At 37.1% G+C, this 144,179-nt stretch overlaps 9 protein-coding genes across 13 annotated transcripts; 3 read left to right on the forward strand and 6 right to left on the reverse strand.

The window, feature by feature from the left end:
- Positions 1 to 11,246: 11,246 nt before the first annotated feature.
- On the reverse strand, positions 11,247 to 108,383 carry LOC141642402 (F-box/LRR-repeat protein At1g55660-like). Of its 2 annotated transcripts, XM_074451193.1 has the most exons (5): positions 108,199 to 108,383; positions 15,391 to 15,460; positions 12,661 to 13,655; positions 11,802 to 11,972; positions 11,247 to 11,710 (listed from the first exon to the last, which is right to left on the reverse strand). In XM_074451193.1, exons 3-5 carry the CDS (start codon positions 13,636 to 13,638, stop codon positions 11,450 to 11,452), a joined length of 1,410 nt encoding a protein of 469 aa, XP_074307294.1. In that variant the 5' UTR covers positions 13,639 to 13,655; positions 15,391 to 15,460; positions 108,199 to 108,383; the 3' UTR covers positions 11,247 to 11,449. The 2 variants fall into 2 exon arrangements, with proteins under 2 accessions (XP_074307294.1, XP_074307292.1); XM_074451191.1 differs by lacking the exons at positions 15,391 to 15,460; positions 108,199 to 108,383 and adding an exon at positions 16,964 to 17,202.
- LOC141636469 (uncharacterized) lies at positions 17,459 to 23,929 on the forward strand. The gene is made up of 9 exons (XM_074446748.1): positions 17,459 to 17,525; positions 17,639 to 18,704; positions 19,580 to 20,374; positions 20,471 to 21,290; positions 21,353 to 21,436; positions 21,710 to 21,843; positions 22,175 to 23,473; positions 23,518 to 23,683; positions 23,765 to 23,929. Exons 1-9 carry the CDS (start codon positions 17,459 to 17,461, stop codon positions 23,927 to 23,929), a joined length of 4,596 nt encoding a protein of 1,531 aa, XP_074302849.1.
- LOC141642400 (uncharacterized) lies at positions 45,214 to 47,594 on the forward strand. Its single transcript, XM_074451186.1, has 2 exons — positions 45,214 to 46,208; positions 46,546 to 47,594. Exons 1-2 carry the CDS (start codon positions 45,402 to 45,404, stop codon positions 47,245 to 47,247), a joined length of 1,509 nt encoding a protein of 502 aa, XP_074307287.1. The 5' UTR covers positions 45,214 to 45,401; the 3' UTR covers positions 47,248 to 47,594.
- Positions 61,081 to 61,854, forward strand: LOC141636485 (uncharacterized). Its single transcript, XM_074446749.1, has one exon. The coding sequence runs from the start codon at positions 61,081 to 61,083 to the stop codon at positions 61,852 to 61,854; it is 774 nt and encodes a 257-aa protein (XP_074302850.1).
- Positions 84,662 to 89,862, reverse strand: LOC141642401 (F-box/FBD/LRR-repeat protein At2g04230-like). Of its 4 annotated transcripts, none has more exons than XM_074451187.1 (4): positions 89,592 to 89,862; positions 86,707 to 87,722; positions 85,280 to 85,450; positions 84,662 to 85,190 (listed from the first exon to the last, which is right to left on the reverse strand). In XM_074451187.1, exons 2-4 carry the CDS (start codon positions 87,703 to 87,705, stop codon positions 84,924 to 84,926), a joined length of 1,437 nt encoding a protein of 478 aa, XP_074307288.1. In that variant the 5' UTR covers positions 87,706 to 87,722; positions 89,592 to 89,862; the 3' UTR covers positions 84,662 to 84,923. The 4 variants fall into 4 exon arrangements, with proteins under 4 accessions (XP_074307288.1, XP_074307289.1, XP_074307290.1 ...); XM_074451188.1 differs by having other exon boundaries at positions 86,707 to 87,733; positions 89,592 to 89,859; XM_074451189.1 differs by having other exon boundaries at positions 86,707 to 87,925; positions 88,063 to 89,859.
- LOC141642403 (F-box/FBD/LRR-repeat protein At5g56420-like) lies at positions 104,961 to 108,207 on the reverse strand. Its single transcript, XM_074451194.1, has 2 exons — positions 108,126 to 108,207; positions 104,961 to 106,161 (listed from the first exon to the last, which is right to left on the reverse strand). The coding sequence occupies exon 2, from the start codon at positions 106,143 to 106,145 to the stop codon at positions 105,387 to 105,389; it is 759 nt and encodes a 252-aa protein (XP_074307295.1). The 5' UTR covers positions 106,146 to 106,161; positions 108,126 to 108,207; the 3' UTR covers positions 104,961 to 105,386.
- A 561-nt stretch (positions 108,384 to 108,944) lies between the features above and the next one.
- Positions 108,945 to 115,663, reverse strand: LOC141642404 (signal peptidase complex subunit 3A-like). Its single transcript, XM_074451195.1, has 6 exons — positions 115,268 to 115,663; positions 115,115 to 115,162; positions 111,289 to 111,351; positions 110,653 to 110,706; positions 109,942 to 110,028; positions 108,945 to 109,375 (listed from the first exon to the last, which is right to left on the reverse strand). The coding sequence occupies exons 1-6, from the start codon at positions 115,391 to 115,393 to the stop codon at positions 109,250 to 109,252; spliced, it is 504 nt and encodes a 167-aa protein (XP_074307296.1). The 5' UTR covers positions 115,394 to 115,663; the 3' UTR covers positions 108,945 to 109,249.
- An 11,797-nt stretch (positions 115,664 to 127,460) lies between these two features.
- Positions 127,461 to 129,185, reverse strand: LOC141628671 (putative aspartic proteinase GIP2). The gene has a single exon (XM_074441778.1). It carries the CDS (start codon positions 128,956 to 128,958, stop codon positions 127,594 to 127,596), a length of 1,365 nt encoding a protein of 454 aa, XP_074297879.1. The 5' UTR covers positions 128,959 to 129,185; the 3' UTR covers positions 127,461 to 127,593.
- Positions 129,186 to 139,437: 10,252 nt separating this feature from the next.
- Positions 139,438 to 142,434, reverse strand: LOC141642405 (uncharacterized). Its single transcript, XM_074451196.1, has 3 exons — positions 142,000 to 142,434; positions 141,770 to 141,845; positions 139,438 to 141,385 (listed from the first exon to the last, which is right to left on the reverse strand). Exons 1-3 carry the CDS (start codon positions 142,027 to 142,029, stop codon positions 139,752 to 139,754), a joined length of 1,740 nt encoding a protein of 579 aa, XP_074307297.1. The 5' UTR covers positions 142,030 to 142,434; the 3' UTR covers positions 139,438 to 139,751.
- Between the last annotated feature and the right edge of the window lie 1,745 nt (positions 142,435 to 144,179).

A 144,179-nucleotide genomic window follows, 5' to 3' on the forward strand; every position in this document is an offset into this window, starting at 1 on the left:
TCATTAATCATAATTTAATGTGTTTATGTTTATTATTTACATTATATATTATATATTTGTGTTTTGCATGTTTGTGGCTACACAAACCATGCTACTTTTTATTTTAATTATTTCTATTTATCAATGATTTTATACGTATGCTACGTTAATTTTTTCTTTTTCTGGGTAATTGATTATATAATTTAAATTTTATAATATTTTTCTTTTGGTAATAGGTGGAGATCATGAGAAAATGAGCAAGCACGATTATTACGTTGTTGATATATAATAATCATCCGAAGATGCCATCGTTTCTTGGTGGTGTTGTTTATAATCACAATTACAAAGTAAGATGGCTATTGTGCATATGTGTATATGGAGGTAAATCGTGGTAGACATCTTACGTTACGCCCATTTTATTAGTATAATTATACTATATTGTTATTATAATTATAATATATAGTTGATTGTTTTATACTTAATGGTGTATAATGATATTGCATTTTTACGGGTTGGTCTAATATTTGATCATCGACGAGACGACAACTCAAGAAAAAATGGAACTTGATCCACACTGATGGAAAGCACATGTTGTAGCAAAAAAAAAAAAATACGACACCAATATATGGTACTTCTACGTTTAACATACAAATATAATATTCACGAGTATGTATGTCTTTTAAGAGTCCGTGTCATAGATATAGCGTTAAAGACTATGTCTTTTTTATTGATTCTAATTTTTTTTGCGATTACGGGATCGGAGTTCAACTTTTGTACATTAAGCTACCGATTTACATGAAATCAGCAGAACTCAAGAATTGTTAGTTGACTCAAACTCTAATCTAACACCTACTTACGAGAATTCAAAGAGTACTAAGCTACAAATTAAAAGATAAAATTCTATCCTAATACTTTATACATTCTATCCTAATACTTTATACAAGTAATATAATGTTGCGTTTGATTAGAGAGATTTCGGCTGCCAAAAAAAGATTAGAGAGAGTCCGTGTAGTATAGTTGGAATTGCCAAGCATCAAGCATTCTTTGACCCACTATCACAGTATCACTCGCACTTGGTTTTTAAATCAATTTAAATAACGTTCAAAAGGAATTAGAGTTTTGAGAGATCTTAACTTAAGAAGTCGTAAGTAAGACTTACCATTAGTCCTTTTTTTTCTTATTGTTTGACCAAATTGACATAATAAGATATACTTGATACAAAACAAATTATAGAATAGCATCGTCTTACATTGTATAAGATCAACCATTTATTTTTTAGTTAAACACTCATTTGTTATTATTAAACAAAACAAATGTACTTTTTAGCCTAACAATTTTTGTACTTTTGAGTATCAACAATACAATTACGAAATTGATCAAATATAAGGCCCTGTTCTTTGTAGTATAATTTCGGCTCTATTTAATTCAGTATAGTTCAGTTTAACTTATCTTTTCACAAATTAACTTTTACTTCAACTTCCAGGTCAGCTCCATACAGTTCAGTTTAGTTTAATTTAGTTCAGTTTCATTCAATTCGATTCAATTCAGCTCTTTTCAGCCTTAACTTTATAAGGTAAACGCTCAGTTGTTACTATTAAACAAAATAACGTACTTTGAAGCGTAGCAATTTTTGTACTTTTGAGTATTGGGAATACAATTACGAAATTGATCAAATGTAAGGCTCTACTCTTTCTAGCTTAATTTCAGTTTAGCTAAGCTCTATTTAGTTGAGTGCATTTCAGTTTAGTGAGTTTCATTCAGTGCACATATACATTTAAAGACATTACTAATAGGCCTGTGCATCGCACGGGCATTAAACCTAGTATATAACTAAAGGAGGCTTTTTTTTTTTTCTAATTATACTATTAGCATTAGAATTAGGAGATTATTAATTATTTAAAATTTTTCTATTATAACTAGGAATATAATTTTCCTATTAGAAATGAGAATTAATTAATTATTTTACAATTTTCCTATTAGAAATAGGAAATAAATTAACAATTTATTAAGGCTTTTTTTCCTAATTATACTATTATAATTAGGAGATAAAAAATTTCTATTATATTTAGGAATATGATTTTCCTATTAGAAATGAGAATTAATTAATTATTTACAATTTTATTATTAGAAACGGGAAATAAATTAATTATCTACAATTTATTAATATTAAAAAATTATTCATTAGTATTTGTTCACTTTTTATTAAATTAGAAGGAAAAAAACCTTTGATATATTTATAATATCCAATTTTATAACAACTTTCGATTAAAAAAATGAGGTATTATGAGCAATGTTTAATTAATGAGATTTCAATTTCAAATCGTTTCGGTTTCTCGGGGAGCAATGTTTATTGTTTTTGTTTTCTCACAAAGTCACAAATTCTTATTGAAGACGATAGAGACTAATGGTTACGGAGTATTTTTTTGAGCCATCAAAGTCACGGCCCAGTCGTATCAGATTTTTACTCTATTGATACAGTGTTATGGAATATTATTATGTAATATTATATGGATGTCCATATGTTAGGATATTTTAGAGATATTATATTATGGAAACTATACCCTATTGTGTGTGTGTGTGTGTGTGTGTGTGTGTGTGTGTGTGTGTGTGTGTGTGTGTGTGTGTGTGTGTGTGTGTGTGTGTGTGTGTGTGTGTGTGTGTGTGTGTGTGTGTGTGTGTGTGTGTGTGTGTGTGTGTGTGTGTGTGTGTGTGTGTATAAACCCTTCATAATCAATCAATCATCAATATATATAACTAAAGGAGACTTTTTTTTTTTTCTAATTATACTATTAGCATTAGAATTAGGAGATTATTAATTATTTAAAATTTTCTATTATAATTAGGAATATAATTTTCCTATTAGAAATGAGAATTAATTAATTATTTTACAATTTTCCTATTAGAAATAGGAAATAAATTAACAATTTATTAAGGTTTTTTTTCCTTATTATACTATTAGAATTAGGAGATAATAATTATTTAAAAATTTCTATTATAATTAGGAATATGATTTTCCTATTAGAAATGAAAATTAATTAATTATTTTACAATTTTATTATTAGAAACGGGAAATGAATTAATTATCTACAATTTATTAATATTAAAAAATTATTCATTAGTATTTTTTCACTTTTTATTAAATTAAAAGGAAAAAAACCATTGATATATTTATAATATCCAATTTTATAACAACTTTCGATTAAAAAAATGAGGTATTATGAGGTTAAAAGGCCCTAGGCCGAACTGGGTTGTGACAAATGTGCATGCATAATACATACTACATGGAATTTACTCATGTAAAGAGTAAAATGAACGCTGAAATATGCCCCTACGTCTTTTGTTATTGCTAATGTCATATTTAATTATACATAATACGAAATTTATTTTTCAAATGTCATATGTATTTCTCCTACTAATTTTAAAGTTATTTCCCTCACAATACACTTCAACTTCTATTGATAATTTATTATATATTATTTACATTCATTTGTCATTATATAAAAGTATATTAATCAAAATTTAAATAAGATATTCACAAATTATTGATAAGTACAAAGTTTGATATCTATTTTTCAAGGAGTATTAGAAGATAAAGAAAGTTATTGTTAATTTGCGAATCGAAATATCATATTATGACAAATGAGTAAATGTTTTGAAAAACTTTATTGTGCGATTGTTTTACAATTTAAAGTAAAAATGGTACCACGAGTAATAAAATAGATTTGAATGAGGCTTGAAGGTAAATAAGTAGATACACTTATTATAAAAATATGTATAAGGTTAAAATTCAATTCAAGCAACGATCAACATTAAAAAAAATTCATGAAAAACACATAAAAGGGTAATAGTAGCCTTTCTCTAACATAGTGAAGACCGTCTCTCTCAAGCTTTTCTTCTGACAAATTTACATGCATAAAAAACGGTACTATTCAATTATATGGAGCAAACTAATTATTGTTGATGCTATATATATATACTCCCTCCTAGTCTGAGTGTTGGTTCCCCATTCCATTTCCATACTAGTCGGGTGTTGGTTCCTCTTTCCTTTTTTGGTAAGTTTTGTGTGGTCCAAATTCAATTTCAAGTGGGGTAGGGTGTTTTGCGTGGTCCAAATTCATTTCCTTAATTTTGGTGTCCAAAAGAAAGGGAACCAACACTCAGACTAGGAGGGAATATTTTTTTTTTTTGTGTAAATTGAGCACATCATCACTATAATTTAGGGAGAGATACGAATTGCGGAAGGGTGAAACATATTCGTCATGCATAATACGATGCTTTAACCACCTTTAGGCAAAAATATAAAAATAAATGAAAAAAATTTAAACCTAAAAGAGGGTCACGTACTTGCCAACTCTTCTATAGTTCTCTACCGCATTAATATTCTCATGAAGTTTATGACATTATTTAATATTAATAAAAAAAATGATTACACTGCTTCGTACAATTTGTGATTTATAACTTTTAGCTAACTTATTTGCACTTGCTTAAATTTATATATTTTAAATGAAGAATATTAATTATAAATATGATAAAGATAAAGTTTGATCTTTAATTTCCTCAGAGATAAAAAAAACTCAATTTTTATTTTCTTACAATATACTAATTAAAGGTCATAATGTAAAACAGAAAATTACACCACAATCTACTATTTCAATATGTCGATGATCAACACTCAAAATAGCACATTTCTTATTTAAATAGTGTAAAAACTCTCAAAATGCTAAAAAAAATGTTCAATATGTCGTTATCAAACAAAACCTAAGATTTTGCATTTTTTTGTCGTGTTCAACTTAATCTTCACGGGATGTAAAAATGATGAAGTTCAGAAAGTAGCGGTTAGTTTTCTGTTAGTTAGATGGATTTTTTAAGAGAGAGATGAAAGTTTTGCATTTTAGACCGTTTTATGTATGAACCGGCGGGATTAAGTAGTAGGCTAAAGGCTGTTTCGAGTGGGAATGAGGTTGATTGCGATGAGTTGGTTGACTAAAGTTTTACCTTACTAGATCTAGAAAGAGGATAATAATTATGAGATAATAAAATTTGAAGAAAAAAGGACAATAAAAATGAGATGGAGGTAGTAAGATTTATTTATGCAAAATGAAATAAATAGCAAAGTTCGTGTATATATATAATATTCAAACTTATTCAGTTTAGAAATATAGTACCCAAACACTCTGTTTGAGTATCTGGAATGGAGGTAGGGGAGGGGACGGGAAAAAGACTAGGAAGGGAAAAGGGAGAGAGATAAGAGGGAAGATTGCTTCTTAAACTTTTCTCTGTTGATGGAGAAATAAATTGTCTTCGATAAGGAAGACGAGGATCCATATCATTTGGAGTAAAGATTGATGTTTCATGGAGGTGAATGTGATTTATGACTTCTTAGATGTAAAACGTGGCATAAAGGTAGTGATAGTGGTAGTGGAATGGATGTTGTTTTAAGTAGTAAGAACTAATCACAGTGGCTGATGTTTTATTTCGCGATTAATTTAGTGGGGTGGAGGGAGGGTGCATTTGTGGAGGGTGATGAGTTTAACGAGGATAGTGATAATAAATAAGGTTATTTATCAGCAAAATATCGCTTGCATTAAAACATATAGGTAACATGAATAATAACAAGAAACCTCAAAAGATCATACCGATAAACTTAATCTTGACCCCATCAATCCAAATTAAAGTAAAATTTTAATTCTAACAATATTTTCGAGAGCAAGGGTTAGTTTCCATTGGATTGTGTATTTTTCTAGAAGTAGGGGTTTATTTTTTCACTTGGTTGGATAAATTTGAGAGAAGTTTTGAAGATAAGGATCGATCTTTCAAGGGATGAGATTGTTTTAGATCATGTGTGTGAATAAGAAAGAAAAATAGGGGGTCTGCGTGAAAGATTTTGTTTCAAATGAGAAGATGGGGGGGGGGGGGGGGGGGGGGGGGGCATGTAGTATTGCGTTGGAATTTGGTTCACATTCAAAGGTACGTCTATAGTTTGACCGGGAGATATAACATTTAACTATCTGTAAATGTTTTTACGCAACTACCATTTGACCCAACAATGATTAAATTATGGTTGTTATTCTAAAGAAGGAGATTTCTTGCATCATTGAGTTGGTTGTGCAAAGTAGATATTATTGTTTTCCTTGACCAATTGAAAAACAAACAGGTATTAATAAACAAAATCTAAAAACTCTCAGTCTCAAGTATCATATATATAAACTTCATATTGGTTTTATTTTCCTAAAAAAAGAACATTGTCGAGAGCAAGAGTTAGTTTCCATTGGATGGTGGTTTTTTCTAGAAGTAAGGGTTTAGTTTTTCACTTGGTTGGATAAAGTTGAGATAAGTTTCGGAGACAAGGATCGATCTTTCAAGGGATGAAATTGTTTTAGATCATGTGTGTGAATAGGGAAGAAAAATAGAGGTCTGCGTGAAAGATTTTGTTTCAAATGAGAAGAGGAGGGGGGTGGTTAAAAGCAGCCCTAGCCATGTAGTATTGCGTCGGAATTTGGATCAGATTCAAATGTACTTCTATAGTTTGACCGGAAGATATAACATTCTAACTACCTCTAAGGGGGGTCAAAAGCAGCCATAGCCATATAGTATTGCGTCGGAATTTGGATCACATTCAAACGTACTTCTATAGTTTGACCGGGAGATATAACATTCTAACTACCTCTAAATGTTTTTACATATTACAATTTGATCCAACAATGATTAAATTATGAAAGAAACAATTTAAACCTAAAAGGAGGTCACGTACTTGCCAACTCTTCTATAGTTCTCTACCACATTAATATTCTCATGAAGTTTGTGACATTTATTTCATATTAATAAAAAAAATAATTATACTGCTTCGTACAATTTCTGATTTATAACTTTTAGCTAACTTATTTAAACTTGCTTAAATTTATATATTTTAAGTGAAGAATATTAATTGTAAATATGATAAAGATAAAGTTTGATCTTTAATTTTTTCGGAGATAAGAAAAACTTAATTTTTATTTTCTTACAATATACTAATTAAAGGTCATAATGTAAAACAGAAAATTACACTACAATCTACTATTTCAATATGTCGATGATCAACACTCAAAATAGCACATTTGTTATTTAAATAGTGTAAAAACTCTCAAAATACTAAAAAAAAATGTTCAATCTGTCGTTATCAAACAAAACCTAAGCTTCTGCATTTTTTTTGTCATGTTCAACTTAATCTTTACGGTATTTTAGTTCAGAAAGTAGCGGTTAGTTTTCTGTTAGTTATATGGACTTTTTAAGAGAGAGCTGGAAGTTTTGCATTTTAGACTTTTTTATGTGTGAACCGAAGGGATTAAGTAGTGGGCTAAAGGTTGTTTCGAGTGGGAATGCGGTTGATTGCGACGGGTTGGTTGACTAAAGTTTTTCCTTACTAGATCTAGAAAGGGGATAATAATTATGAGATAATAAAATTTGCAGAAAAAAGGACAATAAAAATGAGATGGAGGTAGTAAGATTTCTTTATGCAAAATGAAATAAATAGCAAAGTTCGTGTATATATATATATATTCAAACTTATTCAGTTTACAAACATAGTATCCAAACACTTTGTTTGAGTATCTGGAATGGAGGTAGGGGAGGGGACGAGAAAAAAGACTAGGAAGGAAAAGGGAGAGAGATAAGAGGGAAGATTGCTTCTTAAATTTTTCTTTGTTGAAGGAGAAATAAATTGTCTTCGATAAGGGAGACGAGGATCCATATCATCTGGAGTAAAGATTGGTGTTTCATGGGGGTGAATGTGATTTATGACTTCTTAGATGTAAAACATAGCAGAAAGGTAGTGATAGTGGTAGTGGATTAGAGTTTGTTTCAAGTAGTAAGAACTAATCACAGTGGCTGATGTTTTATTTCGCGGTTAAATTAGTGGGGTGGAGGGAGGGTGCATTTGTAGAGGGTGATGAGTTTAACGAGGATAGTGATAATAAATAAGGTTATTTATCAGCAAAATATTATTTGCGTTAAAACATATAGATAACATGAATAATAATAAGAAATCTCAAAAGATCATACTCATAAACTTAATCTTGACCCCATCAATCCATATTAAAGTAAAATCTTAATTCTAACAACATTTTCGATAGCAAGGGTTAGTTTCCATTAGATTGTGGATTTTTCTAGAAGTGGAGTTTAGTTTTTCACTTGGTTGGATAAATTTGAGAGAAGTTTTGAAGACAAGGATCGATCTTTCAAGGGTGAGATTGTTTTAGATTATGTGTGTGAATAGGGAAGAAAAATAGGGGTCTGCCTGAAGCATTTTGTTTCAAATGAGAAGATGGGAGGCAAGACTATTGTTATAGGGGAGGGGGGGGGGGGGGGGGGGGGGGTCATAAGCGATCCCAGTCATGTAGTATTGCGTTGGAATTTGGCTTACATTCAAAGGTACGTCTATAGTTTGACCGGGAAATATAACATTTAACTACCTCTAAATGTTTTTACGTAACTACCTTTTGACCTAACAATGATTAAATTATGGTTGTTATTCTAAAGAGGGAGATTTGTTGCATCATTGAGTTGATTATGCAAAGTAGATATTATTGATTTCCTTGACCAATTGAAAACAAACAGATATTAATGAACAAAATCTAAAAACTCTCAGTCCCAAGTATCATATATATAAACTTAATATTGGTTTTATTTTCTTAAAAAAACAACATTGTCGAGAGCAAGGGTTAGTTTCCATTGGATGATGGATTTTTCTAGAAGTAGGGGTTTAGTTTTTCACTTGGTTGGATAAGTTTGTGATAAGTTTCGAAGACAAGGATCGATCTTTCAAGGGATGAGATTGTTTTAGATCATGTGTGTGAATAAGGAAGAAAAATAGGGGTCTGCGTGAAAGATTTTGTTTCAAATGAGAAGATGGGGGCCAAGACTATTGCTATAGAGATAGGGGGTCATAAGCAGCCCTAGCCATGTAGTATTGCATCAGAATTTGGTTCACATTCAAACGTACTTCTATAGTTTGACCGGAAGATATAACATTCTAATTATCTCTAAATATTTTTACATAATTACAATTTGATCCAGCAATGATTAAATTATGGTTGTTATTCGAAAGAAGGAGATTTGTTGCATCATTGAGTTGATTATGTAGAGTAGATATTATTATTTTCCTTGACCAATTGAATAACAAGCAGGTATTAATGAACAAATTCTAAAAACTATCAGTCCAAGTATTATATATATAAACTTCATATTGGTTTTATTTTCCTAAAAAAAAGTATTTTATTAATCAAACACTCTTTTATTCTTATGTCAATATTATGTTAACGGGAATAAAATCTTAGACATGAACGATGTATTATATATCTATATTCCATTTTATTGTTAAATTTATCACACATTATTTTAATATTGTGCAACGCACGGGCAAGAAAACTAGTCTATATCTATACTAAACTATAAAACAACCACCACAACATCAATCTTTCCCGCCTTATCTATCATATAGCATTGCAAATTATAAATCCTTATTATGCTCCTAATTTGTAGGTATAGTTAACACTAAATATTAAAATAAAAGATTCCATCACCCACATAAAGAGTCTCTCTAACCCACTTACTAAATTGCTCCTAAATTAATTCCTCATAACAAATCAATACTATATACTAATTTCAGAAACCAAGGGACTTTAATGTAATTAAATTAATCTATAAAAATTAATTATACTTATAGTTTTTAATCGTGGCACTGTGTGATGGACCAGACCAAGGGACTTCAATGTAAATATTATATAGTTTTGGTTAATATAAATTTAGATAACACTATAATATGATGATTTTCCCTTAAAATAACATGCCCCACTTATGGTATTAATTAGTATAAAGATGTTAATTATTTAACATACACGAATATAATATAATATAAGTATTTTATATTTTTGAAACTATTAAAAGGTAAATAAATCAATCTAAATTTCCAAAAAATATACAGTAATATTCCATAATACATTAGATTTGTAATTTAATAAGTAAATAATAATGATTGCTCTTAAATAATATTCTAATATAATATTTCAGATTTATTTAAATATATAACTCTAATATAACTAGATAATCAACTACTATGATATGATAGTAACCATCCATTTGAGTAGTAAAAACAACAATAATAGCAACCGGGGTAGTGAAAGTCATACTAGCCGCAATGGGAGTAGTGAAATTAATAATAATAAATAAGGGAATAGTGAAAGAAAAAATTATGACGGCAGTAGAACTGAAAGTAATAGTACTATAGGAGTCACAAAACATGTAATGAAAGAACAACGGAGAGAGTATGAAAAATTAACTAACAATTCGATTCTAAGAAAATATTAATTTATTTAAATATATGAGTTTGACAAAACTAACGGCTTAACCGTAAAAATAACATGAGTAGTTAAACAAACAACAGTAACCGGTAAAAATAATATGATTAGTTAAACAAACAACAGTAACCGAAGAAGTAGTGAAGAACTGAAGGTAATAGCATTAACCGGGGATGTACGTAGTGAAAGTAATAATATTGACAGCGGGAGTGGTGAATGTGTCACATAATTTGTTAATTAATTTTACATCTCATCATAATTTCAAGATATAAATTGGAAATGTATGCGTTAATCAAATTTAGCAAAACGGATTTCATAGAAAATGAAATTTAAATGGTAAATAAAGGTAGCCGGGCGTAGCCGGGCACCAAACCTACTTGTTAAATATTGTGATGGAGTTGACTTGTTTGTAATATACGACACAAAATGAATTAATTTTGGACTTAAATAAGTCAAACAGTCTAAAATAATCTTAAATCAAAAACAAAAATTGTCAACATTTAATGTATGATCATTAATTTTAATTTCATTAAATCAAATAAAATAATATTTTATTTAACTCATTGTTTTTTTTTTTTTTTTTTTTTGGTGACGAGGAGGTTGGATCCTCCCCGGATACAGGACCCCACCCTGCTAGGCGCCTGTACCATGTGAGTTCTTTCCCGCGGGGATTATTCCCTCTCCGGGCGTCAGGTCCCCAGGAAAGTGTTCATCTAGGGAATCGAACCTAGGACCTCGCAATTCCTCTTTAGGAGGCTTTGAGGTTACCCTGGAATTCCACTAGACTCACACATCTTGGGTTTAACTCATTGTTATTGAGGTTAAAACAAAGTTTCAAAATTAGTCTTAAAAAAAACATAACTTTCAAATCAGTTCAGACCACTAGTCTTGGACCAAATAGCTTAACACCGAAACTTTAAAAAATAAGAACCGATGATCGAATCAAAACTAGTTATTGAAGGTTATGCTGAATACAAGCTCAGAACAAGTAACTATTTTTATGTCAAATCATACCCAGCACCGATGTAAGACCCAATTCAATGTCTGATACAAACACGATCCACAATCAGTTTTCTTGAATGTCTAAGAATCCTAATTATTCAAGAAAGTCTACAATTGCATTTGCTTTATTATGTTTCTCAAGAAAAGTCTACAATCGCATTCACGGAAGCTCTCTTCAATCTTGATACTTGCTTAACATAGTCGAGCTTCTTAACTGCAGTTTGTCGATTCTTCAGAAACACAATTTCCAATTTCTCCAAGACGACTGCATTTCTAAGTATAAGTTCTACTAGTTGGAACTGACATTCATAACAATTTCCGTAGCCAAGGATGCTGACATTTTTAAGTTGCGGCATTACATAACTAGATAACTCGGGGCCAAGTACTTCATTATTAACCTGGCATTAGTTAGAAGCCCGACAAAAATTAGAAGAGAAGACGCAATGTCACAGGTCAATTAGGTAAAATAAGAAAACCAGTTATGCTAACCTCACTTGTCGGCGATAGTCCAGTGTATACTATGAGCTCCTCCAAGTCCACTGAGCATTTCACCAACTCAATAATAGCTTGAAGACATCTTTCATTATCCCACCATGGCTGTAAAGCCAAACTCTGCCATTTATTTTGTGGAATATCCACTTTCTCCACGAAACATAATTGCTGAATAAGAAGAAAACTAATACGTGATTCTGTGCAAGTATTCCATCAAAATTTGCATGAAACTAAAAGTAACAGTTAAAAAGAGAGTGAAGAAAACAACTTTACGACGGCATTTTAATTATAAATACAATGGTTACCTAACTGAGTTTCTAAGCACTTGGTAATTAGTATGAATGTTGTGATTTTGCCAATCAAATTGTAGTTGTGCAGACAAGCATGATACACAGTCAGATCATCGGTGTGTGCAGTGCATACCACCAAACAAGTTTATACGGAATAACGCAAGAACAACTACATCAACAGGTAATACCAGCAAAAAGCTAAAACAAGGCGAATTATAGATCAACAGGTAATCCCATCTATATTGTCCACATATAGCCAGTTTGGTGAGCCATTATAAAATTATATCTTTCCAACGTCGTAGTTAGTGTATAACACGAGTTAAAATTGACGTCAATTCACCATCAAAGCAAATGGGCGCATTATGATTGACATGAAATATTTCAGAGAGAAACAAACAAGCAAAGTGGCAATCGAGTTTGTTTAGCCGAAAAAATGAATCATAATCTTGTCATCGAACATGGTAGATAATACTCCGTATTGAGTCAGTTTACCTCAAAAAAAAGAAACCAAGTTATACTCAATCAAAGGCCCTACTAATTTTGAACGAACAATTACTAAAACGCACCTCAAAGGCTGTAATTGACAATGTAAAAACCTCAGCATTTCGAAAGTGCCTCAAAAATGCCTTTATTATTGAGCCAGACAAACATTTAGGTAAACGCCCGACATACACCTCTTGAAGGGAAGAAACATCAATCACATCCAGCAGAAATGGCTGAGAAGTTTCGCCCAGTCTAGTAACTGAAATATTCAAAATTTCCACATGGGGGCAATTAAGAGTAAAAGGGCGGTCCCGGTCTGCCACATCTATTTCCAGGTCCAACCTCCTAGCACTTGGAGCAGTAATGTTCAGATCTCGCAGTCCTTCAGAGAAATCTATTCTCAGATCTTGTATAGAAGGGCATGCAGATATCAACTGGTTGAATGCCTCATTACTTCCATGAACACAGTCAAGCAATAATTTTCTTAAATTTCCCATGTGGAGTGGAGGCTGATGCTCATACTGCACAAGCATACTACCAGAGAGTGTAAGTGTAACTAGAGATTGACATGTCAAGACACAGCGAGGTGGAGCTATATCATCAAGATCATCACAATTGAAAAATAGATCTTTGACTTCTCTATCGGTAGCAAATTTCAGCCACACTTGAACATCGTCAATAAGCCATGAATCTACATGATCACTTTTATACTCCCCAATATTAAGGTAAAAAGAGTCAATGGTGGATCTTCTATGAAGCATCAGCATATTTCGGACATAGCGAGCAAAACGTGAAAATGCCTCACTCATGATTCGTTGTTCTTCTTCATACGCATCATCCTCATCAACAATATAATTTCTAACATAGTGATCACGGAAATCAAATCTAAGAGCAGGAAGCATAGTCCAGAGATTTCCAAAGCGGCGGAGCAACATTGTCCTAACAGCATCTCGAGTACGCATAAATGAAAGAATATGCACAATCACTTGATCAGGCATCTCACTCAACCTATCTAGGCCAACGTCAAACTTTGAAGAACGCATAAGCTTTTGGGGTTTCATGGTTCTTAAGTGAGTACCTGACGATTTTTCAAAATAAAAGCTTGATTCAGATTTCAGATAAACAATCCATCTAAAACTAATCAAAGTTCATTTAGCCCCACTGACCCACTTGTCTCTTCAAAAAGAGCGGTCCAACGAGACTAAATGGTTGAAATGAATGGAGTACTACTTTACCCCAGAAAATAATGGCCATTAAGTTTCTTGTAAGAGTGTAAGACATATAGTTTGAGACATTTCACAACTGAAAGTTGAAACTAAAAAACGTTACTAAAAATTGTAAATTAACCACTAAAGACCTCAAGTAGCTCACTGACAAGTGTGACAACCATAAAATGGTCACTTCAATGCGGGCAAAACGTGAAAATGCCTCACTCATGATTCGTTGTTCTTCTTCATAAGCATCACCCTCAATTCCTCATCCTCATCATCAACCATAATTCTAAACTGGTCACTTCGGACATTAAAAAGGTACTCCGTAGTTGATAACTAATCTATGTTATGCCGACACTTCACTTAGCTGTCGGTAGTGTGTCCGACACAATACCGACACTTTAACATTTCATTTTAGACCAAAAAATTGAAAAATTCACACAAAATAGTCGTATTCGACACACGACACATGTCAGCCACAGGTGTCATCCGTGTCGGAGAGTGTGTTCGTATGGGAACGCAGTAACTTCAATTTCCTCCCTCTTTACTACCTATCTACATATCAATGGCCACAATTTTATGTGGGGAGAAGAATAAAGATCTCGGATTTATTTAACACGCTTGAATTTCCACCTAAAATTTAGCACAACTAGTAAAATCCAAACATTCAATTTTGTCTCCAAATTGAAGAGGGGAAGAAACAGAGAGAGACCATTTTACGATTCCTACTAAGTAGGGGGGTCAAGTATCATACAAGAAACCGAGAATGACTAAGTAAATAGAACAATCATAAATTCGTAATACACTAAGAGAAAATAGTTTAATGATCAATGCTAACAAAATTAATGAGATGGCGACGACAGTGGTACCGAGTCTCGTTACGACGTTACCCCCTCTCACATATACACATGAAGGTTCCATTAACATTAAAATGATGGACCCTGCATAAGGGCGTGTGAGAGGTGTACCACCTGTTGGCGCGCCCTAGCATTGACCATGATTAAATAGTCGATTATGACATGAATCAACCTTAATAATGAGGAAAGTAGGGTGGGCAGAATTGAGAATTTGGACAATAACACATCATTCTCTGAAGTCTGAACAACATATGGAGTACTTAAATTTCATGATTTATCAAGTGACTAACTCATCATAATAGTTTCAAATAAAAGTTTTATTACCATTTTAATTAGCCTAATTGTAAAATTAATCAAAGGTTCATAGAAATGAGTACATGCATACTGATTAATTAGCCTAATTGTTAGTGTAAGACGGACTTGCACAAGTTTATGGAATTTCATAATAACTACCTTTACCCACTAGGCCACTAGTTGGGCTTAGATCCGTTTTGCACTATACTATGTAAAACCGCTTACACACAACCCATCTCGAACTATAATCAGTGATGGCAGCTAGGATTACATTTAGGGGGCAAAAAATCTCAGTGGAGTGAGCAAGTAATATAAAAGTAAACCTGAAGAAAAAAAAATGAAATTTTAACTGAAACTATCGAATTTTTCATTGGCCAGCAGCCCTCCTATTCCGCCTAAATATGCCACTGAGTATAATCAAGGGTAAGGGTAGAGGAGGCATAAAATTTACCTGATGAGGAAGAAAGACGAAATGAGAAATAATGGTCTGCAAATGCAAACACTGCCCAAAAATATTAGACCTGGCTGATGGGTTCGATTGGTTGGGTTACGGGTTCGGTTATTCCGTGTACTTGCGATTCTTAGGTTTGGTTCGGTTCGGGTTTGACTTAGACTAATCAATGTGGCGTTTCAATGAGGGAGGAGGAATAAAGAGGCAATCTGGCGAGATGCAAACAGGGGTGACTGGTGAATGAAGGATAGTAGGAAACCAAGGGAATTAGCAGTTCATGGATTATACATATGAATTGGGTAGTTTCTGAGTTTTATTATAAAGTTTTTGGGTTTTGTTTTGAAGATTATGAATTTTAGTTTAAATTTTCTGAGCTCGTTCACTTAAACATTAAGCTAAAAAATTACAATATGACTCAAAGATTATACATATAAATTTAGTTAATTTGGAGTTTTGACATCAAAAAATTAAAATGTAATTTATAAACTTCAAATACTCAGAAAAAATAGGTCCGAGGTAATACATCAGATGCATGTTCCTTTTTTCCGGGAACTAGGGGCTAATAATTAAGTGCATTTAATTAGTTGCCCCTTTTCCCGCTTAATTTACTCCCATCAAAAATAATATCGTCTTCGAATTCGCAAGTAAAGAAGTATAATACAATTGTTATCGCATTGAATTTTTTCTTAAATAAGCCCAAAATTAAAAGGAACCTAATGGAAATGACACGAAAGAAATCCAACTTTCAAGCAAAAAAATTTCGTCTTGCTTTTCACTCTCTTTCTATCTCGCTGCATTTTAAGGTATGCGATCACCAAGGGCAGTTCTAAAAAATGATTAATTTCAGTCGACCCAAATCATTTTGGGATTTAAGGATATCGAAGCATCTTGAATTGGCTTCAACAGAGGGAGTAACTCATAAACTATAGAGTAATATACAAGGTAACACTCTGATTGGGAGTCAAAATCCTCTGATGTCCTCCCTCTTTATTACGAGTACCTATTTACCTCTACATATCAATGGCCAGAATTTTGTACAGAAGAAAATAAAAGGCTCGGATTGATCTAACACATTCCAATCCTCACATCAAATTCTGCACAATCCAGTTAAATCCGGAGCACCGGTTTTTTCTCCAAATTCAAGAGACGAGGAAACAGAGAGGAACCATTCCCGATTCCTACTGAGTTTATACTTTATAGTGTTCAATACTATTTCAATTTCACAATGTTTAAACAGTAGATTATGACTAATTAAATAGTTCACTCAACAGATCACCAACCTCAAACCAACTAAGGGTTCATGGAAGAGTAAGTCTCCCTTAAGACGGGCCATTTTCGTCTGAAATGATAAGCTGGGGCTGTAAACACTAGTTAGACCATAAAACTGTCTCAGAACCCCGTCTTACTGTTTTAGACGAAATGGCCGGTCTGAAACAATAAGTTGCGGACTTTTAACAACACATACAAATGGAAAAGAAGAAACATGACCGGCTCCAAATTATAATCAAGGGTTTAATAAGGGTTTCCATTAACAACAGCTCAAATTGAGAGTAGGAAAGCCAAAACAATTTACCTGATGAGAAAAAAGAGTAACGGTTGCCTGCAAATGAGTAGACCTTACTGACGGATTCGATTCGCGGGATTTGGGGACGACCAACTCTCAAGGAAATGAAGGGAATCAATTGCAATTGAAATTGCAAATGAAGAGGTGGTAAGATAACAAGTACGAGTAGCCAAGTTTATTTCCAAGTTTAGACTTCTCAAATTCACATTTGAAAGGATTTGTCGATCATAAGTTAAAACGGATCAAATATTATAGCGTAATACACAAAGAAAATTCCTAGAAACTATTAAAAAGGTTGAATTATCTTGTGGGTAGTATTTGTCCGTTTTATTCTTAAGAAGAATATACCCGTTTTAAGAGATATCAAATTCTTTATCACAATTTGAACCGACTATTTTTGACGTTGGTTACGTTGGTTGAAATGGTTAGTAGGGGCGAAGATAAGAGTTTCCCTCCAAATCTTTCATATGTAGAAGAGAGAATATTTTGTCTTTGACGAGAAAAATGGAAGCTCCAAATCCCTCCACGGCTCTAGTGCTCTACCCACATTTTTGCTATCTAAATAGTGAAAGTTACCTCCCTTCAAATCTCTTTTCAGTGAAGAATGACGATCTAAAATCCTGGCCCTCCCTTTGTGTTCGTCACAACCTACTGACACGATTTTTTGGAAGCATACTACTTCAGGTACTTATTCGGTTAAAAGCGGATATGGTATTGCTCTCGAATCTCACCTTAACAAGGCTTGTAATGAGAAGGATTTATCTAGAATTAGCAGGTCATGTGTTGCTTTCTGTAAAAAGAGGCTTTGGAGACTCCCTGGGCCTCAGAAATGGAAAGTATTAGTTTGGAGAATCCTTACTAATTTTGTCTCTAATGGGTCGGAGTTCCAAAAAAGGGGAATAGGTGTGGACCATTCTTGTAGATTTTGTTATGGTATGGATAATATCGAGACTTTGAATCATCTATTCCAAGATTGCGATATTGTAGCTAGGATCTGGTCTTCCTCTAATTTGGGAATTCGAACTTGCAACGATTCCCATATGCCTGTTGGAGAATGGATTATCAATTGGATTAATTACCTTTCGGAAGCTGATAACGGGGAGTTTTTGGTTATTAGCCTGATTGCTACCATCTGGTGCATATGGTGTACCCGTAATAATCTCGTTTTTAGAGGGGATTCATTCTCGCCCGAGGCTTTCTACAATTTACAATCTAAGACGACTGCTGAGGCAATTGCTGCTTATGAGGCTACCCAAGGGATGGTAAGAACAAAGGGGTTTTTTCCTGGTCTTCAGCGTAATGAAGTTCGGGAAAAACTGGAAAATAGTTTCCCGGTTTATCTGATAGGCACGGGCAGAGGGTGTAATTCTATTAGGGTCAAAGTGGATGCTGGATGGCATACGTCATTAGTGTCTGCTGCTGGCTGGGTGACGTACGACCATGACGGTTTTATCATCTTTGAAGGCGGCAGGAGTTTTTGGTCTGAATCTGCTTTACAGGCTGAGGCAAAGGGTATCCGAGAAGCATTAAGATGGGCTAGCGCTAATGGGATTTTTCATTTGGATGTGTTTTCTGATTGCCTACAGATCTTGCTACAGATCACAGGAGTGGAGAACGGACACCATTTGACACAAGGAATCCTACTTGATATTGAAGCTAGCTTACCATTCTTTCATTGTATTAGTTTTAGTTTTATTCCTAGAAACCTGAATTCTGTGGCTCATCGACTAGCGAAACGAGCTATGAGATTGTAAGAAAGTTTTCTTTTACAGCTGCCAAAAAAAAAAAAAAAAAAATCTCTTCCCTTCTTTTCTTTTAAAATCCTTGTATCCTTATATTGTAACTCGTAGATCATTGTAAGTTATTCTCCTTCCGTTATAAAAAAAAAAAAAAAAAAAGATTCCAAACAAGACTTTAGGAGTTAACGGGGTGTTTGGTTGACCCCATTTTAAAAAGTTCATCATATCGTATTTTAGTCATGACTTATCACACTTGTTCTAGATTAAACGCTAATGTAACCTGGTGTTGTTTTGCTTATATTAGTTATGTATTTTATTCACGGAAATTTTTTTATTCACAAATTACTAATTATGCATTTTCTTATAGGTTTAAATATCGACCATGAAATTCAATGTTCAGTTATCGAATTTTTGGAGTTATTGTGACTATTTATTATATAAGCAAGTCAGTTAGAGTATAAGGAGAGCAGTTAGAGTTAGTTAGGCGGTTACTAGTGTACAGCTGTCAGTATAAAGTTGTTACATTAGTTAGTTAGGCCGTTGCACTCGACTATATATACTCCCTGTATCTCAAGCTGTAAATCACAAGTTCATAATTCAATTCATTCAATATCAAAAGCAATCATGTTATTTCATATTCATCATATTTGATATGGTATCAGAGCCCATGGCCTAAAGACCTGGGTATGATGATTAACTGGGCCATTGTTTGCTAGCTGGAGCCGAGGCTTTGTGTACCTTTTATTTGGCCCAGTCTGAGCTTGTTTGCAGTCGGAGAAAATTTCATCAGTTGATGGCTCCTGTCTGATTTAAATGGGCCTCACATGTGTGAAGGGAGTGTGAAGAATCCCATAATTTTCTATTCTTTTCACAAATTTCTTCTCAGATCTTTCATACTTCTTCTCTATTCTTCAACATCAAGAATCACGATGCCTGAATCAACTCCTACTGATTCATCTGGTTATGATTTCTATGATGATCCATTTTTTCTGTCAACTTCTGATCAACCTACTTCTCATCTTACAACCGTTCTTTTTGATGGTGCTGACTTTCTGGGATGGAAGCAGAAAGTTCTGATGGCACTGGCTTCTAAGAATAAGGAGTCTTTTCTTGATGATTCAAACCCCAAACCTGCAGCTACAGACAAGAAGTACAGACAATGGATTCGTTGTGACCTGATGGTGATGCGATGGATCTTGAATTCCTTGGATAAAACCATCAGAGATAATTTGAAGTATGTCACTTCTGCACGACGGCTTTGGTCAGAATTATCTGAACGATATGATCAGGCAAATTCCATTGAGATTTACCAACTCACTAAGGATATGGGAGATACCAGTCAAGGAAATTCTTCTCTGATTGAGTATTACAGCAAGCTTAAGTCAAGTTGGGAGAATTTAGATAGCTTGGATCCTCTACCAAGTTGTTCTTGTGGGAAATGCAACTCATGTACATGTTTCTTGTTCAAAAGGATGCAGGAAAAGAAAAACAACATTAAGCTCATACAATTTTTGATGGGTCTCAATGGTGGGTATGATAACATTCGTGCTCAGATTTTGTCTTTAGATGCACTGCCTACTATCAACAAAGCACTAGAAATGCTTCAAAAAATTGAGAAGCAAAAACGAGTTACTGAATCTGTTGAGGTTCTTACTGAGACTACTGCATATGCTTCATACAAGTAAGTTGAAGGGCACAAGAAAACATCTACCAGTGACAGCAAGAAGTATTGCAGTCATTGTGACATGACCAATCATAATTTGGAAGATTGTTTCAGGGTTCAAGAGTGTGCTTACTGTGGAAAATTAGGGCATAAGATTGAGAAATGCTACAGGTTGGTTGGTTTTCCTGCTGTCAAGAATAACAAAGGAAAGGGTAAGATGTCCAGCAGCAAGTATGCCAAGAAGCCCAACAGTTTCAAGAAGTCAGCAAATAATATTGAGCTCTGTGATGAAGACTCCGCACTGAATGAGCTGGTTGAAGATCAAGTCAAAGCTGCTTACAAGTCACAAGGAGCGTCTACATCATTTGATGCTGGTACATTGGATGGGTTGGTTACTTCTGCTATTGATCAGGTCATGAAGAGGTTATCAGAAAATCAGGCAGGACCATCTACTGCTAATTTTGCAGGTATAATGTCTGCCTCTCAAGTTAATTCTATTAATAGTAATTCATATATGCATGACTGGATCATAGACACAAGAGCATCTGATCATATTACTTTTAATGTTAAGCTGTTGCATAATGTTAGAAAGCTAAAGAAACCTATACCTGTTGGACTGGCTGATGAGACTGTCAAGCTTGTTTATTGGTTAGGAGATATTAGGTTGACTGATGATATTGTTTTAGATAAAGTTATGTTAATTCCTGGTTTCAGACAAAATTTGCTTTCAATGAGCAAACTAATTGATAACAACTGTTTGTCTGCTGTGTTTTCTTCAAAAAAATGTGTTTTTCAGGACCATTCAAGTGAGAAAACTGTGGCAGTGGGAAGAAGAGTACGAGACTTATACAGATTTCAGTATTTTAGTAGTATAATAAAGTATGTTATCAAAAATGTAGTACTGAATGTAATAACTGAATCACAGAATGAGCAGGTTGTTAGTTTTTTTTTCCTAATGTTGCTAATAACATTTCTACTCCTAATGTAAATACTCAGATAGTTCATAACAGACTTGGTCATATTGGATATGTAAAGCTAAGAAACATTGTACCTAGGGCTAAATCTAATAATAAGCAGAAAGTTTTTTGTGATACTTGCATTTTGGCTAAGCATCATAGGTTGCCATTTCCTATCAGTTCCTCTAAAGCTTCTTCTTATTTTGCCTCGCTTCACATGGATGTTTGGGGTCCTTATAAGACACCCTTCTTGTCAGGGGCTCGTTCCTTTCTTACAATACTTGATGATTATTCTAGAAATACTTGGACAATTCTTTTTCAGACTAAATATCAGGCGCCCGAGTTAATTAAATTTTTTTTTTCTTACATTGAGACACAATTTGATGCTAAATTAAAGGTTATACGCAGTGATAATGATACTGAGTTTCTTTATCAAGGCTGTGGTACATTGTTTAAGTCAAAGGGTTTATTACATCAGACTAGTGTTGTAGGAACACATCAACAAAATGGGCGTGTAGAGAGAAAATATAGGTATTTGCTTGATACTGCTAGGGCAATCAAGATACACTCTGGCTTAACTATAAAGTTTTGGGGGGATTGTATTTTGACTGCAACTCATCTAGTTAATCTTATGACTTCATCTGTTTTGTCTTGAAAGACCCCTTATGAGTTATTATTCAAGGTCAAACCAACATATGATGACTTAAAAGTGTTTGGTTGTAGTTGTTATTCTACTATGCCTCCAACATATAAAGATAAATTGGGTACTCGTGCAAGACATTGCATTTTTATTGGGTAACCACACAATAAAAAAAGGCTTTAGATTATATGATCTCTTGACACATAAGACGTTTGTAAGCAGAGATGTTGTCTTTCAAGAGGATAAGTTTCCTTTTACGACCTTGCCTACTGACAGTCAGGTTGATGTTGACCTGGTAAATCCAGCAACATCTAGTATTTTAGTTCCCGTTGCTTCCACTAACAATGACATGAATTCTGAAGTAACTCAGTCCACTAGCAATGAGGCACCTCAGACTTCTGTTGCAGTAGACATTCCTGATTCTACTACTGCACCAGCTAGAAGAAACAGTAGGCAGAGGCAAGTTCCTCATCTAGAGGAAATAAGAAAGTCTACTAGGCCTAGAGTCATCCCACCTAGGTTTCAGGATTATCAATGCAGTCTCAAATCAGCAAATGCAGCACATGCTGAGGTTTTTAGCAGTATAATGCTAGATCAGCTACAAGATTTTGCCCCAGAGTATATACAATCCCTGAGCAATGTCATTCAAGAGCCTGAACCTTACACGTTCAAGCAAGCAAGTCAAGATCAAAGATGGGTAGCAGCAACAGATAAAGAGATTCAGGCCCTAGAAGACAACAAGACTTGGGATATTGTTCCTTTACCAGAAGGACACAAAGCCATTGGATCCAAATGGATTTTCAAGATAAAATACAAGCAAGATGGCAGTATTGAGAGGTTTAAAGCCAGATTAGTGGCCAAATGGTATAGTCAAGTAAAGGATAAAGACTATACTGATACTTTTTCTCCTGTAGCAAAGTTCACAACAGTAAGAACTTTGTTAGTTGTGGCTGCTGCAAGTAGTTGGAATTTGCATCAATTGGACATAAATAATGCCTTCTTGCATGGGTTTTTGGATAAGGAGGTTTATATGAAGCCACCAGAAGGGTACAAGGTCAATCCAGGGCATGTTTGCAGATTAAGAAGGTCCCTCTATGGCTTAAAGCAAGCATCAAGGCAGTGGAATAAAGAGTTATCTAAGCATTTGATCAACATTGGCGTTGTCCAATCTAGGCAAGATTATTCTTTATTTACAAGATTTAATCCAGCAACACAGTCTTTCCTTCTTGTTCTGGTCTATGTTGATGATCTGATTATAACTGGTACTTCTGACTCTGAGATAGTGTCAATTAAGGAAGGTTTAGATGCAGCCTTCTCTATCAAGGATTTAGGTTTCCTGCGATATTTTTTGGGTCTAGAAATTTCTAGGAATCATAAAGGTATTATGGTTACCCAAAGGAAGTATATATTGGATATTTTGTCTGATCTCAACATGGAAAATTGTGTCCCAAATTCATTTCCTATGCCCAGAGGACTGAAGCTTTCTATTGATCAAGGCACTTTGTTAGAAGAACCTGAGCAGTACATAAGATAATTGGGCGGTTACTATATCTGAATATGTCTAGGCCTGACTTATCATACTATGTACAACACTTAAGCCAGTTTTTGAGTCAGCCAAGAGAGCCACATCTACAAGCTGCTATGCATGTTCTCAAGTATCTTAAGGGAACTATCAATATTGGATTAATGTACAGTGCACAATCTGATCTCAGTCTTTGTGCATACACTGATGTAGATTGGGGTCAATGTGCATATAGTTGCAGGTCCCTTAGTGGTTACTGCGTGTTCTTAGGCAATTCCTTGGTGTCATAGAAGACTAAAAAGCAGAAGACGGTTAGCAAAAGTACAGCCGATTCAGAATACATGAGTATGTCATATACTTCCTCAGAATTAGTCTGGTTGGATGCACTTCTTGCTGTTTTGAGAATTACTGTCCCTAAGCCAGTTCCTCTTTATTGTGATAACAAGGCCGCATAGTATATTGCTCAGAACCCTATTTTTCACGAGAGGACCAAACATTTATGTGACACCCCCATATACCAAGGAGCCTTAACAAGACCTTCCCTAGCATATAAGGGCGTCACCATCTCGGTTGTCCGAGGACAGTAATAATCAAATGTCGATAAAAGAACAATTAAGTTATATTACAGTGATTAACAAACTAAGATATCAAAGGTACAATTCGGTCTACTGTCCGATATGATAACTACACTTCTGACATGACTCGTGAAAGACTCATCCCGCCAAGTATCCAGCTATCATCCAAGTCATCACCTGCTGAGACTTACTGCTGATACCGTCATCAGGTACCAAAAATAAAACCTAGATACACTAACAGAAGCTAGCAGTAAGTAGGGTCGATCTCCACAGGGAGATAGGAAAATGCCAGCTTAAACTAAGTCTGCCAAGGTAACCAGTTTCTGGGGGTTTGAATTGTTTGTTCTAATCTAATGAGATCAGGGAAGAGGAATAAAGCAAGAGAGTTGAAATTAAACAAGCAGGGAGAAAATAGCTAAGACAGTCGGTTCACCATGATTCTCTAGTCATGCAATCTAGGTCTCAGGTCAATGCGGGTGTGATCTATGGGGCAATGAATATCTCCTTCCGGTCTCAATTCGCCCTAAAACACAAATAGCTTAGAGTCCGCCCTCGCTAAAGTGCCCTAATGTTCGCTACGAGTCTCACCCTTTCCAATCTTCCGATCTAGGTGATACCCGTCGTAAGGTGTCAAAAATAATATTTATAATTCCAACTACAACTATAGATAGCGGTAGCAGGGTCGAACCACGGAGAGGCGATGCAATTATTAGTCGTCTGATTTTAGTCTTAAAGTAACAACTGAGTGGGGGTTTGTTTTGAGTTTATCTATAACTAATGGCAATAAAAGTAAAGTAAACTAAGCTAATAGATGAAAACAGATATTAAAAGGGTGCTAAGATGGTCGGTTCACTATAGTTTCGGCGGCAGTACACTAGGTAGGTCTAAAACAATCACGTGAGACGGGAAAATAAGAAGTCGTCTTAGTCCATTCTTACAGGTAGCATCTGTCGATCTAGCTACGGGTCCCTAATATCACTAATGCTAACTTTCGTCCTGAAAAGTGATTTAAAAGTCTAAATTAAGTTATCTTTCGATCTCATTAATCTAGTCGTCTTAATTAGGTAGTCTATCTCCCTCCCTTATCTTTCGATCTTATCAGGTCGGTCAATTCCTAAATATTCAACTAGTCGCGTGCACTCGATTCGTCAAATATAGAAATTAAATTAATTAAAACGAAGCATATCTCACGTGGCCAGTTGATTGACCAGGGAACCCAGTCGATCGACCATGGCGCGATTTCAGGTCTACTATTCTAATGCCGCCTACTTCTACAGATTCTCTACATCCTAGCACAAGGGATTTAGCTACTCATTCTCTTGATAAAAACAGCAATAAGATTAACAAATAAGGCTAACGAATCCATGCTTAAATTAACTGAACAAAAGACTAGCATGAAACGATAATTTGGCTTCCGGGAAACTATTCTAGCAATTCTATACTATGAACAAAATAAAAGCAATAAAACTAATTAATGGAACAGCGAAAATACCGTATGAAAATAGGAGAGAAGAATTGCAGAACAAAGATCCAGAAACTGAATGCAAAAGTAAATCGTATTGAAAACGAAACAATCTTGAGAACCCTAATTACTGATGATAAAACTGAATTAAAGCTTGATGATTATTCTCAAAACTAGGTTACGTTATATAGGAATACAACGCAACTCTTATTCCTAAACCTAAGAATACATTGGGCTTCGGAAATCTCGTTCTATTAATTCACGTCAGAATTAACGGTTTGGTCGATCGACCATAGCAGCCGGTCGATCGACTGAACTATGCTGAACAGTAGCTTCTGTAAGTCGTGCGTTGGTCGATCGACCATGACGACCAGTCGATCGACCGCTTTAGCTGGTAGTTGGCTCCTAATTCTTCATAAAGTTGTCTTTCAGGCCTCAAAATGCGCACCAAGTTCGTTTCTTGTGTAACTACTTCATGTCAAATGCAATGCCTTGTACTCGGGGACAGATTTAGCTCAATTTCTACTCATTTCCGCATAAATCTGCAATATTACATAAAAATACGAAAGTAGACGAAATGGGGCAAATAGTAGCATAAACTACACAAATGAGCTCTGAAATGCGTGTAAAATAGGGCGTAAAACAACATATTTAGGACACGCATCACTAGGTCAGGGTTTACTGTGATTTATTAACTAATTGCGTCGACTCAATTAGACAAGAATAATTATAAGCATCGATTAACAACATAGGCCAAACTAGCATCAAACCTAATAATTCAGTTTACACTTCCCTTAAAATCATGGCTCCCCTATGTCTTAGCAAGAGACATTAGCTATGCATTATTATCGGGGTAGCAACAATCACACATAAGCAAGAGAGATTAAACATGATAACAAGAGCGATGGGAGATTAATAATAACAATTGCAAGATAAAGGAGAGAAAAGCAATAATAGAGCAAAATAAGATTAAGATTAAAGGAAGAATCAAAGTACCAATTACAAGTTGTAGGATCCAAGTAAAGGTTTCAAAGCAAGAGTATGAGAGAGTAAAGGGAGAGAGAGAATGTCGAAGTCTCAGAGAGAGGAAGAGCAGAAGTAAACGTAGTTCTTAACCTAGCTTATATCCTAATTACAAAGCCCATCTCATAAATAGGCAAACACACATATAGAAAGGAAAACCTCTCGATCGAGTGAAATGAAACTACTCGATCGAGGACAAATCTAGAAATTCCTCTCGATCGAACATAAATCTTGTTCGATCGAGTACTTCTCAAATCAACTAATTCGATCGAGCAACTGAACAGATCAATCAAGTGATTCTTCGATGGATGAAGCATTCGATCGACCAAATAGTTGGTCGATTGAGCTATATTGGCACACAAGACTCTTTGGCACCTTCCGAGGTCAGCTAACGCGTCTTTAGGTGATGGATTCCAAGCTCCGATTCCTTATTCTCCAAAATGCATGCAAATGAGACAAGTTTAGGCTCGGTTTTGTTCCTTTCTGGTCCCTACCTGCAATTTACACAAGACAAACCAAAGTAGACTATTCGGGGGTATTTGTAGCTAGATGCCACGTAAATAATACAGAAATGCGTGTAAAAATGAGGTAAAAACCTTATATAAAATACACGCATCAAATCTCCCCAAACCAAACCTTTGCTTGTCCCCAAGCAAACTATGAATGCGACTAAAGGCAACTAGTGGAACGGGACCAACTCATCGGCTACAAATCACCCACCCAAACCAGTTTAATGCAACAACTAACAAATTGGCAAATGGTAAGTGCAAACGAGTTAAATCAATGTTTCAAACTACTAAATCGTCGACCTTGAAAGACTCATGAATATCGGACTCTCATGGGTCGCTCCTCACTCAAATTAAGCACAGGGTGGGTATAAAAGTAGAAGATAGAAAGAAGTAAAGTCACTCACCTAACTCGACCTATAAGAACATGCATGCAGTTTAACATGAATAGAATCTCTACAACCATACATATGCATTTCAACCAACAAATGACCAAGACACATGCCGAGGACTTACATTTGGGTAAGTGAGGTAAAGGGTAAGAAGGGGCTATAATGAATCTGGAAGTGTGGAGTTAGCAGCCAAGCTAGCAACAACGGATCCAAACTAGAAACACATCCCAACTTCATACTCAATAAATCAATACAAATCGGTGCTATATTGCAGCACAAAACTCTCTAACCACCATAAAATTATTAACTCCCCATAAGATACAAATAGAACATGGGAGGTAAATCACAACATATTAAACTTTCAGCTCACGATTTTTCATAATTTTCTCTTTTCTTTTTCTTTCTTTTTCAATTCTTTTTTTTCGTTTTTTTTTCTTTCCAAATTTTCTTTCTTTCATTCCCTTCAACATTTCCACCAACTTCTCAAATCAGATATGCAACCAAAATGCAGTGAAAACATTCCAAACAACTACTAAATACTAGCTCGGCTAGGGTAGGCAAAATTACAGATTGTAGCTATACAGGACAAAATACGCAGTTTGGCTATGTGAGGCTCATGGGTAGAATGAAATAAAGAGAACTGCCTCTCCTAACATGTGTCACCAACCACAGACCGAATGCATACAGGTATCAAGAAGACTGAATTCATGCTTATGCAAATTGATGTTACATGCCTTATAGAGAGTACTACTCACATCCTATATGAAACTGGTCATGAATGTCACCAGTTTATTAAGCTCTAACCTTAGAATGTAATGTAGCTTGCCAATACATGAGTCAAGTCTATTCGTTCAGATAAGAGAGAAACAAAAACTCGTAGATTATGCACATTACCATGCCAACAAAATGTCAAGAATATGCAAGGTAAGGGTAAAGATTCGAGGTAGCGTCAAAGTTCAATCGTTCCGACTCGAAAAAAACATGAATTTTTTGAATTTTATGTGTTTTTTTTTTAATTAAAAACAACGATGCATGCGAAAATGAATAAACGTGCAAGCGGAAATGCAAGAAAACATGCAGACACAGATATGGATGCATACCTCCCCAAACCAAACCGTACAATGCCCTCATTGTACCAAAAATAGGGAAAGAAATGCAAACTCAAGAAAAAAGGATAGCGGGGGTCGGAAAACTTACAAGACAGCGTAAGGAGGGACCTCCCCAAACCGACCATGAACATGGGAGGTCATAGGTAGCCACACAGCTGCACAACAGGCGAAAGATGGAGGCTGGACCACGTAACTACTCGATCGAGCAGATCAGAGTGGTTCGATCGAGAATAATTAGTGCCAAAAGTGCTCGATCGAGAAGATGGGATACTCGATCGAGAGAAGTGGTTTTGCAGCATTTCGATCGAGAGCAGCAGAGGCTCGATCGAGTAAAGTTCCTAGCCAAAGTGTTCGATCGAGTAGAAAAACCACTCGATCGAACAAGGTCACCTGCAAAACGCATAAAAGAAGTACAGGAATAACAAGATACGCACAGTTTAGCGTTCAAAGTTTAACACACAGCATGAAAAGAAAAACAAGTTCAAACAAAAGTACAATAAAACAGTCCGGGTTGCCTCCCGAATAGCGCATGTTTAAGAGGTCCCGCACGACCTTTCTGGCTTCAATTAACTGGCTCATCAGGATTGTCGAAGTACAGGACTTCAACACGGTTGTCTGCATCATTTGCCTCCTGGTAATGCTTCACATACTGCCTATTTACCTTGAACCTATTTCCTTCAGAATTTTCTAGCTCCACGGACCTGAATTTAGTGACAGCTGTCACTGTATAAGGCCACTCCACCTGGACTTCAGCTTGCCAGGAAATAAACGCAGTCGGGCATTAAACAACAACACCTTCTGCCCGACATGAAACTCTCGAGGTATGATCCGTTTGTCGTGCCATCTCTTCGTCTTCTCTTTGTAGATGCGTGGGCTATCATAGGCATTTAGCCTAAACTCCTCCAGTTCATCTAGCTGCAATAAACGATTCTGACCACACAACTTAGGATCAAAGTTAAGTTCACGAATTGCCCACCAAGCTTTACATTCTAACTCAACAGGTAAATGACATGACTTCCCATAAACCAGCTGATATGGTGATGCACCAATCGGTGTTTTAAAGGCAGCCCGATATGCCCATAATGTGTCTTCCAATTTAAGACTCCAATCTTTCCGTGATTTAGAAACTACCTTAGCTAGGATCTCTTTAATCTCACGATTAGAGACCTCAACTTGACCACTAGTTTGGGGATGATACCCCAAACCACGCCGGTGTTGAACACCAACCTTAGACAAAATAGAAGTTAGTTTCTTTTCCTTAAAATGCATTCCCCCATCACTAATGACGACCCTAGAGACACCAAATCGGGGAAATATAATCTTTTAAACATTTTAATCACGGTCTTGGCATCACTATGGGGTGAAGCAATTGCCTCCACCCACTTAGACACATAATCTACAGCTACCAAGATATACCTGTTATTTTAGCTAGATGGGAAGGGTCCTTGGAAATCGATGCCCCAGACATCAAAAACCTCGACCTCTAGGATACCATTTTGTGGCATTTCATGTCTCTTCGAAATATTCCCGGAGCGTTGGCAAGCGTCACAAGCTGAAACAAAAGCCTTAGCATCAGCAAACAAAGTAGGCAAGTAAAAATCAGACTGAAGTACCTTAGCTACGGTACGCGATGGACCGTGGTGACCACCATAAGCGGATGAGTGACAGCCTTCCAAGATCACTCTGGTCTCCCACTGCGGAATACACCGTCTAGAGACCGTCTGCACACTCCTTAAATAAATAAGGGTCATCCCAGAAGTAATGCTTAGCGTTATAAATAAAACGCTTCCTCTGCTGATAAGAAAGGTCAGACGGCAGCGTGCCACTAACAACGTAGTTAGCTAAATCTGCATACCAAGGATCTTGGTTAATAATAGAAGACAGAACAGCAAATAAAGAATCATCAGGAAAAGAATCATCAATAGGTAAAGAATCTTGTCCCTCTTGCTGTGACAGTCGCGACAAATGATCAGCTACTACGTTCTCAATACCTTTCTTATCTTTTATCTGCAAATAAAACTCCTGAAGGAGGAGTATCCATCTAAACAACCGTGGTTTAGCTTCCTTCTTAGCGAGAAGGTGTCTCAGCGCTGCATGGTCAGTAAAAACAGTAACTTCTGACCCTATCAAATAAGAACGAAATTTCTCTAAAGCATAAACCACAACTAGCAGCTCTTTCTCAGTAGTGGTGTACTTCACTTGAGCCTCATCCAGAGTTCGGCTCGCATAGTAAATTGCATTTAAAGCGTTTTCTTTCCTTTGGCCTAGCATCGCGCCTAGTGCATAGTCACTAGCGTCACACATAATCTCGAATGGCAAATCCCAGTCGGGAGGCTGTATAATCGGCGCCGAAATCAAGGCCTGCTTTAACCTGTTAAAAGCAGAAAGACACTCATCAGTAAATACAAAAGGGGCATCCTTAAGCAACAGCTGTGTAAGTGGTTTAGCAATTTTTGAAAAGTCTTTGATAAACCGGCGATAAAAGCCAGCATGACCAAGGAAGCTCCTCACTCCTTTGACATTAACAGGAGGAGGTAATTGATGAATCACTTGCACCTTTGCTTTATAAACCTCAATACCCCTGTCAGAAACAAAGTGCCCTAAGACAACTCCCTCGTTGACCATAAAGTGGCACTTCTCCCAGTTAAGCACAAGGTTAACCTCAATGCAGCGCTGCAACACTTTATTAAGGTTAGACAGACAGTTAGCAAAGTCACTTCCATAGACACTGAAATCGTCCATGAAGACTTCCATAATAGACTCAATATACTCAGAAAATATCCCCATCATGCACCTTTGAAAGGTGGTAGGGGCATTACACAAACCAAAAGGCATCCTGCGATAAGCAAAAACACCCTGAGGACAAGTAAAAGTAGTCTTTTCCTAATCATCCGGATGAATAGGGATCTGGAAGAACCATGAGTACCCATCTAGATAACAGCAAAACTTATGAGAAGCTAACCTTTCTACCATTTGATCAATGAAAGGAAGGGGAAAGTGATCTTTCTTAGTGACGGCATTCAGCTGTCTGTAATCTATACACATCCGCCAGCCAGTTACTACTCTAGTAGGTATCAACTCATTTTTGTCATTCTTGACCACAGTAGTCCCTCCTTTCTTAGGAACCACCTGAACTGGACTCACCCACTTAGAATGACCAACAGAATAGATAATACATGCGTCAAGCAGCTTCATTACCTCAGCTATCACAACGTCTTGCATCTTCTGGTTCAGACGGCGCTGACCCTGTCTGCAAGGCCTGTGATCCTCCTCAAGCTCAATCCCGTGCATACAAATGTCGGGACTAATTCCCTTGATGTCGTCCAAAGAATAACCCATAGCTTTCCTGTTTTTCTTAAGCACATCTAACAAAGCGGTCAGCTGATCATTATCAAGTTTAGCACTAACAATGACTAGATATTGCTCTGTATCATCTAAGAAAGCATATTTAAGATGAGAAGGGAGAGGCTTACGCTCAGGTACCTTTACCTCTATGCAGGGGCGGACCCAGAATCTAATTTTTGGTGTAGAAATATTATAGAAGTCCGTCTCATTGTAGACGGCCACTATTCGTCTAAAGTTGAAGACGGATAGTGACCCTCTCACAAAATGTCAGTGGGAGGGCAAGTGGGGTATCCATTTTCCACCCACTTGCGTTATCCACTTACATTTTGTGAGAGGAACACTATCCGTCTTCAGCTTTAGACGAAGTGTCCGTCTACAACGAGGATTTGTGATATTATAAATATGAAAAATTGAACACTCTTGATTGTTTACTAATACAAATTATCCTCTTACAATCATCTTTTATAATTGGCAACTCGCGAACAAAACAACAATTCTTATATAAAACCATTTTATAGAAGAGTTACTCGGAACAAAAAATGGGAACAATTACGACTCCTTATGGAATAAGAGCATAAAAATTTTGAACAAAAAATAGAAACAAAAAAGACAACAACAAGACATAAAAAAATTTCTAACTTCTAATCATATTCCTTATTCCATAATAGGAAAAATATGATTAAAAAAAAGAATTGTGGAGTAATATATTGTAAATTGTGAAATACATTAAATATTATGACAGTTTCAATGCATAATCAAGGAGTGTGTTGGATATAGTGAGAGTCAGCCGTAAAAACCAAAGAAGAAGTAAAGTATTGGATCAAAGTAATGCAATTAATGGTGTAGCAAATTGTGGGTTTCTCTCAAAAATTTTGAGATTTGGTGTAGCATTTGCCACACCTAAGGTGACTGTGGGTCCGCCCCTGCCTCTATGGCGCAGAGAGTACTAATCATTTGTTCCACCCTCTCTCCTTCAGCGTCGGTGAGTTCACGCTTATCTAAAGCAGCTTCAAGCAAATCCAACACAGCGTCATTGTTATCTGGGTTATCTGCACACTCATCCAAAAGCATTAGAGCCTCTAGTGGATCCTTTATAAAAGAACCCGACCAGAAGTCATAGACAGACTTGTCAACAATATCAACAGAATAACATGTATCCTCTATCATTGGCCGAGCAAGAGTACTAGGCATACTAAAAGTAATCGCGTCATCCCCCACTGCAAGAGTCAAACGCCCTTGTTTGACATCAATGATGGCCCCAACTGTACATAATAATGGTCTTCCTAGTATAATTAGGGTCCGGGTATCCTCAGCTATATCTAAAACAATAAAGTCCACCGGTATAAAGAACTTGCCTACTTTCACAGGCACGTCCTCTAAGATACCCAAGGATCGTCTTACAGATCTATCACCCATCGGTAATGTAATGTTAGTCATTTTAAGGTGACCCATATTAAGCTTTTTGCAGATAGAAAAGGGCATGACACTGACACTGGCTCCTGAATCACAAAGAGCCTTGTCTATTACTTCATTGCCTATAGTACAGGTAATAGAGAAACTACCCGAGTCTTTCATTTTAGGCGGGGCTTTATTTAAAAGTAAATTACTAGACTCTTCCATAAATGCAACAGTCTCAAATTCACTAAGCTCTCTCTTACGCGTCACAATATCTTTCATAAATTTAGCGTAAGTAGGTACCTGGGTAATAAGTTCGGTAAAAGGGACAGTTACCTGGAGGTTCTTGACCACGTCCACAAACTTACCGTACTGTCGCTCTACCTTAACATCTTTTAGACGTCCTGGATAAGGAACCCTGGTACCAATGAGTGGACCCGCGACTTTCTCTTTACCTTTCGCATCACGTGACACCTCCACAGCAGGGGGAGAAGACACGGTAGCGGAATTAGATGTTGATTTTGAAGTCCCGCTGGTTCTGGTACTTAATCGAGCAGTTTCTTTACTCGATCGAACTGTTTCATCAGAAAAACCACTCGATCGAGGAATATGCACCTCTCGATCGAGTTCTTCAATTTCATCTTCTTTCGATCGAGTACCAGAATCACTCGATCGAGCAAAATTTCTTGCCAAGTCACTCGATCGAGAGGAACAAACTCCTCGATCGAAATCTTCAAATTGAGCACTTCTCGATCGAGTTGGCATTATACTCGATCGAGTACTGGGGGAGGCTAAATCACTCGATCGAGCTGTATTTTCACTCGATCGAGCTGCAGGATGATATTCATCAGGGATATCGTCTATTAGCTCTTCCAACTCGTTATCCGGGGTATCATCAGCTGTCACAACCCCGTCTTCCGGCATTTTTGGTCCATCATAAGTAAGACCGCTTCGGAGTTTAATGGCATGGATTGGGTCACATGGGGGTGGTTGATTCGCTTGATTTTGCGCGAGTGTTAGACGCGCAACTTGCTCTCTTAGCTCTACGATGGCGGTATCATTCTTTTCGGATTTCTTTCCAAGCTGTTGTGTTAAGTTAAATACCAAGGATTTTAAATATGCGATTTCCCCATTTGTAGGGGCCGAGTCAACTAGTTGTTGTGTCAGTGTAGATGGACTAGAGGTACTCGTTGAGGTCAAATCTTCGTATAACTTAGAGAATGGCACCCCTTGCTTAAATTTTTGATAAGCAAGGACGCGCTCTACATTCGCCATACAACCAATAGGGTCATGCCCCTCCATACCGCATCTACCACACACTATCTCATGCTCAGTAATAGCACAAACTTGTTCGTGCTCACCCATAGTCTGTATAATCTCCGGACTACCTAGCCTTCCACTAGGACTTTCCACCTCAGATATTGTCAACTCATTTACATATATACCTCCTCGAGGATTTCCATATTCGGCAACATGAATGGCCATTTCTTCAATAAAATGCCACCCTTGATCATCCTCCACATTTTTCTGGAATCTCCCCTTGGCCGCATTATCAAGAATAGCTCTCTGGTCCGGATACAACCCGTTGTAGAATTGAGTACATAAGAACCAGCGCTTAACGCCATGATGAGGTACAGATCGGACGAGCTTCTTGAACCTAGTCCAAGCCCCATTCAAGTCTTCAGTAGGTAGTTGCTCAAATGCAGTAATTTGAGCTCTCAATGCATTAGTGCGTTGTGGTGGGAAATATCGTCTGTAAAAAGCTAAGGCAAGGGAATTCCAGTCAATCACACCGGCAGCTTCCCTATCCAAATCTCTCAACCATTCCCGGACATCATCAGTCAAGGAGAAAGGGAAAACGACTCCCTTAACTCTATCTTGCGTAACCCCAGTAGCTAGAGGGATGGTGAAGCAGTATTCTGTAAATAGCTCTATATGCTTGCAAGGATCCTCTCCAGGTACCCCCTGAAGAGATTTCTCTCAACCAGCTGTATGTAAGAGGGGCGGATTCCAAAGGTCCCCGAATCAGTGGTGGGTAACAGGAAACATTTAGGAAGGGAATCCACCGTAGGCTCTGAATGACTGGCTATATTCGGCATCCTAGCAGATAGAATTTACAGCAAGGCAGGTACGACAGTGTTCTCTTCTAGAACAGATATCCTGCAAAACTAATTAAGAACTTGCAAAAATATGAGATCAATATCAAGGAATAAATTCCTTGAGATGAGAGACAAACTTAATAAAAACAACAAAATTACGCCACCTCCCCGGCAACGGCGCCAAAATTTGATACCTTCGTCAGGTACCAAAAATAAAACCTAGATACACTAACAAAAGCTAGCAGTAAGTATGGTCGATCTCCACAGGGAGATGGGAAAATGTCAGCTTAAACTAAGTCTGCCAAGGTAACCAGTTTCTGGGGGTTTGAATTGTTTGATCTAATCTAATGAGATCAGGGAAGAGGAATAAAGCAAGAGAGTTGAAATTAAACAAACAGGGAGAAAATAGCTAAGACAGTCGGTTCGCCATGATTTTCTAGTCATGCAATCTAGGTCTCAGGTCAATGCGGGTGTGATCTATGGGGCAATGAATATCTCCTTCCGGTCTCAATTCGCCCTAAAACACAAATAGCTTAGCTTTCGCCCTCGCTTAAGTGCCCTAATGTTCGCTACGAGTCTCACCATTTCCAATCTTCCGATCTAGGTCAGGGTTTACTGTGATTTATTAACTAATTGCGTTGAATCAATTAGACAAGAACAATTATAAGCAGCGATTAACAACATAGGCCAAACTAGCATCAAACCTAATAATTCAGTTTACACTTCCCTTAAAATCATGGCTCCCCTATGTCTTAGCAAGAGAGATTAGCTATGCATTATTATCAGGGTAGCAACAATCACACATAAGCAAGAGAGATTAAACATGATAACAAGAGCGATGAGAGATTAATAATAACAATTGCAAGATAAAGGAGAGAAAAGCAATAATAGAGCAAAATAAGATTAAGATTAAAGGAAGAATCAAAGTACTGATTACAAGTTGTAGGATCCAAGTAAAGGTTTCAAATCAAGAGTATGAGAGAGTAAAGGGAGAGAGAGAATGTCGAAGTCTCAGAGAGAGGAAGAGCAGAAGTAAACGTAGTTCTTAACCTAGCTTATATTCTAATTACAAAGCCCATCTCGGAAATAGGCAAACACACGTATAGAAAGGAAAACCTCTCGATCGAGTGAAATGAAACCACTCGATCGAGGACAAATCTAGAAATTCCTCTCGATCGAACAGAAATCTTGTTCGATCGAGTACTTCTCAAATCAGCCAATTCGATCGAGCAACTGAACAGATCGATCGAGTGATTCTTCGATGGATAAAGCATTTGATCGACCAAATAGTTGGTCGATCGAGCTATATTGGCATATAGGACTCTTTGGCACCTTCCGAGGTCAGCTCACGCGTCTTTAGGTGATCGATTCCAAGCTCCGATTCCTTATTCTCCAAAATGCATGCAAATGAGACAAGTTTAGGCTCGATTTTGTTTCTTTCTGGTCCGTACCTGCAATTTACACAAGACAAACCAAAGTAGACTATTCGGGGGTATTTGTAGCTAAATGCCACGTAAATAATACAGAAATGCGTGTAAAAATGAGGTAAAAACCTTATATAAAATACACACATCAACTGCTCACCATAGGGGATCACGGCAGACACAACAAAAGTAAACAAGAAGACAAACTACACAAGGTCAGTAACTGAATGAACACACCAACCACTGACACTACAATACAAACATAAAGAACACACACACACACAAGCCACATCTCCTCCAACCAAACACCGTCACCGACTTTCCACCGGACCAGCCCTTCCAGCGGGGGATCGCAGCCGTACCCACCAAATCTCCACTCATCATACCGAGCGATAACCCTGTCCCATTAATGTGACACCCCCATACTCCAAGTGCCTTACCAGGACCACTCAGGTATAAAGATGTCACCATCTCGGTTTTCCAAGGCAATGATAATCATAAGACAATAACGAAACAACATTTAAATAGTATAAGTTTAGTGAATACAATCCAAAACCAACTGATAGAAATACGGTTACATGTTCTTAAACCAAAAGTCTAACAACTAATCAAAATGTCTGGCAAACTACTCAAACTACAGCGGAAGACTCTATCATCTTGTGGCGACACATCCCAGCTAGCCCATATGCCTCGACTCATACCTGCTCAACAACTGCTCACCATCCCCGAATGGATCACCACAGTTTTTAAAACATTTAAACGGGGTCAGTACTAATCACACAATTATATATACAGTTACTATAAGACAGAAACCAACACATCTCAATCGTCATATAACCTAAACTCAATAATCACTCCTCATCACTGACTACACACTAAAGTGTGTAGTCCTGCCAGAGTATGTAATACTACGGTTTTATGAGTCTCTGGGTACTCTATCGAGTAGGCCTTACTCTGTCGAGTAAGGGTGTGTTGCGTTTTAAAAACAGTTTTTGACCTGTTGAGTACTCGATCGAGTAACCTTGATACTCGATCGAGTAAGGGGGCACTCGATCGAGTACCTCAGCTACTCGATCGAGTAAGTGTGTTTTACGGGGTTGTTTTATCGGGTTTTGCGAATAACGCGAGTTTAATATAAAAGGTTTCCGTCAGTTTCTTTAATCACTTTTATCCTTTCTAAACCTTTCAAAAGAAAAAGGAGTTACGTAGTTCTCTCTCGTTGCGTTGTTGGCAAATCCCCAAGGCTAGGAGTGTCGGATCATCTCGTTCTTTGCATCATAGTGTTCCTTGCGTCAAGGGTAAGATCTACATACCAATTTTATAGTATTTCGTTAAGTTTCGTTAAACCCTAATTTTGGGAATTTGTGTTAGTTTTGTGATTGTTAGTAATTATGTGATTATATGTTAGGAGGAGGATTCGTAGAAGAGGATTTTTGATACAGCTGTTGAGACCGTCTGATTGTGTTGCTGTTCCAGGTAGGGTTTCCCTACTCAGTATTAGTCCCATAATGAGATGTTGATGTGTTGTGATTGTTGAATAATATTGTAATTGTATTGTGACGGTTGTTGATTGTGATTGTTTGTCTCTGGTTCTCGAGATGCGTTCTCGGCTGAGTGGAGTCACTTGCGGGAGTGGCTTCACGCCCTAGTTTCGCAATTCGTGGAACCCGCCACGGAAGGGGATGTGCACATTAATGGGACAGGGTTATCGCTCGGTATGATGAGCGGGGATTTGGTGGGTACGGCTGCGGTCCCCCACTGGCAGCGCTGGTCCAGTGGACAGTCGGTGACGGAGATTGATTGGAGTGGGTGATTGTGTGTGACTGCTTGAGCTGTGTTGATTACTGTATTGTTGGTTTATATATATTGTGTGATTAGTACTGACCCCGTTTAATGTTTTAAAAACTGTGGTGATCCATTCGGGGGTGGTGAGCAGTTATTGAGCAGGTATGAGACGATGCGTATGGGATAGCTGGGATGAGTCACCACGCTGCAGTTTAGAAGTCTTCCGTTGTGTCTGTCGCTTGATAGCATTTTGATATTAGATAGTTTTGAGAGCTTGTATTTCCTTTTATCAGTTTTGGTTTGAACATGTAATCACTTAAACTATAATTACTTTTAAAGCACGTTTCTTTATTGTCTTATGATATTCATTGCCTCGGGTAACCGAGATGGTAGCACTTCCATGCCTTAAGTGGTCCTGGTAAGGCACTTGGAGTATGGGGGTGTTACATAGTACCCGCCGCAACAGGTTACTCCACTCCGCCAGTGGGGGACCGCAACCGTTCCCACCTAAGCCTCGCTCATACCGTAAAGCGAATAACCCAAATCCATTAATGTGCACATCCCTTCTGTGGCGGGTTCCACAGAAGGCGAATAATGGGCGTGAAGCCACTCCCGCAAGTGACCCCACTCAGCCAGGGACGCACCCCGAAAACCACAGACAGATACAATAAATCACAACTATCAACAGTAACCAATTCCAACAACCGTCACAATACAAATAAGATATTATACAACAATCACAACCAACAACCAACACATTATGTGACTAATACTGAGTAGGGAAACCCTACCTGGATTGCAACACACGCAGACGATCTCAACAGTTGTAATCAAAAAGCCTCCTCTACGAATCCTCCTCCTAACACATCATCACATAATCACTAAACATACAAAAACTAACACAAATCCCCAAACCCCCAAATTAGGGTTTAACCAAACTTGACGAAATACTATAAAATTAGTACGTAGATCTTACCCTCGACGCAAGGATCGCAAGGATGTAAAGAACGATGGAATCCGACCTCTCAAGCTCCGGGATTTGTCAATAACACGGATGAATGCGAAGAACGTAACTTGAATCTCTTTTCAATGTAATTAGGTTTGTAAAAGTGTATTATGAAGATGACGGAAAGGTTTATATACTAATCCGTGTTATTAACAAAACCCGACAAATCATCACCCGTAAACCGAGCAACTCGATCGAGTAGCTGTCATACTCGATCGAGTGCCACTTACTCGATCGAGTACCCTACAGACAGAACACTATTTTAAAAACCAAAACACCCTTACTCGACAGAGTACCCAGAGACTCATAAAACCGTAGTATTACAATTAATGTGCACATCCCTTCCCGTGGCGGGTTCCACGGAGGGCGAAACTAGGGCGTGAAGCCACTCCCGCAAGTGACTCCACTCAGCCGAGGACGCACCTCGAGAACCAGAGACAAGCAACCACAATCATCTATACCACAACAACGGTAATCAACACAACACAACACCAACTAATTACTACAACCAATCAACCATATCGACACAACAATAATCAACCCACAACAAAAGACCCACTAAACAACTAACAGTACTGACTAGGCGAACCTATCTTTAGCGCACCGCAGCGATTCCACTCCTGATCACAAGATGTCAAACAACCACGCAACACACCTATACAAACAGTACAATCATCTATCACAACCACTACAACCCTAACTGAAAACAACAACGGCAATGATGATGACGATGACATACCTAAGCATAGCTAAACAGTACAAGGAACTATGGTGAAGGGAAGAAGAAGAGGCGACATTTAGGTTTAGAGAAGTGAGGCGAAAATGATTTGCGGATATGCGAAACACGATATATAATTCCTCGCTGTAAACACGCTACTCGATCGAGTAACTAACTTACTCGATCGAGTGGCCCTTACTCGATCGAGCCTCCCAGCTACTCGATCGAGTAGCCTCGACTAGATCGAGTACCACTTATCCCAAAGCTTACCACTTCACAAGTCATCGCTCGCAAGGTTTCCAAAGGTCGGGGCTAGTCACCAAGGTCGGTCAACGCCGGTCAACGGGTCCCTAAAAGGACGGGTATTACAATTTAAGCATTGATTGTCATTACGTTACGGATAAACAACATGAGGGGTTTTTGCTCACTCAACATGTTCGTTCTGGTTTTCAAATTGCAGACATCATGACAAAACCACTTGGAGCAGATCAACACAAATTCTTATCTCTCAAGCTAGGTCTTGTATTCAACCCAAGTCCAGCTTGAAGGGGTGTATTGATTATATAAGCAAGTCAGTTAGAGTATAATGAGAGCAGTTAGAGTTAGTTAGGCGGTTACTAGTGTACAACTGTCAGTATAAAGTTGTTACATTAGTTAGTTAGGCCGTTGCACTCGACTATATATACTCCCTGTATCTCAAGCTGTAAATCACAAGTTCATAATTCAATTCATTCAATATCAAAAGCAATCATGTTATTGCATATTCATCATATTTGATAGTGACAATATTTTCAAACTATATTTATTTGTCGCATTCTAGTGATATTAACCCGTGACCATCCATAGAGCACTATCGAACCAAAATCTAATATATCGTTATTTTTCACTATTCATAGTATAAGACTCGTGACTATTCTGCTAGTCCCCTAGTCTCCGCTACTACTTCTAGAGTTCTAGTTATCCAACCATTAATCAATTGTACGAAACTATACAATAAACTCTCCTTTCGTACCCTCCTTTTTGGCCTGTACGTAATTATTTTTAACTTGTTTTGTTTATGAAATGTATTCTTAAAAATCAACAAGTCATTCAAATGAAATATATATAGATTACCCAAGTCGAGACGGAAGCAGAGGGTAGATTCGAGTAGTTGCTCATGGAAACTTCGTTAGGCGGCCACTTCGATGGGTCTTGCCTATGATGTGGTGGTGAGTAGGAGACGGGGGAATGTGTGCCGGTCTGAATCGGGTTATAACCACCACCCTCCATCTTTTTATATATATTAGAGAGAAAAGAGAATGCAAAGGAATGAGGTAAAAGAATGGCGGAACTAACTTGTATATATAGAGGCATATATCAACTTCATTAATGATGGAGAACAAAGATAAATTAATTAATAGACATGTGATAATATTATGTTTTAAGAGTAATAATGACCTTTACTAACAAATTGCGGCAAAAATGCTAATCATTTTTTATATCTACCAATTTTCCCTTTCGATTTGTCACAACTTCGGAGACATTTTTATATTACGACTATATGTTATAGACGCCTTGCTTATTGTCCCATTTCTCCAACTGTTAATGTTGTTTGAAACAAGCCTTGTTACAAGAACGACTGTGTTTTAATTGGCATTCAATTTTTAAATTCAACTTCATTTTTCTAGTTCTTAAGCTTGAGAGCATGATTTTTTTCATAAAATAGTTGAATCCAGCACTTGAACACACACCTCTATCAGATATTTCTAACCAAGACCCCGAACAAGTAATCAAGTATGTTTGAGTATCTTAAACAAAAACGATTGCTTGGTGGCGCCTCATTACATCCATCAAGTCAACAAGGATTTTTCACCAGTATAGAAAAACATATAATTTCACTTTTAAATTTGTGTAAACTTGATGAAGAGATTAGAGGCTTAGAGCATAAAAACCTCTCATTTTCACTATCTAATCTGTAATAAATTACTGCTACATAATTTAATGACTACTGCAGAATCCTTAGCTTTCGATTTTCCTTAAGTAGTCAAATTTACTTTGAGGACCATTTAGTAAATCCTGCAAGTATATTTGTAAAGCAAATACATTGCGTCTTATTGACCCTCACATTTTTTGGTTTCATGGACTTAAATTTTTTGAATCTTTTCGAAACATGGGGACCTTAGGAGCTAGGGTTAAACCCACTTGAAAAGCCTTCGGTGTTGATTCGGTTAAAGTATGGCTTGAACTTGGTTCAAGTGTTTAACCAGGCTTGAGTCTGAGCTATAGTAAAGCGTGACGCCGTGACCAAATATGAGCTGATCCCGAGCTCATCAAGGCGTAGTTGGAAAGCTTGTTAGGGTTTTTTTGTAAAGTATATTTTTAGTATTTTTTACATATTTAAATTATTTATTTCTAACAATGTTATTTTTAAGGAAAAATTAATAGAAATAATCCAATCTATGGACCGTATTGTACTATTAATCACTTGGTTTCAAATTTCGTCAGCAACAAAATCACCCATATGACCCTTTACACCAATGAGTAGCCCTGTCAAAATATGACCCAACCCGACCCGACCCGATTTTTTAGGGTAAAAAATCTGTAAATCTTAATCTGCGGCCAGAAATAAACCGTTATTTTAGGCTCGAAATCCGACTCGATCCGTTTGACCCGATGGGTCAATGATAAATCAAGAATACTATTAAAATATTAATCTTTTTACATTATATTTGAAATAATAAATATTAAAATAATTATTTTGATATTTAAATTAAAAAATTAATTTACAAAATTATTAAAATAATTTTGTTTCTATAAATTTCTTAACATAAGTATTATAAATAATGAATATAATCATATTATTAATATTAAAAAGTAAGGTTTTCAGCCTAGAAAATGAAAAAATAAAAGATGTTATAATTTTTTGTTATGAACCTCACCCGAACCGTATTTAACCTGACCTGTCCGACCCGTTTGACAGGTCTACGACTATTAGTGTGATAAATAATGTATGATGTGTAGAGCTGGCAAGCCTGGCCCGACCCAATATAACCCGAGAATTTTGTGACCCAAAACCGACACAGCCCGACCCGATGACGACCTGTAACCTGACAGGACCGGATAATCAGTGACCAGATCCCGACACAGTACCGACCCGAGTAAATTGATGCCCCGACAATTATTAAGCTTAATATTGATCAAAATGAGAGTGATTTAGTATTTCAATTGATACAATTGGCTTAGTAATGAAGTAACTACACTAAATAATGGTCTAAAAAATAATTTTAATAGACAAAAATTAAAGTAATGCGATAAAATCGCTAGACCCGATAGTGACCCCGACCCAAACCCAACCCGACACATCATTTGACCTGAAATGACCCAACCCGATCACGATCTGAACCCAACCCAAAATGGTATGCTGACCCGATATGACTTGAATCCGATATAACTCGACCTGGCTTGACCCAACCCAAACCCGACCCAACTGACCCGATTGCCACCTCTAAATTGATGTCTACCTAAATAAATACTCCCCCCATTCAAACCAAATGTTACATTTGACTTTATTACGCTTGCCGAGGCGCGTTTTGAAACGTGAATATCCTTAGTTACACATTATTAAAAATTATAAAAACTTGATATGCTTATAGCATTCATGACCCTGAATCAAACAAGATCTCGCATGACCATGTTTTCTTTTATACATTACTAATAATAACAAAGATTTTCTACAATCATGAATAGTACCAAAAAGTCAAATGTAATCTTTGGTTTGGATGGGAGGGAGTAACTTCAAGAAGATAGTGAGTTATTGGGCCGGGCTTGAAGTGGGCATTAGTATCTTCCTGATGAACCTCATTTTCGGCGGATAATTCGGTCCAATTTGATACAAGTATGCAAAATCGCCATTACAATCATAAACTAGAAAGTACCAATGGTTTATTCTTTGGTGTTTTTCTCGTTTGCCATCAGTGACCATTTTAGCATAGTCCTTCCGTCTTAATCGTTTGTTTACCTATAAAATACTCCTCACAAACAATAAAAAAACGTAATTTATTTTCGCAGTACGTTTTTTACTCATTACAATACTTTTTGGACAATATTTTCCATTTTGATACCCTTGACTAAAAAACTCACCAAACTAATTCTCTCAAATTCCAACAATTAAAACTCTCAAAATCAACCAAATATCTTTCATTCTAATCCTTAATTTAAATGTAAACAAGGATTTGACTATTTGAATGCAATTTATAGAACAAATTCTTCCATATTTTTTGGTAATTTATTTTATTGTGGGATTTGGTGGTTTATTAGGGTTTTGGTTTGATTGTTGGCTGATAGGCCAGAACAACGTTGATAAAGTCGACGGCATGCCGAAGAACCAAGCACAAGACAAGCAAGAACTAGTAGTATACTAGTATGGACCTTTCCCGTCCGTCATACGCAACAATAGAATTGATCTCATCAACAAATCTATTATATGCATGTTCGTAAATCTTAACTGAAATGAAGCAAATACAGTTGAACATGTCATGGTTACGGTGAGCTCTAGGTTAGCAAAAGTAAATGGACTATGAATCCTCTTTCACATTGTTTGGTTCTTAGTTTTTAATTAATGTAGTACAAATGCAGTACTTGTATTTCGCAAACAACATTATTCAAAGTAGTACAATAGGATGATAAACCACCTCCCTTAATGTTTTGTTTATTAATCACATGGTGGGTGAAATTAGAGGATTATGGGTAAATGAAATAGAGATTAGAGGGAAAAGATTAGAGAGAAGTTAGAGAAAGAAAAATGGGAGAAGAAATGAGAGGGATATAATCGTCGATAGTGTACTGTAATGAGTAAAATATGTATTGCGAAAATCAACACCCAAAAAAAAGGAAACGAATTAATGGGATGGAGGGAGTATTAACAACCACTTTACTTTCAAACACAAAGCAATTAAATAACGACTTATTATAAAACCGTCACTTATCAAACCCAGTCCGGGTCCTCTTAACAACATAAAAACCCTAAAATTTTCAAATCCTTTATTTCTTCCCGAAAATTAGCCTGTACACAAATAATCAAAGGGGCGAGTGAGTGAAAATCAAGACAAGATGGAAACCCTACAACTTTCGTTTCTACCAGCAACATCACATGCAGTAGCTCAAAAATCAGCCTGTACACAAATCCCCTCTAGTTCATCGTTATCGCTATCGTTATCGTGTCGAAGAGCAAATCATAGCATTATTGCTAGTAGGTGTAGTTCAAAAAATTCAATTGTCATTTCTGAGCGGCTTAACAATACAGCCACTCCCTGGCTAATGCTACCCTCAGTTTCGGACGAAACAACGGGCGACAAACTAGACTGCTTCTACAGCCTGGCTGATGGTCAAACTGTGAGACTTAACAGAAAAAAGACCCTACAAGTTCCCGATACAGCCACGTGTATCGCTTCGACAATGGGATGGTTAGGTTATGTTGATGCCAAGGACGGTAGAGTCTACTTGTCCAACCCATTTCTCAAAGACGTTGTAGAGCTGCCTTCTTTGGAGACGTTACCTTTGGTTCTCGGTGTGAGACGAGATCCGATTACAAATGACATTCTTCATTTCAATGTACGTGTTTCTGATTACGACACCCATTGGGACAGATCTGAGCTTGATCCTTATTATTTGGTAAAGCCTGAAGACATGATTTACCATCTATCGAATTTGTCTCTTTCGTCTGCTGACCCTCGCGGTTGTGACTGTGTCGTCATGGCTCTTCAGGGAGATGGTTACAGGCGACTCGCTTATTGTCCCATTTCTCGAAAGTTTACACATGATACTGATTTTGATGGGCTGGCCCATCAATTTGATCCGAATTGTTGGACGGGGCTCCAAGAGGATTATGTCCACTTCCCGGGTTTGGCATACAACCAGGTGAATTTTTTGGCAAATTAGTGTTTTTTTTTTTTTTAAAAAACCGTCGCCTTCAAACACTGATGACAGCCTATTCTATAGATGAATAACCACTAAAGCCGCTAAGAAAGTTAGCGGCTTCCCTATTTCTCTATTTTTCATAAGCTTATGGCATTTATTACCTGAAAAATGACAAGGAGACAAAGCCGCTAAGAAACTTAGCGGCTTTGCCTAAAAATTGGAAAAAAAAAATGAAAGTGATGACGTGGACACCATTGGGGCAAAATAGTTTCGAATGAACCCCAATTTCCTAATTATTTTGCTAATAAACTCCAATTTGCCAAAAAATTCCAACCAGGTGGTGTACGATACGCGTCGAAGCCTGTTCTATGCCATGTTTGATGAAAGTGGGATCCTGGCTTTCGATGTCTTAAGTGACAGGGGGCGGAGGTCTAAGATGGTGTTTAATATTCGTAAAGAGAACCTTGTTTATCGGCTCAAGCGTGAATTCGAGGAACAAGGGAGTGAGGCCTTGAAGGATTTGAGAAACAGGTGCAAGACGAGATATTACCTTGTATGCCTCGAGAATGGCGACCTTTTGTTAATTGCAAGGCACTATGAAATCCCAAAGGGGTTTATCCTGTGTAGTGTTCCTCACAAGACGCTTCATTTCGATGTGTTTAGAGTAGTTTATTCAGGCAATTTAGAGCCTGTCACATGTCTCAACAACGATCGAGCCATTTTCATCGGTTTTAATCAGTCCTTCTGTATAAGAGCTAGTTCATCCCCGGGAATTAAACCCAACTGTATCTATTTTACAGACGATGTTAGCAGTGGCAATTATAATGTGCATTCGCGCAACCAATGGGGTCACGATATGGGTATATTTGATATGGAGGATGGCAACGTTACTCCTTTTTATCCGTACCAAGACGAACAAGAGGAGAAGAAGGTGCCACTATCAACACCCCTCTTCTGGGTTGCGCCACTCTTATCCGACATTTGGTACTTGGCTCGTGAACAGGGTCTGGATGAAGATAAGCTCGCTGAATTGGGCTAATTTAGTACCTCCTCAATTTTCATATCGTCTGCAATTGCCCCAATTCGTTTATGTTTTACTTAATTTTTAGCAGGCTTTTCGGGCCTTTACTTAATCAGTTGTTAAACTTAAGCCTTGTTACAAGAACAATTGTGTTTAAATCGGAAGCATTCGTTTTTTTACTTCTTAAACAAAAACCGATTGTTTTTAACAAAGGGTCTAGACTCTAGAATATGCTCATGACCCTAAAGATTTTTCACCAAAACCTCTCATTTTCACCATCTGATAAGCTGTAATAAAATTATTGATATTGTTTGCAGAATGACATAGTGCATGGACTAGGGCACGAATCCTTAGCTTTCTAATTACCTTAAATAGTCAATTTTACTTTTGAGGACCATCTACTATATGCAAAAACATTGACTAGTGCAGGAATCCTAAGCTTTCTAATTACCTTAAATACTGTAAATGATGTAATAAAATAAATGGTCTGGAAGATGCTTATTTTCACCATCTGATATGCTGTAATAAAAATACTCATATTGTTTGCAGAAAACAAATTCTCATTATAGACGGACACTATCCGTCTATACGTATAGACGGATACCATTTCCTCTCACAAAATACTCATTTGCCATAAAGTGGGAAGCACATGGGGGTGCCCCACCTTATCCCCCTACCCATTTTATTAGAGGTCTTTACCCGTCTGTTCGCCCTACCCGTCTATACCAAGACCTATTGTTTGCAGAATGACAGTGCATGAGACTAGTGCAGAATCCTTAGCTTTCTAATTACCTTCAATAGTCGAATTTACTTTGAGGACCATTTTCTATATTTGTAAAAGCAAATACATTGGCACTTAAATTTTGGATCTTTGTGAAACATGGGGACCTTTAGGACCTATAGTTCGGTCAATGTTCGTCTTGTTGAGAATTCAATTAATATTTCTTGGTCTTAAACTCTTGACTCTGACGAAATTAATGTCATTTGGAAATGAAGGTGCACATGCATAATCTTGAACGTCTATGTGTCTCATATTTCAAATATAAACGCACATAATTGAGATGGAAGAGTATATCGCTATAAGTAACGAGTTTAGCTTGGACTTGAGTAGGAGTCGAGGGACGAGCAAGAACGTTCAAGGACAGGAAGCAGAGTCGAGATTAGAGTCGAAGCTTGGTAGGAAAACAGGATGAATTATTGGAGTCATATTCATGCAACATGGTCGAGTTGTGTAGTTTATTTCGAAAAGGATTAATTTAGCTACTAATTATCAATAATTATTGGGAATTTGTTAATTCTGAGAAATATAATACTCTGTAATAAGGACAATTTAGATTGTCGATGAAATTAAGTAGAAGGCTCGCGTGTAGGAGTGTGTCGATTGTCGAACTCGGAGTCTCGACACAAGGAAATTCGTTCTTTATATTGATTAAGAGTAATATTGTTTTAGTATAAATACCATTCATTGTATTGCTAAGTATTCATTCAAGTTATAAATAAAATTCAGAAAAAACGATCAATTTTCGATCACAAATTCCCGATTTGATAAGACTCAAAGTCTAAACGGACTTTCAGTCAAATCTCGTGACAAATCTCGTCTTGTTCATTCGTCGTGGAAGGCGCGAGTTCAAAACCCAAAAAGTACACTACTAATTGAGTTTTGAGTTGGGAGATTTCGACGATGAGCAACTGCTCAATCGACCCCTTCCTTTCAATAATAAAGGTGGTAAAAGACCGCTCTGACAACTCTTATTTTTGTGTATACGATGAGGAACTAAAATTTGTTATAGACAAAAGCTTTGGAATGCTTTCAATCTATTATAGTGTTTGGTTGGAGGCTTTTGGAATGGAGTTAGATACCCAATGGATTCTAACTTCATTATAACCCCTTGGAATCTCATACTCATGTCTACATCCAAGTTTCCAACTTCATTGCACCCTATTACTACTAATATATCCATTTCAAGGTCGAACCAAACACTTATGAGCAAGTATGAGGTTCTAACTCCATACCCTTATGATATCATAATCCATTCCAATACTTTGAACCAAACGACCCCTAAACATATTTTGTATGACATTTTCTACGATAATGAATAAGAAAATTTATCAATTAAACTATAAAACATCAGTCAATACTATATATTAATTTCAGAAACCAAGGGACTTCAATGTAATTAAATAAATCTATACAAATTAATCATACTATATAGTTTTAAATCAATAGCACTGTGTGATGGACCTGAACAAGAGACTTCATTGTAAATATAATATAGTTTTGGTTGAAGTATAAATTTAGAGAACACCGGAATATGGTGATTTTCCTTAAAATAAACATGCCCCACTTATGATATTAATTAGTATAAAGATGTTAATTATTTAAACATAAAAAATATATTATAAGTATATTATATTTTGGAAACTATTAAAAAATAAATAAATCAAGCTAGATTTACAAAAAAAATATAATATTCCATAATTATTTCGACTTAATTAATTTAATGCATATATGTAGTGAGAGTAATAAATGTAACCTTGGATATACTTTCTCCATTCAACTTCACTCTACCATAATACATTTAGCTCAAGTTTTAAGACCAGAATAAATAACTAATAAAAGTACATTTGTGTCGTGTAGAAAATAGGGTACTGCATCCTAAAATCATAGTTAGAGCGGTCCAAGAGGATGGCAGATTGGCTCTAATTAAGTATAAGTATAGCATGATGTCACAGTCTGATATTTGTTGGTGTCGACAATGTGGTCTGATGTAATAGCTAGGTGACTGATGTGGGTTATGGCTCTTATTTAATAAGGAGCATAACAGAATAGGTTGTACTTGGTGATTATCCCGTTGTGGGATGATGTTATAATATGACTTACATTTCCACCAAAAAAAATAAAAGTACATTTGGAAGTGAATTGAGTGCTTTAATTAACCAGAATTTGTGTGCCAATTATCAAAGTGATTATACACTAAACTTCCCACCAAATAATTCAAGACTTCAAAAAGCAAACCAAAATTTTGGGACTTAATTTTCCCCCCGAAAAAGGTTGCTGAAAGTACACAAATCTGTTGTACACACACATAAAGCAGACCAAATACTTCTCTTTCCTTAAATTACAAAGTCATTCACTAACAAAGAAACAAAAAAACTTTACAACTCCATAATTAACAAGAATCCAAAAAAAAAGTTTCTGAAGTTTACATTAATTTACAGGACTTTTCTTCTTCAAATTACACAACCGTCTTCAATAAACTTCAACTTCACACCAACGGGGTTTAAGTGTATGACAGAGGAACAACGAAATAAAGTTAATTGCAATCTACTTGCTTAAAAAAAACTAATGATGAGAAGCTTGGATTTGGTGCTATCAGAGAGGCAGCAGAAAGGTTCAGGTTGAGTGATTGAAGCATCTCAAATATATGGAAACTTGCAAAAAAAACCAAGGTTAGTAGGAGAAAAACTTGATGTCAAGAGTGGAAGAATAGGCAATAAAAACAGGAAAAGAATACTACCGGACATTGAGCATATCAAATCACTTGACAGTTCTAAAAGAAACACCATGGAGAGGGTTTCTAAAAACTGTGGAGTTTCAGTTGGAACAGTCCATTCATGGGTGAATGAAGGTTTACTTATGCCTCATTCAAGTCCACTACATCCCAAACTCAGTGACTTACACAAAGAACAAAGGCTACTGCATTCACTAAAGTCATTGGTGGTTAAACAACAAGTACAAGAATTTCTGGATTTAAATTCAATCCCAGTGACTGAAATAATATTTGATGAGATGAGCAACACCATCCACATGGATGAGAAACGGTTCTTCATAACAGAAAACAATGAAAAGGTGTATATAGTGGAAGGGGAGGAGCTGCCATATAGGAGCTGCCAGTCAAAGAGGTTCATCACAAAGGTTATGTTCATGTGTGCAGTAACTAGGCCAATATTTGGAGTAGATGGGGAGTTAATATTTGATGGGAAAATAGGCATGTTTCCATTTAAACATGAAGTACCAGCAGCAAGTTCTAGCAGAAATAGGCCAAGGGGACAATGGAAACTAAGCCCATTGAATCTATCACAAAATAGGTTATCAAAGATTGTCTAATCCATCAAGTTATACCAGCAATTAAGAGTGTGTGGCCAGATTGTTTAAGCAAGCACATTTACATTCAACAAGACAATGTAAGGTCACATATCAAGTATAACGACTCAGACATTATGGCTGCTGCAAACTCAGATGGGTTTAATATTGAATTAGTTTTCCAATCCCCAAACTCACCAGATTTAAACTGTAATGACCTTGGTTATTTCAGGGCAATACCGTCATTGCAATCATCAAGAGCATCAAAGACGGTGGATGAACTAGTGAATGAAGTGATGCATGCATTCATAGATTATAGTCCTACTAAACTCAACAACATGTTCTTATCATTGCAAGCAGTCATGATTGATATTATGATGTGTAAGGGGCATAACAATTTTCCAATTCCACACATGGGGAAGGGTTCTCTAGCTACAATTGGTATGTTACCAAGGAATTTAGTCGTCAATGAAGAGTTGGTAAGAGAGTGCATTGAATATATGCAGGGATTAGGGAAGACACAAGGACTTGAAAACCTAATGGACGCACTAGGGTACAATGTTGAAGGTTAAGTTTTTAAGACAAATGGAGTGGAATGCATTGTCAATTCAAGTGATGTAATGTTCAGTTTAATGTTCATTTGAAACTGATGTTTCAAATGAACATTAAACTTCAGTTTACTTTTGAATGTAATGTTCAGTTTAATGTAATGTTCTATTTCAATTGAAATGAAATGTCAAATGCAGTGTTAAATTTGAAGTTCAGTTCATAGTTCAATTTGAAGATCATATTTATGCAATGTTCAGTTGAAAAACTATACACAAATCAGAAAAATGCAATGAAGATAGACCATCAACTCTCAGGCTTCGTGTGGCCTCATCATTGAGTTGTGTCAAGTAGTCAAGTCTACACACACACACACAATGAAGTTAGACCATGCTCATTAAACAATAACAGTAATGAGTAAGGCAACAATAAATATAGCTCTTTAACCATTAAGGAACAGTCATCACAGAGCTCTCAAACTGTAATTGAAATAGATGAACACACACACCCATTCATTTTTATACCATGTGGTGTCTTAAATACTTTAATTTAATGGCCAGTTACCTATACATATACTTCCTCCATTCAACTCCACTATATTACCATACCTACTGCTCTCATATCATTAAGGTAAATTGATCATTGAGCAACATCAACTCTCAGGCATTATTGGCCTCATCATTGAGTTGTGTAAAATATTCAAGCCTCCTACAGACACATAATGAAGGTAGACCATGCCCATCAAATAATAACAGTAATGAGTAAGACAACAACAAATAAAGCTCTCAAACCATTAAGGAACAGTTATCATGAAGCTTTCAAACTGCAATTGAAATAGATGAACATACACACCCATTCATTTGTATACCATGTGGTGGCTTAAATACTTTAATTTAATGGCCACTTACCATTCAACTCTAGAAATAATCTAACTGGTCTCAAACCATTAAGGTTTTATAATCATTGAGCACGGCTAGCAATAACATGACCCCTTCATTAAACCCTCCATTTTAATTATAGTAACAATAACACAACACTTAAAATAGGCCAGATTGTGACATTGTAAATACAAGAAAGTTATCAAAACAATAACAATAACACAAGCCCTATATTAAATCGTCCATTTTAATTACAGTAACAATAACACGGATTTTAACCAGAAATTTTTGACAGTCTAAATACAACAAACATAACAAAACAATAACAATTTTTTACAGTGTATATACAACAAACATAACAAAACAATAACAATTTTTTACAGTGTATATACAACAAAGATAACAACAGAAACACATACAAATCCTACATATTATTCCTAACAACAGTTAAATCCCATCAGTTATATGATACGAAATGTAAAAAAATTAATGAAATTAACAATAAAAGAATTAGATTTAGGAATTATACAAAACACCTTTGCATACTTAATGCTTAGCATTAAATCTATCCACATAAGCCACGAATTTTATTGTGCTTGGTGAAGGACTGGTTCGCCACAGATTTAATAGGGGCCGAATTTTTCTCAACGGATATTCGACGCTTCTCAGCCATCCTCTTTAGATAAACATTCAAGTACTTTGTGCATGGTGATTCAGGCTCACCAGATCCACCATCCTCTAAAACACCAAGATCATTGATAGGCTTATCGTGTACCTATGCAATGATAAATACCCCAAACAACAAATGAATGTAGCAATAGGGGTCGTGTAACACCCCGTAAATTTGAAGACCTTTATTATATTGTAAAAGTAATATTTTAATCTATTTTAATTTAATATTAATTTATTTGAAATAAAATTTATTTGATAAAATATAATTTTATTTTATTTTGAAGAAATGTAATTATTTGTGATAGTTTAGAAATGTTTAAAAGTGATTTAAACTATATTTAAACCTTTTCCTTTGATAAAATAGATTTCGGATAAAAGTCGTAAAATTGGGATTTTCCCATTTCTTACGGTCGTTGGGTAAACGAGTTTGGATATTGGGCATATGAGTACTTAATCTTTTAGTAAAATCGTGTTTAAGAACTTTAATATTCTCGGAAATCGCGTTCGACGAATATTTCTAATTACCGTCGAAGCAAAACCCAAAACGTAAACAATTGACCATCCTCCCCTTGCCATTTGGACCAACCGGCCACCTACCCTCCTTTTGCCACCTCTTTCAACTTTCATTTCCTCCATTCTCAATCTATCTCTTCCTTTCACCAAACACCAAATTCATTTCAAAAATCCTCCTTACAATCCCTAAATCCACCATAAATCCTAAATTTCTCCACCAAATCTCATAAAAATTATATATTTGGAATCCTCTCTTCAATCCTCATCTACTAGTAAGTTTTATTTTCATTTCCCCCAATTTTTGTTTAAGGCTCATCTTTTTAGGGTTTCGAATTTAAGCTTAATAATTGTGTTTTTGTTGTTCTTATAGGTGAAGAATTTGAAGATGAGTTAGGTGACTCATATATTGTAAAAGATGATGAGTGATTTCGGTTTCTAGGGCTCTTTCTCAAGTGTTATTGTTCTCTTTTTCTAGCTTAAGGTAACTATTCCGAGTCACTCGACGAATTAATGTCACATTAGTAGTTGTATTTGTTGTTTGTTGTTGTTTGTTGTCGTTTGTTGTTGTTTGTTGTTGTTTGAGACGATCTCGTTGATAAATGAATGAAAGGAGTAAGATGAGTATGCTTATGTTTAATTTATGTTACCCATTTGTATATTATTGTTTGGAACAAATTTGGATGAGGAATTATATGTTGTGACAAGTTCGTGTTTTGGCTGGAACGCGTCAGTACCGGACCGAGACAGTTTCCAATGTTTCCAAAAATATGACAGATTGAACGGCATCGAAAAATTAGGTGGTTTAGCCACTCGAATCACTCAATTCGGAGTCCGTATGAGTAAATGGCGTCGTTTTATCGATTAAAATTTATAGAAAAGTTTACCCTTGTGTGAGACGGCGATTTATGCTATTTTATTATGCGAGAATTTTGTGGAATTAGTTATTTTGTAAGTTGGAATGTTTTCTTTATGTTGATAGTGTTCACATGATAGAAATTGGAATATTGCATGAGAATGATATTGTAATGAATTTTGTGATTTGGGCCAAAGTAGGCCAAGACTCTGAGCTGGGCCAGATTTACCGAATGAGTTTGGTCAAACTAGGTTTAAACCGGTCAGCCTCGATTTGACCGATGACCCGTCGCGGGACTCGGGTCGAGGGTTTGTCTTTGAGGTGAGATTGGTTGTCATTGGATGTTTTATGTTGATGCCTTGGTATTTGTGATTATCATTTCACATGTTGGTTGTTGGATGCTTTGGATGCCTTATGCTTGAGTCTTGTTGCCTCTTTGCCATTTTAACTTATTCTCATGGACTATGGTACTGTTGATTAGCTGGAATTTGGATTATTATTGATATTGGATATATTGTTGGATTGTCAGCTGAATATGCTCTTGCGTAGCCTTTCATATGCTAGGGTGTGTATGATCATTTGTGTGTGCAAGTTTGGACTCTTTGCCCCTCTTATGGTTAATTGGGTGTCCTACTTGTCTTGTGTGGTGTGGGCTAAAGTATTCAAGCTGGGACTAGGTCATAGGTGAGTATTTCGGCCTTCATCATAGATAGGCCATTATAGTCTTTGACGAGTGTATGTTTGTGGCTTAATAGCCTTTATGTCTTAGCTTGGTGGGTTTATATCCAAGTTAGGGCATGACCTCCTGACGTACTCTTAGAAGTATGTGGTCAGCTTAAGTATTAGCCAACCCTTTGGTGGACTCCTTAGGGGTACTCATGTGTGTGATTATGGGTCTTGGATGCGGTAGCTTTCCGCATGTCGCTAGGTCTGCGCAGGTTTAGGACTAGGGTGTTTACCTTACCTCGTGGTATAGACTCGAGTTATAGAGTGACTATTGACTGTACTAGGAGCTTATGCATGTCTCTAGATATATTGTCCTTTCTTGTTTGATGATTCTATGAATCATAGAAGGTGAGATGCAAGCCGGCTATGGTTGATAGAGTTTGGATTCCCGGATGTTATGTGATTCACATGATAGTGTAGTATGAGTCAGTCTAGTATTCACATGCTAGGACTTTGTGTTGTTTATATTCTTGTTCACATGATAAGCATGATTGTCTTGCATTTGTATGCTAAGGCTATGTGTTATTCATATTCATATTCTTATGTTTACATGTTACATTAATATGACATTTCGTGGCTGGGAGAACTCGGAGTTACTCCCCACTGACCGTGGCTTTCGTATTGGTATAAAATGCGATCGACGGGTATGGTGATGCTTATATGGGGTTCATGGACGAGCTAGCGAGCAAAGTAACCTTGGGACCTAGATTGGCTTTATTTTATTGTGACTCTTAAACACTTTTTATGTCATATATTTTTTAGGGACATATGTCTCCCTTTTTTATATTTGAGTTGTATAACTTTATTTCGCGACTTTAGCGATGTTTCATTTATGAGATTTATTTTAGACCTTGCATGTTTGACACCTTCCCATTTGGATATTTTTATAACAGGTTCAGGTTTCGTTTTCGATTTTAAAAATTACAGGTTTTTACCCAAATGAACCTATTACAAACATATCCATGCAGTTTTTATCTAGAATTATGTGTTTACTTTTCCGCAATAAATGAGGGTGTCACAGGTCGAACACAAGGAAACGGGAATTACTTTGTGAAATGCTATGGGAAGATTTCTATCAAGATCAATTTCGTTTTTGGTTTGGTTTGTTTGCTTGGTGACTAACAAAAACTATGGTGTAAATCTATAAAACATTATTAAAAGGGTAGCCTAAAAAAAAGTCACGTAGACAATGCCACATGGGATGAAAAAAAGCCACGTACGCAATAACATTGTGACTTGGCAAACTAATATGACATGGATTATAAATTTTTTATTATATTGCATTAATTTAATTCACTTATTTCCTTTAAAAATCCATCCATATTCCATTAGCTTTAAACTTAATTAACTCAAAAAAAAAACTACAATAAAAAATAGACATTAACTATAAGTTAATAATTTCGAGATATTTCATATGGAGTAGTATTACATTGCATTAATTTAATTCACTTATTTCCTTTAAAAATCCATCCATATTCCATTAGCTTTAAACTTAATTAACTCAGAAAAAAACTACAATAAAAAAATACACATTAACTATAAGTTAATAATTTCGAGATATTTCATATGGAGTAGTATTATATGTATTCGAAATAAAAAACCGAATACATGAAATTAAGAACGAAGAAGAATAAATGAAGTTGAAAACAAAAAAAATTGTATCTATACAATATAGTTAAAAGGCTTATTAAAACATTTAATTTTAATCCACATGTCGATTTTTTATTGGTAAATACTAATTCATCTATATTTATTACTTGATTATTTATTTATTTATTTATTTATTTATACAATATTATAAAAGTCTAGATTATGTATTAAAAAGTTATCTTTAAAACTGTCACATGCTTATAAGTACAAAAAAATTAAAAAAAAAATAATTACAAACACAAAAAATAAATTAATACAAACTCTTTATTTTCCTCTCATAAATTTGGTTATTAATCTACTTATTTCTTTAACTTTTAATTTCTTTTATTTGATAGGATGGTTTTTTGGTTTTCTCTCACTATCATTATAATTTGTAGTTATCATAATTTTTTTATGTCCCTTTTAATTCACAAAATCGTTCCTCTTCCCTCGAATAAATTGTTGAAATTAATCAATAATTAATAACAAAAAGTTTCCTATATAACTATTATAACAATCTTAATTTTCATTTTTATTCAAAAAGTTGGTAGGTAAAGTATACATACATAGATAATTAAATGAATTCTTTCGCTTTTTATCCTTATTATGTTTTAAATTTATTAATAGTAAGAATATTATTTAGTTATTATTTTTGTATTTGTATTGAAATTGCAGGAATATGACATACTCAATTATCAATAACATTGCATGAAATCTATACTATCTAATTAAAAGGGTAGCTTAGAACATTCAATTTCATTTCACATGACATTTTCATACCCCATTAATTCTTATTCATTTTTGACATGCATGGAATAATAATTGAATTTATAAAACTATAATCTATAATTAAAAAGTAAGTCAAGCTATTTACCATTATCTGAATGTCATATTTTAAATTTCATAAGATAATTTCTAAACCACTCTTATGCAAAGTGTATTTTGTAAAAAAAAAAAGAATAATAATAAAGCAAATATTTTACATTCCATTTCTCCTTTGCTCCATCTTTATGTCTATATTAAATTTCATAATAATGAGAAAAATCTATAACTCAATAATCTAGATATAAAATATATAAATCTAATTAAAAGGCAAGCAAAACTAACTATCATCATTTATATGTCATATTTTAATTACATAATAAGACAACATCTTAAATCAATCTCCTGTAAAGTGGATCTTGTAAAAAAAAAATTATAATAATAATAATAATCAAGCAAAACTTATACATTTCATTTCTCTTAATTCCTTATTAATGTTTATATTAAATTTCATAATAATGAAAAATGATGCTCAAAAGTCATGAACCTTGATTCATATTTATACCTATATTAATTTTGATAATAATGAAAAAAAGGATGCTCAAAAGTCATAAAACGCATCCTCAATTCTTTATATATTTTTGATGGAAGACAATTTATAAGCCAAAATTTTTCTTATCTCTATCGTCAGTAGAACTAAATGTATCACTAAAGTTTCCTATCATTCTATTAACATCAAGCCAAGTGTATTAAGGTTTTAAAATTATTAACTAATTTATTTAGTTTTTATGTAAGTTCCATTGGGTTATGAAATGTTCATCACATTTTCAATTTCATCGTTTGTGTTTGTTTTGTTCTCATTTAGGAGCTATCAAGATTTGTGGTGTTGAGATATTCAAAGGTAATATACTTACATCTCTACGATTTCATTCTCATTCCCTTTTTCTTTCACTATTTAAGACGAAACTTAAGTTAACAACGATAATATTGCATAAAACAAATTTCACTAATTTGTTGGTTAATTCAGACTAATTACTGAGTTACTTTTTTGTTATTATAGGGTCGATTCGTTGCAAAAAGAAGGCTATATGGAGAAGTAAAATACTAGGATAGCTTAAATAACTATATATTGGAGACTAACTACAAGATTGACGACATCAACGTGAATGACTAATAGTTTTTTTTTCTTTTTTTTTCAAATGTATATTTTTTTTTTATATTTGTTTGTTTTTTTCATCATTTAGCTTCGAAAAAATAGCAATATTCGACTTTGATCTTTATATTAACATGTAAATGCCCGTAATCTTAGTACACAATCAATGATGACTTATTCATAAGGTGAGCTTACTATATGTTTTGATATTTTATAAAATTTCAATTACTAAAAACACTAGAAACATCAAACTCAAAACAAAACATCCCGTGAATTTCACGGGTCACAAAACTAGTTATATAATAAAAAGGAGTCCAAGGGGGTCGGGTCACACATGCAAAGGTAAATATAAAATCATGTCAAACTCGGTATTAAAAACATTGTCAATTGTTTAGGCTTAGAGACACCCACCTTACGGCATTAGTGTCAACCATAGACCGGGTCCTAGAGAAACTTTCGTCCATGACTAGGTCGTCCTACTATACATGCTTTGTCTAATTCGATTCCATGCCTCTCGACTTTTAGAATGAATGAACAAACTTAATCTATGAATAAGGCCTTAAACAAAGATTAAACATTATGGTACAAACATGTGATAGAAACAGTTGAACAATATTATTATCAACCTATTTTAACATGTTACATATTTGATTATGCATGGCTCCCCTAGCCCTTCGACTAGGAAATTTAGCTACTCATATTGAAATGTAAATTGTAAAATATATTGTAAGGAATGTTAAACATGGTTGTATGATTTATATAAACTAGGTGAGATAACATGTAAAAGAAATAATGCTAAACTAATATAAATAAAGTACCTAATTATAAACTATGTGTAAACTAAAATAGAAATGTAAAATTGCAAAATAGAATTAGAAATACCTTAATAGAGATGAACTTTTATGGAAGAACAAATTATAACTAAATGCTTGAAATATATTAAGAACAAAATGTTTAAGAACTACAAGCTTAATAATATTGTAAACTAATATGAAAATTATTGAGAGAAATTACAATGCTTAAGGCTATGACAAGTATGTTAGACGTAAGAAAATTAGATTCCTAAGCTATGAAGTGACTCCCCTTTATATAGGGGAGGGAGGTGAAACGTAAACGAGCTAGGAACATGCGGCCCCGATCGGGGTCGTGTGTTTCCAGCCCGTTTCCATTAAATCTCCTCTTAATTGCTAGGAGTATCCTATGTGGGCGATTAATTAGGCTATTAATCACCCGGTTAAGACCTAATCCCTTCGCATCCTAGGTTGCTTGGAATCCTATTTTTTTCCACTTTGAGTTGGGCTTGACTTTGGTTTGTTGACATAATTGCATTGCACACATTAGTCCATCAACTTCTTCATGAAAAACTCATCCAAACACTCCATGCTAGTCCAATATTGGGTCTTGCTTAGCCATTGTACTCTAGTGGGTCATCTTGTAGTATTTTAGCTCCAAAAAGCTCAAGTATCCTACAAAACATGTGGAGACAAACAAATGCACTAGAATAACAAATATTAGCTCAAAACACTATGATAAGTGCTAAATGTCATATAAAATGGAGCTAATATAGGGGATGAAAATGTATAAAATATGCACTTATCAAACTCCCCCAAGCTAAACTCTTGCTTGTACTCAAGCAAGAAACCACATTCGTCAATTGCAATATCCCAACAAGCTATGCATAATGATTTAAAAATCCGAATCAACATGGGCAAGAGACAAAGCAAAACATGGATGAGATTTACATGACGACGTAGCATGGAAAACTTGAAATGAACCTCTTAAACTTTTGCTTGCGGGGGAGGAGCCTGAAATGGTGGAGACGTCGAGCTGGGAACGAAGCAACTGATTATGGAATAACTTGTGGAAAGTCCAGGTGTGGCCTCGGATCAAGCTTTTCTTTTGGCAATTGTGCAACGATGCATTAGCAACTAAGGTAAATTTATCTTTTCGTGTCGGTCAAGATGGTGTTTTGTGTCCGTTGTGTTAGTGTCAAGTTGAGTCGAGTCTTCATCTCTTTCGTGATTGTGGGGTTGCAATGGGGGTATGGGAGGAAGTTGGACTGATGGAAGAAGAGAGGGGCGATGAAGGAGATGTTCGAGCATGGGTGGAAGGTTGTTGGCGCGAAATGGGGAAAAGAGAGTATGGGTTGATGATGGTGGTGTGCTGGGCAATATGGGAGGCTAGGAACCGAGTTATTTTTTATGGGGGAGGAGTGGCAATGGAGGATGTGGTGAGGAAGGTACAACGGGTGGTGGAGGAAATAGAGGGGGAGCTGGTAGTGCGGATAAGGGACGAAGGGGGATCGATGGAGAAAGGGGGAGTGCACGGGGATGAATGGAAACCTCCGAGCTCGGGTTGGGTCAAGCTAAATGTGGATGCGGGGGTAAAGGATGGGGTCGGTGTGGGTGTTGGGGTGGTTTGTCGAGATAGCTCGGGGAAAGTTCTATGGGGAATGGCACATAATAGAAGGGAGGTTTGGGAAGCATATGTAGCGGAAGCGGTAGCGGTATTGGAAGGGCTCGAACAAGGGAGGGAAGCAGGCCATGATCGTGTTATGGTGGAGAGTGATTGTTCGCAAGTTATAGAATCTTTGAAGCAGCGCAAGACGGGACGGAGTTTGTTTTCGCTTGTTTTGGATGACATTTTACGTCTTTGTAGTTCTTTTTCTTCGGGTGTATGGTCTTTTATTAGTAGAAGGAACAATGTAGTGGCTCACACGTTAGCACATGTGTTGCCGGTAGGAGATGGTCGAGTTGTTTGGATCGACAAACTTCCTGAGATTGTTGATCGTTTACTTGTTTCGAGTTAATGAATGTACCCCTGTGGGTTTCAAAAAAAAAAAAAATTAAGTATTTGCGTTTATTCGGCAAAAAAACATGATGAAATATAATCATTATTTTTTTCTTTTTTCTTTATGTTGAATTTTGTTATGTTGAAAAATATGAAATGATAATTTTTTTAACCATTAAAAAACTGCAATTATGGTGAAATTAAGTTTTTTTTTTTAGTTGGAAGACAAGATAATTGCGTAAATGGGGTTGAACTGAAAATGTTTACTATGAGTATAATGGACATATGTTCGTTGTTTCTTTTCCAAACTTGGTATGAAGTCACTAGATGTTAGATTGAATTTTTATTACTTTATAGTTGTTACATCGCATGCGACTTACTATTACAAAGATATATATGATGTATCACTTTCATATATACTTTTATAGCTCCCTTTATACCATTTTACATACCGTTTCGTGCCTATTATACCTTTTATATGCTTTATTTCAATGAATTGTCAATACTGCCGCTATTTTGTGTTTTGATGCAGAAATGACTCGTTATGGGTATGATCAAGCTAAGATTAGCATGGCGGAGACTGCATAGTAGAATGCACGAAGCATGGCACGAGGAACGAGGAAGCACGAAGGCTAGAAGTGACAGAAGAGAAGAAATAGCCTGTGAAGCAAGATCCTCGATCGAGTCACCTCTGGCTCGATCGAGCAAACTGTCCTCGATCGAGTCACCTCTGGCTCGATCGAGGATCCTCTCTGGCAGACTTATTTCCGGATTTTCCTAAAACGATTATCTTTTGTTATAAATTAAAAACTCGTGTTTTATTGTTAGACTACGCTTTATTTTACATTCATACTGCTAGATACTTTCTTAGAACCCTAATCTTTCCTTTGTACGGTATTAATCTTTCCTCATTAATTAATCGTTCATCGTTTATGTTAATTGATTATTGTTTCATGCTTTTAATTATGTTTTCATTATAATTCATTGTTGTTATTGTTATCATTATGAGTAGCTAATTCCCTCATCTAGCATGAAGGGGATCTAGGTTAATTAAAAGGTAAAATTGATTAATTGCTATTGATATCGCTTAAGCTGTTGTTTGATTATTGTACTTCTTCTAGTTAATTAACTTGAGGCCTGAGTTGTTAATTAGTGTAGCGAATTAATCCTATCGTAAATAGGGTTAGAATTAATATAGGCTGCGATAATCAAATAGATTGTATCTAATTATAGCGACCGCATGTTAGAATCGATCTAAAGGGCATAATTGAGTCGACCGATCTTATGACCTTAAACAGTTTGATAGATTTAGCAATTGATTAATAATCCCCAAATAATTGACCTAGTGAACCGGAAATCCTAGACTTTTAATATTATCGTTTAAACCTCTTTTAAATTACTTGCAATTAGTTTATTAGATCAAAACAAAACAAACCCCCAGAAATCGGTTACTTTTAGACAGCTTAAATACTTACAGACTTAGCTTTTACCGCCTCCCTGTGGATTCGATACCTGTCTTACTACTAGCTATTCTTGTTAGTCTTGAGATAGTTTTACTTTGGTTTGGTAATACGACTTTAGCCACATCAAATTTGGCGCCGTTGCAGGGGAGGCAACAATTGTTTAGTCTGTTTGTGTTTATTTTGTCTTTTTGTCTCAGGGAACCCAGTTCCTTGAGACCGTTCTTACACTTTTCTTGTTAGTTCCGTTTATGCCCAGGTCTAATAGGTCCGAGATTATTCCTTTTGATCCCGAACGCAACGGACTTTTTTTCGCTACAGACGGAAGTTTAATCAAGAAGTGGGTCAAGTAGAAGACTTGAGTATACTTGACGTCGAAACGGCGAGCTCCACGAGTCACCGATCGGTCCTACGAAGAGGAGGAGGACAAAATTCCTATTCTGAAATTCCGATCCACGACCGATATTCCGAAACTACCATCATGCCTACTCTAGCCAGTCACTCCGAGCCGACCTTAGCTTCTATCCCACAAGGATTTAAGCTGTCCACTACTACCAATGGAACTTTTGAGATTCGGCCATCTTACATCAATTTGGTGGAACGAAATATGTTTGGAGGGACAAGCCAAGATCTGCGACACATATGGAGAAATTTGTCACTTACTGCATTGTTCTATTCCATTAACAGTGGAGTGACACAAGATCGAGTTAAGCATGTGCTCTTTCCTTTTCTCTCCGAAAGATGGAGTTTGGGTGGTTGAGAGATATGGATATGGATCTTGAAGGAGTTCTGAGTTTGGAATTCCTTGGCTCTTGCTTTCTACAAGAGGTACTTCCCACCTCAAAAGACTAATGCTTTGAGAAATCAAATCACCAGTTTCAAGCAAGGAGCTACTGAAGATTTGAATGAAGCTTGGACTCGCTTCAAACATTTAGTCTGATCAGTCCCCCATCATGGTTTCCCAAAGTGGTTTCTTTGCAACCAGTTTTATAACGGGTTGTTTGACGATCATCGTGCCCTTTTGGATTCTTCTGCTAATGGGAGGTTTCAGGATAACACCAATGATGGTGACGCGTAGAAGTTGATTGATCAGATTGCTACCCATACCATCAGGTATGGAAATCCTAGGGGAAGCACGCGAGGTACTGGAGTTGATAGTGCCCTGGCGGCACAGCTGGAGACTATTTCTGCCCAGATTGCTGAGATAAAGACTACCCAATCATTGGGTAGTAAGGAGAGAGTTCATGCTATGAGTCAGCAAGTAGAGGAGTCTTGTGCTAGATGCGGTTTAGATGGTCATGGTGCAGCTGAGTGCATGAGCACATTGAAGCAGCTTAATGCCTTTCAGGCTTACAGACAAGGTGCACAAGGTACATCTTTCTCCAACTTTTACAATGAAAGAACTAAGGAACATCCGTTCCTTCAATGGTCTAGTCAGAATGTGCAAAATCCGCAGCAGTCACAACCGCAAAAGAATACTTATATCCCTCCCAACAATCGTGGTAATCAACCACAAGGGGGATATCAAAGGCAAAATCAAGGAGGCCAGCAGTTTAACAACCAATATCAACAGCCCCCTCAGCAAACTCCTCAACAAATTCCTCAACAAGCTCCGAACAATGAGATGGCAGAGTTGCGTAGCCTTTTGCAACAAACTTTGTCAATGCAGCAGAAGCAGACGGCTCAAATTTCTGAGCTGATTGCCCATAACAAGATGCTAGATAATCAAGTGGCTCAGATGGCACTTCAAAACCCATCAAAACAGGCCGTAGGTCTTCCTCCTCAAGGTAAACAAGCTCATGAGCAAGCTAATGTTATTCAGCTGAGGAGCGGTACTTCTTATACGAATCCCGACCTACAAAGTCTTGAGAATGACATGCCCATTACTGTTGATGAGGCCCCTTATATGCATCCCAAAGGTTTGGGTAATTTGGAGCTTAGTGATGATGAAAAAGAACCTGACGAAGTTGAAACACGAGCTGACGATAAAAGTAAAAAAGACGAAGGAGCTGAACCTGCAGAGGTTCCTCGATCGAGTCAGCCCCGGCTCGATCGAGGATCCAGCCAGCTCGATCGAGTCACCCCTCGACTCGATCGAGGCACCACTTTGACAGCTGACGGTGTTTCAAAAGTTGTTTCTAAGGACAAGCAAGCCGAGCCCATAACTATTGCACTACCTTTTCCTCATCGACAACATAAATCCAAGCTGGATAAGCAGTTCGGTAAGTTTATGGAGGTCGTGAAGAATCTACAGTTAAGTGTCCCTTTCACTGAATTAATTACTCAAGTGCCGGCTTATGCGAAATTCATGAAGGAAATTTTGACAAGGAAGAGATCCTTTGACGCGGTGGAAACTATTGCTTACACTCAGAAGTGCAGTGCCATGCTGCCAATCAACTCACCACCTAAATTAAAGGATCCAGGAAGTTTTTCTATCCCTTGTCATATTGGTCATCTTTCTATTAGTAAAGCTCTTTGTGATTTAGGAGCTAGTGTCAGCGTTATGCCTTATTCTATTTGTAAGAAATTAAATATGGGTCCGTTGACAGTTACTAATATGACACTGCAGATGGCCGATAGAACTGTTAAACACCCATTGGGGGTGTTAGAGGATGTTCCCGTTCGTATTGGGAAGTTTTTCATCCCCGTTGATTTTGTTGTCATGGACATGGCTGAAGACAACCAAATCCCTATCATCTTGGGCAGACCGTTCTTACATACTGCGGGGGCGGTTATAGATGTTAGGCAAGGGAGATTGACCTTAGCTGTGGGGGATGATACGATTATATTTAACTTGGAAAAAGCATTAAAAAACCCCATGATAGAAGAGACTTGTCATAGTATAGATGTTGTTGATTTTACTATTGATGAGTGTCTTCCTATGTGCTTGGACAAGGATCCTCTGGAGATTGCCCTTGTCACGGATCCAGCTGATCAGACGGGTTCATGGAGTCCAGAAGTTCATCAGATTGAGAGGCTTCTAACTGGAGAGGAATGCCCACATCAAAAGGTATACAGTTTGGGTGTCGCACCTAAGGTAACTGAGGTAAAGAAATCTAAATTAAAACCTCTTCCCTCTCATCTCAAGTATGAGTTTCTTGATGACTGTGAAATGAACCCAGTGATCGTCAATGCTAGCCTAACTGAAGGTCAACTATCTGCTTTGTTGACTGTTTTGAGAACTCATAAAAAGGCAATTGGGTATAGCATTGATGATCTCAAAGGTATTAGTCCTGATTTTTGTATGCATCGTATTCATTTGGAAGAAGGTCACAAGCCTAGTGCACAAGGTCAGAGACGACTAAATCCTCCAATGCAGGAGGTGGTAAGAAAAGAGGTACAGAAATTACTTGATGCTGGTATTATTTATTCTATATCTGATTCTAAATGGGTCAGTCCTGTCCAAGTTGTACCTAAGAAGGGAGGTACTACAGTAGTAAAGAATGATAAGAATGAATTGATTGATACTAGACTTGTTACAGGGTGGAGGATGTGCACTGACTATAGGAAGTTGAACACGGCCACTAAGAAAGACCATTTCCCACTTCCTTACATTGACCAAATGTTAGAGAGACTAGCATGTCATAGTTATTTCTGTTACCTAGATGGCTACTCCGGTTTCTTTCAGATACCCATTCATCCTGAGGATCAGGAAAAGACCACTTTCACTTGTCCGTATGGTGTATTTGCCTATAGGAGGATGCCCTTTGGTTTATGTAACGCTCCTGCTACCTTTCAGCGTTGTATGATGGCCATATTTTCTGATTACATAGAGTCTATCATGGAGGTCTTTATGGATGATTTCAGTGTATATGGTACTGATTTTGATATTTGCTTGAGAAACTTGACTAAAGTTTTCAACATTTGTGAGGAGAGCAACCTTGTTCTCAACTGGGAGAAGTGCCACTTCATGGTTACTGAAGGGGTGGTACTCGGTCACTTGGTGTCAGGTAAGGGTATTCAAGTGGACAGAGCTAAGGTTGCGGTAATTGAGCAACTCCCGTACCCGGTTAATGTTAAAAGCGTACGTAGTTTTCTTGGTCATGCAGGTTTCTATCGCCGCTTTATTAAGGATTTTTCTAAAATTGCTCAACCTCTAACTCAGCTTCTTCATAAAGATACATCTTTCGTGTTTACTGACAAGTGTATTCAAGCCTTTGACAGGATTAAACAAGCTCTTATCTCAGCTCCCATAATCCGATCACCGGATTGGAGCCTTCCTTTTGAGATTATGTGCGATGCCAGTGACTATGCAGTTGGAGCTGTTTTGGGGCAGCAAAAGGACAAGGTGTTACATGCCATTTACTATGTAAGCAAGACTCTCGATGATGCACAAATCAACTATGCTACTACAGAGAAGGAGCTTCTTGCAGTTGTCTATTCTTTAGACAAATTTCGAGCTTATCTAGTTGGTTCTAAAGTTATTGTTCATACTGACCATGCAGCTTTAAAATATCTTTTAACCAAACAAGAGGCTAAACCTAGACTTATTAGATGGATTTTATTGTTACAAGAATTTGATTTAGAAATCCGTGATAAGTCTGGTGCTGAAAATGTTGTTGCAGATCATTTGTCCAGATTGTGATTTTCAGGAAGAGAGATTTTGCCCATTGATGACTCTTTTCCAGACGACCATCTTCTAGCTGTAGCTACAAATACCCCATGGTTTGCAGATTATGCCAATTATTTGGTAGGAGGTACACTTCCTCTTGATTTATCTTATCAGCAGAAGAAGAGATTTATGCATGATGTGAAGCGGTACTTCTGGGACGATCCCTATCTGTTCCGAGAGTGTGTCGATGGTATCTACAGACGATGTATCCCAGAGGGTGAGGTACGTGCCATCCTTTCTCATTGTCACTCTTCTTCCTATGGTGGTCATCATGGTCCTTCTCGGACATTTGCTAAGGTAATGCAATCTGGCTTTTATTGGCCTACTATCCTTAAGGATGCTACTAATTTTGTCCGTTCTTGTGATGCTTGTCAAAGAACTGGCAATATCTCGCAAAGGCATGAGATGCCTCAGTCTGGAATCTCCGAAGTGGAGATTTTTGATGTTTGGGGCATTGATTACCAAGGGTCGTTCCCTACATCTTTCGGGAACCAATACATATTAGTAGCTGTAGATTATGTTTCTAAATGGGTGGAGGCAATTGCCACCCCCACTTGTGATGCTAAATCTGTTGTTAAGATGTTTCAGAAGGTTATCTTTCCACGGTTCGGAGTACCTCGCGCGGTGATTAGTGATGGAGGCAAGCATTTCAATGAGCGTCATCTTAATTCTCTCTTGAAGAAATATGGCGTTACACACCGCAGAGGATTGGCATATCATCCTCAAACCAGTGGACAAGTAGAGATTTCCAACAGAAAGCTGAAACAGATCTTGGAAAAGGTAGTAAGCAAGAACAGAAAGGACTGGAGTCGGAAGCTCGATGATACTTTGTGGGCTTACCGTACTGCTTTCAAAATGCCGATTGGAACCTCACCTTACCGTCTCGTCTATGGCAAGTCCTGTCATTTACCTGTGGAGCTTGAGTACAAGGCTATGTGGGCCATAAAAGAACTTAATATGGATCCCTCACTGGCGGGTGAGAAACGACTGATGCAGTTGAATGAGCTTGATGAATTTCGACTGCATGCCTACGATAGTGCTCAAGTATACAAGGAGCGAACGAAGAAGTGGCATGACAAGCATATCTTGCAAAGGGAATTTCATGTTGGTGAGAAAGTTCTCTTATTTAACTATCGTTTGCGTTTGTTTCCAGGTAAATTGAAGAGTAGATGGTCTTGACCGTTCACTATTACTGATGTGAACAAATTTGGGTCAGTTACACTGCATTCTGACACAGGAAAGACCTTCAAAGTGAATGGGCAACGCTTGAAAACGTATTATGAAGGCGCGTTTGTTGGGGTTATAGAGGCTCTTGACCTCTTCCCCATTGATTCTTCTTGCTGATGAAGAATTACGGTCGTGCGGGACCGCAAAAACCAGCGCTACCGAGAGGCAGCTCGGATTTTGTAACATATTAGTTTGTAATTAGGATTTCAATTTAAGTTTTTGTAATTGCTTTTATGTTTTTCCTTGAACTTTGCGAGATGAGGAGAGGATACTTGATATGCTTTCAAGTAATATTTGCAGGAATTTGACGGAATTTGAAGTTATGAGTGACAAATGATGAAAGCCAACGCCAACATCAACTTCCTCGATCGAGCCAGACGCGACTTGATCGAGGAACCTATCAGCTCGATCGAGCCAGGAGCAACTCGATCGAGGCACCAGTGCAGAATTTAAAAAAGTTTAAAACGAAAGTTGGCTAGTCAGGAATTTGGTTCCTCGATCGATCCAGGCGCGACTCGATCGAGGATCCAAAATAAACCGGGTTCCGCGTTTTTCTTTAACCGGTTTTATGCTTTAATTACTCTAACTTCTTTCAATTCCCTTCTTCTTTTCGTGCCTTCTTCCTGCATTATTCCTCTTCTATTACTCTTTCCATCTTCATTCATCATCAATCATCATCAAATCTCACTTATAACTTGTGTTTAATTGCTTATTACTTGTTTGCATCAATCTCTTGTGTTTATTTTCGCAAATTCACTGCTATATTTGTGACACCCCTCGATAGGGCATCAAAATTAAAGCGAAAAAAATACGAGATTTTTAAAACCTTTAAAAGCTTAAAGTGCGAAATCCACCATAAGTGATCGAACAAAAATGAAAAGAAAGATAATTAAGTTTTACAATTTAAGACAAGTGCGTTGGGGAAAAGATATCCCACGAATAAACACAAGTCTAACGATAGGTGAGTCTAAGCAACCTATAACTAAGGTCCAAGGGTCAACGTTCTCGCTAGCTCACACGTCTTCCCCATAATCTGCATCACAAACCTGTCATTCATGTAAACATGAACGCCACGATCGTGGGGAGTAACTCAGGGTTCTCCCGGCCACCATATGTCGAAATGCACATAAGCAAGAACTTAATTAAACATATCGATCATGCATCATACTTGAATAATATGAACAAGGGAATATAACGATAATCATAACGATATAGGCACGTTGCATTCTTAATGAGATAGGCATCGAATCATATGAAGAAAGTAAATAACGGATCAATTAAATAGAAAATACATGGATGGAAACCAATAGCCATTCCTTTGAAAACCTCTTAACAACCATAGCACGGGACGTGGCTACTAATGTCACATTCATACTTATGGCTTACATCTCACCATAAGAACGGATGGGAACATCAATCCCGGCGATCATATCGCAACTAGGGGCTTGCATCTCACCACTAGTATCCGATAGGACCAAGACTCTCACAAACAAGCATAGAAGACGTGCACTCTCGTATATAAGAACACACCAATGACCGTAACAAGCAAGACATTTACAAAGGCTTTGACTCAAACAAGACAAACCCGTAGACTCCAACCTCCTGGTAGGACGACGATCATGATACGGTCCTAGTCTAAATCTGGCCAGACTCTCGGGATGGACGACACCCGATTCGACATACAATCCCAAATCGTATCCAAGACTCGATCCACGACACCTAGCCGTGCCCCAAGGTCGAGTAACCCCAAATCGGAACCATGGTACCTATCCGTACCCCAAGGTCCGAAGAGGCGGAAGGAAGATAGCCCAACTCGGAAACAATGGCACATAATCGTGACCCAATGTCCGAGGGCAAATAAATAAGGAATGTCGAGTAGTCACACAATGTAAACCGTCACACTCCGGTCACAAATACGAGTAACAATGATTGCACAAACATAACGTAAATAATTCATGTGAAGCATGTATGAACATAAGAGTATAATGATTACCGGGTGCTCTCTGCACGGCGTGGGCACCGGCTGCCGCCCCCACCAGAGGATTCATGCTAGGTGAAACAAGGCCAAAAATAGAAGTAGGTGTATTCTCTGCCGGTCCACTGCCGCCCACCGGCAGGGGGTACAAGCCAAGGTAAAACAAAGCCAAAAAGGCTGAAAGTGTATTCTCTGCCCGGTCCGGCCCACGGCCGCCGCCCCATTTGCCCGCCCACCCAGGGAATACAGTCAAGGTAAACAAGGTCAACATATGCTCAATGTGTATTCTCTGCCGGTGCCGAGTGCCGCCCACCCACCAGCAGGGAATACACCCTATAGCCAAATAAGCTCAACTTGCACATTATGTATTCTCTGCCGGTTGACCGCTCTTCTGCCCACCGGCAGGGAGTACACCCTATAAACAATTAAGTTCAACATTTCACATTGTGTATTCTCTGCCGGCTGACCGGCTGACCGGCCCGCCGGCAGGGGATCACAAAGGCTTAATTCTCTATTTTTCAAGTCAGAAATGCAAAGACGCGCTGCCGGTTGGGTAGGCCGGCTGCCGGCCCACCGGCAGAGGATCACTGTACACGAAAACTCATCAAACATCCATCTAAAGTCATCCAAATTCAACCATCTTTCATTTAATCATTTCATACTTCTCTAATATGATGAATACTCGGTAAATTTAGCACGTTAGGATAATTTAATCATATGACATCAATTATGAACCTTAAAATAAGATAGCATGTCAACCAAACATATGAAAATGCTCATAAAACCACTTCATTCAACATAACAATGGAATGAAACATGAAAGTTACCAACTTTAACATTTGTATGCATCCAACCACACATAAAACACACAAATTTGACATGTAAGTCGAGTAACCCATCACCGTTACCTTTTAGCTCTTAATCTCTATTGTAATCGTCTCACAAGCAAGAATCCACTTCAGGGTCAACTAAACTTTCTCCTAAACATAAGAAAACACAAAATAAGACTAAAAATCGAAACTAGAAAAAAGGGTACCATGAGAAATTGGCTCGACAGCCCCATTAATGGAGGAAAGATAGTTCTTTTCTTACCTAGAAAGAAGGAGGGCGATGAGAGGAAGAGATAGACGCGAAAATCACTGAAAACCGATGAGAAATGAAGGTTTTATGGCCAATTTAGTGAAGAAGGTGGAGGTTGTGTAACAATGGTGTTGTAGTTGTGTGTTTGTTGGGAAATTTCAGAATTTAGGAGTGAGGGAGATGGAGTTGTGAGGGTTTAGTTGGGGGTTTTGTGAAGGGAAAAGAGAAGGGAAAAGCCCATAAGTTATAAAAAGCCCAACAGCTCAAATTGAGTCGGTATACACTAGAATTTTCGTCTCAAGCCTACTATAACTCAAGACGGAGAATATTATTATTATTATTATTATTGTCCGACCAAAATATTTATTTCGTATAACTTAAGCTTTAAAAATATAATATTTATAAAATCATATTTAATAATAAAATTAATTAAATTAAATAATTTAAAATATAAATAAGACAATAGAACGGTTAATTAAATTATATTTGCCAAAATGGAAAATTCGCGGGTGTTACAATCACCCCAACTTTTAAAAAGTTTCGTCCTCGAAACTTGAAAGTAGAAAGGAAAAGTAATATAAAAATAAAACCGAAATTTTGAAATCGGTAAACAAAACATTAAAAGGTTACTTATCGTAAGAATCGAAATCCTTTCAAAAATCCCAAATAAAATTTTCCGATATAACCAAATTCTCATCAAAGGAACGAAAATGCTCTCGTTGCGCATTCAAGAACATCACATTCCAAATCGAAGATATGGTCAAAAGCAAATCATTTGTATAAATCGAAAATCAAAATACTTTCAAAAACATTAATAAAGAATTTTCAAAAGTATAAGTCTCATTCATGGAACGAAATTGCTCTTGTCGTGCACACAAGAACGCTAACTTTCCAAGTCTAAGACAAATTTAAAACAGAAATCATTCGCCGACAAGCGCAGAACAAGTTATTAAACGTTTCAAATAACGAGTTCTAACATCCGATCAACTTCAAAATCAAAAGAGAAGGCAATTCACTCAAATTTTCTTTTGCAAAGATCAAAATAGAAGTAGAGGTTTCATTTCTAAATTCAAAAGGAAGTCAAATTCCTGAAAATATAATATTAAACTTTTGACAACGAAATCATAAGTAGATCAAAGCTAGTTAGAAATTGAGCAAAGTTAAAAGTAACTCGGGTTTAGCAATTAAAAATCCATAAAAAGAAGTTATACTCGTAGGACAAAAGGATAACTAAATCAAATTTTCATTTTTGAACTCTTAAAATAGGTAGGGTTTAGTAAAAGTAACATAAACTTTTAACGACGAACCAAAAATGGTAGTTTGAAATGTTTAGAAATTTTATGAATTGAAAAGTAACTTAGATATCATGAAAACAAGATACGCTAAGAGGGTTCAAACTTAACCAACAAAAGAGATATGATGAACTTCCTAGGAGAAGAGTTGAAATCGAATCTACAAGGATATCAAAGATTGAATTTCATAGGTTAACATCAAATTCTAAAGGAGGAGCAAGCATAAACGAGGAAGAGAGGTATGAACGGAAACACTTATGGTCAAAGAGGACGGGAAATTAGGCAACAAGGAAACACTAGATACTTAAATCTCGAACAACAATGTCATCCTGAACGGTTCCGAAAACTTCCTAACCACAAAACTCATAACCACATAACTCCCAAGCATTTCCTCAAAATACCCACACTTTACTCTTATGCTACCCCGTGGGTCAAGTAACTCCACCACAATTGTGATTCCATAACTCTCAAATATAAATCATCTATAAACGATTTCCACGAAAGATCAAAACTACTAAAACAGTTACACACCTAACCAACTATCGACTACTAGGAGTTCTCACTATAGTAAAATCCTCAATCAAAGGTCAAAATCTTAAGGTCTTCATACTTTCTAACACTCCAAACCAAAATCTCATTCATCTGAATTCACAAGCATAAATGATCGCATTCCCCAAATCATAAAGACCACCAACCAAAAGTAAATAGGTTTGTCATACAATTTTTCCTACCCAACTCAACTCAAGTTCCACTTATCCAATTTTGACGAAATCAAGGTTCACAAAGAATCCTCAAAGAGCATCTCACTCACTCTACAACATAGCCAACAATGCCATCACTCCACTAAAGAGACAAAGAGTAATAACTAGGTCAAGAAATGATAGGAAATTTCAAGGGGATACATGAACATGACGAGGTGTGAGATTAAAGGAGTCAATAGTAAAGGTAACTAGTTAACACCAGTAAGAGACATTAGAATTAGAGAGGTATTCAAGGCAAGGAAACGACAAGTAAACTTTTATACTTAAGAAATAAATCCAATCAAGTATGAACGAAGGGAAGGAAGATGATTAAAGGTACGAGGGGGATTTTAGGGCTTAAACCACACACTTTCTAAGACTTAAGGTTCTCTCTAACAAGGTCACACCTATTAGGATATTGTGCCTTCATAACAAAACGACCAAATTCCAAAACGAGGGTCAAGGCAATTCATCTCATTCCTTATATGCAAGTCTCTCTTAAAGGGTTACACCTCTATGACTGATCAAGGTAAAAATAAACGCTCGCTTAAGGGTTGATACATTGGTTAGACTCATTGTTCACCTATCCTATCACGTATTAGGATATCCCTAAAGTAAGTCTACCACTCAAGTATAACAACGTCTCTTTATCTCAAGTTCTCGACACAACCTCGATGTTTTAAAAACCAAAGAACGAATTAACAAAGACTTCTCAACAAAATCCTCAAGGGACAACTAATATCAAATCACATCACCATTCTATACGGGATCATTAACATCAAAAATGGGTTTTCTTCCAAATTCATATCCTAAACTTATCTCATTTTTACTCCTAAGGTAACGACACTCAACCTACTAAGCTTTCAAATCCCAAACATAAACAACGAAGCCAAGTTCTATAATTTTAATCACATAGGCAACTCATTCCTAACACAGAGAATCCACCAATAATTTACACTCACTTGTCCAAGGGACTAGGTATAAGAATCACTAAGTATGTCTCATCACATTACCTAAGTCTTTCTAACATCACGACCTCTCAAAACCGGGGTTAAGGGTCGAACACAAACAAACTCCACAAAAGTTAAATTATCCGACCAAAGTTAACATTCCATAAGGCAAAGATGAAGGGGTACAAGAGGGCTCTTATAAGGGGAAAAGGTACAAAGACATCTTCCAGGATATGGGATAAGAGTTTCGAAAGGTATAGAAACACAAAGATAAGGGAATGTGACAAGGTGCTCGAAGAGAGGGAGGTATCTTTAAGACGGTAAAGAAATCCTTCAAGATAAAGAGATCCACAAGCAAGATGTTATGGAAGGAGAAGTAAAAACGAAGGATAAGTCGAGTGAGTACTAAACTAGTTCCCAAGGTTAAGCAAAAGAGAGCTTATGAAGGAAAGGATGAGCATCACAGGATAAAAGTAAGGAAAGGTTGATCAAGTATAGAAAACACACCCATAACGGTGTCAGGAGGAACGGCGGTTCCGACTTGATTCTCGACAAGAGTGACTCTTCTTGGCTCGGCTTCCGGAGCATGAGGGAGAGGAGGAGGGATAGTCTTCTTCTCGGGGCAATTCCTGAAGAGATGTCCGGGCTTCTTGCAATGGTAACACTTCAAGGGCATAGCATAGCATCCAATACCGGGGTGATAAGTTTGCCCACACTTGAAGCACTTGCGGTTCTCCTTAAGCCTATTAGTAGATGTAGGTACTTGTCCTTTCGGCTCTTGCACTATTGGCTCTTGTCCTCCATGGTCTTGTACTCCTTGTCCTTGGACTCTCGGCACCAACCTCTTCTTGCTAGGATATGACGAGGATGAGGGCACAGATGGCCTCTTGCCACGGCGGTTAGAGCGACGATTAACTTGAGCATTAGCATTCCGTTGATTCCGAAGAATTAGAGTAAGGGCTTCCATGATAGTATTCTCCACCTTGGTTGGTCGTACCATCTTCTCAAGACACCAAAAGAGTCAACCATGTTAGCACCTAACAAATAGCATGCACAAAGAGACTACCAACTTAGGTCCTTAGTCCTACCCATCTCTCATTCATTATTCAAGGTCAAGTTCAAGGTTAAGTTCGGGGTACACGTGTGTGCGTCGGGAGCAACATATGCTCTGATACCAACTGTGACACCCCTCGATAGGGCATCAAAATTAAAGCGAAAAAAATACGAGATTTTTAAAACCTTTAAAAGCTTAAAGTGCGAAATCCACCATAAGTGATCGAACAAAAATGAAAAGAAAGATAATTAAGTTTTACAATTTAAGACAAGTGCGTTGGGGAAAAGATATCCCACGAATAAACACAAGTCTAACGATAGGTGAGTCTAAGCAACCTATAACTAAGGTCCAAGGGTCAACGTTCTCGCTAGCTCACACGTCTTCCCCATAATCTGCATCACAAACCTGTCATTCATGTAAACATGAACGCCACAGTCAGTGAGGAGTAACTCAGGGTTCTCCCAGCCACCATATGTCGAAATGCACATAAGCAAGAACTTAATTAAACATATCGATCATGCATCATACTTGAATAATATGAACAAGGGAATATAACGATAATCATAACGATATAGGCACGTTGCATTCTTAATGAGATAGGCATCGAATCATATGAAGAAAGTAAATAACGGATCAATTAAATAGAAAATACATGGATGGAAACCAATAGCCATTCCTTTGAAAACCTCTTAACAACCATAGCACGGGACGTGGCTACTAATGTCACATTCATACTTATGGCTTACATCTCACCATAAGAACGGATGGGAACATCAATCCCGGCGATCATATCGCAACTAGGGGCTTGCATCTCACCACTAGTATCCGATAGGACCAAGACTCTCACAAACAAGCATAGAAGACGTGCACTCTCGTATATAAGAACACACCAATGACCGTAACAAGCAAGACATTTACAAAGGCTTTGACTCAAACAAGACAAACCCGTAGACTCCAACCTCCTGGTAGGACGAAGATCATAATACGGTCCTAGTCTAAATCTGGCCAGACTCTCGGGATGGACGACACCCGATTCGACATACAATCCCAAATCGTATCCAAGACTCGATCCACGACACCTAGCCGTGCCCCAAGGTCGAGTAACCCCAAATCGGAACCATGGTACCTATCCGTACCCCAAGGTCCGAAGAGGCGGAAGGAAGATAGCCCAACTCGGAAACAATGGCACATAATCGTGACCCAATGTCCGAGGGCAAATAAATAAGGAATGTCGAGTAGTCACACAATGTAAACCGTCACACTCCGGTCACAAATACGAGTAACAATGATTGCACAAACATAACGTAAATAATTCATGTGAAGCATGTATGAACATAAGAGTATAATGATTACCAGGTGCTCTCTGCCGGCGTGGGCACCGGCTGCCGGCCCACCGGCAGAGGATTCATGCTAGGTGAAACAAGGCCAAAAATAGAAGTAGGTGTATTCTCTGCGGGTCCTGGTGCCGCCCACCCACCAGGGGGTACAAGCCAAGGTAAAACAAAGCCAAAAAAAGGTGAAAGTGTATTCTCTGCCGGTCCACCGGCTGCCAGCCCACGGCTGCCCGCCCCCACCGAGGGAATACGGTCAAGGTAAACAAGGTCAACATATGCTCAATGTGTATTCTCCGGTGACCATTTTGCCCACCCCATAGGGAATACACCCTATAGCCAAATAAGCTCAACTTGCACATTATGTATTCTCTGCCGGTTGACCGTCTGCCCACCACCGGCGGGAGTACACCCTATAAACAATTAAGTTCAACATTTCACATTGTGTATTCTCTCTGGACTGGCTGATTCCCGCCAGCCACAGGGGATCACAAAGGCTTAATTCTCTATTTTTCAAGTCGAAATGCAAAGAAGGCCGCTGCCGGTTGGGTAGGCGGCTGCCCCCACCGGCAGAGGATCTTTGTACACGAAAACTCATCAAACATCCATCTAAAGTCATCCAAATTCAACCATCTTTCATTTAATCATTTCATACTTCTCTAATATGATGAATACTCGGTAAATTTAGCACGTTAGGATAATTTAATCATATGACATCAATTATGAACCTTAAAATAAGATAGCATGTCAACCAAACATATGAAAATGCTCATAAAACCACTTCATTCAACATAACAATGGAATGAAACATGAAAGTTACCAACTTTAACATTTGTATGCATCCAACCACACATAAAACACACAAATTTGACATGTAAGTCGAGTAACCCATCACCGTTACCTTTTAGCTCTTAATCTCTATTGTAATCGTCTCACAAGCAAGAATCCACTTCCGGGTCAACTAAACTTTCTCCTAAACATAAGAAAACACAAAATAAGACTAAAAATCGAAACTAGAAAAAAGGGTACCATGAGAAATTGGCTCGACAGCCCCATTAATGGAGGAAAGATAGTTCTTTTCTTACCTAGAAAGAAGGAGGGCGATGAGAGGAAGAGATAGACGCGAAAATCACTGAAAACCGATGAGAAATGAAGGTTTTATGGCCAATTTAGTGAAGAAGGTGGAGGTTGTGTAACAATGGTGTTGTAGTTGTGTGTTTGTTGGGAAATTTCAGAATTTAGGAGTGAGGGAGATGGAGTTGTGAGGGTTTAGTTGGGGGTTTTGTGAAGGGAAAAGAGAAGGGAAAAGCCCATAAGTTATAAAAAGCCCAACAGCTCAAATTGAGTCGGTATACACTAGAATTTTCGTCTCAAGCCTACTATAACTCAAGACGGAGAATATTATTATTATTATTATTATTGTCCGACCAAAATATTTATTTCGTATAACTTAAGCTTTAAAAATATAATATTTATAAAAATCATATTTAATAATAAAATTAATTAAATTAAATAATTTAAAATATAAATAAGACAATAGAACGGTTAATTAAATTATATTTGCCAAAATGGAAAATTCGCGGGTGTTACAATATTTACTCAGGTATGTCCCGAATTGTCTTATTTGTCTCGAAAAATTCTGAAATTTCTTGCTTATAACTTGAGTTTATTGTATTAAATCTTCCATTGCTAGTATACAATTGCTATTTCCTTGCTTTCTAGCTCCTTAATTGTTGAAATTCATGCCTAATTTGCTAATTTGGGAATTAGGGTTCTTCAAAATCCGGGTAGAAATTATGCATTAAATTGGTTAGAATTGTGTTCTTATGCTTGGAATCTTCATTATTTGATACATACTCATGTTCCCCTAACTTTTTGGATGCTTTCATTGTGATTTTGAGTCTTAAAACTTGATTTTTTGACCCATTTATGCCAAAAACCGGGATTGCCATATGCTATGGTTGAAGTATAATTGTCTACTTGCTTTTATGTAGACAATGTCGACTTCTAGGCAAGGAAATAAGAGAACTCGAGAGAGGAGAGCCCCGGTTCAGCAACCCGAGGTGATTCCCGAAGAAGTTGTGTCTTCGGAGGACGACTTGTCTCCTTTAGACGATTACCCGTTCATTGAATTCCGTGACAAAGCACAAAAGGACAGGTTCGAGTATTTGTTAACTAAGAACATGAGTGCTACTAGATGCGTAGATAGAAAAATTCTACGAACTTTAAAGATTGATGATATCATGTATGGCATGTTCAATGAGATCGGGTTACAGGGTTTATTTCTGCTCCATGAACTATCTTACCCTGCTTTGACCCTCGAGTTTCTGAGCTCATTTACTTACCTTCCCAGTGACCACCTTATCAAGTTTCGGTTGCTTAATGTAGAACGGTCCTTAACCTTTGACCGTCTGTCAGAAATTCTGGGAATAGATAAGCATACTGACGGAGATTTATACAGTGTTGGTGGGCTGTCCGCTATTCGATATTTTCCATTGTTTACCGGTTATGCGGATGCGGATGTCAGTGCTATGTCTTTGTTGGACGTCCAACATGTTTGTCTTCGTTTATTCTTGAGGTATTTGAGCTATTTGTTGTATGGCCGGCACGACAAGAGTAAGACCTCCACTATTGAGGTCTTGATCCTTGCTAGTTACTTGAACCCTTATCGGGAGGAGACATTTCAGTTCTCTCCCCCTGCTCTTGTGTGCGCGGCCTTTGACAGGATGATTGGGAGGTACGGGGATCTTGATTGTGGTGCTCTTGTCACCAAGATAACCCGAGCTGTTTGTGATTTTGAGGGTAACGACCCCTATGAGCCCATGGACGACCATGAGCCACTTGCCGATGATGATCATTTGCGATATGACATCTCTTACCTTGACATCAATAATGGGAAGGACCATTACTAGAAGGTACAGGGCGAGTCTTACATGCTTCTACCTTGTGACCGTTTACCTACTGTAGACCCCCTTGAGGAGAGTACGGCTGCGGTGCGACCCCCGCCCGTTACTTATCTGATTCCTCGGGACCTTTTGGTCACTTTTCCTGGTTCTAGTACCACTACCACTACCGGTGGGCGCCGGAGACGTCGACGCCCCACCACCCACTTGCCAGGCTCTTTCCAGCCTACTCCGCCTCCACCTCCTACAGCTTACCCTATTCAGGGATACCATTTTGATCTGGTTGTTGCACGAGAGGTGAGGATGCATGAGGGCATCAACACTGCTTTGACAGAGAGGAGTATGTGGGAACAGATGGAGGCCATGTCTCTTGCTTCAGGGGGACAGTATCAGGGTGTGACACATAGCTATTACACCACTCCGGGTGATGACAACCGTGTATTCCATCTCTATGGAGTCACTCCTACGGAGTTTGGACAGTTTAGTACTGACTATGGTGCCTTGGGCCGTCCCTTTTACACTCCAGTCCACCCCACTCAGCCTACCGTTGTTTTTCCTGAGGATGTCGGTGTTCCTTGCTCCCAAAGAGGCCCGTTTGGCCAGTTTAGTGCTTCTACTTCCGCTACTGCTATTCCTGGAGGCAGCCGTGGTAGAGGCCGTGTTAGGAGACCCACTCGAGGTAGAGGTCGTGGTACCCCAGTCCCTGATCCTGAGCTTATGTCCCTTTATGCCGAGATCGATGATTTTGATGATGTTGATGCTGATGGAGCCCAGCAATGACAGCTGGTCACTACATCCTTCTCTTTCCATCTGGTTTGGAGGAGGCTACTGCACTACAGCTGGTATTATCTTTCTTGTTTTTGTTTTATTGCATTTATTTTTCCCCTCTTCCCTTTGTTAGTTGTGTCCCATAGGTTGCTGGATTTCTGTGTGATTGCTATGTTGTAGGCGTCACAATGAGGACACTGTGACATTTAGGTTTGGGGGAGTGTGTTTATTTCTGTTGTGTGATTTTATTTCTGTTGTGTGTGAAAAATTCAAAAATTCAAAAAAAAAAAATTGAAAAATTATAAAATACAAAAACATGTTTTTATTGATTTTGAGTCGAGTCTTGGTGAATTGTATAGCAATGATGATAATTTGCTTTGTCTTTGCATTTGAGTCTCATTTAGTTGTCCATGTACATTGTTTTGACCTGTTAGCTATGATGAACAAAGCTCTTTACTAAAGTCTTGACCGTCACAATATGCCTTATGCCGAGTAGACTTGACTTTATTTTGTTGGTAAACCACTTAAATTTCTGAGGTCTTTAGAGCTTCCTAGGCCGGGAACATTAATAAACCGGTCTCATTGTTATTTAGGCTGATGAGTGTGGTCTCCTTGTGGAATATGTAATATCAAACTGCATAAGTGTGACATTAGTTTCTTAGCTTTTGCGCGTTCATATGATTAAGTACATGAGGATAGGCGGTTCTTTTTGTTCAAATATGCCATACATTACCCAGTTTTGTTAGTCCGTTTGAACCATGTAGCCATTTTATATCCTGTTTCTTAGCTACATTCCAGAATTTGCCTACCTTTTTCGGGATAGTCGCAGTTGCTTGAGTCCTTATTGTTATAGCTACTTTGGTTGGGTTGGGACTTTTATTGTCATGTGGGTAGTAGCTATCTTTTGTAGCAATTGTGTGACCTCTTATGTTGAAAAAGAGAAGTATTATGAAGCAAAGAAAAAAAAAAGAGAAAAAAAAAAGAAAGTTTCGAAAAAAAAAAAGAGTTCAGAAAAAGAAAACAAAAAAGAGAAAAGAAAGAAAAGAAAAGAAGAAAAATGTATGCTTCATTGAGTTTTGTTAGGAGGTCGTGTGTGGTAATTGCTGGAGTCTAATGCACATTTGGAGAGCCTTTTCATTTCTCTCATATGTTGTCAAAGTTGAGATTATTTCTCTAGTTGGATGGTTGTTTTATTTCTTATTAGATTTGGCTATTGGTCTAGTGCTGCGACTACCGTCTGAGCCTCACATACCCATACGTGCTTTTGCACAAGCCACTTCTATACCCATGCCACTTTACCACCATTCTGTCCTTGATACATGTACTTGGTCTGTTTTGTGAATGCGTATTAGTTGGAGAATCTCTTATCACATTAGATTGCATGCATATTTCATAAGTTGAGTGAGAGTCTTTATTCCTTCTATCTTACATATATCTCACCCCTTTTGAGTGCATGAGTGAATTCGCGAGAGTCCAACAAAATTGTCTTGCAAGGTTGAAAAGCATTTGGCTGAGTCTCGCTATCATGTTACATCTTGAGTAAGAGCTGCGTTAGTCTATTACCCATGCTTTTAAATTTGTTTTATCGGCACAACTTTGGTCATTACTTTGTTATAGATATGGACAGCTGAGATTTGTATGTGCCTAGACATTTGCTCTGAGTTATTCATTCACCATATGTTTGTTGTTCTTTGTTTGGCCTGATTGCTTTGCTTGAGGACAAGCAAAGGTTTGGTTTGGGGGAGTTTGATGTATCACTTTCATATATACTTTTATAGCTCCCTTTATACCATTTTACATACCGTTTCGTGCCTATTATACCTTTTCTATGCTTTATTTCAATGAATTGTCGATACTGCCGCTATTTTGTGTTTTGATGCAGAAATGACTCGTTATGGGTATGATCAAGCTAAGATTAGCATGGCGGAGACGACATAGTAGAATGCACGAAGCATGGCACGAGGAACGAGGAAGCACGAAGGCTAGAAGTGAAAGAAGAGAAGAAATAGCCTGTGAAGCAAGATCCCCGATCGAGTCACCTCTGGCTCGATCGAGCAAACTGTCCTCGATCGAGTCACCTCTGGCTCGATCGAGGATCCTCTCTGGCAGACTTATTTCCGGATTTTCCTAAAACGATTATCTTTTGTTATAAATTAAAAACTCGTGTTTTATTGTTAGACTACGCTTTATTTTACATTCATACTGCTGGATACTTTTTAGAACCCTAATCTTTCCTTTGTACGGTATTAATCTTTCCTCATTAATTAATCGTTCATCGTTTATGTTAATTGATTATTGTTTCATGCTTTTAATTATGTTTTCATTATCATTCATTGTTGTTATTGTTATCATTATGAGTAGCTAATTCCCTCATCTAGGATGAAGGGGATCTAGGTTAATTAAAAGGGAAAATTGATTAATTGCTATTGATATCGCTTAAGCTGTTGTTTGATTATTGTACTTCTTCTAGTTAATTAACTTGAGGCCTGAGTTGTTAATTAGTGTAGCGAATTAATCCTATCGCCGACCGGGTTAGAATTAATATAGGCTGCGATAATCAAATAGATTGTATCTAATTATAGCGACCGCATGTTAGAATCGATCTAAAGGGCATAATTGAGTCGACCGATCTTATGACCTTAAACAGTTTGATAGATTTAGCAATTGATTAATAATCCCCAAATAATTGACCTAGTGAACCGGAAATCCTAGACTTTTAATATTATCGTTTAAACCTCTTTTAAATTACTTGCAATTAGTTTATTAGATCAAAACAAAACAAACCCCCAGAAATCGGTTACTTTTAGACAGCTTAAATACTTACAGACTTTGCTTTTACCGCCTCCCTGTGGATTCGATACCTGTCTTACTACTAGCTATTCTTGTTAGTCTTGAGATAGTTTTACTTTGGTTTGGTAATACGACTTTAGCCACATCAATATACTCCATAAAATGTAATAAGCCCGTGATTCAACGATTTTGCCCGATTTTGTTAAATAAAGATTAGACAATTTTATGACATTACATAACAAGTTTTAAAGTTTTGGGCCAAGTTTAAACTGAAGGTATTTGGAGGAGAAACACAACATTTCACACCTGCAAATTAAAAAAATTTCCATTCCTCCTTGTCAATCTGCCATGTCCTTCCTCTTTGCCTAGGCAAACAAACTATTAGACGTTGGAAAGGCGAACATGACCCGAAAGTTAACTATAAAGTTGATCTGATTCGAAAGAGAATTTTTTTAAAAAAAATGTCAAAACGAGGTCATAAATCAACCTAAGTATTTAGCGAAATGGATCTTACGGAGGAATTAGAATAAGAAATAGTAGATAGACCCATTTGAAAGTTTTAAGACGGTTTTATGGTAGGAACAATCCGGTAATAAGTTAGTCTAAATAATGTTTTATTTTTTGTCAAATTGTCCTCCGAAATATTTATTTTACCTATTTTCCGTCAAATTGTCCCCGGAAATGTTTTTTTAGTATCGGTGCCGGAAACAGGTACATTGATTACGAGGAGTGTATGTGCTACCTAACACAACACAGATGTAAGACCCAATTCAAAGTTTGATCCAAACAGGATCCATAATCATTTTTCTTGAATGTCCAAGAATCCTAATTCCTTAGTTGCATTACAGGCTTACACTGTTTTCCAAGAAAAGTAAGTATACAATTACATTTGCTTTATTATGTTTATCAAGAAAAGTTTACAATTGCATTCACGGAAGCTTTCTTCAATCTTGATACTTGCTTAACATAGTCAAGCTCCTCAACTGCAGTTGGTCGATTCTTCTTCTTCTGAAACACAATTTCCAATTTCTCCAAGACGACTGCATTTCTAAGTATAAGTTCTACTAGTCGGAGCTGACCTTCACTACATTTTCCGTAGCCAAGGATGATGACATTTTTAAGTTGGGGCATTACACAAGTAGATAACTCTGAGCTAAGTACTTCATTATAACCCTGACATTAGTTAGAAGCCCGCCAAAAATTAGAAGAGAAGACTCAATGTCACAAGTAAATTAAGTAGAAAGAAAACCAGTTATGCTAACCTCACTTTTCGATGATTGTCCACTGTATATTATCAGCTCCTCCAAGTCCACTGAGCTTTTCACCAACTCGATAATAACTTGAAGACATTTTCCATTATCCCACAATGGCTGTAAAGCCAAACTCTGCCATTTATTTTGTGGAATATCCACTTTCTCCACGCAACATAATTGCTGAATAAGAAGAAAAATAATACGTGATTCTGTGGAAGTATTCCATCAAACTTGCAACAAACTAACAGTAACAGTTAAAAAGAGAGTGATGAAAACACAAAAGCTTCATATCAGTTACTCAATTGTCAGTGACCGCAGAACAGTCACCTAAATAGATGAGGAAAGAAAAACGTATCGCATTACTTGATCCTCCAACTGAGTTTCAAAAGCACTGGTATGAATGTTGTGACAAGCTAATTAGCTAATACACGAACTACATTCTCTACATTTCCCAGGTTTGCAGTCCTAATCACTTTTCATCAACCTTATTATACTTCTTCGTACTCCCTTCGTCCCAATCATTTATTTACGTTCAATTAAAATACCTTTACAAAGATTAAACGATTGGGACGGAAGGAGTAATTATATTTGTTAGTATAGTCTACATAACTACATTTCAGCTGATGCTATGCCAATTACATTCTCTACTTTATGCTCTTAGCTTCAATTGCTTATGTGCCCTTTTCTTGCTTTTTGGTGGGCTTGTTTTAAATTACATTACTTTAAACATTTGGATCATTATCACTCTAAAAGATTCAATCTTTTAGATAAAGTTTGCACAAAATATACCATCTGGAATAAGAATCTCATCAATTTACTTAAATTCATCATTTTTTAGCTCTTGATTCCTCTTTTCTGTATAATAAATTATGTTACTTTTAATTCATGTAATTGCTTCAATGTTGATCAGTAAAGAATAAAGTTGAGATCTTGTACATATATCTTGTACAAGGGTAAGCCTGCGTACATCTAACCTCCCTTATCCCGCATTAATAGATTGGGGGTAATGTTGTTGTAATTCAAATTTGGCTTATAATGAAAATTGTAGTTGTGCAGACAAGCATGATACACAGTCAGATCATCAGTGTGTGCAGTGCATACCACCAGACAAGTCTATGTGCAAAAACAACTAGATCAACAGGTAATACCCGCAAAAAAACTAAAACAAGGCAAAATATAGATGTTACTCCCTCAATCCCATCTCGACACAACTATATTGTCCACATATAGCCAGTTTGGTGAGTCAATATGCAATTATCGCTTTGAAACGTTTTAGTTAGTGTGTACTTCAGAGAGAAACAGACAAGCAAAGTGCACAATCGAATTTGTTTAGCCGAAACAAAAATGATTATTTCTTGTCATGGACATGATAGATAATACTACGATATTAAAAATTTCAATAGGGAAATTTTGAATGAACAATTACTAAAACGCACCTCAAAGGCTAGACTTGACAGTGTAAAAACCTCAGCATCTCGAAAGTGCCTCAAAAATGCCTTTATTATTAGGCCAGACGAACATATAGGTAAATGCCCGACATTCACCTCTTGAAGGGAGGAAACATCAATCACATCCAGCAGAAATGACCGAGAAGTTATACCTAGTGTATTAACTGCAATATTCAAAATTTCCACATGCGGGCAATTAAGAGTAAAAGGGCGGTCTGGCACGTCTGCTATGTCCAGCTCCAACCTACTAGCACTTGGAGCAGTAATATTCAGATCTTGCAATCCTTCAGAGTTATATATTATCAGTTCTTGTATAGAAGGGCACGCAGATATCAACTGGTTGAATGCCTCATTATTTCCATGAACACCGATAAGCGTTAATTTTCTTAAACTTCCCATGTGTAGTTGAGGTTGATACTCATACCTCACAAGCATACTACCAACGAGTGAGAGCGTAACTAGAGATTGACATGTAAAGAGACAGCGAGGTGGCGCTATATCATCAAGATAATCACAATTGAAAACTAGATCTTTGACTTCTCTATCGGTAGCAAATTTCAGCCACACTTGAACATCGTCAATAAGCCATGAATCTACATGATCACTTTTATACCCCCCAATATCAAGGTGAAAACAGTCAATGGCGGATCTTCTATGAAGCATCAACACATTTCGGACATAGCGAGCAAAACGTGAAAATGCCTCACTCATGATTCGTTGTTCTTCTTCATAAACATCGTCCTCATCCTCATCCTCGTCCAAATCATCATAATCAATAACATTTCTAACATAGTGATCATCGAAATCAAAGCTAAGAGCAGGAAGCATAGTCCAGAGATTTCCAAAACGGCGGAGCAACATTGTTTTAACAGCATCTCGAGTAGGCATACATGAAAGAATATGCACAATCACTTGATCAGGCATCTCACTCAACCTATCTAGGCCAACATCACACTCTGAAGAACGCATACGCTTTTGGAGTTTCATGCTTCTTAAGTGAGTACCTGATGATTTTCTAAATAAAGCTTGATTCACATTTCAGATAACAATACATCTAAAACTAATAAGTTCATTTAGCCCCAAACCCACTTTTCCCTTCACATATAGTTTGAGACCATTTCACAATTGAAAATAAAAGCACTGTACAGTAGGGTTCTTCTAGGGCGAAGTAGCAAGTTGATCCCAAAGGTTTATTCTTACACAAAATCTCATTGAAAACGGGCGATATCCGTCACAAGCTTGTGACGGATACCGTTTCCTCTCACAAAATGCCCATTGAGAGGTGAGTGGGAAGCACATGGGGGTGCCCCACCTTGTCCCCTCTCCCTTTTTGTGAGAGGTCACAAGCTTAATGTGCAAGCAAACATTTATTCGTCATATTTCCTTAATTAGTTTTTTTTTTAAATAACATAAAAAATAAAAAATAAAACTTTTCATGATAATATGCTTTTTTTTTCCTTATTGATTTTTATCTTATACTCTGTATTTAAGTAAAAATAAATAAAAACAACTAAAATAGTTTCTTTTTTACTATTAAAGTAAATTTGATAGAAAAACTGGAGTTAAATTGAAGTGGAAATGAAGATAAATCATTAATTGGGTTAATTCCACAATAATCAAAAGTCAAAACGTATAGGACTAATTTGCACCTACTGAAACTTAAACGATCTTAATTGCATGTAATGGCACACCCTTGGGTCAACTTGCTACTTTGCCCGCGTTTATTGTAAGACATATAGTTTGAGACCATTTCAGAATTGAAAATAAAAGAATTACTAAAAACTGTAAAGTAATCACTAAAGACGTCAAATAGCTCATCGACAACAATAAAATGATCACTTAAATTATGAAAATGTTGCTATCTAAAGTCTAAACTAGTTATTTTGGACATTAAAAAGGTACTTCCTAACCGTAACTAAAACGGAGTATACAGACAGAGTCATATACAAGGGATCACTTTGATTACGTATCAAATATCAATGGCCACAATTTTGTCCTGGAAGAAAATGAAGATCTCCTATTTATTTAACAGACTTGAATTTCCACAACAAATTTAGCACAACTCCGTAAACTCTGGCCTTCAAATTTTTTCTCCGAATTGAAGAGGGGAGAAGACGGAGAGGAACCATTTCCGATTCATACTAACTACAGCAGTCATGTATCATACAAGAAACATGAAATGGCTAATTAAATAGAACAATCATAATAAAAAGAGAAATAGTTCACTGGTCAAACAACAATAAAAATTACGTTACCCAGTGCCTCAATGGCTCCCGCAAATTGCGGGGTAAAGGGGTCGGATATACGCAGTCTTACCCTTGTGTTAGCAACACAAAGAGACTGTTTCTGAATGACCCAAGATGAAAATTGCGTCGAAGACTACATCAAATGACTGGTACTTCACAGGTTCACATTATAAAGGAAGTCACCTTAGTGAGCCATTTTGCTTTATTCCATCGTAATCTAGAACCAAAGATTAATGAGTCTTTGGCTCCATCGAAAAATGGGAACTTCAATGGTCAATGCTAACAAAATTAATTAACGAGTCTCGGCTCACACAGTCACACATACAATAGTCCATTAACATTACCAACAAAAGTGATAGACCTTACATAAGGGCATCTCACATGTGAGAGGGGTATCACTCGACACTCGGTGACGCCCTAACATTGTCCATGATAAAATACTAGATTACGACATGAATGAATAATCACAATTTAGGAGTTTAATTAGCCTAACAGTAAAATTAATCAAAAATTCATAGAAATGATTCAGAATACATGTATGCCAATTAATTAATCTAATTGTAAAAATAATACGACCAACTTGGTAATATAATCAAGGCAATAAGGGTAGAGAAGGCATAAAATTACCTGATGAGGAAGAAAGACGAAAATGATAAATTCTGGCCTGAAGATGCAAACGCTCCCCCAAAAATCTTAGACCTGGTTAACGGGTTCGATTGGTCGGGTTACGGGTTCGGTTATTCCTAATGAATGTGGTGTTTCAATGAGGGATGAGAATTAAAGAGGCAATTTGGAGGAAACGAAGGGATTCATAGGCTAATTAAGTGGCAAAATGATCCTCACTATTTTGTTTCTCTCCATTTTCTCTCTAAAAATCTTTTAATGATCATTTTTATTCAATATTCATTCTCTTTATTTTCAGTCTAGAGGTGGCAAACAATGACACGACACGAAAACACGACACGAACCCGGCACAAAATTAACGGGTTTGGGTTGAGACTTAATGACCCATTTATATAAGTGGGTCGATACGAACACGACACGATATTTAATTGGGTTAGGGTTAGGGTTGACCTCTCTAAACACGAACCCGACACGAATGACCTGTTTACTAAATTATTTCTAATTTTTCTTGATCCTGCATCACAAAATATACTTAAACTTTCAAAATATGGACGTGACACGAAAACATGACACGAACCCGACACGAAATTAACGGGTTAGGGTTGAGGCCTTATGACCCATTTATGTAAGTGGGTCGACACGGACACGACACGAGACTTAATTGGGTCGGGTTTGGGTTGGAGGGATTGTGACCCGTTTACATGTGACACGAACCCGACACGACCCGATTTGTTTGCCAGGTCTAATTTTCACACATAAACATAGAGTCGTTGGATAATTCCAGAGTACAATTTGAGCCGTTAAAAAGAAATGGACTATCCATTTTTTTTAGGAAATGGAGAGGATCTTGCCCCCCCCCCCCCCCCAACACATAAGCTCAATTACTAGAAGGGTCGTCTGATATAATATATCAGATGCGTAATTCTATTATCGTAATTTAATGTAACACCCCGGTTTATAAAAGAAGACCTCGTCAAGACATTCCCTCATAAACCGGACTGTTACCATCTCGGTTTCCCGAGGTAGTGAATCAATACATATATATAAAGCAGAAACTTTTCAAGCGATATTAGAGAGTCCAACTTTTTTAGAAATCCTATAATTTAAAGAAAAATTTAATAAATTGTCCTAACAAGAGCAGATTTCTAAAATAAATTAATAAAATTAACCTAATAAGAGTAGATTTTTAAAAACAAGTAAATTTTATTTAATTTTATATCCTAATATAAAATAGATTAAAATTATTAAATTACACACATGTATATAGAGTGTAGTGAGTATAAATTTCCAAGTAATTGTAAGTTTAACTTCTCATTCTATCTACTTCTCATTCTATCTTAAGTTGAAAATGAACTGAAATGTTATTAAATGTATCCAACCAATAGTAGATTTCTAAAAAAAAAATGCGATATTAGAGAGTACAACTTTTTTAGAAATCCTATAATTTAAAGAAAAATTTAATAAATTATCCTAACAAGAGCAGATTTCTAAAAAAAATTAATAAAATTAACCTAATAAGAGTAGATTTTTAAAAACAAGTAAATTTTATTTAATTTTATATCCTAATATAAGTAGATTAAAATTATTAAATTACACACATATATATAGAGTGTGGTGAGTATAAATTTCCAAGTAATTGTAAGTTTAACTTCTCATTCTATCTTAAGTTGAAAATGAACTAAAATGTTGTTAAATGTATCCTAACAATAGTAGATTTCTAAAAAAAATTAAAAAATTATCCTAATAAAAGTAGATTTCTTAAGAACAAAACAAATTTTACTTAATTTTATCGTAATATAAGTAGATTAAATTTATTAAATCACACGCATATGTATTTTAGTGAGTATAAATTTATAAGTAATGGTAACTTTAATTTCTCATTCTATCTTAAGTTGAAAATGAACTAAAATGTTAAAGATACGGAGTATTTCATAACAAATGGGAGGCAGTTTAGTACTTTATATTCCAGTTGAAAATGAACTAAAATGTTAAAGATGTCTCATAACAAATGGGAGTCAGTTTAGTACTTTATATTCCATGACTATTTGTGATATTGACATAGTGTTTTCCGAGTGAATTTCTTTTGTAGGAAACAACGATATATGGGGAGGATTTGTATGATTAATAATATTGACAACACCTTTAAATTTTGCGTTTTTAGAACGTTTGTTTGACTAATACTACCACTTCACCAAATTTATGTAAGCTAATGGCTACTTCATGATCTTGAATTAGGTTATAGATCTTCAATGACAATTATCTAGGTATGACAATCTGATTAAGATTTTTATGATTCACATCATACCATCCTAGAAGCATACATGTTAAATGTACGAAATGGAATTTCTTAGTGTTTAAGGCATAAGTCGATACAACAGGCCATAAATCATCAATACCAATAATCAAATATTAATATTACTATTATAGAATATACTATTAAGATCAACTCAAATATAATAACAACAATATTTTTAAGATAATGTCTAATTATACCCACCCACCATTTGTAAAACATAGAACACTGCAAAAATTCATGTTATGTTATTCATGATTGAATTTTATCCCACCATTTTTAAAACATTGTAATTTAATTGAATAATATTTCCTCCCTTCCACTTTGGTGTCCTACTTTCTATTTTGGGAAAGTTTAAGAGATAAATGTAAAACTACTACTCTACCCCTTTATTTGGGAAGAATGGGTACAATGTCATTTTGATGGAACGACAGATAGTTAAAAGACTAGGGGAATAATGGTAGTCCATCATTTTAGCTTATCAAATTAATTTAGAAAAGGAATAATTAATGTGGAATAAATTTTACAAAAAGGAGTACAATAAAAGTTGAATGGAGGAAGTATGTTGCAAGAAAGACGAAAGACTTAGCGAGTTGATGATGAAACAACTTAATTATGCGATTGCACAAGAAAGAAGACCAACCTGAATGGTAAGTAGTTCGCTCCAAAGGAGTACATGGAGTACACTTGAAAGTTCATCCTTCTAACCACTGCCTTAAATTATCACAAGCAACCTAACCAATACCCACCAAAATAGAAGTAGCGCAAAAGGAGGCGTCTACAATGATCTTGTGCCACGGAGAATTAGGAGGGCCTTAAAAAATTCGATTAACAGGTGTCTAAGGGCGGATTTCAAGAGTGTTGGTAAGAGATCATGAAGAGCAATGAAAATGAGTAATAAAGCATTAAACCCACTACGGGTCAAAGGGGTCTAACACTAAGCCAACCAAAGCCACCAAATGAATAAGGAGAAGATATGAAAGTAAATTAAGACGCGTTGGAGTGATTGAAGTGTTGATGAAAAAGTCTAAGTTAAAAGTCAAATTAAAGGAGTAGATGAAGATAAACGAGAGCTCACAAGAACCCTACACATTGTGAAGCGAAGGAAAGTCTCACATTATGTGGATGGTGATCTTATAGTGATGGTGACACATGTCGCAAGAAGGTGAAATAGGCAAACCCCCAGAGGAGAAGGTAACATTATGTAGGAGTACAGCTAGCCTACCAAGAAAGACACAAGAAAAGAGAAATATGGTGTTGGTACGAGTAGAACACAACCATTTAAGGCTGGCAAGAAAAGAAGAGTAAGGTGAGTAGACTAACAAACAGGCCAGGTTCGTGTTGTTCGGGTTTGGCGGAATTCGGGTTGGACTAGGTCGAGTCGGGTCATTTCGCGTTTAAGTTATTTTCGGGTATATTGTTTATTTTCAAATTAATTATTTGGAGAGAATGATCAATTTGTGATAATAAACATTCGGGTCAGGTTAAATAAGCAAGCCAATTTAGGTTTTGGTCATATTTGGGTCCTCAATTCGGGTTCAGGTCAAGTTTGTTTGGGGTCGATTTAGTTTTGCTATGTCATAATGAGGGTAAGAGAACTTTTTGGAATAAGAGAGACCTAATGAGAAACTTTTGAAGGAGCACAAGTTAAAACTCATTGTCATAAACGTTCTAAGAGCCATTGACTATAATGGAGGACGTCAAACACGTTTTTAAGGTGGGGGAGGAGAAGTCCAAAAAGAAGGGATTTAAGAAGTCAAAGGGTATACAATGTACCACATATATATTAGTCACTATCATACTTTAGTTAAAAAGATGCAAAGAGAGAAGACGCGTACTATGTAAATATTGTATGTAAAACACGCAGTGTTAAATTAATTAAAACACAAATGAATTGTCATTTTTGTTTTGTTTTATCAATAAAACCTCAAAACTACTATGTAAAGGAAAAAAATGTGTTATCGAAATGTCAATTAGTTTACCTTATAAAATCATATGTTCAATCAATAATGATCGTTAAGCAAATTATAAAGCGCGAAGTGGCCATTGAGCCCCATTACTTTGGCTAATTGTGAGATTGCACCCCTTAGGTTTCGATTGTAGCAATTAAACCCCATAAATTACGCAAAAGGTGAAATTAAGCCCTTACCCAAAATCTCATGAAAAATTCATTTTCTCATACCAGAAAAACTCAAGTATAGGTTTTGTTTAAAGAAAAGTGCAAAATTCTTAGGATGTTCAACATTCATATTGTTGAAAATGATCCTAATAAGAGTCCCGTGCATCGCACGGGCTTTCCAACTAGTAACAAATTAAACTCCAAGGCAATTTATATAATATTTAACTTAGTTATTACAAATTATCTTTTCAAATTAAATTACAAGAACTGACGTAAATAAAAGTGAAGTCTTCTAGTTGATGATCTAGTTACTAGGTCGTCTGATCCAGTGTCTCACGCCCATCAAGCTCCCGTCCTATCTCTTAAACCTGTCAAGTCTGCTCCCCATAAAACGGTTCATCACAGGTGTTCACGAATACACAGGGTCAACCACGAGGTTGAGTAGGGAAAACAATAAAACAATAAAATATGATATGCATGATACTCCGTCACCTCCATCTCCATCTCAACTCATCACACACATCTCATACCCCGGAACGCCCAGCCATACCGATCCCCGGTAGACTATAAATATCGACCGAAGTCGATCTGCCAGCTCAACAGCTGAGGACACCAGGGCAAGTCCTGCAGAACCCGCCTGGGCCTTATCACAACATCACATCGTATCTCAACATCGTCACCACCACATCCTCCTCCAACTCCAATACATATGAAATGTTCAATGATAATTAATGCAATGCAATATGTATATAAATCATCGAATCGATAAATCATAAAGTCATGCCAGTTACCCGATGTTGTGATATCATACTCAATACGATCAAATAAGTCAATCACCTTTTCGAATATAAATGATAACGTAAATCAACAACCAGGAATCCAGTCAACACAATTCAACAACGTTAATAGAGTAAGTGTATTTCCCTACCTCAAAGTGCCAGCAAATCCAATTAAGCAGTTAAGCAGTCCAATGGACAGATGTCCAATAATATTCCATCTCAAAATCGTTCTCTGAAAGATAAATAATGATAACAATTACTTAACTATTCCCGTTCCCAACATAGAGGGTTATTAATGATAGGACTTCCTAAAAAAAATGGAAAGTTTCCCGATATAGTAACTTTCCTTTAAACCCGACTCAAGATAATTAATTATGATTAATTATTATTTTATCTTAACAACTCGGAACTAAAACCCAAAATGGTAATTAAAGGATTAACGAATTATGTGATTTAATAAAAACCCGAATCAATCATTTGAATAACTCGACACCCGACTCAAAATATGTCTTTAATTATTTTAATACACTCGGGAATCAATTAAATAAATTATTTAATGACACGGGAATTATATTAATTAATTAAGAGTACGACCAATTACGAAATACAACGATTAACTATGAAAACCCGTTTCAAAAACAACTCGAATAACCCGTCATCACCCCCGTCCCTTCACACACGCTCACCCGCCACCACAGGCCACCACGTGGCCGTGTCAACCGCCAGCCCACACCCCCACTCTGCCCCAGCCACCAACGGCCACCCCCACTGGGGTCGACTGCCGCCGGCGAGTCAAACCCAGGCCGCCATTTGGTCTGGTTCACCACCACGGCTCACCAACACCCCATGTTCTCCCTTTACCACCACCGCAGCCCAACACGTGTCCCCTGCCAAACAACCACCGTCCTACTCTCCGTCAACCCACGAACACCGACACCACAAAGACCACCGTCTCGACCTCCCCTAGTCCACGGTGGTGCCACCCAAAACCCAATTGTCTAAACTCCCCGAAAACCCATGTAATAACCCGTTTCTACCACCCTGTCGATGCCGCCAATCTCTGCCCCTACAACCACCTATGACCACCCTAACCACCACCACTATACTCGCCCTATACCACCCATTATCATTACCCCGACACCAACCACCAGCAACCTCACCAAGACACGAACAACCCTCCCAAAAACCCGACAGACAGAAATGAAAACAGAGAAGGGAGGTGAACGCTTACCTTTCCGCCACCACAACGGCCACCTATAGCCACCTATGAACGTCGACAAGCTTCCCTAGATCTTCCTTGCAGTGCCCTCAATCACCCACGGCCACTCTCTCTCTCTCTATATATATGCGTGAGGTTTGATGTGGAGGCTGATGAAGGGAGGGAGGCGGCTGAGGGAAGAGGGAGGCGGGTTGGAGGGGTTACTATTAGGTTTAGGTTTTGGTTTAGGTTTAGGGTTATGGTTAGTGTTAATTAGGGTTAATTGGGCCTTAGTGTTTAATTGGGCTGGACAGTTATTGGGCCAGCTCACATGTGTCAGCTCACATTTCGAATTCCATATAAAACCGTCTCAATTAACTTATATCGATATAACACGGGTTAAATAAAATAACTTAATGAAATTATCGACTCAATAATTTACCCGACTTAATTAGTAATATGAATTGTATAATAATTAATATATACTAATATCCATTTAATTTATTATATAAAATACGGAGTATTACAGTCTTCCCCCCTTAAAATGAACTTCGTCCCGAAGTTCGCTCCCGTACCCAAACCTCAAAATGGTATTGTATATCGTACCTACGGAAGTCACGCATTTCTAAATTGGTTAACACACCCTTTTGACACATCAATTACACATAACAAATACGAAATGTTACATTCTGCCCTCCTAAAAATAAACTTCGTCCCGAAGTTTAACTCATCATTACTTAGCCAACTAACTATAACTAACAACTACCTGAGAACACAAATGTTTAACAACTAAATAATCACCTGAGAACATCATCGTCTTTCCATCTCAATTCCGATCTCAAACTCAACATAACTCATTAACCATGGTCGCACTGGACCGCAAACGTATCTCCCGTAACCATAACTCAGCTCATAGGCTAACTCATAACACATTACCAGTAGTTTAATCACACTCTCCTTTTACACATCGACCAACCAACCGAAGTAGGAACAAAACATATAGGACTCATTTGCATAGATACCCCACAACTAAACGTCAACTTGGTCACTATAACCTACAAACAAGTGCAAATTAAGCATCCAGATTTTACAATCCTCCCCAACTAAAAACATGGTTACGTCCTCGTAACCTTCATTATTATAACAAGGTTCTCAAACTACTGCTAACAACTGAAAAAGGATAACAGATTCACAACTCACATTCAAGTTAACTAATCCTTACCAAGACAACCAATATACCAACTCTCTCAAGGAAGCTACCGTTACCAGTAAAATTATTAGTAGTTATTCATTTTACTAATCATTGTAATCTCATACCTTAGAAACATAGGGAATCAATCAACATGAGAAAAGAATTAGGGTCAAAACTTGATAAATCGATTTATGAAAATTTATAACCTAATAGGTCCAATCTGTCTTTCCTTTTCTTAATTGTACAGATTTAGGTCAAGACACGGAATCAATAAAATGAAGACAACCAGTTTAAAGACTTATCATCTTTGAAATATTTTTAATCCTCATAACAAAAGGGTTTGGTATTTATTCATAAATGACGAAAGCACATTGATTGGCAAATTTTTATAAACTTATTGGTCGAGTCAAACAAGCGATTAAACAACGATATTGAACATAAAATTTCGTTCTTGGTATTGAATATATTTAAACTGCACCCAACACAATGACATACAAGATTAATGTATTTAACGACACCGATTTTTACAAATATTCGTTACCTGTCATGCTAATATTAACGTACGATGTTGACACACAACTCACTTAAATCACCACATTACATTTCATGGTTTGACATTCGTATTTAACCACAACCCACCAATTCGCTATATGAACGAACAACATGACTAATTTATCCCACTACTTATGACTCCGTTCTAGTTTCATTCCTCCAGACTAGCAATTATCATGGACACATACAACCAGACACTGGCTGAAATTCTCATTCCGAATTTATACTCACACGGCAAAATTTGACTTTATTTTTCAAAACTTTTACTTTCCTACTGAACGGTGAATACTTTCTCGGCATAATCTTGTAACAGGGTCGTCATAGAATCCATTTACAGCTTACTACGAAACTCGAAATCAGATAAACTTAATTCAATTCCTTTAACAAAACAAGCTTAGGTGTCGACTCATATATCGTAATTTACAGGTTCATCTTGTTTATTTCAGTCCTATCTTTATTAATGAACGACTATTATTTAAAACAATGCATATCAGGTGAATTATCAAAAGGTTATCCCTTTATAATATTGCCAACATAGTTATCATAACCAATCCTTATTAGAATATAATTGATAGTGATGACTCGAGAATATAGATATGCTAAATGTCGTATTATATCAAACAGTTTCCTTTACATCATGCTCCCACAATTGCAAGAATCCCTTTAGTATTTTATGACAATGCAATGATGAACACATCCACTAAGAATTAACAACACTGTTTATTTTCATGTTATAGGTTTTAGGTTTAACTGAAATAATTTAATGCATTGAAAGTAATAAGTATAACTTTAGGCACACAACTCACATGAAAGTCTTTAAAACTCAGATGACATCCTACATGTGGGAACATTTAGACATAATCATTACTACCATCCATGTGTAAACATTTAAACATAATTATTATAATATTCATGCGAGTATATTAGAACAATCAAATTGACTTTTAACGCCATCAATTTTACCAAGATATGACAATATAGTTTTATATTTTATATATATCGGACCACTATGCAAATATGATGAACATATCCGAGATATTACAACATGCCAAATGTATATAACGTATGCAAACAATCTGGACTCGTATAGAATATTTCTCCCTCGATTTAAATCAAATTAAGCTATCCAATTTTACTCATACTATCATGCCAACAAGGTTATCAACTAAGTTTTAATTTTATCACTTGTTAAGATACCTCACTACTGAACATGCGTGCTACTATCGTCGTATAAGGACATTATAATTTCACATTACTAAGACTCATGAATCAATCAAACAACTGTCTGAAAACTTAACATAGAATGCACATTTTAAATGTTTTGATTTACGTTGTACCTTCCAAAAATCACGAATAAATAATTATTCGATTAAAACTTGATTCATATTACCTTTATAAAACGCGGTGAGTTCAAAACACAGGGAAAAAGAATTAGGTTTAAAGCACAAGAATTCCATTTTTAAAGAATTTTACAACTCAGTTTGCTAAATTTATTATTTAATATTGAGACATCAAGATTTTTAGGGATTTATCAATTCGAAAACATATGCGAATTTTATGATCGATGGGGTTGGAATTATGCGGAAATTATTAATACAATTTAAATGAGGATTTTTTTACAAAATCGTTGGTCAAACATCACTGCACAGAAACTTCCTAACCACAGTTCACTAAAGTATTTATTACTCCTAATCCGTATATTATATAAGCATGAAACCAACGTCAAATGAACACTAACTCACGAGGCTATCTCTCATAAAATTTTCATCGATGGGTAATAAACAGAAAAGAAATGGCAGTAAGGTCAAATAAAGAGTAACATCAACCAAAACAAGTTTCATCACTAAGTCTTTCATTTCCTATGTCCCAATTCTTACAACTATACTATCGATACTAACCCATACCAACTTAGATCTCACACTGTACTTACGTAAACATATACCCCATAAAATCCCTTCGCATCTCGATCTACCCATTACATCTAAATCACGATTGTGATGACTAAAGATATGAAATTCTATCGTGTTTCTTATTACTATGACAAGACTATACTAACATGGCTTCGGGATCACATAACCGCATATTACTTAGTCATAGTAGTACTATCAACACATCATTCATACAATTTACTTACCGTAGCGTTGTCCTGCAATAATCAATGTATCAATCAATTAACACTTAGGCAACGATATATGAATTTCCTGTTCATCCTCAAGCAACTATTCTACCCTTTCTCTCGTATACACTCATGGTTTCCGGTTCAACTGAGAGGACCACAGGTTCGGTGTGAGGGGGCCCCTAACTCATACCTTACCTTAGTGTGCTCCTAACAGTTCTATCCCGGGGTTCATTTTAATTAGACACTTCCTATGTTCATTGGGCTCATTGGTTTAGGCCTGAGGATCGTTCGCTCTAATACCACTTTGTAACACCCCGGTTTATAAAAGAAGTCCTCGTCAAGACATTCCCTCATAAACCGGACTGTTACCATCTCGGTTTCCCGAGGTAGTGAATAACAAATTAAACTCCAAGGCAATTTATATAATATTTAACTTAGTTATTACAAATTCTCTTTTCAAATTAAATTACAAGAACTGACGTAAATAAAAGTGAAGTCTTCTAGTTGATGATCTAGTTACTAGGTCGTCTGATCCAGTGTCTCACGCCCATCAAGCTCCCGTCCTATCTCTTAAACCTGTCAAGTCTGCTCCCCATAAAACGGTTCATCACGGTGTGTTCACGAATACACGGTGGTCAACCACGAGGTTGAGTAGGGAAAACAATAAAACAATAAAATATGATATGCATGATACTCCGTCACCTCCATCTCCATCTCAACTCATCACACACATCTCATACCCGAACGCCATGACCATACCGATCCCCGGTAGACTATAAATATCGACCAAGTCGATCGCACTCAACAATTGAGGACACCAGGGCAAGTCTGCGAGAACCCGCCCTGGGCCTTATCACAACATCACATCGTATCTCAACATCGTCACCACCACATCCTCCTCCAACTCCAATACATATGAAATGCTCAACAGTAATTAATGCAATGCAATATGTATATAAATCACTGAACTGATAAATCATAAAGTCATGCCAGTTACCCGATGTTGTGATATCATACTCAATACGATCAAATAAGTCAATCACCTTTTCGAATATAAATGATAACGTAAATCAACAACCAGGAATCCAGTCAACACAATTCAACAACGTTAATAGAGTAAGTGTATTTCCCTACCTCAAAGTGCCAGCAAATCCAATTAAGCAGTTAAGCAGTCCAATGGACAGATGTCCAATAATATTCCATCTCAAAATCGTTCTCTGAAAGATAAATAATGATAACAATTACTTAACTATTCCCGTTCCCAACATAGAGGGTTATTAATGATAGGACTTCCTAAAAAAAATGGAAAGTTTCCCGATATAGTAACTTTCCTTTAAACCCGACTCAAGATAATTAATTATGATTAATTATTATTTTATCTTAACAACTCGGAACTAAAACCCAAAATGGTAATTAAAGGATTAACGAATTATGTGATTTAATAAAAACCCGAATCAATCATTTGAATAACTCGACACCCGACTCAAAATATGTCTTTAATTATTTTAATACACTCGGGAATCAATTAAATAAATTATTTAATGACACGGGAATTATATTAATTAATTAAGAGTACGACCAATTACGAAATACAACGATTAACTATGAAAACCCGTTTCAAAAACAACTCGAATAACCCGTCATCACCCCCGTCCCTTCACACACGCTCACCCGCCACCACAGGCCACCACGTGGCCGTGTCAACCGCCACCCACACCCCCACTCGCCCTTGCCACCAACGGCCACCCCCATCTGGGGTCGATCGCCGCCGCGAGTCAAACCAGCCGCCATTTGGCCGGTTCACCACCACGGCTCACCAACACCCCATGTTCTCCCTTTACCACCACCGCAGCCCAACACGTGTCCCCTGCCAAACAACCACCGTCCTACTCTCCGTCAACCCACGAACACCGACACCACAAAGACCACCGTCTCGACCTCCCCTAGTCCACGGTGGTGCCACCCAAAACCCACCTGTCTAAACTCCCCTGAAAACCCGTGTAATAACCCGTTTCTACCACCCCCGTCGATGCCGCCAATCTCCGCCCTACAACCACCTATGACCACCCTAACCACCACCACTATACTCGCCCTATACCACCCATTATCATTACCCCGACACCAACCACCAAAGAACCTCACCAAGACACGAACAACCCTCCCAAAAACCCGATGACGTAAATGAAAACAGAGAAGGGAGGTGAACGCTTACCTTTCCGCCACCACAACGGCCACCTATAGCCACCTATGAACGTCGACAAGCTTCCCTAGCTCTTCCTTGCAGTGCCCTCAATCACCCACGGCCACTCTCTCTCTCTCTCTCTATATGCGTGAGGTTTGATGTGGAGGCTGATGAAGGGAGGGAGGCGGCTGAGGGAAGAGGGAGGCGGGTTGGAGGGGTTACTATTAGGTTTAGGTTTTGGTTTAGGTTTAGGGTTATGGTTAGTGTTAATTAGGGTTAATTGGGCCTTAGTGTTTAATTGGGACGGTTATTGGGCAGCTCACATGTGTCACTCACATTTCGAATTCCATATAAAACCGTCTCAATTAACTTATATCGATATAACACGGGTTAAATAAAATAACTTAATGAAATTATCGACTCAATAATTTACCCGACTTAATTAGTAATATGAATTGTATAATAATTAATATATACTAATATCCATTTAATTTATTATATAAAATACGGAGTATTACAGTCTTCCCCCTTAAAATGAACTTCGTCCCGAAGTTCGCTCCCGTACCCAAACCTCAAAATGGTATTGTATATCTTACCTACGGAAGTCACGCATTTCTAACTTGGTTAACACACCCTTTTGACACATCAATTACACATAACAAATACGAAATGTTACATTTAACCTATCACAAATTTGCAACAATATCGTCCTATACTTCACAAGCTTAAGCAACACGGTATAATTGTTTTTTTCATTGTTTTTTTTTCCTCTTAAATTAGCCAAAAATTAAAAGGAGCTTAATGAAAATGACACAAGGAAGTCCCGCCAATAAGCTTAAAATCTATTTCAACTTGCATTATCCATTGTCTGTGTTAATTATGTACAAACCTAGGCTTGCAAGAGAAAATGTATAGCTTCATTCCTTATAAGTTACTCCGTATACACAACTTTATTTGTGATTTCAATAAAGATAAATCGCGGATTTAAGCCTCCTAGCTAGACATTTTACTGCAACACATATATGAAGTAACAGAAATTTATAGACAAAAGGTGAGAAATTAATTGTGACTTGCATTTATCCTTTCTTTGGAATCAACTTTAAAATGAGAAGAAAGGAGAAGGATTTTGGTCATAATCTAAGTTTTTTTAATGTCGAAATATTAATCAATCTATCTAATTCTATATCCATCTATCTATTAAGATAGTGATACTGTGATAGGGCGCCACGGGTGACGCCCAAATTGGGTGCCACCCTCTCACATGCATTTTTAATTGAAGGGGTCCCCACTCACCCCTTGTGAGAGGGTGGCGTCCAAATTGGGTGTCACCCGGTGGCGCCATTTCATTTTCCTAACTTATAAAACAAACTCACCCTACATAAACTTTTACACCTGTTTTCCTATTATCCTTCAAGTTTCCGCCTGAGTGCCCTACTTAAAAACCCTAAACTATTCCCGGCAAACTTCCATCTCCCGTCAAAACAGGAACGTTCGGACGCTCCCCTTCCTCATCTTCTGCAATGCCATAGTTCCTTCATCATTCATATTCATACTTACATCCCCCTCTCTGAAAATAGATAATGCAATTCCAAAGTTCAAGTGTAACGACTAACAAGTGATTGATTTGTGAAATTATCACTAACTCATAATCAATCAACATCACAAAAGTATATTTCATGTTGCATTATGCATTGAATTTGTTAATTGCCATTCTGCACAACTAGCACGGGTCTCGCTGCCTGGTCAGCAAGTCCAATTCCAAGGGACGTAGCTGTCACATTGAATTGATCTATTATCTTTCTTGCATCTTCTATAACATTTCCTTTGCTTGTTTATCCAAAGAAAACTTCAACCGCATTGTTAAGAAAGAAACAATTACTTCATCTGGGCTCTGGCATTTCACATAATCTATCCTGGGTCGGCGTAGTACTCTGAAGAACACTTGCGCTTTTGGGATCTCATAGTTCTCAAGTGATTACCTAACAATAATATAAAAGCTTGATTCGGATTTCAATAAAGCAGCTCATATCAAACTAATTATCTATTAAGATTAATAATCAGCAGCACAGGCTGTCACTTAAACGGGGACTGTACATGAACAATTCGTTGCTATAATATCCTTGTGCCTTGGCAGTTTTGAGCTGTGTATACAATTTCGCCACCAACACAACACTTCCCCCGTCCCATTTATATTGCCGCGTTTACCCTCCCCTTTCCCGTGCGTGCATTTCAATCCTGGTCTATGAGAAATTATTTGCCCAAGTTGTGTACAGTATTTTGTAGGGAAAGGGTATATTTGGAAATTAATATTAACTTATAAAGGCAACAATTATTTTGGAACTGATCGAAATGAAAAAGGGAGCGATATAAATGGGAAGGGGGAATACAGACGTACAGTAAAATATTCGCTCCAAGTTAGACAGACTCTCGACAACAGTTAAAAGAGAAGACTCGATGCTACAAGTCGATTAAATTAGAATAAGAAAACCAGTTATACTAACCTCACTTGCCGATGATGACATCAGCGTATATTATGAGCTAGTCCAAGTCCACACTGAGCTTTTCGCCAACTCAATAATAACTTGAAGACATCTTTCATTATCCCACCATGACTGCAAAGCCAAGTCTGCCATCTCTTTTGCGGAATATCCACTTTCTTTAAGCAACATAATTGCTGAATAAGAAGACAACTAAAACGTGATTCTCTGCAAAAAATCCCATGTGCCTTCAAATGAATGACCCAACGGAAATTGTGTCGAGAATTACACTGAATGACTACAACTCCATGTTGAAAGAGGTGTAGCCAATTTGGTGAGCCATTATGCTATTATCACTTTCAAACATTATAGCAAGTGTATAATGAGTAAAAATTGGACATCAATTAGCCAACAAAGCAAATGGGCACATTATGAATGAGATGAAATATTTCAGAGAGAAATAGACGGGTAAACTGAGCAATCGAATTTATTTAGCCGAAAAAAATGAATCATATCTTGTCATTGAACATGGTAGATAATACACTGTAATGACTCATTTTACCTCAAGAAAAGAGACTAATTTATACTCAATAAAAACCCCTACGACATTTTAAGCGAAAATTTACTAAAATGCACCTCAAAGGCTAGACTTGACAATGTAAAAACCTCAGCATGTCGGAAGTACCTCAAAAATGCCTTTAGTATTAGCCATTAGGCCAGACAAACATTTAGGTAAACGCCCGATATTCACCTCTTGAAAGGAGGAAACATAAATCAGATCCAGCAGAAATGACCGAGAAGTTTACATGATGCATTAACTGCAATATTAAAAATTTCAACATGGGGGCAATTAAGAATAAAAGGGCGGTCTGGCATGTTTTCTATGTTCAGGTCCAATCTACTTCCACTGGAGAACCAATATTCAGTTCTTCTAATCCTTGAGCATAAGATATTTCCAATTTTTGTAAAGAAGGGCATGCAGATACCAACTGATTGAATGCCTCATTACTTCCACGAACTCCGCAAAGCGTTAATTTTCTTAAATTTCCCATGTGGAGTTGAGGCTGATGCTCATACTGAGCAAGCAAACTACCATAGAGTGCAAGTGTAACAAGAGATTGACTTGTGAAGACACAGCGAGGTGGAGCTATATCATCAAGATCATCACAATTGAAAAACAGATCTTTGACTTCTCTATCAATAGCAAATTCCAGCCACACTTTAACATCGTCAATAAGGCATGGATCTACATGGCCACGTTTATAATCCCCAATATCAAGGTGAAAAGAGTCGATGCTGGATCTTCTATGAAGCATCAGCACATTTCTGACAAAGCGAGCAAAACGTGAAAATGCCTCACTCATGATTCGTTGTTCTTCTTCATAAGCATCATTCTCATCCTCAACATCATCAAAATCATCATAATTAATATCATTTCTAACATAGTGATCATTGAAATCAAAGCTAAGAGCATGAACCATAGTCCAGAGCTTTCCAAAGCGGCGGAGCAACATTGTTCTAACAGCATCTCGAGTAGGCATACATGAAAGAATATGCACGATCACTTGATCAGGCATCTCACTCAAGCTATCTAGGCCAACATCACACTCTGAAGAACGCATACGCATACGCTTTTGGGGTTTCATGGTTCTTAAGTGAGACCTGATGATTTTTTAAAATAAAATCTTAATTCACATTTCAGATAACAATACATCTAAAACTAATAAAGATCATTTAACCCCAAACCCACTTTTCCCTTCATAAATAGTCCAATGAGACTAAATGATTGAAATGGATGGAGTACTTCTTTACACCAAAAAAGAGTGGCCAATAAGTTTCTTTTAAGACATATAATTTGAGACCATTTCACAATTGGAATTAAAAAGTGTTGCTAAAAGCTGTAATCACTAAAGACATCAAACAGCTCACTGACAACGAAAAATGATCACTTAAACTCTGAAAATGTTAATATCTAAATTGGCCACTTTGAACATTAAAAAGGTACTCTGTAACGCATAACATGTCCAAAAGCGCGCGCCTTCGCCTTGCGCTTTGCGCCTCTGCCCCTTAGCGCCTCAGTGCCCTATTTTTGATAACAAATTTGTAATTTCCAAATAATGTTTGGGCAACAATTGCCTTTTTAGAAGTTTTCAAGTTGGCTAACATGTCAAGGAGTAAAGTTAGGAATAATGGGGAAAAGAAATGGCAAGTCTTGTCTAAAAGATATGGAAAGTGCGTACTAGTTAGCATTGTTAGGTGAACATTGTCTAAAAGGCGCACCTAAAACGCACCGAGGCGTTTTGGCTAGTGCCTCAGCCAAGGCGTGCTTTTTAAAACTAAGATACGGAGTAATATACAAGGGATCACTTTGATTACGAGTCAAGATCCTCTCAATTTCCTCCCTCTTTATTACCTATCTACATATCAATGGCCACAATTTGTCCGGGAAGAAGAATAAAGATCTCGGATTTATTTAACACACTTGAAATCCCACCTCAAATATAGCGCAGCTCAGTTAAATCCGGACGTTCAGTTTTTTCTCCAAATTGAAGATGGGAGGAAACGAAGAGGAACCATTTCCGATTGCTACTAAGTAGAGCGGTCAAGTATCATACATGAAACCGAGAATGACTAATTACAATCATAAATTCGTAATACACTAAGGCGCTGTTTGGTAAACGACATATTGGTCATTTTTAGCATATTCAAGGGTTTTAGCATGTTTGACCAATCAATATGCTAATTTTAGTGTTTGGTAAACAGCATATTGAAACAGCATATTTGGGGTCAATATGTTGTTTTACAATATGCTGCTTATTATTGCTGCTTACCCCAGCATATTGGTTAGCATATTGTAAAATAGAAAATTTTTCTCCATTTTACAAAGAAAAGTAAAAATCTACTAATCGTAATCTGCCAATTACCAAACACTTAAATTAATTCTGCTAATTATAATATGCTAGTCAAACCTTCGATAAAAATCATTTATAATGCTTTTTAATCGCTTATCTTTGAAATTAATCCGCTACCAAAAGGCCAAGAGAAAATAGTTTAATAATCAATCTAACAAAACTAATAATCATAATAATTCCAAATAGAAGTTTTTTTAATATTTTAATTTGCCTAATTGTAAAAATAATCAAGGATTCATAGAAATGAGTACATGCATACTGATTAATTAGCCTAATTGTCATTTTAATTAGCCTAATTGTAAAAATAATCAAGGGTTCCTAGAAATGAGTACATGCATACTGATTAAATAGCCTAAATTGTGAAAACACAGATACTAATGTAAGGCGGACTTACACAAGTTTATGGAATTTCATAATAATAACACCTTAAACCCCTAGGCCACTACACTGTATTAATGTAAAACCGCTTTCACACAAGTACACAACCCATCTCAAACTATAATCAGTGACGGAGCCAGGATTTACAGTTAGGGAGCGAGGCAAGGGAGAACAAATAATATAAAGTAAACCTGAAAAAACAAAAATCGGAAATTTTATCTAAAACTTGGGAATTTCTCATTGGCCAGCGGCGGCGAGCGCCCTTCCATTTCCTCCAAAATCCGCCACTGACTATAATCAAGGGTTGACTAATGGTAAAGAAGGCATAAAATTTACCTAGTGAAGAGGAGAAAGACGAAATGAGAAAGATATGGTCTGCAAATGCAAACACTGCCCAAAAATATTAGACCCGGCTCTGGCTGACGGGTTTGATTGGTTGGGTTACGGGTTCGATTATTCTGGAATCTGGATTTCTGGGTACTTGTGATTCTTAGGGGGCGTTTGGTTCTCGGGTTTGATTCAGACTAATCAATGTGGTGTTTCAATGAAGGATACGAAATAAAGAGGCAATTTGGGGTGAGCGGAGGGAATTAGCGGCTAAAAAAGTGCACTTAGCCCTTTTCCCGCTTAAAAGGAACCTAATAAATGACCCGAAAGATTTCCGGTAAAATTTATTTCGACTTGCTTTTCACTTCCTCTCTATCTCGTTGTATTCTAAGGTATGCGATCACCCACGGTGACTCAAAAGAAAAAAAAGATTAATGTCAGACGATCTAAATCATTTTATAGGATTAAGGAAATATATGATGTTAAAAAAATGTTAATTTACGTTGTAAAATTAAATTAAGTGTATATTTTAAATTTAAGCCGGCTAAGTAAACACTTTGACTGCAAAAGCTTTTGTAAAGTTGCACAACCTAATGGATCAAAAATGAGAAATCAGTCGTGAGTTTACCTTTTGATTAAAACACCCCTCACTAAGAATAATAAAGGTAAACAAATAACTCCGACGGAGGGAGTATGTTTTAAGGACTACCCTAAAGCCTTAGAATTTACCTGAAATTCCATTTATCCTTTGGGTACAAATTTAATTGAGTCGAGAAGGAAGACATTTGTCGTAGTTTTTCTCTCTATGTTGAAAGTATTAATGTCTCGTAGAAGAAAATAAACAATGTTCATTGCCTACAAAACTATAGTGCAACGTACTATTTGTGATCAAGATTAGGTAAATAACAACTCTCCTATTTTCTCCTCCGAATTCCTTTTCCTTCCAAATTACTCAAATCCAAACAGATGCCTAACAAAAATCTAAATATGCTTCGGAACAATGAACAAGCGGAGAAAAATGAAAACAGGATTGAAGTCAAATTCATCGACATTTGTTTCATTGCTTTTAATCGGTGTCTATCATGCAGTTCAAGATCCTCAACCCGAAATTCTAAACCTGAGCACCTAGCAAATCAAATGTATTCTACAGGAAACCGATATCCTGTCAGTACTTTTTTGCCTGTAAACATCATTCCAGTCTTGGGCATCACGTGCCAATGCAATGTCAAGTTGAACTGCTTGCCTCGCAGATTGCTACCCTGTAATATGTTCAAGAACTTCATCAATCAAGATAACCACTTCCCTGTTTAAACCATAACGCATGAAACATTCTTACAATTAACAAGTACTCGACTACTCGCTGTTCCATTAGATTGCTAACTTTTTCCATTTTAGACCGGCCCAGACATTTTAGGAATCTGTTTTGAAGTTTTTGTCATGGCAAATAAGTGAATAACTAATATAGTATTCCACTTTTTTTAAGACCAACTCACGTCCTTAAGAGAGCCGAATTTACCAAAACGGTAATCATTTGCTCCTTCCCCAATCCTACTTGCATCATTGCATTTGACCATAACCCATGCGATAAGCAGGCGTAAACAATCAAATGGAACAAACAAAAAAACCGATGAGGAAGATACATGACACTTTAAAGAGAGTGTGGTGTACGATGTGACCAAGGCATTACTTCAAGCATTAGCAATTTGAGTCAAAATTCTGAAGTGCAGCCTCAGGAACCGTTTTATACCATTAAGGCTCTGTTATTGTTGTTGTGGTCCAAACCACCAGGAGACGCAAGGCAACACAGTTTGATGAAAAGGCTTACCTGGTCAAATAACGGGTACTTGTTTCTAAAAGTCGCCCGAATCACAGCGTCTTCTCGTGATTGTATTATTACATCCCAGAGAGAAATCTGTTCCCAAAAGAAATTGTACGACACAGATTTAGATCACCAAAAATGAGCTTGAAAGTTGAAACAGTTTGGCAGGTATAGCCAAAGTGGGTTTTTTTAACTCCCATGCTAACATGAGCATTAGAAACATAGATTGTAACAATCCAGACTGCGGCTTACGAATAGCCAACATACTGATGACAAAAAATCATATTTAGTGTTTCTGGTAATATATACTCCCTCTGTCCCGGTCATTTGTCCCGGTCAGTTGTTGTCCTTTTCCATTTTTGGGTGTCTCAGTCATTTGTTGTCCTTTTTATTTTAAGAATGATTTTGATGAGTAATTTGATCATTCTCATTCAATTTGTTCCACTTGTCATTTAGTTATTGGTCATCTCCTCTTTCTTTGGTCTTTGTGCCAAAACCAAAGGACAACAATTGACCGGGACGGAGGGAGTAGATTGTTAATGTAAAGAACAAGTATATCTCAGTAGAGGGCACTTTAAGGCTTCAACTTTCTAGACAAAAGTTTGGCAGCAACAAAAACATCACAAATGTACATGCCAACAAAGAAAATGATGTTCTATGACGATTTGGTTGATGCCAAAACACAAAATTACTAGACACAGGGAAGTATGTAGATACCTGATTCAGTGCATTTGTAGGGCTTTCGTACTCTGCAGCAACAAAGGCAAAAACCTGTAGGGAATAATTGTACAAGCATTTAGACATTTAGTATTAAAATCTATGTTACTGATTCTGTTGTGGGGTTCGATGCAACACAATGTTGAGTGTCGGGCCACGGCTCTTGCAAAAGTTACATGTTTGGTCTAAAATGAAGTGTGAAATATTGTGTCGTGTAAGAGTGTGAATGTGTTGTTGGACACACGACACGCTGCCAAATTGAAGTGTCAAAATAACATAGATTAAAATAGCACTTTGACGTTTTCATAAAGATGGTTGTAGCATGAGCCTCACAATTCCCATCATAAATAAATGTTTTAAAATTATATGAAGAAAAGGAAAGGTGAGAACAATCGCCAGTCCACCAGACTGCTGCTTGGTAGATTTGGCCTTCAAGGGACAACAAAGAACTAAAGAAGCAGAGGTATCCACAGTTCCACACAAATTGTAGGAGGAAAATGACCACAAATACATAAACTAAAAGATTCAAGGCTCTGTGAATATATTCCGGAGAAAAAACAAAACGCACATGACCAAAATATATCAACAAAAAAACAACAATAGAGAAAGTAGAAGAAAAGGCGTGTGGAACTTCACCTGCTTGGTATTCCAAGTAAACAATGACTGCAAATCTGCTGCAACTTTTAGCTTCATGCTTACCTTCAATAAAAGAAGATAAACAATTACAACTTATACATTTGCCACATGAAAATTCCGTCTTTAATGTTCAAACAACCTTAAATAAAACACCGACAGTTTTTCAAAACACAGAAACTGATGATTCCTGAGTAGCACTTAGACCATCTCCAACAATGATTTTCACTAACTCATCATCTCACTCTCTCATCATTTCTCACTCATCCCCACCAAAAAGACTCCTCCAGGCTCCAACCATGATTTACACCTACTCCTCATCTTACTCTCTTCCGTTGTATTTATCCCATTAAAATTAATTTCAAATACTATTAAGAGTGGTCTCCATTTGTAGAGGAAAATAGATAAATTCAAACTAATATATACTCCTTATTCACTATAATCTTCCCTATTTCCTAAAATGGATTATTCAGGTTTTCTTCTTCTTTCTATTTTAGGAAACTTTTACTCTTATTTTATTCATCCCTCTCTCCTATCACCAAACTCCACCCAACTCTTTTACTCCTATTTTATTCCCCGCCTTAATACTCGTGCCCACACACAAAGGGAAGATTATAGTGAATAGGAGGGAGTATATTTTATATTTATTAATTTTAACAAAAATATCAAAACAAAAAATAAATGCAGCTCTTTGTTTTCTCTCTCCCCTAACAGCCTGACACTCTCTCCCCTTCCCTCTCACATACTCTCTGAGAGCGGGGCCAGGTTGCTGCGCCTTCCCTTCATCATATGTTGCGCAATCCTCTTTTTATCAATTTTTTTGATGCAACAACCCCACTGTTGGAGAGTCACAGACATCTTCTCATCAGTTTTTTTGCTGCGTACCATCTCTCGTTGGAGATGGTCTTAGTGTACTCTATAGTCTATACAACTTGACTTCCTATCAGAATGTTAGGTGTGCTAGGTTTCTACAAGGCATCTCTTCTATCACTCTACTTTGCTTTACTCTTGCAATATTAGCTACTCAGTCCAATTCATTGGAATTGCAACATTTGAAAAATGTTGCTACTCCAATGCGTGGAGGAGGTTTTTTTACTAGGTCCTTCGTTTCTAAAACGGTCTTTATCCTTTTCTCAGTACCCAGTACACTAGTGATTAACTCAAAGTACTAAACTTCAGAGAGTTCATCTAACCCATGTTTCTTACACTCTGCATTTACCCTCGTGTTGTGTGTCCGGCACAAGATAAGCTGCTGACCAGATACGAGACACATGTATGGCAAACCAATATCAGACACAGTCATGACACCGACACTTGACTGATATCCTTATATTAAATTAGGAGAAAGTAAAAGGATGTAATTAATGAATAATAGGGGAGCCTTCGCCAGGAATTCAATTTCTGTACCTTTTTGTTGGTGCATGGAAAGTAGTCTAAATAAGCAAAAAAAAAAAAAATCATTCAGCTTTTGTCGATTGTTTTTCCTTGTGCAAAGTTGCAAACTAAATCAAAAGAGTTGGGATAATTCTATATTAAAAAAAAATTCTACAACTATTATTAAGCTAAAGCGAGGGATAATAATTTCAATATTTGACAAAATGAATTCTGTATTTGTGTGTGTTTACAGAATTTGTCAAGAGATTTGTTTGATCATATCCACATGCAGCTTAAATGTTTTAAACATAGTCAAACACTCGACATCTGTTTCATCGGGCACTGCAAGTACTCGTATATCTGAACAAGATTTGTGAAGACACATACACTGATACACAGAATAATTAAGATGATGAAAGGCGCTTCCGTGGTGTCCAATATAAAAGAAAACAGATACTACATCAACAAACCTCACTTATAGGCAGACAATAGACACAAATAATAATTTAATGAATGTGAAGAGCTGGGCAATGAGAGTAGGGGAAAACAAAGCAGAAAGTGACTTTTTACAAAATTCTTTAAATTCCGGTTCCCAAAGACACGGATAAGAAAAGGGTACTGGAGAATGGGAAAAGAATACCATTTTTAAAGGCATGTTCTAGTTTTAAATAAAATTGAGAGCAGGGAAAAAACCTTGGAAAAAAAAAAACTCGAAAACACCTTTCCCTCACCCCCTTTTGGGAAAGAATCTATGGCGTCCCACTGATGGGAAAACAAATATGGAAAACACCAGATAGATCAGTTCACACAAAACACGTTGGTTGGTTCCTTTGAAGGAATCAATAAGAGTAAGGGTGCTATTGATGTTAGGCGTCCACTAAAGATTACATCAAACTCCAACTGGAAGATGGGAGGATGGCAAATTCAAGATGACTACAAGAAACTATCCTTCTTTTATTTTAGTTGAGCTATCTAGGCCACGAACAGAAAAAATAGTACTACGTGAGATTAGAATCAAGAAAAAGTCAAGCCTTATTATGGAGATTGAATGGGGCCACTGCTTGGAAAGATACAAGAAACAATTCAAACAATACGAATTCAGAAAAACTACACAGAAACATCTAGTGCAAAACAATCGCTTAGAAGAAAGAAACAGGAATCGAGAGAACCCAAGGCAGGAAACAGCATCAGGCTGGTATTAATTCCAAATACATGAGCATGAGCTACGAGGATTGTACAAGAGAATGAAGGGGCGAGAAGTAGATCAAAAAGAGGTTATTGTACTAGCTTAGAAAGTCACAATTTCGAAACACTTAATAATTAGGAGTTCACTCACTGCTCCACTGATGATAAAAAGGAAGAGAAATTAGGACAATCCGACAAGTCCTAATTTAGTCTACCTATCCACTGTCCCAACCCACACTCAAAGGCCAACCACACCTACCATGCCCACTATATCTATCCTTCACACTGACAATAGTGCACCTGAGATACAAAATAGAGTTCTTTGAACTGAATAACCCATTACAGCGTCAATTGTCCAACCAAGACAATGCACAAGTACCAAGCCTCGGACAACACACTGACAGGGTGACAACATACCATAGACCATACAAAAATAAAGCTTTAGTGTCCCAAAATAACGGCTACCATTAATCATTACTGAACCGTTGACACACCAAAGACCATACACCCAAAAAAATCAAAAATAACCTCCAAAGTCCAGCCCCGCCATGACATATAGACAACAACTCCTCCAGCAAACCCCTCGCTCAACACTTAACATATTGTACACCATGATAGGTAGTGGTTATTGGTTACCAATTTTTCCCAAGAAAATCAACGAGCAAAATTCTATCAGAAGCAAATACAGTTAGGGATTTCAAAAATAAAAAATGGTGCAAGACTATAGACATATGCTTCCAAAGTTCAGTTCACTCCTGCTATGCATAAGAAATTTTCAATACTAAACTCGAATCCCCCAATACTATTGACAGACTGCATGCTTAGGAAGAGCTAGGCAACACAATAGCCCCAATGTCGACTAAAAACACCTAACCAACCCTAATCATTCACCAAAACCAACAAAATTCAGGCTGAATTCCTGTAAAATTCACTACCAAGTTCATCATCAAATTCTGCTACGCCTTACTGACTAAATCCACCACTATTTGCACGTCGAACAGTACCGCACTACCGCATATCATCACACAACTTTAAAACTCAATAAAATTCCAGATTATATACATATCCTAGTGTAATCAATGTCAACATCAAAGTGCATCAACCAATAAGTAAATGCCAGCAGCAAAATTACAACTTTGAATCAACCCAATCACAAATAAATAAACAATCAATCAAATACCCAGAAGTATTCTCAACTGCAGTAGAAAAACCCAGAAATCAAAACCCTAGAAAAATCGATAACTGACAATTAATAAAAATATAAAATTACCCCTTCATTGCCATCTTTGGATTTGATAAATCTGTTGAAGCTTACAACCTGATTCATCAAACAACAGCCAAAAAAAATACCCAAATCAGAATCAAACCCTAAATCAGTAGTATGATAGTGAATTGAGAAATTAAAGAAGTAATTGAAAAAGACCTTAATATCAACAGCAGGATCAGGGTGATTGAAAGTATCAGAAAAAGAAGCGACAGCACACATGAATGCAAGAACAGTAACTGCTAATGTTAGCAGTGCATTTGCTCTGTACCCGAATGAATGCATTTTTTATTGATTTGATTTGATTTATTTTGACTGTTAAGACCAGAAATTTTGATGCGTGAATTATGTATACCCCAGAAATTTGGGGGAGAAAATTATACGACGAAAGAAAATTGATTTCTTGGGGAGTTTGTATTTCTTGTGACTTGCGAGTTGCAAAGCTTGTGACGTGCTTGCTGGCCTCTTATTGGCTGAGGGTTGTGTTTGTACTTTTGGAGATTAAGTGCGGGGTGGGTTGGATACTGGTCGGATTTATATGGATTGTGGATGGTTGATTTCGGTTTTGCCACGGACATCTATCAGAGTTATACTTAGAGTTGGCATTGGGCCGTGCTGGGCCGGCCCGCGTGCCGGCCCATCGTGCCTTCCCCAAAAAATGGCCCGGCCCAGGCACGGATATTGGGCTGGTCGTGTCGTGCCGTGCCTGGCCCACTCACCCAAATCCCCGCCGCGGCCCGCTTCTGGCACGCTCAATTTTCGATTTCGTCTTGGGCGTGCCCATGGGCTAATCGTGCCTAAAGACGTGGCCGCCCAATAACCTTAGTGTTTTTTTCTAAATACACTTATTTATATAAATAATGAATATTAACGATTTAAATATATATTTTATTAAATATTAATGTACTTGATGTCTTGATTAGTTGATTACTTGTATTTTTAATGTACTAGATTTAATTAAATAATTAAAAAACGATATTAAAAAATGGAATTTAATTAAATAATTAAGAAACGGGCCAAATCTTGGGTCGTGTCGTGCCAGTCCCGCCGTGCCTGGTTCGTGCCGGACCCTCCGTGCTTGGGCCGTGCCGTGCCTAGGCACGGGAATTTCAAAAAAATGCAGTCGCGGCCCGCCTCAAACCCGTTCGTGCCGTGCATGTGCCATCAGTATTATTCATCCGTGTCGTGCCGTGCCCGTGCCGCCCGCCTTAGCCCGGCCCGGATTGCCATCTCTAGTTATACTAATCAGCAACTCTTTTTTAGGATTGTCCTATAGTATAGGATTATTAGTTAACTAGTTTTAAACCCGTGCAAAATTGCACGGGTATGTATTTGGGCCGGTATTAATGTTTTTGGATGCATTCTTTTTTTTGCATTTTTATTGTAATTATCTAGTTGGTCTAAATCAGTGATTAAATTGCACGGGTATTTATTTGGGCCGTTATTAATATTTTTGGATGCATTTTTTTTTTTTTGCATTTCTATTGTAATTATCTAGTTAGTCTAAATTAATTTCATTTATTCCGAATGTAAAATTATTTCATAGTATTTTTGCTAAGACGGAAATTGTCGCATGTTTGTATTGGCGGACGATTTGAAGAAATTAATTCTTTGCATACCAACGGGTACCACCATAACCTGAATTTCCAAAAAAAAACTGTACAAATGACGTGGCGCATCCTGCATTCAACATTGTCTTCTGAATTAATAAAGATAAGATTATATTTGCATTTTAATTTTATTTTTATAACTCAATCTCTTAGGATGAACTCAGACATATTTAAATGTGCAAGTTATTAAAATATAATATTAGGTTATTAAAATAAAATATTTTTATATAAATATATTGATTATTTTAGTTGGGCCTTTTGTAAATGGGCTAGTCTTATTCATAAAATGGTCCTATAGAATAATTTGTGTATACTAATTTTCATCGATTTCATTTAAAGTTTTCATAAGCGCCTTAGACCATGTTTAACGGTGGTTGAGGAAAAGGTGCGGATTTGATTTTTTTATCACTTTTTTCCTGTCACCCTATAATTTACATTAATTTTTTTAACACGACCAAACATTTATTAATGAAAAGTTATAAAAGTTCTGAAAGTCCTGTAATTTTCACGGGCAAGTAAACTAGTTAACCTATAATATACATTTCTTTTCATCCAAACTTAGGAGACGTTTGGTTCGCATAAAGATATCGGTATAGAATCAGGAATTATACCAGGGTGATATGGGTTTTGAACTTGATTCCTGAAACCTTCTGAGGAATCAAAACTTTTTGTGTTCTATTTTATTGACTTTGATCTATTTACTTATGTACTCCGTATTAATTTTCTCCTTTTTTTTTAAAGGAAAGAAAACTAGGTCAAATAAAATTGACCCATAATATCCTCACGGATGAAAGCGGTAATTAAAAGTAAAAAAAAAAACTTCCAAATTACCCAAAGTAACACAGGGATACAAGGGAAACAAAGCACGACGAAAAAGACTCTCAAAGAAGCCAAACACAAGTACTCCGTATTAATTTTCTCCTTTAAATTTTCATATATTAAATATTAATTAGTTAAAAATTGTATATATATTTTACAGATATATTCTTTTTTTAGTATTTTGATAGTTTTATTCTTAATTGTATTGAAAATGTCAAGAAAAATGATTGTTTGTATTTTTTATGGGGAAAAAGAGCTTAGAAGAATAATTCTATGGATATTACAATTTTTGTGAGAATTTTTTTTCCTTCCTATGATACTTTTTTTTTCAATTTTCTTTTTTATTTTAATTTAGCTCATTCTAAACTCATACCTTATACCATTAATTAGTGAACCAAACACTCCCTAAGTATAATTAGAATAAATGTTAATTTGTCGATTTTGTAAGAATCTTTTGTTCTATTTGTGGACTAACATGGAATTATTAAATATATTTATCTTCTTCACTATAACAATATTACAATTTATTTAACTTTTGATTTATAAAAAAGTAAAAAATAGTTTACTATTCACATATTTGTGATAATATATATACATTTTAAACGCTAAGTTGAGAAGTCTTTGGAATTCTAAAAATAGTTACATGAGGTCGTGACTTCGCTAATGCACTTATTCATTTGTAAAAATGAATTAAAATACTTATTTAACTATGTATAATTATTAATTTGTTTTAAAATAATTAAGGTTATTAACCCATATATTGTACGAGCTTTCAAACTAGTTTATTTAACTATGCAAGGTTTGAATACGAAATTTTATGTTGCGCAAATAAATTATTTTTTTACAAATTTATTAACTAATCTATTTGGACTTTCTGCTATTACGCTAGTCCTGGTCTTACACAATAATTTGTGTTGATTCAAGTTTAGACCCATTATTAACCCTACCTAGACCTCGCAAACGGGTCAATCCGGTCGGGTTCGGGTTGGGCAAGATATTTCGAGTTACAGATTTGTTTCAGGTTTTGTTATCGGGTCTGTTTCAGGTCGAGTCATTTTCTGGTCAATGTATTGAGGGAAAAAAAATCATTTCAAGTCTGTTTGGTCAACTAAAGTTATGTTTTGTCGGGTCATTTTCGGGATGGGTGGTTTCGAGTCCGGATCATTTTTGGGCCGGGTCGGGACAATTCGGGTTCAGGGTCACATTCAGGTGTTGTAGTTCGAATCAATTTTGGATCTCGGATCAGCCTTTTCACGTCGGGTTGATTTTGCTGGGCCTAACCCTACCCGTGCTTTAACTACTCTTATCTCATACAGTATTTCATTGATAGCTCACGTTAGAATATCGTGTCTGTCTTACCCTGCTATACGATCTTATAATTTGGGAAATACTGTTGGAAGTAATGCCTTGAAGAGAAAAAGGCAAGGAATTGGTTTGTTGTCCCATATCGGTGGGAAACAACCTGTTTCTTCTATTTTTATATACTCCCTCTATTGTATGGTTAAGAGAATGGACCAAGGTGGGTTTTGTTGTGTTTGTTGGGCCTGTGGGTTTGGGTCCAACACAGGCGCGCGCGCGCTGGCCCGGCTCGGGCTCGGGTAGAGCACCTGCGGTGCGGGCCAAAGGCCCCCTTTTGTCCTTTTCTTTTTGGTTTTGTGCGGTTCTGATTTGTTTGACTTGTGCGGTTTTACTCAGTCTTTGTGACTGTTAGTGGGTGCGATATTCTCTCCCCACTTTCAGTCCCTTGACTGCTCGGTTTTAGGGAGCTGTTTAGGCTCCTTTACTGCTCTTATTTTTGCTATAAATAAGAGCTGAATCGTCCCTGGAAAAACACACAAACAATCAGAAACATGACCACTCTCTCTTCCTCTCTTATAATTTCTGGGTAAAGTATTATATCGTTCCAAAGCTCTTAATCTCGAGTGGGCGGGTTTAAGCGCTGTAGTGTAAATCCTTGGGGACTACCGCAATCGCCGATCGCCACCACGGTCGTGCCGAAATAGTTTTCAAGGCGGTGGCCTCCGTACCACGTCACTACGAACCTAGGTTATATATTTCGATCTCATCTCCTTATTATTGTTATTCTTGTTTCGTTTTCGCAGCAACAATTTGAAAACTATTTATTTGTTGTTGTCTGCTCTTTGTAACATGTCGTCTGTTTTAGCAAAAACTCTTCCGATTTGACTAAACTTGAGAAACTAGACGGTCATAACTATAAGCGATGGTCACGTAAAAGCGATGTTTTTCGAACAATCGAAAATTGATTATGTCTTTGTTTAGTGACCCGCCCGCTCTGTTAAAGAGGGTCATTCATCGAGACCGTAGAGAACACTCCCCTGCTAAATCTGTTGTTAAGTCAAACGAAGAGGATATTAAGAAATTTGATAAGGACAATAAACTTGTTAGATGCCAACTTCTAAACAACATGATCGACACCTGTTTGACCTGTTTATGGTTCATAAGTCGTCTAAGCGATATGGGAAAGCTTAGAGGCTAAGTATGGGGTGATGATGCGAGGAAAAAGAAATATGTTGTGGGAAAGTGGCTGCAATTTCAGATGGTGACGGAAACCCATCATGGAACAAGTTCATATCTATGAGAACCTTTGTCTTGATGTTGTTAATGAGGGTATGAAATTAGATGACATTTTCATGGCTAATGTTCTGTTAGAAAAATTCCCTCCCTCCCGGGTCGACTATAGGAACCACCTTAAGCATAAGAAAAAGGACTGTCTCTCCAAGAACTAGTAGGACACATGAGGACCGAAGAGGCAAATCGCCTTAAAGACAAACCTGTTAGTCAACTGCGTTAAAACTTCATTCTTTCTTTGTTGATGCTAACGGTTGAGTCTAGTGGTCCGTCTTATACTTGAGAAGTTCAAGGGTAAGGGTAAGGCCAAGGTTGGTCAGGGTAAGAACCAGGGTCGGGCTAAGAAGAATGGTCCAGGGAAGCATACCAAACTAGTTGCTAAGATTCGAAAACCAAAGGGTCCCATCGTTTGCTACGCCTCGTGGGAAAAGCGATCACAAAGCCTACCAAAGGTAATCGAAAAGAAAACTGCTGAAGCTAATGTTCTTTGTGACTGATGATGTCATTCTGCTTTGTGGTTGTGGAAGCTAATCGGTGGGTAATGTTCTTTGAATGGGTCTTGAATCGGCGCTTCCAGGACATTTTTGTCTTGCCGACAAGGGTTTTATTTGCCGAGTTCGAGGAAGTAGCGATGGGGAATATGTCTACATGGGTAACTCTTCATCGCAATGATCACAGGCAAAGGCAAGATCTTTCTCAAACTCACCTCGGGAAAACACTTGCTCTCACTAATGTTTTGTTTGTACCCTCATTGCGTCGAAACCTCGTGTCTGGTGCCTTATTGAACAAAGCTGGTTTGAAACTTGTTTTTGAGGCTGACAAGGTTGTAATGTCGCGTAATGGGGAATTTGTGGGCAAGGGTTATCTTTCTGGGGGTCTTTTTGTATTGAACACTGATTCAGTTTTTAATAATATTGCATCTACTTACGCTTATATTTGAGTCTATTGATGTTTGGCATGGTAGATTAGGTCATGTGAATGTTGACTATATTAAAAAACTTAGAACTGTGAGTTTAATTTCAAGTTTGACGAGTCAAGAATTCTCTAAATGTGCTAGCTGTGTTGAGGCTAAATTCACAAAGAAACCTAGTAAACCTGTCACAACTAGGAATACGAGTCTTCTTGAGTTAATTCACACCGACCTAGCTGACTTCAAAAATGTTGCAAGTAGAGGTGGAAAGAATTATTATGTCACCTTTATAGACGACTGTTCGAGGTACACCCGAGTATATTTGCTTAAGACTAAAGATGAAGCAGAACAATCGTTTATAAACTTTAAAAATGAAGTCGAAAATCAACTCGACAGGAAAATTAAAAGGGTAAGGTCTGATAGAGGTGGTGAGTATAAATCTAGTTATCTAGCCGACTTTTGTGCTGCTAACGGTTTAATACATGTGACTAGTCCACCTTACTTGCCTCAGTCTAACGGTGTAGCTGAACGAAAAAATAGAACCTTAAAAGAGATGATGAATGCAATGCTTTTAAGTTTTGGCCTATCTGACGATATGTGGGGGGAAGCAATTCTATCGGCTTGTCACATTCTTAACCGTGTACCTCATAAGAAACTTGACAAGACACCCTACGAGATTTGGAAGGGCTACCCTCCTAACCTGAGTTACCTCAAGGTATGGGGGTGTTTGGCTAAAGTGGGTTTACCAGACTTTAGAAGACCTACCGTTGGACCAAAGACCTATGATTGTGTTTTTATAGGTTATGCTCAAAATAGTTCTGCTTATAGATTCATGTCTTTAAGTGATCGTTCTATATCTGAAGCTAGAGATCTTTGTGTTTTTGAGCATGTTTTTCCATTACTGAGAAGAATGTTGACTCACCTCCTAGTTTACCTTTTACATCTGTTGATATCTCTTCACATGCTAGTAGTAGCTCTTCTATTGATCATGTTGTTGAACCTAGAAGGACCAAGAGACCTAGATGTCCAAAGAACTTTGGAGCTGACTTTGTTTCAACTTTGCTTGTTTGTCGAACATGGATACACTTTGTTTGTGCTAGTGATGAATTTGTTTCAGCTTTTTTAATAGAAGATGACCCAAAAACGTATAGTGAGACAATGAAATCCATTGATGCTAATTTTTGGAAAGATGCTATTAAAAGTGAACTTGACTCTATTGTGTCAAATCAGACTTGGGAGTTGACTGATTTACCTAAAGGTAGTAAACCCATTACAAGTAAATGGATCTTTAAAAAGAAAATGAGACCTGACGGTACAATAGAGAGGTTCAAAGCTAGACTTGTAGTTAGAGGCTTTACACAAAAGAAGGGTATTGATTATTTTGATACTTACTCTCCTGTGACCAAAATTTCGACTATTAGGACTCTTGTCGCCTTAGCTGCTATTCATAACCTTATTATACATCAGATGGATGTCAAAACTGCTTTTTTGAATGGTGAACTAAGGGAAGAGATCTATATGTCTCAACCTGAAGGTTTTGTGATTGAGGGTCAAGAGAGTAAAGTGTGTAAACTGAACAAGTCACTCTATGGACTGAAACAAGCACCTAAACAGTGGTATGAGAAGTTTAACAACACTTTGATAAGTAATGGCTATGTGGTTAACAATTATGATTCATGTGTTTATTCAAAAGTAATAGAATCTGATTGTGTGCTTAGATGCCTTTATGTTGATGACATGTTAATACTTGGTAATAATTTAGAGGTGATAATTAGAACCAAAGAATTTTTGTCATCACATTTTGAGATGAAGGACTTAGGAGAAGCTGATGTTATCCTAGGAGTTAAGGTCATCCGAAACCTCAATGGAATCTGTCTAAGTCAATCTCATTATGTTGAAAAAGTGTTGAGAAAGTTTAACTGCTTTGATGATGTGCCTGCCAGAACACCCTATGATCCTAGTGTAGCATTGTGTAAAAACTTGGGCAAGAGTGTTTCCCAAGAAGAGTATGCTAAAATCCTAGGTAGTGTGATGTTTTTAATGAAATGTACTCGACCAGATATTGCTTATGTAGTTAGTAGACTGAGTCGTTATACACATAACCCTAGCAATGAACACTGGAATGCTCTTCGTCGTTTACTAAAATACCTAAAAGGAACAGTTGACTTATGTTTGCATTATAGTAAATTTCTCTTTGTGTTAGAGGGATATTGTGATGCGGCGGGTTGCGGTAACGATGAGATCTGTTCTACTAGTGGTTATGTCTTTACCATGGGTGGAGGTGCTATATCGTGGAAGTCTTCTAAACAGACTTGTATTGCACGCTCTACCATGGAATCGGAGTTCATAGCTCTTGAGTTGGCGGGACAAGAGGTGAATGGTTGAAAAACCTTTTAGGCGATATACCAGTGTGGGGCGGACGGCTAACACTTTGGTCTCCCGCACTTGTGACTCGCAGTCGCTATTGGTGTTGCAAAGAATAGTGTCTACAATTCGAAAAAGAGACATATTCGAATAAGGCACGCTGCAGTTAGACAACTCCAAGACAATGGAGTGATTGCTTTGGACTATGTGAAGTCCGAAAACAATCTTGCTGATCCCTTTACTAAAGGGCTGGCTAGGAGACTAGTCGTTGATACGTCGAGGGGAATGGGGCTTAAGTCCTTAGGTCAAGAGTGAGACTTGACTAGGTCTAAAGCTTCTATTCCTATGGCGTTGTATGATTCATAGCCTTAATGGTGGTGCTTTTCAGACGCACTTGATGGATCATACACCAGGTTGGACTTAGGTCCTTAATGACTCATGTGAGAAGTGCTATTGAGAAGCACTTGAGTCACCTACGTAGGTGTAACGATCATTAGACTATGAGAAGTCTTCTGAACACATCTATTAGTACCGAGGTAAACGCGTAGCTCTTAAAAGAGCGCGTTGCACTTTGAAACGCGGAACGATCTTAATTCTGAAGGTATGATATGTGTTGTGGGGGGTATCGACCGAAGCTCAGCTAGGAATTCAAATCGCAAGATATTCTCTCGCTGTAAGTAAGTTGTTTCCTCATTTCACTAAAGTGTCAATTCAAATCGAAAGATATTGATACCTAAGTATCCAATCCTTCCTTTACCCAGTTTTCTTTTCTTCTGTTTTTTCTCTTAGCCATTAGTGGGGGATTGTTGGAAGTAATGCCTTGAAGAGAAAAAGGCAAGGAATTGGTTTGTTGTCCCACATCGGTGGGAAACAACATGTTTCTTCTATTTTTATATACTCCCTCTATTATATGGTTAAGAGAATGGACCAAGGTGGGTTTTGTTGTGTTTGTTGGGCCTGTGGGTTTAGGTCCAACACACACACGCGCGCGCGCCGGCCCGGCCCGGCTCGAGCTCGAGCTCGGGTTTGGGTTTGGGTTTGGGTAGAGCACCTGCGGTGCGGGCCAAAGGCCCCCTTTTGTCCTTTTCTTTTTGGTTTTGTGCGGTTCTGATTTGTTTGACTTGTGCGGTTTTACTCAGTCTTTGTGACTGTTAGTGGGTGCGATATTCTCTCCCCACTTTCAGTCCCTTGACTGCTCGGTTTTAGGGAGCTGTTTAGGCTCCTTTACTGCTCTTATTTTTGCTATAAATAAGAGCTGAATCGTCCCTGGAAAAACACACAAACAATCAGAAACATGACCACTCTCTCTTCCTCTCTTATAATTTATGGGTAAAGTATTATATCGTTCCAAAGCTCTTAATCTCGAGTGGGCGGGTTTAAGCGATGTAGTGTAAATCCTTGGGGGACTACCGGCAACTGCTGATCGCCACCACGGTCGTGCCGAAATAGTTTTCAAGGCAGTGGCCTCCGTACCACGTCACTACGAACCGGTTATATATTCTGATCTCATCTCCTTATTATTGTTACTGTTTCGTTTTCGCAACAACAAATACATGTGTGTTATTCATTGCGACAGAAGTACTTGTAGAAACTATGAAGGAGAGCAGGGACCGGTTGAGTGGCCTCTCGGATGACCTACTCGTGACCATCCTTTACTTTTTACCGCTCAAGTCCGCGTTAACCACCGCCGTATTATGCAAGCGATGGCGGTGGCTATGGACCCAACTTCGCGACATCGAGTTGTCCCTCAATACCGATTTCACCAACCACAAACACGAGTTTTACACAATTGTTGATAATCTGCTTCCTATGTTCACGTCCCCGATCATCTGTAGATTTAGCCTCAACCTCGGTTTTCCTCATGATCATAACCTTTTCGTCGATCCAAAACGAAAGTTGTCTCAATTATGTTCATGGTTTGATTGGGCATGTCACCCTAAAGATGGGTTACAAGAATTAACCTTTAGAATTACTGGGATAGGACGGTCCTACCCGAATTTGTTTCCGAATAAACCACTCCGAGTTTTTCAAAGCCCTTCTCTTGTTATCCTTGAACTCGGACCGTGGTTGTGTTTTCATCGAGGCTACGCTTCTAATAATAATAATAATAATAATAATAATAATAATAATAATAATAATAATGTCTTGTTCGACCTCCCTAATTTGAAGATAGTTAAGGTAGGATTATATCCTTGGAATTCTGAAATTTTGGAAAAGCTTATATCTAGTTCCCCTTCACTTGAAGATTTGTTGGGAGACGATATGCAAGTTATGACGATTATCATAATCTTAACTTGTCAAGTCTGAGTTTAAGAAGATTGCAGATGCTCTTCAACCATCCCATTAAAGTTGTGCTAAACACAACAAACTTGGAGTACTTGGGTGTTACTGTCTGCACATCAAACAAATATCTACTGAACCAAGTTTCCTTTGTTGACGATCCTCCTCCACCTGCGCTGCGTGATTATTCAATTATCATATTGAGTTTTAAACTCGACAATGTATTCCTGCCTTCCAACCTTTTAAGTGTTGTATCCAATGTTACATCCCTCACTACCACGGGGACCGATCCTTTACTAGCAGCAACCACATTCAGACACCTGACTCATTTGAAATTCATGGTGGCGTCTGCATTTTCTGGTGCATTCACCGGTTTGGAATTTCTGCAACAGTGCCCTGCGTTAGAGGTCTTTACCTTGGACTTTACCTACTGTTGGAATCTAGTCGACCAACATTGGCTAATACCTGCTTTGACACCTCAGTGTCTGGTAAATAGGGTCAAGAGGATTGAGATAATAGAATGCGCCTTTGTCAACGGCCTTGAGTTCGCTTTATTGTGTCTACTTAACTACTTGTTAGGTAACTCTAAAGCTTTGGAGGTGCTTCGGATCAATATGGTCGCTCCTCGTTCAAGTTCGTATAATAGATATGGAGCAAATTACTGTGAGTTACGGTTGATCAAAGACGTGTTCAATGTCCCCCGGAGTTCTCCATTTTGCCAAATTGAATTCGACGGCCTCCATCACAGACTATTCGGAAAACTTGATGAAGGTTTAAATATCCCAGCTGACATGTTTACCAAGCCAGTTCCGCATAGCAAGTTCCAACACTGAACTTGCTAAATATCTGAAGTCTGTAATTGCTCCTTTGTGGGCAATATCTGAGGGGGGAAGGTAAAAGAGTTTTCTGGCACATCTGGCATTTATGGGGGTGCATCTGTGTAATGAGCCGCAGTTGTAGTGCACAATTCCTAAAAATTGCGCGCGCGGTCATTCCACTTCGAACCCTTAGATTTCTTATTTGCACTTATGTATTTTCATTTCTGTTTTTAGTTCCATTTAGTACTCCAAGATTACTTCATGCGTGTCTAATCTTGGAGTCTCGTTTTTAGTTTAAGATACGTTTTTAGGCGTTTTGAAAACGTATCGCTATTCTGCACAATCAATGTATCCTGCTACCAGGACCAAACTATCAAATTTGCCTTTATGAGAGGTGCTAGTCAATTAAACCGCTTCTCATCCAAAAGCTTGATATTGCTTGTGTTTTTGCTTTCAATAATCGTATTACTTACTTTTATTGCTTTCGTGTGCCGGACTTGATAATCGTGACTAGGATTCCCGACACACACCGACCGAGACCGATTACGAATGCCTAGTGCTTGACGCTCTCGCTTGCATTCTTGTCGCGTGTTAGACAAGGGCGCGCGTCACGTTCCGGCTCAAAGTCCCGGACCGTGACAATCTGGTACATCTAACCGTTTGTGAGAGAATTCAAGTCAACATGGAGATTTGTTGGGTTTGTGCCTTGATTTGTTAGTCGCCGCTTCGAATGACTAATATACGGGGCTATGTTTTGGGCCTTATTAGGTCATTCTATATTAGGTCTTAGAGAGTATTATATAAACTCTCTAAGCTTCTACTTAGAGTCATGCTTATCATACCGTCTGAATCTGTAACCCTTCTGCCCTGTAGAAGTAGCTAACACACTGTTAGTGAACCACGTAAATCTGTGCATTTTGTCTTTTATTGTTCTTTATTTGTTCTTTCTTGCTTTGTTATAGTACAGAACCGTTACTAAGGAGTAAGGGCCATTATCACGTTTGGTGACCAATACTCTGCGATTTAGTACAATGGGTATAAATCATAGGACGCATTTTGCACATTTTCCGTTAAGGAGTACATATACATGAATAACTAAGCTCCTCTGAACTGCGAGCAAGAAGTTCCAAAACGAAGCAGAGACGACATGACCCTTAACTTAGACGACTCTAAATCAAACTCAACAAGACTATCTTCCATCTGCTTTCCACCTATTACTATCGACGCCTTCACCGACAACCCACCATCGACAATTGCCAGGCATCTCACATCATTAGACACCTTAATCATGGAATTAAATCCATAAAACCTCCATATATCCTCATTCCTCCCATCTAACTTTAAACTGATGATCGGAACTTTAGGACCCGTCTTTGTGCCAACCATGTTTTTCGAGCTAAAGCACGCGCTAAATGAGCTCACTTGTCCCACCCTAGTAATATTCATTGTAGCCGCCTTAGTAGTGAAGGCGTCAACAAGGGCGTTATAAATGTTTGTATGAAGGGTTGTATAGGGATATATAGGGTTAATTTTTGTGCCACCTAATCCATTTTTGTCGATTACGAGCAAAGATGAATTAATTTTTAATGGAGTATCATCAACTAAGATGGACTTGATATTGACAAAGTACTCAATCGAAGAATTCCTCTTTCCATACGTCTCACCAACGTCTATAGGATTAACCACAAGAGCGGTCTTGACAAAGAACTGTGACAAATCGAGTTTACTAGGAGGCAACTTATACGGACCGCCTCCAAAATACATAGCTCCATTAAGGGTAGACTTAGAAGCAGAAGGCAAACAAAGCGCGAATTTATTAGGAATTTTAAATGCCTTCGTAATAAAACCGTGAAACGAATTACTATCCTTCCTAGCTAGACTAAGGACACCCTTAGTGTAACGTGACAACCCCTTTAAATCGTCGACACCAGTGCACCCAAATGAAAATCCATACACCCTTTTTCCTAACGGGATTGGGCCATTTGATTTATAAACGGTGATTATATCTAACAATAACGGGGCCAAGAGGTGTCCGCCATAAAATGAACCACCGGTGTAAAGGCTAGGCGGGTAGATTTCACCGGTACACATGTTACCCTTTGGTTTGCAATTAGGGGAATTGCATGTATAGCAGTAGTTGCTGTCGTAGACAGCACATGAGTTATCATCGGTACAACGTTGTACTCGATAAGTAGAGCTATTTGGGACACCTGAATACCATGTGTCGTTGAATCCGACTAAGTTACAAGTGAACCATGACCAAGGGCTAGATAGGTCTATTGCGAGCGAGACCGACAATGAAGGTGTTCCTAGTAGGAAGGTAGTGTAGTATTGTGGCTTGGTTGTGTCTTTGAAGATTGGGAGTATGATGGGATTTACTGCTTTGGATGAATGAAACAATGAGATTGTAGTTAAGGTAATTATTGTAAGGTAAAATGAAAACAAATGATGAAATTCCATGGCTTTTGTTTAGAAGTTTAAGTTTATAATTAACTGGATTAAGTCTATTGATTATTTATACTAGTGAAATTAGCGGATTTTAGTGAAATTTTTGCAGTTACATGTTTGAACATGCGAGTGTAGTAAGGTGCACATTATCACAGCGTATAAGTAAGTGTAGAAGTAATCCACTAGTATAAGGCCAAATTAATTATAACTAGTTGGATAATTGAGGTAGATCCCAAATTCTAGAATAAGACGGTTTTATACTTTAAACGGTTCTTTTCATTCATTTTTCCAGGAGTAGGGTGATTAAAGTCAGCATTTTTTTTTTTTTTTTTGGTGACGAGGGGTTGAATCCCCCGGGCACATGCAATACCCTGCAAACCACGTGTGCCATGTAAGACATCCTTTAGGATGACAGGTAACCGCAGACTCCCGTGTAGGGAGTCGAACTCGGGACCTCTCAATTCGTTGCCATTGCAACGCTTTGAGGCACTCTCACACTCCACTACACTCAAGTCACTTTGGTTAAAGTCAGCATTTTCATTTATGACAAAATTTTCGTATCTACAGTCAAATATAAACTATAACTAGTTGGATAACTGAAGTCGATTAATTTGGAAGTAGGAGGGTCATGGTGATTAAAATCAGCTCGTTTTTCTATATAGGCCAGCAAAATTACGTAAAAGCCAATCAGCTATTAGTGGCATGAGCGAGATCCTCTTCATTTTCTAATAGTAATGGATGATCCCCTTCCTTTTAACGGTCCGTATCGTATTTTCACGTCATCCAATAACTCTAGGTCTATACATAAAACTAAAGAGATAATGTTTATTAAATAGAAACCATTATATTATGGTTTTTAAAGAGGAATGGAGATAAAATAAATAGAGAGGACCCTTTTGCCAGTGACATCACCACATTCAACTTGTCCAATAGTTTACTTCTCAAGATAAAGATTTGTGCATTTTTGTTCTTAAGGAAGGCGCAAGCCACTGGACCAGTACAATATATATCAAAAAGAGGGATTTAACTTTGTGACTTATTGTCACGATAACTCCTTATTGATCAAAGAGTTGAAACCTCTTCAATTGAAGGATTTGTATTTAGTTGGTACAATTTGCTAAACTAGAAAACATATTACCGCACTCCCTCAGTTCCGGTTATTTGTTTATCTTTAATTTTGACACAAAAACTAAAAAAGAGGAGGGACCAATTATTAGATGATACAAGTGGATCAAATTGAGTGTGGAGGATCAAGTTAACTATCAAAGACATTCCTAAAATAGAAAGGTAAACAATTGATTGAGACGCCTTAAATAGAATAGGTAAACAAATGATCGCTATTTGATCTAGGTAGTTTGATTCCTGAGTTTTCATATAGTTAATACCGAGTAGTTAGGGACTCTTTAATTAGGGGTATTCAGGATAAGAAAAGGACCTAAACTTTAAATTATTTTCCAGTTAAGGACCTGTACTTTTAAAATTTCCAGTTAAGGGACTCAATATGCTTTCCGTTACCAATTCCGTTAGTTTTCCATTTCTTTATAATTTTCCTGAAAATCTGACAATTTATCACTAATCATCTTTGAATTTTTTTCCATTTTTACAAACTTTGTCTCGTCCCTCTATTCTCTGTAAAGTTTGTAAACCTACTGCTCTAAAATTATACAGTAATATTTTGATGAAGTGTACATAAGCCACCTCTATGCATGCTCATCATCCACACATTGAGAAATCTTAGACCTCTCCTCCATTGTTATAGTATCTGTTAAAAAAATTACTTTACATAATTACATGTCATCGAGGTTGTGTTTCTGGGTTTTGTTCATGTGCAAAGTTTAAGGTTTTTCCGTATAATTGATGAAAGATGCATGATCGATGGCTATGGTCTTATAAGAGATAATTTGTGATTTTTGAGAGCTTCCTTGAATGATATCAAGGATTAGACCTCGAAAATGTGCAGTTTTAATTAATTATGAAAAGGGGAATTTGAGAATGCTTAGATATGTTAGGATCTTTGTATTAGAGAATATTAGGTAGAATATTATATTAGGAATATTAGGAAAATATATTATGGTTAAGATAATATATTTGTTAGGATATTATTCATGTGGAATATACTTCGATTGTTCCCCAAGGCATTCTGCTATATATTGTAATCGTCTAAGTCAATAATGATCGTCTCATTCAGTTATATCTCCCTTCTATTATTAACATGGTATCAGCTTAATCGATCCTCCCACAAAATCCTTCCGCTTGCGATAATCTCGTGTTTGATCCGCCGGCCGGAGATGGCGGTCTTATACCATCTCCGGCGGGTATTAGAGTACGTTGTACTATATTATTAATAACCTTAGATATGTTTTTTTTTTACAATAAATAAAGGGCCTACCTAAACCCTTCGTTCCCATCAACAACAAACCTTCTTCATCTCCCCTACCAATCAACCCACCATCTCAAACCTTACCCGCTGCCTGCCCCTCAACCACCACCTCTCACACCCAGTCCCCACACCTTCACCGTCACTAATCTCCGACCAACCAAAATGACATCGGATCTCCGTCGTCAATTCAACCGTACCCTGCACCGTCACCGCTGACCCATCATACCACTGCCTTCCACCGTATTTCCCGCATCCAAACCCGAAAACCCTAACCCTGCAACGACCCCAGCCGGACATCACCCTAAACCTAGCATATTATATTAGGATAAATAAATTTCTCTACCCTCCTCTGTGCTTCAAGTTGTTGTCCCTCCACAGATGCCGCCGCCGCTGATTCCGTCCACGCCGGGCCGCCATATGTCATACTTGTCGTTGTCTTTGGTTGCTAAAACAACCATATCTGCCTAGTTGCTTGGCAACCGCCACCGTCATCGCATCCCGATGCCTCACCTAAACCACTGCCACATTCGTCTATCGGCCTCTCCAAGTCCGTCTCGGGTTCGCCCAGCAACCACCGCTGCCTCATGGGCCGGTTGGTATGACTTCGTCTTCGGCCGTTTAGTTTAGTCTAATTTGGACGTGTGCCATTGTTTTGGTTTAGTTTGTGTTTTTATTTTAATTTAATTGGACTGTTGAGTTTGCTTCGGCCTCACAGTTTCGGTGTTTCACGAGTTTGCTTCGGCCCTCGTGCACCATTTTTTTTTCTTTATATTGTCGATGTTTCACGAGTTTACTACGGTCCTCGTGCACCTTGACGTTTATTTAGCTTGTGTCTCACGAGTAGTTTCGACTCTCGTGCACAATTAGTTTTATTCGTGTTATTATAAGTGGCTTTTCAAATGGCATGATCCTGACACACGCAAGGCAATCAAAATCCGGTACCGCTCGCCAACGATCAACTTGGCTCATCTACAACGGTCTCAACAACTATTATTGGTCCATTCAAAGCGTCCGTTACCTACCGTTTTGACTGAGGGGGTGTATTAGAGAATATTAGGTAGAATATTATATTAGGAATATTAGGAAAATATATTATGGTTAAGATAATATATTTGTTAGGATATTATTCATGTGGAATATACTTGGATTGTTCCCCAAGGCATTCTGCTATATATTGTAATCGTCTAAGTCAATAATGATCGTCTCATACAGTTATATCTCCCTTCTATTATTAACACTTTGATTTGATTGAAAATATGTGTTGAAGAAGAGTGATTGACAAGGAAAATAACCTGGAAAAGAGAGAGACCGAGTTGATTAGTTGACGAATGAGGATGGTCAAGTGAGGTTGAAGAAGATGGCAGGAAAAAGGAGACGCATGTATAAAATGAAATAAGAGCCATATCTAACGGAGGTTTAACGGAATTGGTGTTGAGTTCCTTAACTGGATAATTTAATAGTATAGGTCCTTAACTGGAAAAAAAAGGATAGTTTAGGTCCTTATCTTAGGCTTTACTCTTCAGGGTATTCAGGAATAGCAAGGAAATCAAATTTAATGATTCTCATTGTTTTTGTTTGTTTGACTAAAATAATCATTCTCTTTACGACTTTACCCCTTTTCTTACCCCCAAACTCCGCCAACTTCTTACCCTCCAAACTCTCGACCAAGGAAATTGAGTTTGAAACTTGAGAGAGAAGTGGTAAGGAATCCCAATTCCCAAGAGGTTGGTTGGAATCAATCAAGTTTTGAACTTCATTCCTAGTTGCCGCTCAAACACTAGATTGAATCAAATTCATTCCATTTTATTTCAAATCTTCAATGCCAAACAACCCCTTATATAACCAACTACAAAAATTTGTCGATAGACTCAAAAAAAATTTAAAATCTAATATTTTATTCATAAGACTTTTACGCATGAGTACATGACAAATTGACAATATCTTTGAAAATAATTTGGGTATCATCAATATGAGCAATTTAGAATTTTACAAACTGTTCTATAGGATCAATTTATCAATAAGATCAGCCCAATAACCAAAAACCCAATTTAAATAGTTCATATAGTTGTACAATTTTTTTTATTTTAATAACATAATAATATTATAATTTGATAACTTACACTTTTTAACATATTCGTATTCATTTCAAAATATCGGGTTATCAAAATAAAATTAAAATGTAAACAAAATTAAATATTAAGTGTGGGCTATTCTCTTATTAGATCAATCATATGATATAGGACGGTTTTATAAGAGAGTTTCTGATAGAATTTAGATGCTCAAAGGAGGCCGGTGAATGTTATTTCACAAAATGTAAGCCCAGGAAAATACAATAACAAGAACCGAAGGCCCAACATTGAAAGACATGTTTGACCTGACCGCTAGCAGTAGAGGGATAACTTGAGTAGTCAGCCCATGAAAAGGAAGTACTCCGTAACCAAAAAGGGCCCCAAATTAGTCTTTCTAATGAGGAGTACATGGCTATGAACGATATAGTTATTCATTCACATCATTTGTTTACCTTTAATTTTGACACAAAAATCATGAAAAAAGTTGGGAACAACTCATATATTAGCATTAGTTGAATAATTTATTTTATATATAAAAGTGGATCATCTTATTTTATAAATTATGTTTATAGGATCTGATTTTTTCTGAACTAAACTTAATTTTGCTGAACTTTTCTTAATTGAACTTAATTTTGCTGAACTGAACTTATATGATCTGAACTTTTCTAAACAGAATTGTATAGGATCTGAACTGAATTTAAGGGGGTGACTTTAGATCCAAAAGATTAGGGCTTAGCTGTGGATACACAAATTCTTTTATAAGACGATCTTTTAATAATATTTATGTAAGACCTCTCAAATAAAAATTGTCATTGAAAAGTAAGTCTTATAATAGTCATGGGAAAATAGGATGTACAGTTGTACACAAACAATTCTGGGCAAGCAAACAATTCCCGGCTCGCTGAAAACGGAAATTATTTGTAATCATCGTGTTAATCGTAGCAAGTACTCAATGTCCTTGTTTAGAGTAACTAATTCTTACACAAATAAAAAGGTGTACACAATAAGTTAGTCATTGACTATTCACGAATATCCTAGTTTGAGGTAACTAATTTTAATTTAGTGGCACGCTAAGTATTAAATTAAAAAATAAAAGTACAAATCAAATTAAAATACTGTAATTAAATTAAGGATGGGAACATCATCGATTACGTTTAGGCAAGCGCATGTGATTGTACTCCTCCTGCCTGCCTGCTTCCCTCCCTGATATTCCTTGTGATCTCGCTTTGAACTTTGAGCTTTGAATTTCACAAAATTCCCTTGGTAACCCCTTAATCCTACATTAACCAATTTTTTTAATTAAGATCGTAATATTCGTCTTAAATTTAAATCAGTTGAATGCTGAGTACGATATAAAAGAAGGATGTTCATGGTAAACAAAGAATTTCTCTTTTATATGAAAATAGAGCCTATTTAATTCGTTTTCAACTTAAAATGGATACTGTCGTTTTAAAATGGACTTATGGAGAGTGCTATCAAATAAGGTTTTGATTTGATTGTATAAATTGTGTCTATTTACTTAGGGAAAAGCATATTTAAAAAGAAAGATAAACAATGTAGTGAGATATTTAAAATAAACTTGATATAAATAATTTTTTATATTCAAATAAATTGAAATAATATTAATTTAAGGGTCAATTTCTATAGGAAGACAATTAAAATTTATCGTGTGAGTTTTATGACACCGTCACACCCTATTGCCATTAACCCTGGTCAAACTCCAAGGCCGACACGGCCTCCCTGAGCCCGCCGGCGCCCCATTGGCCTAATTTAACTCGGCTCGACCCGTCAAGATTTAGGGTTGGGGACCGGGTCCAAGAAATTCAACCGGCCATGTGACACCCTTAAAATTAACGATAAATAAAGGCGTAAATTCTACGGAAAAACTGACAGGATATGTTTGTAATTGGTTCAACTAGATAAAACCTGTAAGTTCAAAAATTTTCCTAAACCATTCACAAACATTTCCAGAAGGAGAGTGTCATAACCTGCAATTTCTAACAAACTAATTTACATACATAACTAAAGACGCGGGAATATAGTAATACAAACCAAAATAGAAGAGGGAGACATATGTCCCTTCAAAATATATACAAAACCAAAAGTCTAAAGGTTTACTATAAAAATAGCCAAAACTAGGTCCAAGGTTCTTTTGCTCACTAGCTCGTCTGTGTACCCATCTAAATCTTCAACCTGTCAATCGCATTTTATACAAACACGAAAGCCACAATTTAGTGGGGAGTAACTTCGAGTCCTCCCAGCCACGAAACGTCATAATTAATGTAACATGTAATGTAACATGTAAACAATTTGATAAACCATTTACTTATCAAGTATTCTAACATGTGAACTCTAAACTGACCAATTTAAACTATCATGTGAAACATATAACAAATAGTAATCCAAACTTTATCAATTGTAACCGGCTTACATCTCACCTATTACAATTCATAAAATCACCATACAAGAAAGGGCAATATATCAAAGACAGGCATAAGTTCTTAGTCCCGTCAATAGTCACTCTGTAACTCGAGTCTATACCACGAGGTAGGGAAGGTAATCGAACCGGTATCTTGGCTCAGCGGTTAATATTAATAAAACATGGCCAAGACACAACACAACCCTAGCCTAAAATCTGCGCAGACCTAGACATGCGGATACACACCACCGCACCCAAGACCCACAATTTTTCTAAAACAAAGTGAGTACCCTAAGGAGTCCACCAAAGGGTTGGCTAGTACTTAAGCTGACCATCAAGGAAAGTGTAGAGGAAAAGAAAAATCAGAAAAGAAAGGGGAAGGGGGAGAGGTGTCCGCGGGAAAGGAGAGAAAGAGAGGAAAAGTACGGGTTTTAGTCGGGATTTTACGAGTCGGTTTTGGTTCGTTTCGATAATAATTAGAACCGTTGGTCAAATGCAAATTCCGACAAGACCAAAGTTCTTAAACACGAGATTACAAGAAAATTGAATACTCATACGACCCATTTCCAAAATCGTTTACCCAATTTTCAATAGAGTTGTCATTTTTCTCCGATATGCCCTTATTTCGAAATAAAAAGTTTTTACACGGTTTAAACTATTTTTAAACATTTCGAAACTATCAAAATAAATACTTTACTTCAAAATATAATAAAATTATATTTCTTTGAATTATTTTTACTTCAAATACATTAATATTAAATTCAACTTGATTAATAAATTACTTTCGCAAAATAATAACGGTCCAAAATTACGGGGTGTTACAGGCCAGCCTTCAACCCGCTCAGACCCGCCCTAATTTGATATTATTTGGAAATTATACCGAATGGCCTGCCCAGACACGCTCCTCGTCCCGGACGAGGATCGGGCTGGTTCCTGGTCTACCTCCATTGGGCCCTACCTAGCTTGTGTTGTTTCGCCCTCTACACCGAGTAGTTATGGGTCCGCCAAGTCCGGCCCGGCCCGAATGTTTCACCACCTCTAATTGTCATTGACTATGCTATTTGTCTTGTATGGAGTTTCCATTTTTCCCCCCCAAAATCACAAATATTAAGATGTTTTAGTCGGGCCACTAACTCGACTATTTGTCACATGTTCGAATCCCCCAGCTCTTATATTTTAATATTGCCCGTCTGTCTTTATAACTCATTGACCAAAAAAAACTTACAATTAAGTAGACAAATTCATTTATAATGTTTTTAACCTATCTTCTCTCCAAACCATTCCATTGAAAATAACGGGTAAAGACAATCACGGGAGAAAAAATATAATCTATAACCTTAAGAGATCGGCCAAACATCTTTTTCCGGTATATTAAGTGACCCGAAAGGGCTATGGGGGATTCGAACGAAATCGGCCAAACATGATAAAAGCATAGTTAAATAATTAGCGGGAAATACCGAAATAGTATACGGCTAGACATAAAAGAAACTTTAGAATTGATTGAATTTGATTACCTAACAAACACACTTTAGTTAAATAGTACAGTAGTAAGGTTAGTGGGAGATGATGGGGCCATTAATCCACTTTTACGAAACTCATGGGACTGTGACGACGACCCTACTCTTTCACATTATTAATCCTCCATCATTTTGAACACTAGTATAACGACATTTTATATTGAAATGTCATGTTTCTTTCATTATCAAGATTACAATCTATCATGGATCGTCTATAATAGGGCAACTCAATTTAGAAACCATGGATTGGTGCATCAAGGATAAGAATTAGCAATATCATACTTAAAAAATCTTAAGAGATATTTTTTAAATATGGTGAAGAATTACATGTTAATCTTCCACATCGGTGTGAAGAAATAGCTAACTCTGAATGTTTACATGAAAAATTACGGCTCTGTTTGGTAAAATTAACTGAAAAGGTAGCTGAAAACTGAAAAACTAAGGCTCTGTTTGGTAAAACTGATCGGTGAAAAAGGTACTGAAACACGAAAAGGTCGCGAAGCACGATAAGGTGATTGAAATAAAAAAGTACGAAAAATTTCAAATTGAAAATTGGAAAGTGATAAGGTAGCTGATTAATTGTAAAGTGTTTGGTAAACTAACTGAAAAGGTAACTGATTTTTTTGTAAAATGACATAAAATGACATTAATAATTATAATAAATTAATTTAAATAAAAGGTAAATATGTAAAGTAGAACATTTCAGCTACCTGGAACTTTAAAAAGTTACCTGGAGTAACTTTTCATTTCAGGTACCTGAAAAGTCATTTCAGGTACCTTAATGACTTTACCAAACAACACTAGGTAAAACAGCTACCTGAAATATTAGTCAAATCAGGTTGCGTGGTCAAATCAGGTACCTGAAATGTCTTGCCAAACATAGCCTAACTAAAACCTGAAAAGGTAACTGATAAGCTAGCTGGAAATTAGGAACCGATAAGTTAGCTGATTATATAAAAAAAATGTTTGACAAACTAACTGAAAAGTTAACCGATTTTGATGAAATGACGTAAAACTTTTTTTTTTTTTTTCGTGCAATGATGCTATATACAAGTAAGAATTAAGTAGGATAGTGTAATAAGTTTCAAAAACGCATGCTTTTGTGTGAATTTTACCCTTTTTGGAGTATTATAGTACTTTTTTTTTTGAAATGAAGAGTATTATAGTACTTCCTCCAATTATTTTGGCTTTTATCATTTTTATTATTTTGTAAAAACTATTTTAGTAAAATGATAGGAACTAAACGACTTGGAGAAAGTAATTTTTTCCCTAAATAGCAAAAAACTACAATTAGTAATATTTTGATAAGATTAGCAAATTCTTACGGTGTATATAGTACAAACGGTAAATTACACTTTGCGGAGTACTATAGCATTATACTCGGAGTCCCTCCTATTCAACTCAGTACCCCCTTCATCCTAATCATATTTGTGAGAGGTATTTTAATTAACGATAAATGATAAATAAATAATTTAGAGAAACGGCATAGTTATTTACATTTTACTAAAACAATTCTCGCTAAAAAAATAAAAAGGTAAGTACACAAATTCCGATTTGTGGCGACACTATTCCGTCACAAGCTTGCAGCCTCTCACAAAGAACAAGTGGGAGAGCAAGTGAAAAGGCAAGTGGGAGGGAGGTTAGAGCATCCGAAAGGAGAGAAATAGCCTCCCCTTTTGCCTTCTCTTTCCTCAAATGAGCATCCACATTGTTGCACCAACCTCCTCATTATTTGGGGCTCTACTGTTTTTAAGGAAAGTCCCCAAAAAAATAAGCAAGACGATTTGTGTTACTTTTGGGAAGATTTCTAAATGTTTGTGTGTGAATTGGGGAACTCCATTGTTACATAAATGTAGTTATGAAATGGAGAGGGTAATGAAAAAGTTACTGAAAATTGAGGTGGACGAATAAAAAAGGAAAGAAAATATGTGGAGCCTCACCTTTACGGATGCTTTTAAGAGGTTACAAATTTTGACCCTCACAAACAAGAAATTCTGAGATAAGTAATGATTAGTTTAAGTAAAAGGAGTCAAAAGATAAACAAATGTATGACACAAGTCGGAAGAGTTAGAGGAGGAAAAAGAGGAGATTGACATAGACATCAAGTTGTTTCCAAACCCATTTTTCAGTTCTTTATTTTGGATTTTCTCCAAACATTATGCACACAAGCAACCAGTGCCCTTCATCCTCATTCTCCACTAATAAACTTGATTGTTTTTTCTCATTTTTTTAAATCTATATAATTATATAACTTACCTTTATCTATTGTAATTGAAATTCTTAATTCAACTTAAGACTAAATAAAAACCGAAACGAAAGCGACATTAAAAAGAAAAAAAATGAACTATGTAGACTGCCTGTGAGCTGAACTAGTACACATTCTACCCACCATGTAGTAATCAAACAAGGAGCTTAATTTATCACATTACATTGCAACTTGAGGAGGTGTTTTCGTCGCTGAAGTAGTGCGTGTAAGGATCGGCAGGAGGCGGGTAAGGTGGCATGTAATGCATAGCTGGTGGTGGTCGAGCGTACATCATGGGTTGAAACCGTTCATTCCCATTAGCCCGTTGTTGGTTCATCATCATTTGAGCTAAATATTGTTGTTGGTATGGGTTACCTGGGGCCGCCATCATTTCTTGTGGCGGACCACCGTGAAAGTGGGCACCGGCTGGTAGTCCTTGAACAGCCGGAATAGAGCCCATTGGACCCATTTGCATGTTGGATACTTGAGCCATGGGAGGAGGCATGGGCATCATGCTTGGATGGCCCATGTTTGGGACACCACCATGTGCATGTGGAGGCATGCCGGCCCCACCCATGCCAGGATGATTAAACCCTCCACCACCTCCTCCTCCTCCCATGCTATGATGATTAGGTAGACCACCATCATTCATCCCACCACCTCCTCCTTTTTTACCACCACCATTATTCATCATCATGTTTCCTACATTATTACCGTTTCCACCTCCGCCTCCCCCACCACCTCCATGATTTTGCCCATTCTTGCCATTTTTACCATCCATAGGATTGGGCCCGGGCCCACTTTGTTTTCCTCCATTTTTACCACCACCACCACCACCTTGATTTTGATTATTACCCCCCTTTTTACCCCCATTATTCCCATTTTTACCATCATTCATCATCACCGGAATATTTCCATTCCCTCCACCACCACCACCGCCGCCGCCGCCCTTCTTAGCATTATTCCCTCCACCACCACCACCGGCGGCGTTAGCAGCAGCGGCGGCTTTAGCCTGAGCAATAGCATTCATAATTTGAGGATTCAACCCTGCGGGACCACCAGGACCACCACCCATCATCATCATATTATGACCACCAGGTCCCATTCCACCAACACCACCAGCAGGCCCCATTCCACCACCATTACCGGGTTTCATCTTATTCAAAGGCGGTAAATCCTCAAACTCATCATCATCATAATCATCATCATCCTCATCATCAAACTCGTCATCATCATCATACTCATCATCAAACTCATCATCATCCTCGTCACCCGGCGGAGGCAAATTAAACTTCACCGCCTTCCCCTGCTGCTGCTGCTGCTGCTGCTGAGGTGGCGGCATTTTCATACCTTGAAACTGTGGTGGGCCCATTTTTAGATCCCCACCAAGTCCAGCCCCTTTCATTTGCTGCTGCAACTGTAACATTTGTTGCAGCTGTTGCGGTGTAGGCCCACCCCCACCTCCACCTCCACCTCCACCCCCTCCGCCTTTCGGCATATTTTGCTGGGGCCCCCCACCGCCTTTTGGCAGGTTTTGCTGGGGCCCACCCCCACCCCCGCCTTTCGGCGGGTTTTGGGGTTGGCCTTTGTTATTATTGTTGTTGCCTTTACCGGCATCGCCACCTTTAATTTGGTTATTATTATTATTATTATTATTATTGGGGTGGTTGTTGTTGTTGGGTTTTGGGGAGCCCCAAAGTTCGGCATGTTTACCAGCTTTATTGAGTTTCTTGATGAGTGTTGCTGCATCTACGTTTCCTGAAACTGTTACTTTTCCTGCTTCTGCGTCTATGCTTAGTTTATATACTCCTGTTTCATATTATTAAATCAAATCAAATCACTTTCAACAATTATTAACGTTATTTTGTCCATTTAAATCAGTGTCAAACAGTTATTTATCGACACCGACGCAATTTTCATTTCGGCTCATTTATAACTTAAAAACATAACCTCTCCTTATCTCTTTATTTGCGGTGCGGGAAACATTGAGGCACTCGGTTAATGTTTCAGTAAATAAATTCATGAAAATGGGAAAAACCGTATTAATTTGATTAAGAAGAGTGTAAATTAATTTTGGTTAAGTGGTGAATTGAATAACAAGGAAAGAATAAAGATTCAGTCTATTTATTCAAGAAGGAAAAGAAAAAAAAAAAGTAAAAGAAATATTCAAAAGAGGAAAAAAAAGGAAGATACCATCGATTTTCTGTAGGATTTTCTTGACTTTGTGTTTGCATCCATCACAATGTATATTCACTTTGAGTACACAAGTCTGCATGCCAAAACAAATAAAACCATGCTTAATCATACTTAAACAAGGACACGAAAACTCAAATGAGACCGTCGTATGCATATACAAAAGAAGTCGGTTTTATGTTATAAACTCTACGTTACAAGTTACAACGGTCGTAAACTAGAATAATTACCTGAATCTTCAAGAACTCTTCTTTGCTCATGTTTTTGTTTAGGATATGAAAATGAAAAGTGAATGATTAAATGTAGTAACAGATCTGAGAGTGAAGGGGAGAAAGGTGTGAAGAGTGAATGAAGTGAAAATAATAGTAAAAATAATAAAAAGATAGGAAAATGTATATAATGGGAGGAGAGGATATGATATGATATTATTGGAGTTCAACGGTCCACAATAATAATAATGTTATTAGAAAAAAAGAGAGAGAAATAATGGTGGGTGGAGTACATTAAAACTGAGGAGGAGTGAGGAGTCTGCCTGCTCCTGCTGCTGCTATATTATTAAGCTTCCTCTATTTCAGAGTTGGTAAGAGAAATTTTAGGAAACAAAGAGAGAGTGAGAGAAACAAGTGAGGAAGTGAAGCTCAAGAACGGGGACTGGTCCAACACCCATTTCTCTAATATCATATCTCACTTTATTTATTAACACCCTTTATTTTTGCACTAAAACTTGGGAGAGACGGTCTCTCACTAAGTTATTGATAGACTAATCTTTCGTACCATTTTATTTGTATTTCGTACCCTTTTGGTTGTTGATCGTAACATAGTAATTTCGTACTTATTTAGATAATAAATGTACCCATTTTATCATTAATCATGATTTGTATCTATTTTATTACCTTTAGTACCACTTTTTCTTAAAATTCTACAATGGTCTTTGAATAAAGCTTATTAAGAGACCGTCTCTCGAGAGACCTACTCTAATGGAGCTGAATTAAACTAAAGTAAGTTAATTTGTGAAGAGATGAGTTGCGTTAAACTGAAATGAACTAAATGAAGCTAACTGAATAGAGATGAACTGAACTAAAATGAGTTGAAATTAAATCATAAAGAACAGGACCTTAACTCTTTCTTCAATTCAGTTCAATTCTTTTCGGCTGAAAAGAACAATGCCACTGGACCGGGCAAACAGGTCCATAAAGAAGGATTTAGAATCCCGCCTGCTAAAGATCGTCGACACATTACTAATTATCGTCGACAATTTGTAATGACTTTCCTAATCTACCCCTCACTCTAAAGCTCCCATATATTAACATTTTTTGTCAAGTACGACATTTCCGTCACCACCGCTTCAATTCCGTTGGCAAATTCAAGAAATCGACGACAAGTAATCTAAACTAGTTTAATTTTTTAAAAATTTGTAATTAGTTAGTAGATTTAGGTAGTTTAGAATAGAATCGTTATTGTTAGAACGGATTAGCGATTATCGATTACCGCACCAAAAATTAATCTAAGTCAAAAAAATGTTTTTTTTACAAAAAAAAAAAAAAAAATTCCAGACGAAAAACATTTTCGTCCAGACCAAGGTCCGGACAAAGAAATTTTTCATCCAGACCATGGTCCAGAAAAAAATATTTTCGTCTGGAAAAAAAAAAAAAATTTAAAAAAAAAAAATTTTCCGGATGGAAATATTTTCCGTCTGAACCATGGTCTGGACGAAAAATTTCTTTGTCCGGAACTTGGTCTGGACGAAAAATTTCTTCATCCAGGCCATTTTTCAACAATTTTTTTTTTTAAAAAAAATTATTAATTTCCGTCTCAAATTAGTTTTGGGTGCTTGGATCGATAATCGCTAATCCGTTCGTCAAATCATAAACTTGAAACGTAAACATATCTCTTGAACATCGTTACTAGCTTGATCGTTGTTACCGTCATTAGTCGATATGTTTAAAACCGTTTTAATCGAAAAGTTCGTAATTTAAATTACGATTTTTTTCTTCCAAAAAACCATCTTTTTTGTTTTAGAAAAATGAGAGAGAGAGAGAGACAAATGGGGTTAATGAGGGGCAATATTGGAAAGATGTGTTAATTGCCGACGATAATTAGTAAAGTGTCGACGATCTTTAGCACGACCCTTTAGAATGGGCTAGTTTGGATCGGGTTGTTTTTGGAATTCAGGTCAAGTAGACTCGGGTTAATTTGGTTTCGGGTCTTTTATGGTTTTATTATTATCAACTACTTTAGGAATAATGGTTATTTTGCAACAATAAACATTTGGGTTGAGTTATATTTATTCGGGTCAGTGGTTATGCGCGGGTTCTCAGATTGACGCCGGATAGGATACGGATTGGGTCATTCGACTCATGCTGTCACTAACCTTGCTGTGCATGCTGCTGAGGAGCGTGGTCCTACATTC

The sequence above is a fragment of the Silene latifolia genome, chromosome 2 (assembly GCF_048544455.1).
Source record: "Silene latifolia isolate original U9 population chromosome 2, ASM4854445v1, whole genome shotgun sequence".
Taxonomy (NCBI): domain Eukaryota; kingdom Viridiplantae; phylum Streptophyta; class Magnoliopsida; order Caryophyllales; family Caryophyllaceae; genus Silene; species Silene latifolia.

Excerpts from the sequence above, each read along its gene's own strand:
- LOC141636485 (XM_074446749.1), top strand. The coding sequence starts at position 61,081 with ATGGGGGTATGGGAGGAAGTTGGACTGATGGAAGAAGAGAGGGGCGAT.
- LOC141636469 (XM_074446748.1), top strand. The coding sequence starts at position 17,459 with ATGGAAGCTCCAAATCCCTCCACGGCTCTAGTGCTCTACCCACATTTT. Across the intron at positions 21,291-21,352 it reads CTGAATCACAGAATGAGCAG|ATAGTTCATAACAGACTTGG; the intron begins GTTGTTAGTTTT and ends GTAAATACTCAG. Across the intron at positions 23,684-23,764 it reads GTCTTTGTGCATACACTGAT|AAGACTAAAAAGCAGAAGAC; the intron begins GTAGATTGGGGT and ends TTGGTGTCATAG.
- LOC141642402 (XM_074451193.1), bottom strand. The coding sequence starts at position 13,638 with ATGAAACCCCAAAAGCTTATGCGTTCTTCAAAGTTTGACGTTGGCCTA. Across the intron at positions 11,973-12,660 it reads TGTCAATTACAGCCTTTGAG|CAATTATGTTTCGTGGAGAA; the intron begins GTGCGTTTTAGT and ends CTTCTTATTCAG. Across the intron at positions 11,711-11,801 it reads GACTATCGCCGACAAGTGAG|GTTAATAATGAAGTACTTGG; the intron begins GTTAGCATAACT and ends AACTAATGCCAG.
- LOC141642403 (XM_074451194.1), bottom strand. The coding sequence starts at position 106,145 with ATGAAACCCCAAAAGCGTATGCGTATGCGTTCTTCAGAGTGTGATGTT.
- LOC141628671 (XM_074441778.1), bottom strand. The coding sequence starts at position 128,958 with ATGGAATTTCATCATTTGTTTTCATTTTACCTTACAATAATTACCTTA.
- LOC141642405 (XM_074451196.1), bottom strand. The coding sequence starts at position 142,029 with ATGAGCAAAGAAGAGTTCTTGAAGATTCAG. Across the intron at positions 141,846-141,999 it reads AAGAGTTCTTGAAGATTCAG|ACTTGTGTACTCAAAGTGAA; the intron begins GTAATTATTCTA and ends TTTGGCATGCAG. Across the intron at positions 141,386-141,769 it reads AATCCTACAGAAAATCGATG|GAGTATATAAACTAAGCATA; the intron begins GTATCTTCCTTT and ends AATATGAAACAG.
- LOC141642401 (XM_074451187.1), bottom strand. The coding sequence starts at position 87,705 with ATGAAACTCCAAAAGCGTATGCGTTCTTCAGAGTGTGATGTTGGCCTA. Across the intron at positions 85,451-86,706 it reads TGTCAAGTCTAGCCTTTGAG|CAATTATGTTGCGTGGAGAA; the intron begins GTGCGTTTTAGT and ends CTTCTTATTCAG. Across the intron at positions 85,191-85,279 it reads GACAATCATCGAAAAGTGAG|GGTTATAATGAAGTACTTAG; the intron begins GTTAGCATAACT and ends AACTAATGTCAG.
- LOC141642404 (XM_074451195.1), bottom strand. The coding sequence starts at position 115,393 with ATGCATTCATTCGGGTACAGAGCAAATGCACTGCTAACATTAGCAGTT. Across the intron at positions 110,029-110,652 it reads CTACAAATGCACTGAATCAG|ATTTCTCTCTGGGATGTAAT; the intron begins GTATCTACATAC and ends TTTTGGGAACAG. Across the intron at positions 109,376-109,941 it reads AGTACCCGTTATTTGACCAG|GGTAGCAATCTGCGAGGCAA; the intron begins GTAAGCCTTTTC and ends AACATATTACAG.
- LOC141642400 (XM_074451186.1), top strand. The coding sequence starts at position 45,402 with ATGGAAACCCTACAACTTTCGTTTCTACCAGCAACATCACATGCAGTA. Across the intron at positions 46,209-46,545 it reads CGGGTTTGGCATACAACCAG|GTGGTGTACGATACGCGTCG; the intron begins GTGAATTTTTTG and ends AATTCCAACCAG.